The sequence below is a fragment of the Brachionichthys hirsutus genome, chromosome 8, assembly GCF_040956055.1.
Source record: "Brachionichthys hirsutus isolate HB-005 chromosome 8, CSIRO-AGI_Bhir_v1, whole genome shotgun sequence".
NCBI lineage: Eukaryota > Metazoa > Chordata > Actinopteri > Lophiiformes > Brachionichthyidae > Brachionichthys > Brachionichthys hirsutus.
In genome coordinates this window covers 5,145,773-5,274,185 of record NC_090904.1, presented here as the reverse complement: position 1 = coordinate 5,274,185, position 128,413 = coordinate 5,145,773, and the positions used below count along the sequence as shown (strand labels likewise).

Here is a 128,413-nt window from a genome sequence, read left to right as displayed (position 1 = left end):
CGCTGACCCACGGACACGGCGCGCCTCTGGCTTGTCATTTCCACCGGCCGCGTGAAAAGAGGCTCTGCGGGTTTGTCACTGTAGAGGAGGGAGGAGCGGAGCGTTTAAAGGAACAGCGGGCTCTGCACTCGTGACTGTTTCCACGACATTCATAGCGATTCATTGATGATCTGAACGCTTCACGGTAACTTTGAATGACCGATTGTAAAAAAAAAAAGAAAAAAAAAAGTCTTCATTTATATTCGTAAAATAGTTTATTTAAATGTGTCTTCACTAAAAACTGACATTTTCCTTTAAGAGATGGTGCAGATTTATCAATAATTTCTCCTGAGCAACGCTCTCAAAAGAGCAATGGCCATTCAATAAGCAATCATGTCGTCACAGATATGTAAGATCAGATGGGTAAACAAGACTTTGAGGCAAAAACCTCCGGATCCAAGGGCATTAAAAATAATCATTAAACCTCACAATGCAATAGAATAAAACATCTGCAAAAAACATGAATGAAGATAAGATGATCTTTTCCCAGTTTTGAATGAAATTTCAATGCAACTGTTGCATTTCTACAGGATCATGTGAGACACAAAATGCGTTACTTTTCCACTGCGTGATTCAGTTGGAGAGACATCGAATCCTGGAAGTGCATCACCTCAGAAGGCTGAGAGGACTTAAAAAAATCTTTGCTGGTACTCTGTGTTCTTGTTTCTCACAAGTCTGGCTCCTAAATGTATAAATAAAACACAAAGAATTCTGTTTCCCGTGTCATCTTCACTGTTGCAAAAACGTCTTTCATGATGGATTTGTTGGAATCATGACTTTGTGTGTTCACAACTCAGCCATGAATCTTTTGGCATGTGAGTGACACACATTTAGGTTTATGATGCACACTAACTAATTGGGTCTATAATGAACAAGTCAATTATCCTCTACCCACAACTTAATTTGCTGAATCATTCACTTACCGATCAATAAATAAAGTGTTGATATCTACAGCTGTTTGGTCCAGTTAGAGCGGTTGCTGTATGATATTTGAACTACGTTTAGACTTCTGGTATCGATTTGAACAAACATCAATATCAGAGGTGTCTGAAGAAAAATCAGCTAATATTTAGAAGCTAAAAAAAAAAGCCCCAGTGCAGTTTACTGCAAGTCAAATGAAAAAGCAGCAAAAAAAAAAAGCTTCTTGTTAAGGTCCTTGCTTGTGTAAATAAATCTATTAATTGAACCTTCTAATACAGAAATCAACAAATTACATTAAGAAAAAAAAAGTACAGATTAGAAACGGGTTCCTTACTCCAGAGCGTTCAAGCTTTCAGGGTAACATTTGATTGTGCACCTTAAAATGATATCCACATATAAGGCATTTTTATTAGACAGTTAACAAGACAATGTGACAAAAGAATATCACCAATATCGTCCTGTATTTCTCGCTGAATCATAAGTGAAAGACAAATTACCGGCAGTGTAAATGGCACATCACATATACCTCCAGAGTACAGTATATGGAATTTGACACAGTCATGTAGGGTGGGGGTCTCTATCTCACCACCGGATTTCATTTGGATCTGATCCAGAATGGAGTCAGGAAAAAATATTACATTTTAACATTGAAAACTCAATTTACGGATTCAAAACCGAGTTAAAAATAGAAATCAACTCAGATTCAATTTTACTTTTCATTTTTGGTGTAAAAAGATACCAAGAACAATATATAACCTTTTGGTGATGATCCAGATCACCATGTGGACGCTGTGAATTTAGGAGCGGAATGAGCTGCTCGGCGGAGGTTTGCGCTCTCTGAGGGCTTTTCTAGTATTCGTTGTAATTACAGTACTTGCAGATTTTACTGTACTGTATGTCAAGTGTTTTGATTTGTTCTATCTCTTTGAACTAACTCCTTCTACTGTGATGCGTTATAATTCTTATCTTGATGTTACCCTTTAAAGCACCTTTCAATAAGTGTTTTGAAAGCCGCTGTATTAATTACGGTTGTTAGTCTCATTGACGTCATGCCCGTTTTGTGTGTCTCCCGTCTCTTCGTCTGAATGGCGCCGGTGTACCTGCAGCACCACACAAACGTCCACTGGTCGTCACTACGCATCACCACAGATGACCTCATCAGGATCAGCAGGTTGTGACAGAGAAGGGGGGAAAAGAGGAACATTTGATTTCCTCACAGCTGCAGAGGAGACGAGTGGGGAGGGGGACACACCAGCTGCAGACAATGGTGCTCTATCCCTGCCAGTGACTTGTACACAAACAGACACACACATACACACACGCACATCTGTAGATACAAGTGCACAAAAACACACACAAACACACAGAATTTAGAGCTCTTGTGTTTTCACTCCCTTCATGGATGACAACTGGCTCTCTTAGTAAACAAGTAGTTAGTTTGTGTGTTTGTGTACAAACTAGTAAACAAGACAGCAGTATTAGCGTAGCTTGATACGTGATGCTGCATTCCTTGTAGTTGATTCATACATTTGAATTGTTGCCGTGCCGTCTCGATCACCATTCGGTGACAACACAGTATGATAAAAGTGTTACTTTTGGCAACCACTATTGTATTATGTGAAAGTTTATGTTCAGCCTTGCAGCTGTACGACATGAAAAGGCCGACTCATCGAGGCAGACAGCACGACAAAGCCCCTTAACTGTCACCCAAACAAAAGAGTTTGATTCAGAAATGGCAACTCATATTGTTGGAATGAGCACGCCATCGGCATCCCAGGAAGTTGCTGAACATGAATCATTTGCATGGATAAAATTAAAGATGAGAAAAATAACAGTGAGAGAGAGAGAATACTGCTTTCCTTCTGTTAAAACGAGAGGTAAAAGCATCATATTCATCTGAACAGTATTTATAGAAAGCAGATTAAAAATCATTTCATAGCACTTTTGTTATCAGAAAAAAGTGTTTGTCTTTTATTTTTCTGCTATGAGAGCGAGACAGACACGTGCCGGTGTGTTTGACCTTGTCAGCATGGTACCGTCTAGTTAAGACTGTGGTCTTGGGGGGACGGGTCATTTTGTGTAACATTGCAAATGTCCTCTGGGGAGAAAGAAAAGAGTAAGAGTGGGTGGTGATTCCATGTCCCCCTCTCTTTATACACAGGCTGCAGGAGACTTCTGGCTGCACTAGCTGCTTCCAGCAAGATGCTGAGGCATTTCTCTATTACCATAATATCCTTTAAAACAAGCTGACCTTTATTTTTCACTAAAGCTTTATATTTATCTCATTTGCACTATCAGGAATGATTGGAAGTGGTTTCGTCTGATATGTTGACAGCGTGCAAACTAAGCAAACAAACAACTGTCTCATTTGTCTTTAACTATAAGGAGTTCTTATTTACAGGAGTTAAGGAGCTGCACGACGAAAGCCAAACAAGTCTACAATGCTCAAAAAGGCGAGGACATACTCGCCAGCACCTGAACAAGAGACGGCATGAACTCATCCCGAGCTTCACCCACCATTTGTGAGTCGACTTCCTCTTGCATGCGACAGCAGGTTCTAATGTACCGCTTTGTAAAGCACAGGAGTTCCCACGTTGTCTGAGAATGCACATCGCCGCTTTCATAAGACCTCTGGTCTGTGTGTTAACAACAAACACGATCAGGGTTTTAGAAAGTCAAGTTCCTCACACACGCACACCGCTGCTCCAGAGGGCTTTACAGGTTTTACTTCTCTTATATCGAAATGGAATGTGAAGAAGTGCCACACACAAAGAAACACTGACTGCAAAGTAGACTTTATTCACACTGCAAGACTGTAGGGAAATATGCTGTATGAATATATCTGCTGTTAAACCAGAGAATCATCCTTCATTGATGGGAAAGCCACTCCCTCGACCAGCTGGAAGATATATATATATATTCCAGGAGGTAACATCATTTTCAGACATGGTGATGAATGTAGCACACAGTCACCTCGTCTCATTTGTAAATCCAGAACTGGAAGAGAGCTCAGTTGGTACAAAAAAAAACAACAACAACAAAACATTGTTTTCTGAATGAAATGTGTGGAAGTGTGGTCTTGGATGGATTTATAAAAAGGGATGAGGATGGCTAACAGCAATAGACAACACCATTTCCAGTTTAAAATGGGCAAAAACCAATCAAAGGCTACATGCTGCAGTCACCTGCACACGGAGGGATATGATAGCATGTCCCCTAGCAATAGCAACGCTCAGATAGAGACTGACACGTGAAGCAGATCAAATCAAAGACTCAAAGCTTAAGAAGCACTTCAGTTAATATTTGATCATCTCTTTTGAAAATTGTTCCAAGATGCATGATAGCTGCAGTTTTGTTGCGATTCGTATTTCCTTCTCACACAGGACAGGATAATTCCAGTACTACTTTGAATAATATGAATAAAAGGCAGCTCAGACAGTGAATGGGAGATGGAGCTGTGGGCTTTCTTACCCATGAGCAACTTTAAACTGATCATTTCTGAAGCAGAAAATCACTGGAAAATCACCCTAGCTCGTATCCAACAGTCAGAAAAAGTCTCTCATTCATTGTCAGCGCAACGGCTCAAACCTTTTTAAAAAACCCAGATTCAAATGTTCTTGATTCCAGTTTCTGCACATTTAAACTTCCTGCTCATCAAGGCAGATTTGCAGCACTCTGCTCGTGATAAAGCCTTTTTATAAAGAACTGGGAATATGAAAACACCACAGATACATCATGGTGAACCTGCAGCCCCCCCCCCCCCCCCCCGCCCTTCCTCATGAATAAACAATAATAGCAGATGGGCACTCCTTTCTGATTCATGTTTTTGTATGAGGTCTCTTTATGGCAGACTGTGGTTTAAACCCACTCACCTCAGGGATGGAGTGAGGTGGCTAACGCTCGCCACGCTAACGCTGGCATTTCCTCTGGCGTTTCCTTTGCCCCCCCCAACCACACAGGTTGTCAACACAGTCCTGGAAAAAGCATGAAGACATTCTGGCTGTCCATGCTCAGTTTCCGTTTGACTGCTATCTAGTCATTCATCCCTACCATTATGCAGGTACAAAGAGTGGATGCTTATTATACATTCTGAAAAAAGGACTGATTAAACATACAGTTAATGATCCTTTCTTTGAATGGAAAAATCACAAAGGTGTTTTCAGTTTATTATGCTGTGATATAGTACACTATAAAAATTGGATTACATCACTTCCAGTCACTGCATTGCAAGCACTTCCTTTTACACAACCAACATTACTCATCTGCTTTTCTTACTGTTTGTAATTATTACCTGTAAAGCACTTTATCAGGAAGAACAGTTATTGATATGTGTGTGAAGCTGCCGAGCCCGCCAAGCCTTATGAACATGTAGAGACACGCGGAGACACGGATCATCAGCAGGACTCGACCGTAATACAGTAGAGTCGTCCAGCCCAACCTAAATTGAGTTTGGAACAGAGCCAAAGAGCACATTGCGCTGTTTGTATGAAATATCATGAAAATATCTAATCAATCACTGACAGAATATGCAAACGCAGCGTTGATTACATTTGACTTTTGATTTGAATATTTAAACCAAAATGAATTATTCACCTGTAGAGCAAACACACCGTATCTCCACAGGGCAAGGCTGTGAGTCAACACAGCCCCCCCCCCCCCCCCCCCCCCCCGCAAACACACACACACACACACACACAGCCTCACCTCATTTTATTACTGTAAGGCAGATGGTCAAAGGTGACCAAACATCACCAAAGAGCTGCTCTAACGTTCGAATCGTTTCGCTTTCCTCTCTGCTGCAGCTCGTTCCAGACAGAAAGACGTTGACTCACAGCAACATCCACACAATGTTAATCCGGTAATTCCAAAGCATATAACTACTGTTATTACACGAGCACACAAAAATAGATGGCTTAACTGTACGTGTCGTTTAACAACAATGGGTTGGTTATAACATGTCCAGACACAGACAAACACATCTCAACATGAAATATTGAAACTTTTAATTTGACAAGCAATCCAAAAAATCTCAGAGCTCTTTTGGCTGCACAGATGATGACAAACACACAATTAGAACAACCGCCTTGAGTTGTAAACACCTTCTACTGTTATATTTGTTTTGGAAGTGATCGAGTCCCATTTGAACTGCTAATGGCACTGCTGCAATTCTCTCCATAAGCATAGCCCAACTTGACCTGTCGCAAACCTGTCACAAACTGTTTCATAATTTTGCAGCGGACCAGTTATTTAAGAATAGCTGTTCATTTTTCTCTTCCTGTTTTCTCACAGGTTCTATAGAGGCATTTGTATTACATTTAAAAACAGTGTCACACAACTAAAACCAACACACGATAATAAAATCATTAATGTTCAAACTTAGTTGATCTGGATCCACCTTCTTGCTGAATGCACGCTTCCATGCACTTTTTACCCAGAACGGTAAAACACACAAAAATAACCGCGCCGTCTGATTTTCACATTCATCTCGGAGCTAAACGCCTGTTGTGGACGTGCTTAAATCACAGCGGCGCGTCGAGACATTGACCTCAACGGAGGCAGGTGACATTAAGGTGGGTCCACTCCACACCATGGGAATAAGGTGGGTGTTATCACCAGGTTTATTTTACGGGTTGGCCCGTTGTAAAGTAGGTCATCAATGTCAAACTCTCAGAACGCCTTGAGGTGTGTGTGTGTGTGATTTATTTGTTACCTGAGCAGCTGAACATGCATTTCAGTTACAGTACATGCAACATAAGTTAATATTTTACCATGAGGATGTCTCATAACTGAAGTGGTGGCAATGACATATATTAAATCTAGGTGTGTGTGTGTGTGTCTGTGCGTATATATTCAAATCAGATGGATACAGATATTTACAGATTTTCCAGACTTTTTTCACAGCAGCCTACTTAAGTCAGAATAAGCAAGAACCGTTAATGGCGCTACCGTCCGTACTTTTTCTGGCCATACTAAACTTGATTCTGTCCCTGAAGTCCCCTGCCGTTGGGACAACATGCAAAAAAAGAAGAAAAAAGGTTTTAGAGCAAAAGTGGGAGCGTGGGTTGGAGGAGCAGGGCGCCAAACCTCAACGGCTGCTGACAGGCAGGGCTCAGTCTCAGAGGGGGGGTAGGAGGCAGTGAGGGGAGCAAAGGGGGAGCAAAAGGGGGCGGAGGGATAAGGCAGGAAATGAGGCACTCGGGAATTTTGCCAAATCCAGCAGTGCTTCGAGAAGACTCGGCAGGACTGGGGCCCAAACACGTTTCTCCTCTTTAAAACGCAACGAGACTCTAAATAATGTTTTCTAAGCCTCGACACCTGCGCATACAAACGTTCATTTATTTTATCACACACACACACACACACATATCCTACATGTAACGTACTGTACATGCATTCAACAGCAACACCTTACAAGGGTTCCCCCACATTGATCGCCAACCAGATCCTGATCCCTGTGAACAACAGCCTGTTAGATACCCCCCAGTCTGCCGACCACACCGCTCACCAGCAGAAAAGCTTCATGGACTATTACAGAGTCCTTGGTGGTAAAACCTGAAGCAGTCTGGTTTATATTTACCTTCAGAGCCACAGAACAACAGCACATCTAGTTGTCCCTCTGCTCTGGGATGTATCAACCATGTTAAAAAGGTCAATCATGGATCAAAGCAAGGTGTGAAACTCAAAGCATGTACGTATCCACTCAGAAAATTACCTCTTGCAGGTCTAAGAATATCTCTGAGTAATAGATGTGTTTGGCCTAAACCAGCTGTTTTTAATCGTGCAGTCACAGCGAAACTATGCACGGCAGCTCCACCTGCCGCAACAGGGCGCAGTGTTCTGGCCGTGAGACGGACCAGGTATGAGTTCAGTCTGATAAATCTGTTGGCGTACGGCACGACCTTCGAGAGAACTAAAGTCCAAGGAGCACACTGAGCCAGTAAAACACAGTGACACACACACACACACACTCTCAGGCAAGCAGTGGCAACAGCGACAGAACGCCAGGAAAAACGCATCCAGATGTTCTCATAGATCACCCCCCTCACACTCACAAGCACACACTTGTGGGCCACACATGGGATACATATTACAAAGGGTTGCTCTCCAACGTCTCATTTCTCCCGCTTCCTTCTCATGCCCTCGCTTTACACCCTTAAACAGCCATGTTTGAAAGGGCTTTGGACCGTAACCCGAGCATTAGCCATCGGAACTACTGGCGCATGCCTGATCATCCCATCAGTCCAGTGTGAGTCCGGGATCCTTTAGCTGGAACCGCTAAAATAAGTGTTAGCGAACGTTCCAGGTTGTCCACGTAAGAATTCATCTTTCAGTGAGACAATCACAACAACCAATAAACAAACAGTAGAGGTTCACTTTGCACAATCGTCCATTTGTCCATTGTAGCTGTTTCAACGTTTTGTTTTGTTTTTCCTTTGCCTAGTACCAGTTAGTCGGGATGAACAAGGGGAGAACAGCTTGATTACAGCTGTTGGACGACTCGATTAGTTAATAGTATTATAGTTACAATTTGACATCCATCAAATTGCTTATCACAACAGATTTAAGGCTGACCCTCACAACAATTCTAAATTTAGATTTTAACTTAAACTTTAATGCTCAAATTATCCTTTAAAAGTGTGGCCTGAAGGAAGGGCCGGCCAAAATGCAGAAATGCCTATGTTTGAAACTAGTTTGTCACCTCAATGAAAAAGAAAAGAAAAAACATACAGGAGTGCACTAACACACACACACACACCAAGACATGCAATTATTGAACCCACTCTTTTTGTCCCTCCTCTCCTCTAGTTGAGCTCCTGGCAGACTGTCTGGTTGAGGCCCAGAGTAAAGGGAGCTGTTTTCTCTGGCGTGTGTGTGTGTGTGTGTGTGTGTGTGTGTGTGTCCTTGGGCCCCAGACAGGAAGGAAGAGAGTGGGCCCGGCAGCACAGGTCCAGAATTCCGGTTTTGTTCTTCTTATTTTTCCATCAGCGCTGAGTTGGGTCTTAAAGACACAGTGATTAATATTTTCCCCATTTGATGACGCCACACTGCTCCAACAGGACTCACCGTGATGCACTAGTTCAGGATGTGCACATCACCAGAATGTGAGAAAAATAGGAAAAAAATAAATAAATAAAAATAAACAGGACTGAGAATATACTGAATTACCTCGAGCAAAAAATGAGCAAATCACCGCTCATGATCTCAAAGGCTGCCGGGGACATCAAAGAGAGAAAAGTCATGATTTCTCTGCGAACTGCTCAGCCTCTGTGAACCAATCAGAGTGAGAAACGGCCTCTTAAAAGAAATGGGTGACATCATGGATCTGGCAGCGGATATGAAAACAAACTCTCTTTCACTCGACACAACAAACAAAGATCTGTGTTTGTGAAAGAGCAACCGGAATCAATTCATAGGCTCATTTTTATGTCAGTGGCAGCAAGAGTGTCCAATATTTCTTAGAAATAAAAGGATCAAACGGGAAAAGAACGAAATAGAAAGAAGGAAAAACTTGGTTCTGTAATTTGTGAGGAAATTCATTCTTTATTAAAAAGTACTTCAAAAGAAAATACCAGTTCCTTGTAAAATATTACTTTTTCACACACTCAGCCAACTGGAGTTGTGAGCTCTTGATTCATTCATCTTCCGAACCGCTTTGTCCGTTACCGGGTCGTGCTGGAGTTAACCCTAATTTGCATGTTTTTGGTGGTGGAAGGAAGCCGGAGAACCCGGAGAGTACCCACGCAGACACAGGGAGAACATGCAAACTCCTCATTCGAACCTGCGACCTTCTTGCTGTGAGGTAACAGTGCTTACCACTGCGCCACCGTGCTGCGCAGCTTTGTGGTGATACTGAGGCACAAAATGTTTTCAGTCAGTAATGTCTTGGTCCTGACCTTTTACTATCTGCATAATAAGAAGTGGAGCAAATAGCAATCTGGTGTATCGAACCATTTCTGGCAGCAAGACAGCAAATGTTGGACTTCATGAAAGAACATTTATTAACAGTATTTGAACAATAATGGAGGTCAGATAAAGTTCCTGCTTCAGCCGCACACAATATTTCTGTGACATCAATCTTTTTTTTGTGCGCGTTTTCACAGAATATGTTGTTGATCACAAAAATATACAGTATTATCACACTTATTATTTAAAAACAGTTCAAACAGCTAAAAACTAGACATTTAGTTTCTTCATGAAAGATACAATAAAGGCACGGCAGATCGACAGCAAACTGCTATAAGTTCAGCGTCAGGCTCCTACTTTCGTAACGTTTCTCAGGTTTAAATCTGACCAAGTTCTCAGAGTGCAGCTAAAACATGAAATGGGGGGAAAAAAGAGAGAACATTTTACTGATGTCATTTTTCAGAAAATTGCAAACACATACGGAGTTGAAACAATCACACACGGGGTGCATAGGCAAGAACCAAGGTCTCTTTTTTGTATGTACACCTCTGCAGATAGAGCGCACGCACGAACGCGCACACACACACACACACACACACACACACACACACACACCTGCAAACATCAGCGACTAGAAGCAGGTCGTTTGTCAGCAGAAAAGCAGCTGCTCTCTCAGCATTGTAGAGGAATAACTTCTTATATTCAATTCTTTCACTTCTTACGTCTCTTTGTTAAACAACCAGAACATCCCGAGCTTAGAATCAGTACATATTTGAACTGCAGTCAGGAAAATGATCAACTATTGGCTAACAAGCCACTGTAAGATCTCACCGTTGAAGTGAGATCTGGGAGCTGGAGAGCACCGTCTGTGCCATACATGTGTTGCTGTTGTCGATGTGACCCCGTTTCCCTCCGCACAACCTCCCTCTGAGGCCGCCATTGTTAGGCCTCCTCTCGTCTCTGGAGATGCAGGCCGATCTCCATCTGGTTCTCCAAACACTCTTTGAGCTTGTCCTCTGTGAGCGTCAGCCTCTGCTCCAAGATCGAAACCGTCTGAGTGAGTGGGGGGGGGGCACGACAAAGAAAGCAAGAAGACGAGCGGAAAGGAAGGAGATAGGAGAGAAAAGAACATGTTAGAGAGGGCTGTACAGCATCAGCCTGACAGTAATGACCATATAATGGCTGTGTTTATGTGTGTAAAAGAGGCAGTTTGTGTGTGTCTGAGGCAGATGCTGGGAGTGAAAAACAATCCAGCTGATTATTGTAGAGAGATCTGCTGCCTGAGCTGAAAACGCCGGCGTTTCTGTGTCTGGCACGCACTCTCTCTTGTTCTCCCCCTCACACAGTTGCATAAACACACTTATGCACACACAGAATGGAGGAGCATTGCTATCTGAAACAGGATGGGCATGTGTGGGTAGGGAGATCACAGTGTGACATACTTTTATTCACAGCATCCTCCAAACAGTGACAGTATTCATTGTACATTTGTGCTTGTACATTTGAGCACTGCGCTATGTAGGACTGTTAATCAGACAAGCCTCCAGGTGTAATTTTGAGGAGTGAATGAACAGATTGCTAAAACTGGGTCTGGCTTTTCTATCTACTCTTGTATCTGAGCTTCAGCAGCCGCATTACTGCTGTAACTAAATCACCTAAAACAAAAGAAAGACAATTAGATGATTCATATCTGGACCAAAAAAAAAATGCATTCATGCCTTGAGGCTTTTAAACAGAAAGCAGAAGAGCCGAGTATGTTATATCCATCCAAGAAGACAAACGGAGGAAATGATAAACACAGTTCAAGATCAGGATTATAAAGTGTCTGTGGTTGCAACTGATTGATTTCCTGATTGATGGGGTCCAGCACGACCCGGTAACGGACAAAGCGGTTCGGAAGATGAATGAATGAACTATACATAATGTAAAAATCTTTAAAAGGTCCTGTGCCGTTTATAATTTTTTCTGCGTGTTTGCTTGTGACATTGATATTTTCAGATGAAAACGTGGCTCCAAAGTGTTGAATAGTATTTCCTTGACCTTCTGATGTGCTAAAGAAAATATGCAGCGATAATTCCAAACATTTACCCAAATGTCCTTGCAGAAGGATGAGAGGAAGGAAGGAATATTGAGCATAACTAAACAGTCAAGTCGTGACAGTTTCCTCTGACCTTCGAATGGGCATTTATTGTTTGCTTGGCTAATGTTGCCTAGTGAAAATAATTCTATAGAATTTATTAGTTGGCTGAATGAAATAAATGTTCAGCCACAGACTAACATCACATACTCTTAATTTCTACTGGATTATTTCATTCAAACCCAAAGTGGATGTGTGTGTGTCCACACATACCATATACATACATGTACACACAGTATACATGTATGTATATGGTATTTTATGCAGCAGGAGGATAAAAGGAAGGATGAAAGATTTGTATTCCCTCTGTCTCTATTCTCTAGAATAGATCAATACTACCATGTTTATCTTACCAACCTGATATGGCAACCCAGTCCTCAGCCCAGTCAGCCATTAGTGTTTGTGTGTGTGTGTGTGTGATTCTGCACGTGTCCCCAGGCAGTGGCAACATTATACGGGCATATAGCTTTCGTCCAGATTGGAAACCAAATCTTTATGCTCCTAAAAATAGAGGAAGCTGTTTTTCTTTTCTCCCGAGAACACATTCTACTCTCCATCGCCCCGAGCCTTGCTGGCATCTGTTACAAAATCTCATAGCTTTGGTATGATCTGCGCCAAAACAGCCTGAAAGTCAAAGGAAGACACACCGGTGCCAGTGGTAGGTGGAAAAGCCTGAACTCTTCTTTAAATATAGCTAACAGATGTGTGGTAGAATGTGATGCTGTAACAAAGTTAGGATGATTCAGAGTAACAGACCGGTTTCTGGGATTCGATAGTTACTATGGAAATTGTAAAAAAATGAGAAAAACAAATAACAGTGTAAAATGTCTACAATGTGGCGGCATAATGGGTAGTACCACTGCTGTCCCACAGCAAGGTTCCGGGTTAAAATCCACCTGAATACGTTTCCTGTGTCTGAAGTTTGCATGTTTCGTCTGTGTCCGCCAGGATCTCTGGCTTGAACGTTATTACTGCAAAGGAGAATAGCTGTTTGTCTTTCAGGGTGTTGGCCCTGTGACAAGTCAGAGACTCATCCAGAGTGAACCCTGCCTCTCCCCCATGTGTCAGACGGGATTGGCAGAAGCAATAAGGACAAGCGGTTACAGACAGCGGACGGATGGATGGCATAAAACGTAGCTTAACAACAGATTCAATTGATTTTAGAAGCTTAAATCTTTGTTGAAGCAAATAGTCATGTTTAAATTGGTTACTTCAGCTCTACTACATGGCTTCAACCACCCAGAGGACTATTATAAATGTATATAAACACAAGGGGGAATGTTTCTGTATTTCTGAAAAAGGCGCTTGGTTAGTAAGTGGTTTCTAGAATCCTTTTAATCATCTCTGAGGAAAAAGTGTTGAAGAAAGTATGCCAACATGTTCCTTTTCTATTTCTCTATTTTGCAGCTGCTTAAAAAGCTGACCTGTGGTGAGTTACAGAAAAAGCTTTATAACAGTATCTTGGTCTGTATACTGTCATATGTTTATTTCTGTTTTACCTACTGAGAGAGCGAGAGAGAGAGAGAGAGCGATGCTTCAGGATTCTTCAGATTAAATAGTGACAGTGTGAAAGAAGGGATAAGTGAGTGCTCAGTTCTCAGAAAGGACAAAAGACAGTGTAATGAATTATTAGAGAGGAAGAAAAAACTGAAAGGGCTATGGGGGTTGAGAATAGAGGAGTGAAGGAAAAGCAGCTAACACAGCAAACTGGTTTTGGAAACTTCATCGAATGTTGAATAATTCATCATCTTCGCCCTCAGTCTCGTCAGCTATCAGAGTTACAAAGAACAGTAACAATGAAAAATGAAGATGAGGAAAATACTTTGAAAAAGGAGCAAGAATTTAGTTTGTGTGCCCAATTTCCATATGATGGGAAGGCAGTCATTAAAGTGCCATATAAAGCCGATCTGTCCAGAAATTAGAAGAGGAGTGGAGACATTATTACTGCAAACCCATTGATACGCACATTTTGTAGGAACAGTGGGCTGCGTTTAACATGTCACATATGCAGCGTGTCTTATAGAAAATCCTAACTAAGTATACTGCAAAAATATTTCATTCCATATTAAACAAATGTGCTTTTTCTTTTGATGTATTCCTCTTTGAAGTGGAGCCTTTTTTGTGCAACACAAACCCCACACCACTATCGATTTATGATTTGAATACAAATACCACAAGGCAGATTTAGAGGCCGTCTGAACTACACCATGTTGGTTTTTTTGATAGTCACCAAAATACTGTGAGAAAAGATGAGTTGAGATGCAGGTCGCTGTGGGTCTGTGTGCCTTTTTCAACATCTAATACAACACATTTCTACCTTACAATCATCATGTCTGCATGTTGGGGCATTGCTGCTTTGCTTCATGCATGACTGCCATCCACAGATCAGTAAATTAATGCTAATCCATTAGCATGACTGTGAATAGTGTCACACATGAGTCAACCAAATAGAAAAATTACTCACAAAAGACCTTTCCATGCTGTTATTACAGGAGCAGAGATCTCAACTCCACAGGGTAACTTTCAGTAAAAGCTGCAACACTGACAACATTTTTATTTGTAATGCTTTTGTAACACATGTCTCCCACTGCAATGAGTAGCCCGGCCGCCAGTAGCGCTCTAATAAAGATGGCTGCGCTCCTCGCCACTTCCTGTCACCACTGCTCTGCTTCTGGCTGGGCCTCAGTGTATTTTGTGGCTGGTAGACCCACAAAATGCTGGTAACTTGTCCAAGACGGGATAAACGTCGATTAAACTCGACGGCCAGGTCCCCCCCCCCCCCATCCATCCATCCATCCATCCATCCATCCATTTTCAGCCGCTTATCCGGGGCCGGGTCGCGGGCGCAGCAGCCTAAGCAGGGAAGCCCAGACTTCCCTCTCCCCGGCCACTTCTTTCAGCTCTTCCGGGGGGGATCCCGAGGCGTTCCCAGGCCAGCCGAGAGACATCGTCTCTCCAGCGGGTCCCGGGTCTTCCCCGTGGTCTCCTCCCGGTGGGGCGTGCCCTGAACACCTCACCAGGGAGGCGTCCAGGAGGCATCCTGAATAGATGCCCGAGCCGCTTGTACCCACGACCTTGTTCTTTCAGTCACTACCCAAAGCTCGTGACTGGTGAGGGTAGGAACGAAGGGTTTAGGCCATGGTTCTAAATCAGGACCTAAATCCGGGAATTGATATAAGGCGGGAATTGAAAATGCTTTTTCAATTCCCGCCTTAATATGGGTCCAACATATTATTAAATAGACCACTATGCATGCTGTGGAACGACACATCTGAGTCGGCTGACTAGTGTTTCCACCACTGAAGAATTAAAGCCAAACAAGAGAGCTGGAGAGTAAAACTATATGCAGACGATCCATCTGGTATCAGGTTTGGGGTACAGGGGACTTGAAAGGAAAAGACTGGTGAGACCCCCCCCCGGGAGGGGGCGTGGTTGGTGTCTGGCCAGTATTAAACAGTCCCACATGGTGGACTGCAGTTCCAAAGAAGAAAGAAAGCAAGACTGGTATAAAGCATTTACACCTACTATAAGTAAGTAAGGCAGAGCCCTGCTAGTGTTCCTATGAATGATGCCCCCCCCACCCACCACCCACCCCCACACACCCACACACACCTTATTATCCTCCCTTTTCCCCTCCTACTGTATATCCTACTCTGCTCACTCTTCTTCCTTTTTCTGCCTTTTCTGGGCCTCTTTTTTATATCATCCAACCTTTTTGGGACGCTGCTCCGGTATTAACTAACATCACGGATTACTATTTGGTGACCTCCACATCTGTGTGAAGTCAGTGCAACAGTCTAACGCATTTCCAAACATCTCCGGAGAGATTGTTGTGCTGTTGGTTGATGTAATCTACGGCCTGCAGGTTCAAAAGCAAAGAGTGTTTTTGTTCTGACTTCAGTGCGTGTGGGCAGCACAGCCAAAGCCCATTTTCTGTTTGTAATCAAAGATTAAAACATATTCTGCTCACCTGAGTGAGAATATCCAGCTGACCTATGATGTGTTCCAGAGTGCCAGCTAAACCAGGGGGGAGGCCTGCATCTGGGGACGGTGCTTGAGCCTGGGGTGAAGTCTGTGGAATGCCCTGGGTCTTCGTCTGGTGGGTGGAGGAGGAGATGGAGCTGGGGTTTCTGTGGGTGTGGGAATGAGTCGCCCTGCTGTGGCTGCCACTCCACCCCCTGCTCTGCGTGTTGTCCTGTCCATTCGAGTGTTCAGACAATTCAGGAACCTTTATGTGGAAGGCGAGCAAAGAGCTGTTAGATGGAGCTACACATACAATATTTCAGACACAAGGGCCATCGTTAATATTCTGTGTTGTTTAGTGCACATCATAGAGATACTGAAATCCTGTGATCCAGCATCACCGACTGTACTATCAATCGTACAATATAATCCATCTTAAATAGTACAAAAAGAAGGAATTTCTTTTCAAAGATGCATCTAAAAGTTAAATTTAAAGAAGGTCATAAAGAAATTATTAATATCTATGAATCCAGAGACATACATTCTGCCAAATGAACATTATTCTAAATTTGTTGTCACAATAACAACATGATTAAAAGAGATATTTCCAAAAATGAAAAGTTTTACTTTAAATTATCAAACAAGGATGACTATACCTAAACTAGAAAGGCACACAGAGCGCAGACCTCCGCCAAGCAGCTAATTTCCCTCCCAATTAGATCGACAGATTCACACCGTCCACATGGTGATCTGGATCATCGTCAAAAGGTTCTAAGTTGTTCTGTATCTTTATACATCAGCCATGAAAAGTTGAATCATAGTTGCATTTTTAGCATTTTTAGGGAGACGTTCTCTTTATTTCTATTTCTATTTTACAAGCACACACACCCCCTGTCAGCTTGTTTGTGTTGTGAATTGATTCAGTGAGACATAACTGCATGAAGGTCAGTGACCACCATGCCTACAGGACTAAAACTGAACTGAGATCTTGCAGGTGGTGGTAATGGTTGAGGCCCTATTTCTTTTACACCACCACCCTATGTCACAGTTAAAGTTTCCTTTGCAAAGTAAGGCACATAAACTGCTGATTGAGGATACTTGGAGCCGGGAGGCAAACAGTTGCACCTGCTACACCATTAGAGGAACAGGCTGGGGGTTGCAGATCTGACACCAAATGTCAGCAGAGTGCCAGCAGCCTGACAGGTACTCCCTTTGATGTGGCTACAAATTATACTCAACAACAATAGATATGACTAGAGTTTGCCTAGCCTCACTATAGAAGTGACAATTTATTTAGTGATCTTTTTATGTATTTATTTTTAATTTGAAGGCATGCAGTAATTTGGCAAGCCAAATCTGTTTGTTTTATGATAATAAGAATTTGACATTTTACTGCGCCTGACTGTTCCTAAATGAAATCAGATTATCACACTATGCCAAAAGGTTTGGCTGTTGAGCCTGATCAGCTCATCCCCAGCATTCTAATGTGAGCCCTAACAATCCTAGACAAAATAGTAAAACGTTCACTGCAGCATTTTTAAGTTTCACAGGCTCTATTAGTGTTCAATGTGCAAAGAGAAATATATTTCAGTATGCATCCTCACTTTACAGGAGCATCAGACAAAAACAAAATTATGGGATGAATAAAAAACAAAAACAAAGCACCCTTAATTTCCTATTGTGCAGCTCGGAACGTCTGTCTGTGGGGATAAAAGAACAGAAGACAAGCTTAAAGATTGGATTTAATGCTTGATGGAGGGAAAAATGAAAGAAAAGAAATGAAAAATATTAAAAGGAAAAAAAACAAATTTCCAAGCTTTTCTTCTTCTGCGTTAGTCAGAAAAATCAAAGTTTTCTTGTCACTTTTCTGAAGATTCTCAGCCATCCAGTTCAGGACAGATGTCTGTGCTAAATAGGTCGATTGGACTCGTTGGAAAAGCTTGTTGTCGCTTGCAATTAAAGCAGTAAAATGTGTTCTACACTGCACTACTGTGGCTTTATCTGGAAACATAATGTCATTAGCAACATCAATATATTGTTCAGCAAACTCAACACGTCCTGTAACAACTACAGCACACACAGTGACCACCCTTGTGATAAATCACCTGGAGTGGAAAAACCAACAGTGGAAAATTTCCTTTAGCCCAAATTAAAATGTTAGACTGAAAGAGCGAGCCCCATCAATACGCCCTGCAAGCTGCATACAAAACCCTTCATTACACTGCATGAACAATCAGTCAGCCACTCCGGAGATTCATCACCGGAAATACTCTGGAAATGGCAATTTGTCCGTCGATGTGTGGCTCCTGTGATTCACTGATGACACCCACCCTGCACAGGATAAGCATTGATGTTAACATTGGGTGGCAAAGCTAACCCATCATACCTCTTTTTCTGAGGCTTTATTATGATGGTGAAGAATTTGAAACAAAAACGAATAATGAACTCATTGAATGGGTAAAGCTGTAGGATGTCCACATTCTAATCACATCATGACATATGCTTAACAGCAACTAACAGCTCAGCTAACTAAAGCTGTGACTAGCTGGCTAACATGCAGCCCCTGCTTTCCCTGTGTGCTACCTTTCCCTTTTCCTGTTCCTCAACGATGCTCTCTCGCTCCACTGGACCATTAAACTCTATTTCTCACTGCTATCTTGTCTTCCATGCTTCTTTGTCACGCCCCCTGCCCTTCACTCTCTTGCTCTCTGCTCAACTGTATTCAACTCTCACTGTTAGAGCAAAATCACCTGTTGTGTACCAGCGCCTTTAAGATGCATACATTCAACCATAAGTACCGTATATATCAGAATCTGCACCCTATAGGTCAATGTGCTGCTGACGTCTAAAACACATCCTTAGGTCCTTTATTAATTCCTCTGTTGCAATGATTCTGATTGAGGAGGGGAGTCAGCCGGTTGCTCTCCTACTGCATTAGACATTAGATTAATATTTTTAGTAGATTAAAGAACATTAAAGTTGATAAAGATACCGTTGCCTCAGAACTCCCTCCCCGCTGTCCAATCCACATCCTACAAGCTGAATCTAAGCAGTGCAGTGAAGTGTGTTTCTGTGTGTGTTGAGCCGTGAAGGCAAGCCTGCTGCGAGTGTGCAGCTCGTCTGTCTGCACACGTGAGAGGGAGAAAGACCCAGATGTGAATCCAGAGACAGGAAGGCGGGAGGGGGTTGGATGGAGGGATTAGGGTGGATGTGATCAGAGAGAGCTGATCTGCCTGTCAGCAATGGTTGGCACTCACACACACACACACACGCACACACAGTCATTGATGCGTCTATTATCACACAGGGAAGCAGCAGCACACAAAGATTTGCTCAGCTGTGTCATCTTCAGCTAAAGATAAAATGTTAAAGATGCCACATTGCCTTTTATTGCTTGATTATTGATTACCATGGAGCATTGCTTCCAAGTGCATTGAAGTATCAGCATTCCAAAACAGCCATTTATAAAATCCTTGGGGATCTTACTTTGAGAGGGCAGCAGTCATTGATCTGTGTGCATGTCTTATTATTAGTTGACTTCTTCCTGATGAAAATAATTAAAGCTGGTTTGTGTAACGATGAATGCCACATTAGATGATTCACGCAGAAACCAGACGGGTGGTACAGCCACTTTCCAGGTGACCCTGGAACAACCATTGATTTTTTACATGTGTCTTATTGGTATGCATAAAGTGTCGTTTTTTGTATTAGTATTACAAGTTTAATTGCTATCTACCATTGTATTAATTGAAAAAGAAATATCCAATAAGTCTAACACACAGTAGCACTGCAAATTTCTCACATGTGTGTTTTATTTTGCATAGGAGTTGCAATCACAGGGTGTTAGATTTGCACTTCTCAAATTTGTTTGCATATCGACTGTGCCGGTGGCAATAACGTTTAGTGGCCTTTGAGGAAGATCTTATTGTGCCACTCTGAAAATCTGTCAGTTTCATACCTCCACTTATCAGAGCACTGTTCTCGGTTTAATATTCTGCTTTTAAACTCAAAGCGTTTGAATCCACTTTCCAAGAGGAAAAGAAAACAAACATCTATGCAGGTGGGTGGTATTTTCCTCCTCTGGCAACACATGTCTGAGATTTACAGCAGTTTATGAGAGATGAAAGGGCCTTTATGAATAACAAATTATGAATGGCTAAATTATACATGAAAAGGAAAGCCTATAGGAGGCTGTTGTTTCCAGGTGCAGCCACTACCATTCATTTAACTGTAACAACTGTCATATGACAATTCTTATTCAACCCTGATAAACAAAGGTGTTTGGATGATGAATAAATAATAAATAAAACTAGAATGCAATGATTCACAGTCCTTTTCAACTGGCATTTTTAACGTACATACTCTCAGTGGAACAGTTCAAGATTGAGTAGGGGAAAGGTAATAATTTGTCTAGCTACATTTAAAAATGTACAAAAGGCTGCTTAAATCTTCTTGGACAAATTATAGAGAATATTCTAGATATTCTTGTACAGCACTCAAATAATTTGTTGAAATAATAACATGGTTCTCTGTGTATCGGCGGGAGCTTTAATCTGCACAATTAAATTATTTTCATTAAAATTGAAGCGATGCTGCACAAAATTTGCTTTTAGAGTCTGGACGGCTTGATAATTTAATGTTTTACAGCATAACTGACACCAACATTTATTGACTTATAATACAATCCAAACCTTTTAGCTGTAAAATTAGATGTGCTGCATCTGGATATACACCACAAGCAATGCCAAAATGTCCACAAATTTAAACTTTTATACAAACGGATGGTCTGGCCAAAGTATTTAGAGAGAGTGTCTTAAACCAATACTCTGTCCTACTAGTGTTAGTGTGTACTTGTTATCTCGTTACCATTGCTGGTACATTGTCCATTATCATGGTTGCTATAGCCGGCTGGTCTTATTACGATCAGTATGTGCTGTTTTGTGTTTGCTTGTTTGTTACCATTGTTGGTATGAAATTGTTGTTGCTAAGTAATCATTTATTGTTGCTAACGGTAACGCCACTATGATCTAAATTTTGGTCATTTTGTGAGGTTGTACCTAGGTGTACATTGTGTTAAAAATATGGGGGGATGGGGGCGGGATTAAATAAGTTTTCTTCTTCCCACTCCTCTGTTTATTATGAATTGTGTTTGCTTTTTGTTTGTTGCTACTGTTGTGTTGTGAATTTGCTGTAATTTTATGCTCGGTACTGTGGAACTAAACAAATGAATAAATAAATACAGATGTAATAAAAGTAGCAAGAATCAAGACAGCATAGTGTCAAATCCATGGCAATGACACGAGGAGAAATAGCATTTGTTTGTTGTTCAGTCTTAAATGTCAAACATTCAAATAGGAAAATATAAATGTAAACTACTTTTTTCAAACTGTTTCTCTGATTTTTTTTATTCTTCTTATGGTATTATTTATTTTTTATTCTGCTTTTCACTTGCACTCAAATTAATTTTCAGTGTCCTTGGTGGTGTCAGCACCCACAGCAAGCGGTTCTTATAAGTTCGGCTTTATTTTGTCCTGAACAATGCTGAGTCGGCACAGTGCAAAACCTGTGCCAAACTATTTCATGCAAGGGAGGATGCAAAACTAAGATGACCTCAGCCAACCCTAAGCCAACAGCAGCACTTTGTCACAATTGTTAAGTGAAACTTAAATAATGTTTGTCTTCTTCTCAATAGCAAGACAACAAACATTATACTCATAATTATTTGCTATAAACTATATCAAATACAAAAAGTGAAATATTTTTTGTCATACATGAACATCTGCAGATTGGATTAGTAGCCAGTGGCAGTGATTTCATGACGTGACCCCAACAAATGAATGAGTCATTCATTGTTGATACATTCTTCAAATTTAAGGTTGCTGAAATAAATTTCTCTTCTGTCAAATATTGAAATCGAGGATCATCAGGCAGAACAGGGATTGTAATCCTTAAAAATGACCAATCCTTGTCATAAGATGAGCAGAGATAAATGTTTTGGTCAGAAATGTGAAAAAAAACCCGTTTTACTCTGCGTTAAAGAGTGTGTGTGCAGGAATAGGTATAATTTCTTAAACTGCACGGTCGTAGTTAATGTAGCTTGAGACCACACTGCCGAGTTCAAAGGAAGGATATGAAGGGAGGAAAGATGGCCTCACAGTAAGCATTAAATACTGAGAAGCATCTGTGCATGTTGATGTGCTCTGCTGTTTATTTCTGAGCAAGGAAAAACACATTTTTGCACGTGTGTGTGTATACTTGTTTCAATTGTTATTTCTGTAATAACACTAAGATACACAGACACGTACTACTGTGTAATTTGTTTATGTACATGTGTCCAAAATATAACGTGACCATCTTCTACACAATCATCTCTCATCTTGAGTTTTGTTTGAGCAAACTTGAAGGCAAAATCTTTCATGTTAGCGGCGCTACTTGTAAAGCCCCTGGCAAGAAAGAGATTTACAAGTCAAAGAAATCTTTGGACTTGAAATCAAGGAATTACAAATGCTTAAATAATGATACAGCATACACCATTCACATTTTGGGAGAGGAAATTGTAAATATAAGTAAAATATAAGGCCTCCTGGGTTGTCTGGACTGTTATTAAGAGGTAGAAAACTAAATGGCAGCAACACCCCCATTAATATCTTCACGGTTGAAATATCTGACAAAGGTGGATATAAAGTGATTTAAAAAAAATTGCTATGCAAGAAGATTTTCTGAAGAGGTCTAAACATGCAGGTACATGTTGCTTAAGTGAGGGCAGCACCATGTGTCCATCTGTAGGACAGGTCTCATGTCTTATAAGCATGAGCCAATTTAGTGAGGGCTGGAATGCAGCTCTGGTGCAATGAGAGAGAGAAAATCCTACAGGTGTTGGTGATGGATGTTGGCTAAGTAACCAAAATATTATATTGCAAACAGAGTGTTGACGGCAAAGAACAATAGGCTTGCAACTTCTTGTGTGATCAGAGCATAACACAAATGTACTAGAAGAAACTGGCCCAGGGAGAAAGGTTCTGGACGTACACATTCAACTGCAGGACTCAAAATGAACTCAATGAAGGTTTTCTTTAAGTTAAAAATGTCTGAGGTTTATAAATGTGACTTTTGAGCATCATTAAATGGAAACAAATAAGTTGCACTATGTTGTTTTCTATGCGTCTCCTGTAAGTGCAAGTGATCCGTAGATGGATAGGAAAGCGCCTCTTTCAACTTGACGCCGACACCAGGGTGACAAGTCCCACCCATCTAATACAGGACTGGTCACCTGAAAAAAGATGACAGTGGTAACCAAGCATCTGTCTGAAAAGGTGCCGAGAAAGGCAGAGTGCTCTGAAAACAGTACACCTCATACTCCCTCCTCTTTGTGAACGATTGATAAAAGATGATGGAGCTCTAAGGAAAACCTTCAATAGGCAAACGATACGTGCTTTGTGACAGAATAGAAGGTCATTTGTTTAAAGGCCTAAGAGGAAGTCTACAATGTTACAGCTAAATACTGCACCAAAACAGATGTGTCTGTTTGCTGTGGTCTTCTCCAGCTGTTTGATCTTACCTGACTGTGGCGCACAGATGGATGCGAAGTCAGGTGGGGGCGCGATGTGGAGCTGGCTGCCGGTGCCCGCCAGCTGGAGGTACCGGTACTTTTATGTTGCAGCCTGACACCATCACTGCATTCAGCGGAGTCAAAGTTGCTCTTCCACACCATGACCTTTAAGATGAATTTAAATTGATTCCTCATGCGAAATAAAAATAAAAACTGACCCAGAATCTTACATAGAGAATAAATGTGCTTCACACGTATGACATTTTCCTTTCTAAGTTCTTATTCAATCCTATGAGCATTTCAAATAAATGATCAGCATACCATTTGATATTACGATAAGTGGCATTAGGAAGTCACATATTATAAACCTACAAATATATCAGTAAAAAAAAATCAATGGCCATTTAAAAATGGATTGAGATCATGAATTACCTGATCATCAGATCCTCCAGAAGCAAAGTATTCTCCTGTCCTGGAGAAGGACACACAAGTCACTGGACCCTGGGTTAAGAGGAGATGACAATTCATTGAATTAACATCACAAGTTTGCCTTCCTGCAGTCGTCTAATCTTTTTAATAAGCATTGTGTCACCATTGTAAATGGTTTCCTCAAGATGAAAGCATTATGAAATATTGTGCTCTAAAAATAGGCATCAAATCCTGATGAATACAAACCCAAAATGTATAGTTGTTATACCAGTATAAATATGTGTTAAAGTAAATGGGAGCAACAAAAAATACAACAATTCAATGAAGCAAAACATATTTAGTAATGGATTTGTTTAAAAACGTATTCATAATATGCGATGAGTGGTGCCGAATTTGTGTGCGTTTAGGAAACTCAACTTTAAACCATCTGAGGAAACAAACCTGCTCAGAACAGAAACCTTGGCGTGTGTGTGTGTGTGTGTGTGTAAAAGTGGGAGTGGGTGTGTGGGACTGTAGCAGGGCAATCAATAACAGAATACAGAAACAGGTGGCTTGAGGTCAAAGCCAAAATGTATCACCTGGGGGATGTCAGGACTTTGGCATGCAATGTGTGTGTGTGTGTGTGTGTGTGTGTGTGTGTGTATATATATATATATATATGAGCCTGGAATGTCGACAGGCTCCAGCTCCAAAAAACTCAGAAATCACTATCCCTCTCTTAGTTTGCTATTTCTTCCCTTCACAGTGCAGAATGGAGTGAACGATTACAGCCTGAGCGCTCTGACTGTGTTCAAAGGGAGGATGAAGGAGAGAACACACAAAAGGAAGGGAAAGAAATGAACATGGAGGTTGTTGGAAATGAAGAAGAAGAAAAAAATAACTGTGTCCTGAGGCTGGCACCCAGACAGGCTGGTTTGGATGAGAAATGGTTTCCAAGAAGCACCTGAGAGAAGCAGACAGCGTCGCTATGGCAACGAGACAGTCTGACAGACAGCATGTTCTGTCTCTGCTCTTCCTGCTGCCAGGCTGGCACTTGCCACAGCCACACATACACAACTCTCCGCACCTAACAACCACCAGCTCCCCCACCCCACAACACACACACACACACACACACATACATACACACATTTCTGGATGTCAACAAAACTGACCAGAATATTTTTAGTACTGATAAATGAATAGACATTCCAAAATGCGGATGGCCCATCACGGTGATGTCCAAAAATCGAGTACATTTGGCACTAACACGCTTGCACTGCTATATTTTGTCAAATTGAGGGGGGGGAAAGCCCAGAGTATTAGGATCAGACTGGAACTCAGTATCAACAGGAATAATTAAATAACTATACATGTTATCTTAACATATTAAACCCTGCATTCTACTTATTTATTTGGCTGTTTGCTCATTCTACACTGTACATTCATTAAAGACACAATGTGTATAATAGATTGACACCTGTTATAGTAAACACGACTGAGCTAAATTAGTTTTAAATAGACATTTTTATTATCGTAATTTATTATTGTAGCAATTTAAATGATATTTTTGCGTTTAACAATTATCTTCAGCATTATTGTTTGAATTATTGATATGATCATTACAATTGTTACTATTATACAAAGCAGTGATATATATATATATAGAGAGAGAGAGAGAGAGAACGTGAAAGTGACATGCACACAACAATTCTATCATTAGTGATTCATCATTAAGTCAATCCACACACAGAACAACACACCAGGCAGACATTACAGAAACCTAAACCTACAGAAATGTGGATGGACAGACAATTAACACCTTGATTGCTCCAAGCAACAACAGACTGGTGGAGTCACCACTGAGCCAAAGACAACAACACAGGAACAGCAACAGTCGGCAGGAGTCAGGAGATGAATTATTTGATGGTGTGAAAAGAGAAGGGGGGGGGGGCAACTTGGCAGATCTTTTTTTTTTTTCCAAGAGGTGAAAGAGAAGCGCTGGAACCACAAAAAGACTGAGAAAGAATGGAAGACAGGCAACATGGACAGAGGGACGGATAAACAGATGGCCCACATGTGCTTCTGGCAAGTCACTGACGGCCACAATTAGCCAGCAAGCCAGTCCATCAGCTGTTTCAACAAACATACAGTCAGTCAGCTGCCCGGAGTCCGGACTCTTTCTCCAGTCAGACAAAGTACCAGTAGAGGAGAGGTAGGAAAGAGGATGATCGGAATAAATACAGAAAAAAGCATTCATAGATGGTGATTGTCCCACAACACATGGAGAGGAGTGTTAAAGTTGCACACACACAAAAAAGAGGATGGGATGGAAATGGAAAGGAGGAAGAAAGGAAGAGGATCCAGATGAACGGAAGCAGACACATAGTTCTGCTTCCATCATGCAACAATGAGACGAGTCATTGTGCGCTGGCCAACCACTCGCTGGGTTAGAACTCAAATACACGCCGGCCGCGACTTAAGGCCACAATTTGTTCCGAGGGTTTTGTCGCAACCCGACACGGTCGTAAATTGTCCCATGTTAAATTACCGGAGGTACATTATCCTGCGCCATGATTCTATAAATGAGGAGTAGAAAGAGTCTATTTCCACTCGGTAGACATCGTGGGTGAGACCACAGAAACTGTCAAACAATCGATTCGCTCGTTTGCTTTCCAGTACGTCGTAAAAAGATAGACCAGTGCGGTCGTAAAGTCGAACTGTCGCGAGTTGCATCGGTCGTAATTCGTCGACCCCCTGTACCCAAAATATGAAAAATGCTTCACACACCTATTCCAGACAATCAGACATTTACAAATGTTTGGAAACACTCTCACAAATCGTCAAGAAACACAAGACGCACAAATAAACACAAGCAGGCACAGTAGAACAGATTTTTGCCATGATTTATTTTCCATTGTGGCAGGGGCATCATGGCCTGTGGGATATCTGAACTGTATTCTGTGTGTGTGTGTGTGTGTGTGTGTGTGTGTGTTCTCTACCTGGTGTCCGTGCAGCGTATACAGGAGCTTGCCCTCTACAAGGTCTAGTATCTTCATTGTGGAATCACTGGACGCAGTGATTAGGAAATTACCAGCCGGATGGAAAGACAAGCTGTTCACGACACCATTGTGGACTGGGACACACACACACACACACACACACACACGCACGTTATGACAGGCAAAAGATTAAACAGCTCATCAGATCATCACAAAGGCAATAACAAAAATGAAAGACATTACATACGAGTAACAGACAGAGCCAAAAGTCCGATTCATTTTTGGATTCTCTGTAAACTGGATGGAAGGAACCTGTTCAGTTATGGTGGAGCACCTATGAGGCTTTTCAGTGTCTCACTCAATGACACTTATGTACACTTGTTGTTGCCTTGTGACATCGTAAGATGCTGTAGCTAGACTGGATACAGCAAAGTACAGCGGCCAGTCCATGGCATCGAACCAAAGACTCCCAGGAAAGGAAGAGGAAGTCATTCTCTCATCTGGCAACCGTTTTCTTCACTTGAATGCAATGAGAAGAAAAAAAAATAGGCGCTCGGACCTAAAGAAGAAGCGACACAGGCCATCTGCTGGCTGCAAAATGCTATGACATGAAAATATACAGACAACTGTACGTGCAAGAAAAGCTGTGATGCACATACACTGACAGCGCTGATTCATGTGCTCCGGAAAAAATGAGATTCTGAAAAGAAAAACAAGAATGCTAACACCCCAATAAATTCAAAATCACTACAAGACATCTAAAAAAAAATACTGATGACTAACATTTCCCACTGGGAAGAGTAACTACACAACTGATTTATGTGAAGCACTGTGGAAAGGAGAAGAAATAACAAGAGAGGAGAGGAAAATATTTTTATTGTCATGCTCCATCTCTGCAGACATTACTCGATCTCAGCGCTGCAATCCGTTTGAGATTGCTGATTAGAACAACCAGACTGACAGGCAGGCTGGTAAAAGACCTCAACATTTCATTAATTGAATATGCAAATAAATCATGAATCTTGATTGCCGCTTTCATGGCAAGCATTTAAGCCTAATTTTATTTTGGTGCCATTTATTGTAAGCCTGATCTGTATATTTCACTGTTCAAAGAGGAAGAGTTGTTTTACATGTATCAAAGAATGCAGTAAAAAAAATGACCAGGCTGTGGGCAAAACTATGTTGTTGTTTTAAATAAAGTTTTCATTTGCAGAATAACAGCTTTAATGCAAAGTGGTGAAAATTTGTTTTCCAAAGGATAACCCGGAATCACCTGATAATAAATACCTTGGTGTGAGAGCAACCATGTGAGAGCAACAAAACAGCGAGGCACAATGGTGCAACAAGGCTGCATGTGCATTTAAGCATTAAAATAATACTAAAAAGTTGCATTAAAAAGTAACTTTCAGACATACTGTATCAAAAGGAAAACATCTAAAGAAAAATACAATACGCACTGCAAGAGGGGAAGGAAGTCCAGTGTTCCACCTCAAGGGAAAGTCTGGTATTTAAGGTGTCCTTACCTTGGTAATGCTGCAGCATCTTATGGGATCGGATGTCCCACACCTTCACAGAGCTGTCGGTACTGGCAGCAGCGATGCACGTTCCACTGGGATGAAAGTCCACAAAGTTTGCATAACTTTGTAAAAAGACAAATCAAATTCAAGGGTATTACTTCATTGGTTGTGGTTTTACAGTATTTACAAATAATAACTTACACAAAACCATTGTCCTAAAATACTACTTGAAAACCCTTAAGAGACAAGTAGTTGAATTAGAATAGTTTTTTGTAAAAAAGTCTGGAATGACCAAGATGTCCAACTTCTGGGATTAGGATGGGAGACAACTTTACAGAGCCTGTCAAGTAATTCAAAAATTTTATGCAATTTTTATTAATAATACGACTGATAATACCTACAGTAAAAACTGCAGTGCACAATGGTTTAATCCTCCACATCTTCATATATTAGAACTTTTAGCACCCCCCTATACGGATTTTTTGTCTGCAGTGCTCACCCAGCATGTTCATAGAAAGTATGAATACACTCTCTGCTGTTTTTGTCCCACAGCCTTATAGTCTTATCATCACTGGACGATACAATCAAACGATCATCTGGAGAAAACCTGCAAAAGATGTATTTAAAATTCTACATCAAGAACTGGCAGACACAAAAGTCTTCATAATAGTTTTTCCAATTACATGTATCCATTAAAGATGTCAAATAATAAAGAATTATGATATGTAAAAGCAATGCCAAATATCTGCAGAAGCCAAAGATACTTCGGTTTTGCATGAATGTGTGCAGCATACTTGGCACAGCGGACCCAGTTGATGTGTTGGTTGAGAGAGAAGAGGAACTTCTGCCTGTGGACAGTCCACACTTTGATGGTCTTGTCGTCAGAGGCTGTGACCAGAGTCTGTCCATCACCAGAAAAGTTAACGCTACGGACCGATGCAGTGTGAGCCCGGAAAGCTGTGGACTCAGCCTTCCTGCACAAACACACACACAGAAACATCCCCTGTGGATGATAAGACATATAGAACATCTCCTTCTTCTGCGCTGGCAGAAGCAGGAGACTCCTCGGAGCTACGTAACTACTTTTGTTTTGTTTATGAGTCTAAGTCATTGTCCCTCAATATAGCGTCACAGCGGAATACACAAAGTAATCCTAAAGATTGATAGAGATGGTTCAACATAACAGTATAATATTTAAAAGCTTACATGCTAGGCACCCACAGGCGTACGGTCTTGTCTCTGGATGCAGAGGCTACTAGGTGGCCACTCGAAGAAAACTGAACTGAAATAACTGCGTCTTTATGTCCGTCAAAACGATAGGCTCGCATCTGAGGTTTCATGTTCCAGATCATCACACTGGAGTCCATAGAGCCTGTAGCTGAATAACAGATCAGAGGCCAGGAAGCTGAACACATCACTTATGACCACAGAACTCATACCAAAACGGTCAATGGGTACATTGCATTAAATCATCTAAAAATAAAACACAAGAGGGAGTGCATTTAAGTAGTAGTTACCAATTTGCTTCATGTTGCAGCTGATGTCCACGCTCGTCACAGTGTCTCTGTGACCCTTGAAATGTCTCTCAAGAGCTGGATCAGACTATATTAAGAACGAGAGAGACAGACGGAAGCAGCCATATTTAAAACATGATTAAAAATGGTTTTGCCTGGATGTTTTTATTTTGATATTAAGAAAAAAAGGTATAATCTGACTAACTCGGAGGTAGAGTTTGATTACAGCCGCGGAGAGGCGCTATTTTACAACTACAGGCTTTCTGTGCTCAAAAACACGCACGTTTAAAACCAGACACCCAACAAATTCACCTTAATTTTAATTGCCATTATTACATTTTATTTTATTTATTTATTATGTTGGGCAACCTAAAATTTACGTAGCAAAGGTTTTAGGATTCATATTCAAGAGTGTAGTAAGAGTTCGAACATGAACCGGAAGTACTTCCTGCCAAGCAAAGTTCACGGTAAAAAAAAAAAATGCTACCGCGCCATTACCGAGTTACCAAGGAGACGCGGGCTGTGATGCTAGTCGCAGATAGCCGCTAAGCCGCTCGTTTTACACGAACGGGCGCAGCAAAGGGGGCTTTCGGCGCCGCATGCTGATGAGACATGGCCGAGCTCCACATTATCGGTCAGATCGTCGGAGGCAGCGGTTTCCCGCAGAACAGCTTGTTTTGCAAATGGGGGTTTCACACGGGAGGAGCATGGCGTCGTCTGTCCGGGCTGAAGGAGGGCCAGACCCAAGTGGACAACCCCCAAATAGGAGACATGGCGTACTGGAACCACCCGATCGATCTCCACTACGCGACCAAGGGGCTCCAGGGATGGCCCAAAATGCATCTCCAAGTGTGGCACCAGGACTCCTTCGGACGCTGCCAGTTGTTTGGTTACGGGTACTGCCACGTCCCCTCCAGCCCGGGACACCACCGGATACGCTGCGTGACCTGGAGGCCGCTCGGCTCCTGGCAGGAACAGCTGGCGCAGATGTTTGTCGGCGGCGGGCCGCAGCTCCGGAGCCCGGACCTGATTCACAGCGGGGCGGACCGGTACAGACTGCAAACCGAAGCCATGGGAACCGTGGAGCTTGAAATGGGCCTTATTATGAGATATTTTGACAAATATGGCGTTGAAAGTTAATGCCATTAAATAAACATATCTAATAAAAAAGAGACGATTGTATATTTTGACTTGTGTTTTTGGTAAACTTTTTACACGTATCCTGATTGCACTTTTGTGTTTTGTGCGTAAATAAAAAATATTATCGCATCAACAAAGTTGGTTCCTCTTTGATATGCGAGTAGCAGAACATCAGCAGGTTAACAACATTTATGTTTATTGTTTACACCGTCCTTAAAATGACACATAACAGCCAGAGAGTCAGCCCAACACATCCCAAGACTTGTGTCGTGTCTCTGACTTATTTTTAGTTTTCTGACTTTGTTTCACAATTTAATGTTTTGTTTGCTTATTGATACTCTTCAGGCATCACACATGGTGTACGCAAGATCACAAAACAATATGAATGAATTTATCGCATGCAACAGTGTTGAAGATTTGCGCATGAGATAGATAGATAGATAGATAGATTCTTGCACACCAGGGTTTGAATCACATGTGCTGCTTAACTAAAATACACTAATAAATCACAGAACTTCCCTGAAAAAGAAGTCAAAAGTATTTTATTTTCCGTGTTTAGGAGGAAGCGTGACTATCTCTGACCCTCGCCTCTCGCTGCACACGTAGGTAAAGTAAAATATCTCCAACAAACTTCAGGACAAAGGCTCAAGTGGCACAAACCATCCGGTTATCGACTCACCAGTGCAGAAGTCATGTTTCCGGTGATGTTGACAAACAGCAGATGACACGGACCGCCGTTAGCTTGTTAGCCTGCTGGCTAACGTTACCGGACGACTCGCTGCTAGTCGCTGACAACGAAATTCAGTTTCCGCGCCGCGATTGGCGCTGAGCATCTGGTTGGACTTCTTAAAGGGGAAGTTACACCGTGAACGCCTCGGCGTAAACTTTAATGTCGCAGACAAGAACTACAGTAGTTCAAATATGTTGAATTAAAACTCCATCGAGCCATATAATTAAAGATGCATTGTTGATATTAAATTAAGCAATTCCACGTCGTGAAGTGAAAATACTCAGTTTGAGGTGTAGTGATGATTCATTGCCGCCAGGTGTCAGCAGTGTAGCATTAAAAGGAAATCGATCTTTTTGACGTGGCGGGCCAATGTGGCCGGCCACGTCATTTTCTGTGGCCCGCAAGAGCTTTGTGCAGACATTTGTTTTTGTAAAATGCTGAAAAGTAAAAGTGAATCAGAGTTGATGTGTATTTGTAACTGATTTTTAATCTGTAAATGGGGTTTTAATGTTAAAATTAAATATTTGTTGCTGACTCCATTCTGGATCCGACCCAGATGATATTCAGTGGTGAGATACAGGCTTTGCTCTATCAAGTCAATTTGAAGCTAGTATTTTGCTCTATTGTCCACCCTTTTAAAAGTATACCAGCAAACAACGCTGCAGTCGCAATGCAACTACTGATAGTTTGTTTATTTTTAGAGAAAAAGATGCCCTCTCTGTTAAGAATGAGGAAATGTGAAAACTCATGAATTACAGGAAGTGTGTACTGGGATCTGCATCATTGTATTGTTGTCTCTTACCGAGTTCACACTTTATGTGTGTGGTCTGTGTGTCAAACATTTACATAATTGGAAAATATATATTCTAAATTGAATTATTAGCCCAGTTGAGGTTAAATCTGTAACTCCAAGAATGAGAATTGTTTGACTTGTAAAATTCAAACTCATGGATGCATGACCAATCACTCCTCTTACTGTAATATTCTACATGGTTAGATACTATGGTGTTTGCGTTGCGTTAGAGACTTGTTTTAAAAGGATAGTCACCAGCAGGCTTCTACTGTTGAAAAGAAATAACGCTATGTGGCCTGGCTGGCATGAAGGAAATTAAGATTTAGCCCAAGAGGCTTTTAACCCTTTATCAACCTTGCTGTCATGAATACGCATACCGTACATAGTGTTAATACTTACTCAAAAACTCATTGATATATTGTTATATTATAAATATTATTTCTTATTCTGGACAAATGCAACTCGAATCATTGAAAAAAAATTATATATTAGATTTCAGTGCTTTCAAAACCTTAAACTTTTGTTCACCAAAATAGCCTGGAAAACCCCACAGACGTTTCTAACCTCTGTTACAGTAAGACCAACATTTCCTCCTGGTCTTTATGTGTACTTTATCCTGGTGTGACTTCATGTGGGTGTGATAAAAGTGTGACCTGGATTAAAGCCTGAAAAGAAGTCCAGTTGGAACATTTGTGGACAAGGTATGGCCCGTTTTCCAAACATTAATGATGAAATGATAATCAAAAGTTCTGCATATTTTGAAAATGTGGCCATGGAGGTACAAGTGAGTTTATGAAAGATGTAGTTATTACTCCAGTATCTCTGGTCCAATCTGTCAAACTTTACGTGACAGGTAGAAATCCTGCCTTGAAGACATCCGCATGTCAGAGAGCAGTTACAGTAAAACCTGTTTGCAACAGGAAGTAAGCCTTTCGTGTAAATCATCGAATTCTGCGAAGATCAGTTCAAAATTGGGACCCAGATACAGACAATGCTCAACTGTAACTCAATGAGTTATATAAATTCAATGACAAGCAAAAGAAAAAGAAAAAACACACACGAAATCCACAAGGAATAAAATCTAACTTGGAAAACCCAGACACAAACAAAGAAAAACAGTAACAAGAAGTCCAAATCATGTTAAAGATATATGACAAAACTACTGAGCGCACAGGAGCAAACACGAGGCAAAGCAGGCTAGAAGGAGGTTAGGAAACAGACAAACTCTCAAACCATGAGCATGCAGAGCGATGAGACAATGACAGACACGTGGCAACAGGGTGGAGCAGACAATCAGTCCAGTGAAAACAATCAGACACTCAGTGGAGGGAAATCAAGAAGGAAGTAAACGTTGTCAATATTCCGAAAAGGAATGTACAAGATGGTGAAATGACATGGGATCAAATTCCAGCGAAACAAAATATTGAACCATGACAAATTCCTTACCGATAATTATTATGATGAGGTCCTCACATTAATCATTTAAAGGAAGTACAATTATTCTGTGTTCCATAGTGCTAACGTGGACACATGAAGTGATATTCTAAACCTTTTCACGGTGTGTGTGATACACACAAATTCAGCGCTGCCTTCCTAGGGAAGCAAGGCTAGAACTGGTGCAAGCCCCAACGGCTGCATGAGTGTGAAATCCTTCGCAATCGTTCTGTGTGAAAGCTGTTGTTGTTATGCAGTGATCTGTAGCATGGCCATAATGTGGGAGGACACCAAAGGCCGTGAAGGCACAGCCAAGAATACCTGGTGAGCCTGCGGGTCCTTGACATTGTACGAAGGCCGATGTCATGTACTGGAATCAGTATGGTACACACACATGCACACACTCTTCCATTTTTGTGCAATTTCTATTGAAATAATTATTTAATATTGGTCATTTGTTTAAGTGATTTTGTCTTTTTTATTTTTCTTACGCCTCCTAACCGGGACCAGAGTGCAAATTTTGTTCCTTTCATGCTCATTTTGGAATGACAATAGAGACCTTGATCCTTGATCCTGTCTGGGGTCCAAGGATGCACACACACACATGCACACCATCCAAATGCAAGACATTTTTTATTTGATGAGTCTTTTAAGAAATAAACATTTTAAGAAGTGTATCTGAAAGAAATCTAAATCAGTTTTCAACCTCGAATAGATTAATCAAAAGTTATTATACAACCTACAAGTGATGAACAGATAGTAGGTCAGCTAATGTGAATTTTATTTTATTTTATTTTTTGTCAACATGTAAACATAGAATTGAATAAATATGGTGATTTGTGTTTTGAATAATAAATACATTATTTTGAAGATGTATAAAATGTAATTTATCGTGACTCATGCTGCAGGCTCTGGAGAGGGCTTTCAGAATGAAGCACCCATTTTAACTGTCACAAGCAGCTGCAGACACGGTGACAGTCATCCCTTAAAACTAAAATGTGTGTGAGGCCGGTAAATTTCTTTCAATTCTACAGCAATGCAGGCAAGACAATGTCACTCCTACTCTTATGTTGCACCCGAGCATGTAGTGAGAGTGGCACTTCCTTATAAACTAAGCAAACAAAACAAAGCTAGCAGGGAATAACAAACGAGACTAGAGAAACTCTGTTTAATTATTTTAATAATGGGTTTGAATCCAAAAAAACAAAAACAAAAAAACACTAAAGGCATATTTCATACCGTAGAAACAGGTGGTAAATATATTTGTATCAGCATGACTGTTGTCTTAAATAGAGGTTATTAAGTAAACTGCCCATACTGCTGTACAAGAAAAAAATGAATGTCTATGTCTGACTTAATGTCAGAATATGCCCAACCCTTCCTTACCTGGATCAAACTCTGTAGGTAGTTCTATAATAAGCCAGCATTTTAACCTTAACTCACAAAGGAAGTCGTAATTCTGGTTTATGACTCATAAATATATATGTCACTTATATATTTAACTGTGTGATGATAGAGGAGAGTCTCTCCACACAGAAAACACTGGTTACCAAGTAACCTGGGAATTAGCTGTTGCTGCTGTCCTTAGCTGCTGCTCTGTGTCAGGCACAGACGTGTCGTTTGTCTTTTTCACCACACTAGAAGTTACCATGGCAAGTGCAATAGCCTCTTGTACTTAATGCTCAATGCTTTAATGTACAGTATATAAAAACAAGTCGTCAACAATGTTAAACTACAAGTCATTTACATCCATAAACGTGAACAAATGTATCCTGTTTTTTTTAATAGGTGACATCATTTATTGAATATTTGTTTATGGTTTGTATTCCATATAGGTGGCAAGTCATCAATACAGTGGGATGAAAAGGACGTTTAAGGCCTTTTATATTCCTCAACTTCATTATGGTACACGTAAAAACAAATTGTACTTAAAAAAAACAGTAGAGTATAAAAGCTACTACACAGCAATCATATCAATATGACTAACATTTCCCTATCAATAAACTTCAACTTAAAGGGTTGCAATTCACAAAGTCACAAAGTCTTGATCTGTTTACATTTTAAGCGAGTCGAAACATTGGACCAGCCACATTCCAGGAGGCCCCAAGGACCCGCTGTTATCTGGAGCCTGACGACAGCACGAAGGCAGATAATGAGGTCAATGCCACAAAAAAAGCAAAGCATTAAACAGGATAAAACAGCCATTCCTATTGAAGTAGCATTTTTCATTAGTTCATATTACATTGAGACCGAAGCCAGATATTTTGACAGTGCAAAAATTCAGTCTATGTTTTAATCACTGAACGCAGATTCCTTAACACCGCGTACATCCAGCATATTTATATTACACAATAAAAAGCTATCAGAACTATGTAGAGCAAACTTGACTGACCCCACTAAAATATAACCTCACTATAACCTCATTATGTCCTGATTCTCTGAAAGCTAGCACGACACAGAGGGACGAAATGATTGCTTTTCATTTTGAGGAAAATTCATCTTTGAAGATGACGCTGCAATTCTAATAACGGAGGTATTGTTTCTGAAACGCAGCTGCAACAAGAGCAAACCCCTAAATGACATGGGAATGTTTAAAGCTTTGAAATGCAATGCTGTTTCATCAGCTTCAGCAGACAGCCTCACAGACCCACCATGACTGTTACAAATACATTTTCACATGTCTGCAAAGACTTTGTGACTTTACTTGTCTGTAGCATATCCACACAAATATTGGCTTTCGGATGAGCTGTCTATTTGACTTCTTTTTAGCCAGGGGTCTGAGCCCCTTAGAAAATATTTAGATAAGGACAAACTGACTTGTAATATGCAATTTTACCTCTTTTCTTACTATCTTTTGGCTATTTTCTTTTTTTATCCCAATTTGTCTTTTAATTATGACATTCTGTAAAGCATCCATGAAAGCAGAATGGTTGTTTTCTTTATATATTTTTAAAATTAATTACAAAGTAAAATGATAAGTTGTTTAATATTCCAACTAATAAACTTCATTGTTGTAAATAAATGTATGCTCAATCTCTATTTGATGATTGCAAAGTTCAGTGAATGTTTGAAGAGAGTGGAATTATGTCCCTTTATTGCTTGTACAACTTCAGTGGCTCAATAGTCCAAGGTTTCTGTTGCTGTATTTGGAATTTTGTAGTGTGGCGCAACAGGTCTCAACTGCAAGGCAATACTATACTGTATTTTGCAGACGAGGAGTTCCACATGATTGAATTTTATTTGTACATACAAAAGAAAGAAATACTGATAAAATAACAAAAGACATAACAAAACATAAATACTCGTAGTAATAAACTATAAAATACTATCATATATAAAGAAAAATAAATATACTCCTCATCATCCAGTTAACACTCTTCCTCCTCCGTATACAAAACAAAATTGGACCTCCCTTGCTTGTTAATTTTATGTTTTATTTGTTGATTTTATCTCGTTTTTATGTTTGTTTTTTATACTATTGTGCACTTTGAGGTTTGCCTTCAAATATAACGTGCCTTCAACATAAAATGTATTGTTATGATGTTGCTCACATTTGTCCGAGGGTCTGCTCAGGGAGTTTGTGTGTTTGCTCAAACACATGAAAAATTAGAGGGAACATTGTTCAGGACTGGATCTAGTCAACTTCTACCAATACCTTGGTTTCTGACTGGACAACTCACTTTTTTTTTCAAGCGCCACATCAAAAACCTACAGGCCAAAGTCAAAGTCAAATCTGAATTTCAAAACTGATTTCTACATGGAACAAACCCCTGCCCACCTGTGTCACAGTGCCTGGCTATGAATATTATTTGGATTGGGGGTGAACTAAACAATTCTCGTCTGGTTAATCATCAGCCTATGGAGCCATCCCTGTCTGCTTGTCTGGCACCATCTCTCAACCACCATTTGGATGGCACCACAGTTCTCCGTAGGGTCAGGAGCGCAGTCACCAGGGAGGAACTCGGAGTAGAGCCGCTGCTCCTCCACATCAAGAGGAGTCAGTTGCGATTGGCTGGGGCATCTATTTTGGGTGCCCCCGTGCATGTCCCACTGCGAGGAAGCCTCGGGGAAGACCGTGGACATGCTGGGAACTCCTCGGGATCCACCTGAAAGAGCTGGAGCAGGTGTCTGGGAAGGGTGAAGTCTGGAAATCCCTGCTGACTGTTGCCACAATGACCTGGCCCCAGATAAGTGATGGAAGATTGATGGATGGATGGATGGATGAACCTTAATCACACCCATATGCTAACCATAAGTTGATTTATTCAATGTGAGACATGTTTGATTTGTTTAACCTCCACTGTGAGGCTGCTGAAACTTCTCTTCTCATTTCTTTCTCATGCACATTTAGGCCTTGTTTTTCTTCCTGATACCATCTAATCATTCACACCTCTCACCCATATCCAGTCTGTTTATCAGCTATTCCCATCAGCTGGCCACACCGATATAGTAAAGTTGATGTGTCCCGTAGGGCCAAGGAGCAGAGCAAGACCCCAAAAATGCGGAGACAGAGTTGGGAAACCAAAATAGTGTCTTTAATTGTTCCCAAAACACGAAACACTCAGTCTAAACTGTACTGAGGGGTGGACGGGCCGGAACGTCCTAGTAAGAAACCAACACAAAATCGCAGCCAAACAAAAGTGCAGAAACAACAGCTGGTCAGGAAATCAACTCCAACAAACAAAATCAAAATACTCAGCTGGTTTCGGAAACTGGCAGAGAACGGAACGGCTTCTCCAAAAACGCAGGGACTGGAACGGGAACTGGACCAAGAAACACGTACGGGAGGCATTTGGGTGATCTGGCAACTGACGGTGGAGACGGAGGGACTTTAAGCAGTGGGGTAATGGGGATGATGGGTTTCAGGTGCGTCTGTTACTGCCGCTCCGTTCTCTGCCACGCCCACTGTCGAGAGAGGGAGAGGGAAGAACAAATGAAACCAAAAACAACCCCGAACCCCAACAAAAGTGGCACATTTTCATTAACTCTTCATTTTACTGCCCTCTTCTAAATATGATTCTATACTCTGTGTCATTCACACTATTTCATTGCAAGGTCCCAGAAGTGTCTCACCTCCAAGGATTACTATCCCAAATCATCTGTTATAATGATTACCAGTAATTATTTTCATTTCATTCCCCTGTCTATCCTGATTGTAAACAGCAGGACATTACAGGACATTCATTCATTCATTTTCCAACCGCTTTGTCCGTTATCGGGTTGCGGGTCCTGCTGGAGCCTATCTCAGCAGTCAATGGGCGAGAGGCGGGGTACACCCTGGACAAGCCGCCAGTTCATCGCAGGGCCATCACAGGACAGTATATCGTTTATCAAGATTGTCCATTTCCCTGACCGTATCGAAATGATTAAACCTGTTTTGTGAGTAAGCCTTGGCACAAAAAACTATTTGTACTCAAAGCCTTTTGTGTGCAATACTTTCAGCTTCTTCTTTAACTTGTGAAAGTTGGAAGCCAGAAAAAAGCTTCACATTATACCTTCTGGCTTTACACAATGGTTTTCAAAAAACAAATCAGAGGTGCGCTATCTCTTAATGAATAGCTAATGGAACCTTAATGGTCTACTTTGTGAATCTACATTTTACTCAACACAGTTGAGTAAAATCTTTTGGGGCAAGTTTCAATATGGCTGATCATTTCAAAATTGCATTTATAAATTCTTCTATATCTCATTTTTCAGAAAGTTAATTTATAATTAAACATAAGGAAAAGTGTAAACATGTACAAGTAACATGAATTCAGTTTAAGCATTGTTGTACACATGTTATTAACAGCTTACTTATAATATTCATTCAAATTGAAAGTATCTTTATTTAAAACAAGAAGCAGTTGCGACATACGGGAATGTTTGCACAGGAAGACATTCCAAACTATGACAGCATGCAGGATAAATCAACGGTGCCCTTTAAAGCATTAACAATGACGTGGTGCTGAAGTAAGAACAGCACAGCAGCATTCAGTACAGAAGGACCTCCTCTAAGTGGAATGTTGCAAACATCTATACACCTGCGAGTTTCCTGTTATGTCCAAATGTCTGCTCTGCAACCAGCTATTTTCAGAGCAGCCCTGCCTCGCATGAGGCAACAAGGGTTTGTCCAACTCCGGAGTTCTTGAGAAACAGTTCAAACTGAAGAAGGAAGCTGAGAGTTCAATCTGTGAATGCTGGATGCACCAGAGCCGACGCTCAACTGCATTGCTGACTTTAAATGTTAAATAGTATCAATAATAAAATAATAATAAATAGAATATTGACGATTGAAAGGCCGATGGTATGCTTAGAACTTTCTGTTACAGATTGTGACCAGAACCATTCAAATGTTCACATTTAATACTTTACACATTTAATATTCAGACTAAGTACCGGTAAGTAAGAAATAATTTTTAAGGAATTGTAAGTGATAGGTGTTCTCCAGTTAATTTCTGGCATGAAGCAGGTTCATTCCAAATGTTTATGTTTATTATTAGGTTCCCCATTAGCTGAGCTTTACAGCCGGCTAGTCTTCCTGAGATCCTTGTAAAAAAAGAAAAGCATATAGACAGTATCAAAAATAAGAACCATTACACAACAGATAACCGATATAAAAGTACAACCATATTTCAATTACAATTCCTACAAAAAAAGAATGAACAATATATTTAATATTTTTTATCCATGCTCTAAATCTGACAACCCCAATTCAGCAGTGTGAATCCTGTATTTCCTGTATAACTAGTCAGCACCAATGAACTTCTTCAGTTGTCTTTTAAAAGCAGACGTGTCTTCTATTTTGATCAGTTTTAATGGCAAAACATTCCATTATTTCATGACTCTAAAAGCACTTTTCAAATGGATCTCGAGCATGCGGTCTGATCTCTTATTTTATAAATAATAATAAGATTCTCGGTTATTTGGGTCAAGGTAGTGTCCTTGTGACGCATCGGTTGGGCCTAACATGTAAACAACTGCAGAGGGGAAGACAGACCCAAAGCAGATCACACAGAGAGCGAAGGGGAACGGCTGTTGCCATTCCAGATAAACTCAAATGGATAAATAATAAACACAACATCGCAGCACACTTTAAGCCCACCAAAACCATGAAACAGATGCTGGCTCACCCCGAGGACAAGACACCCAGACAAAGGCCTCAGTGCAGGACTCAGCTGCACCTGAAGGACAAGGGCCATTCATCAGAAGGTAACAATGTAAACATCTTTACCAGACAGATGGCTTGAGAGAGGGGTTAACCCTTTATGAGGCAATAGACTATTTTTGATAATTTGAGTTTCTAGATGACATTGAAACAATTAGAAAAATGTTATAACAGAAATAAAGCTTTTATTATGTCCTCCAATAACACTCTAAGGTTGCATTTTTGAATTTCAAAGGATTTCAATGAGTGCAATTTTGGGTTCCCTCCCCAGGAAACCTCATTAACCTGACCTTAAGGGAAAAACAACATCTCAACAACTGCCAGTTGACTCCAACGTCCCAGGAGTCACTTTGTTATGCACATGTTTTAAGTAAAATCTGCTAATTTTTATCTTTTCAGGATCAGTATTGCTTGAAATATATCTCCCTAATAATAGATGTAGGGAAAAAGTAATCCATTACATTTAACTAAAAAACAGGTGAACACCACCAACAAGCAACCAATTTTATTTAAAAAGATGTGTTAGGGGACAATGTATTATTGGAGGCATTGTTATTGTCTTCCTAGTTGTTAGCAGTACCAATCTTTTTCTGCGTGCCACATTTCTCAAAAGCAGTCCAGTGAATCAAAAATAATGACAGTAGGTCTCTTGGTCCACAGTGGTACACAGATTTAAGTCTTTCATTGTCTGGTCCAAACCAACTGTTGCGACCTATTTTCACAAAGTAAACTTGATCTGGTCTGTTCTATAGCATCGCCAGCACCCAATAAGAATCAAATCTATATCTCAAAGTCATAATCCTTTATTATTTCCCGTTATGGAATCCGTGTCTTCTTTATGGGACTGAAGAAAAGCATGACAACGACAAAGTTTCCTTCCTGTTCATTTTATTTTGAGCTTATAGAGAATTTGCACACAGAGTATTTTAATAAGAGAATTTGTGTATTCTCTGAGAGGAATGAATATATAGCATCTATGTGCCATCTCTAGTCAGCAGCAGTGATTAGTGTTATGCATGAGCAGAGATAGGATGGCTGAGGCCATTGAAGTAAGACTTCTCTCGCTCACTCATGAGCTCAAAGTGCAGTGGCTGCTGGCAGAAGGTACATTCCGCTGAGGCGTGGGGCTTCAGCGCCAGGCCCACCTCCTTCCATGTGGCCAACAGCTTCTCTGTAGAGGAAAACATAAAACAGTGCACATAAAGTACATGTTTGAAGTCAAACATATACATGGCGGCGGAGCTTTACCTCAAATGGATATTATTTTAAACATATTTCTGTAATAGTATCAACAAGATCTTACCAACAAAGTATTTCATCATCTCAGGGGTGTGGTGAGGTGTTGGAGCGATACGCAGAAGCTCGTCTCCCCTGGCAACAGTAGGAAAGTTGATGGCCTGCACATAGATGTTGTGACGGCTCATCATGATGTCACACACCTCCGTGTTTTTCTCAGCATTCGATACCTAGGAAATACATACAGAAGCATACGACACCATTAGAATTGGGCAGATGGACTTAGTACTGCCGAGTATATTATTAACTGTAACATTGCCCATTTCGTGCCATTGGTCAATAAATTAAAGAAATTACCCGGACTGGAATGATGTGGCTGGGGCAGTGGACCACAGGCAGCCCAGAATCCATCAGCATTTGTCTGAGCAGCTTAACATTGCGCTGGTGTTTACGTCTAAGTGCGCTGCCCTCGTCGCTTTTGAGAATCTGGACGGACTGCCTTGCTCCAGCCAGCAGCATTGGCGGCAGAGAGGTGGTGAAGATGAAACCGGCAGCGTAAGAACGCACCGTGTCCACCAGGGCAGCGGTACTCGCGATGTAGCCACCGACACAGCCAAAGGCCTTTCCTGGAACAAGACATGAGTAAACATGGTTTGAAAAGGACCATTTGTATAAAAACTGTCATTGCTTTATGCAAAATAACGTGACTGCAACTTCAAAAAACGATATTTATGAAATAGGAGCGGCCAGGCCCACAGTTAGAAATAATTACATCCTCAGCTTGACAGCGAGGCACAGATCATCGGCCTAATTCAATGAGAGCACAAGAGGCTAGCGTCTCCTAGCAACAACAGAGCTGCTCCTGGTATTTTTAAAGCCATCTGGCACATTGCATGCATTCAAAAATCCAGAGTTTAAAAATATATCGCAAACTATAAAACAGCAGATAAATGTACCAATGTGTAAATAGTCACAAATTGGCCCAACAACATGTCATCGTAACTTCAAAGTCAAATTGCTAAATAGTATATAATACTTTTCTTTAGCAGACATCATATACAAACCTAGTGTCCCCGAGATGATATCCATCTTGTGCATTATGCCGTCCCTGTCGCCAATGCCACCTCCTTTGCCGCCATACAGGCCCACAGCGTGAACCTCGTCTACGAAAGTGATGGCACCAAACTCGTGTGCCGTATCGCACATCTCCTCCAGCGGACACACAGCACCTGTGTAAAAGAAAAAGAGACAGGAGAAGGGTCAAGCCATTAATAAGTCTGATGCAAAAGAAGTCTTGGTCTGTAATCGCATTTTAAATACAGAATACCGTAGTTTTCTACGTTCTTGCCAGCTCAATGATCCATAACATACTCATGACAATCAATAAGAAGCAATCGTGTAACAAGTTAGCTTTATAAAAAGGTTTTAAAAAGATAAAGAGTATTATCCCAAACTAACCATCCATGGAATGGACAGTTTCAAAGGCCACAATCTTGGGTTTGGACGGGTCTCCCTCCTGTAGACGCTCTCGGAGATGGGCGGCATCATTGTGGCGGAAAATGAATTTCTTAGCGCCACTGTTCTTGATGCCCTGGATCATTGAGGCGTGGTTGCCCGCGTCGGAGTAGATCTCGCAACCTGAAATACAGTTTTGAGGAGTGACGCTTTATAGTTTGCATCAAAAGGAACTCAAGTTATAGCGAGAAAACCACCAATAAATAAATAAATAATACACACATATACTTTTTGGATTTATTGTAAACATGCATGTGCTTTTTTATACCAGGAAGCATCTTGGCGAGGGTGAAGAGGGTGGAGTCATTTGCAACAAAGCAGGAGGTGAAGAGCAGTGCAGCATCCTTGTTGTGAAGGCCAGCCAGCTCTTGTTCCAGTTCCACATGGAATTTACTGGTACCAGAGATATTCCTGGTGCCACCAGCCCCAGAGCCATGCCTTCGTAAAGTATCCCTAAACACAGGATTCAAGGAAAGAAAAAATATATTTTACTTTACATATATATAAAAAAATATATACCGTATGTGAACTTAGGGACAATTAAAACTTGAACAAATGGAAAATATTTAAGATGGTGCTTTATTGAATTGCAAGAAAGAGTGAAAGGTGTTGTTGAGGCACAGAGGATAAGAGCTGAGCAAGCAAAAACAAGCTGAAAAATAAAAGATGGAAAACAGGCTACTTCAGAGCCTCGAAAGGCTAACGCACTACACACAAAGGAGAAGATCGATCATGGGCGTCAGCGTTTATTCAGCTACCATGTTCTCTTATTTCTCCTTGAACAATTCTCAACATGAAACAGATATTCTATTACATGAAAGCACATTTGGCTTTGACCAACACTTCTCTCACAAAAAGCAATTCCTTTATTACTCACATAATGGATTTCATGACACGTGGGTGTCGACTCATGCCCAGGTAGTCATTGCTGCACCAAACGGACACCTCCCGCTTGTCCTCCAAGGAGCCAGTGAAGTCGTTGGCCATGGGGAAGTCAGTCGCCAAGCGATTTACGGTCTTGAACACACGGTATGTGTGGTCACTTTTCTTCTCCACGATCTTCTTCTCAAGAAAATTATCATAATTGAAGTTGGACACTGCAAGAGAAGCAGGAAGAGCGAACTTGTTTCTCGAGGATTGCATTCGGATACCGGTGCCTAAGTCCTCTCATCTTACTTAAAAAGAAGACGACGAGACTGGCTGCCAAATGACTAATTCATAATTTAAAAACCCTGGAGAAGTTCTGTCAACACTTTTCCACGCGAGCGGTCAAAGCAAAAAACTAAAGCTTACTGCTGCCTGGCAAGTTGTCTTGCAGCAAGTGCGAGACTCTTTTAGGGCGCTGCTTCAGCAGAGCGGTCATCAGGTTAGTTTGGTCGTCTCCGCTTCCCTTAATGGTATTGGCCAGCTGGTGAGCAGACAGTTCTAAAAAAGATCAAGAAGGGGATTCAAACGTTAATAATTTATAATCAACATGGTGATGGGTGAATAGAAAGCAGTAGTCATTCATTTCTAAGCAGCTCTTACCTTTTTGGACTGTGCGGACTTCCTGAACATCCTCTTGGAAATCCATGCTGACGTGGCGGACCACACTGCTGTTCTTCTGGCCCATCTCAGCAGCCAGGAAGGGGCATTTTGAGGTCACTGCCTGACCTGGGGGTGGCAAATGGTGACCAGCAGGCAGGTTAGGCTCCACTTCAACTTTGGAGCCTATAAAGTGAAGAAAACATGATCTATATTTCAAATACACAGTAACAAACCGATAACCAACATAACTCAATCAGTCATTACCTTAGCTGGGCCGTTTCATTTAATAAATATAATAATAATACAACAAGATTAAAAAATGTCTACCAGTTTGAGACCCTAACCCTCACCGGCAGATAAAGCATCCACAGACTTCTGGTAGGAGGAGGAAGAAGAGGAAGAGCAGAGAGCCCGTGCTATCGGTGGAGCCATGGGCTTAGAGGCCAACTCCATCATGACAGGGCACCGCTGGGCGAACCCCAACAGAGACGTCTTAGTCTGCTGCAGAAAGGTCTGTGGCAGACGAGCCAGGAACGGACATCCACGCAGCAACACATCCATAATCGACAGTGGTGACGAGTGACCGGGAATCTGGAAGAGACAGTCGAAACGTCCGTTTGCTGAAAAGGCAAAGTAAACACAAAATGCTGCTCTCCGACTGTCTGCAAATACAGGCATGTAAACATGTATTTAAATGCAAAAGAACGTCCTTCTTTCTATGGGAGGGAGTCAGAGGCTGGGAACACCACAGGAGCAACTATTCACAATAAAGCAAATATCATAACACAGCTGAATGGAAAAGGTGAGGCTTGCAACATCATTGGGAGGCAATTAGAATATCCCACTGTGTTCGGGCTAAAATGTTATGGTAGTTTTAGTGTCCTCCAAAATAGAGAGGAACGAATACATAAATAAAATGTAGAGAAAAAGCACCGCTTCGCTTCCTCTATTACCTTTCAGCCGGATAAAGCAGGTCAACGCACTCCTCGACCAATAATTGTTAATCTACGTCTAAGTAGGATCGCAGTCCATCCAGGTCGAGGTTGATCACAAAGATCGAATCAGTTGATTGATTCTTTTCCACCCATGACGTTTAGTGAAAGGAGTGGGAGGGCGCTCTTGACTCAATTAAATAAAATAAATCAGAAGCCTATATAACTTGATTTTATTAATGTATTTATTTTTAGCCACATTTTCATTTCTTTTCTAGTTACGGTGAGCTTTGAGGTTCAAATGTGCTTCACGAGTTCAACAGAATTCAGGACGTCGTCACGTTTTGCAACCTATTTTCAACTTCCGGTTTACCTGATCGCTTCGCGTATATTTTGCGGACAAGATAACAACATTTACAAGCAATATGAAGGCGTTCACATTACGCGATGATTCCTGAACCTCTTCCTGGTCTCACTGAACATGACTTGAATCGCGATTTACGTTTCTCAACGGGTTTCGACGACTTTTAATACCATATTTAACATTAAAACTACAGCGTTCAGCCCCCCCGCCGGGTGTCGTTTAGCTGGGCGACATTAGCTCAGGAAGGAACCAGAGATGAAGACGATCATGAAGGAATGAAGACATTACCTCTTAAAAACTGAAAAAAATCTCTCAGCCGTGTGGTTGACAAGATAGTAGCTCCGGGGCTATTATAATGCAATGCCTTGACAAAACACTTCCGTTATCCTTCACTGAGGACGAACGAGAAGGACGCGGACGGGCCACTGCTTATATGAGCAGACACTTAGGCCGCCGCCCACCTAAAGTCTCGCGAGATCCTCTGTGTTTACGTCCCTATCATCGTTTCAGTCTTCTGTTCACGTTGGGTATTTTGTCAAACAATAAATGTACACAAACATTTGTTGAGCTAGTCATTTCCGTCTGTTTTTCCACACTTTATTCCACAATCCATCCATCTATCCCTGCTGGCGAGAGATGGGCAGATGAAGCCTTGTGACGCTTTTGAGGCTTCTTCCTGATTGTACCGGAAATAAAAGAGGCAAAGCTTCAAGCCTCAAATAAAGACCCTCTACTGGTGACATCTAGTGGCCAGCTGCTGTTATAGCAGACATGAATTTACAAAATGTTTGACACATCTTGATTCCCGTTCCAACGCAAAAGCTATAAAGTCAGTCTGAAGCAGTTGTGTCTTCATTCTGAGAATCAATGTCAACACATTAAAGTGTTACATTTTGAACTGTCTTGTCCTTTTACTATTTATAGTTATTTGAAACAGGATTTAGATTAATATGACAGATATTTCAACGTCAGTGCTTTGGAGGTTGACTGAAGGTTTGTGAGAAGTTATTATGTAATTCAGTAGAAACAACTTGTGGTGATAATAATCACAAGAAGTTCCCTGGATTCGGATCGTGTACCCTTTCCTATTTTTTATGAAGAGAATATGATTACAATGTAACACATGCGATGAAATGATTCAAATTCAACACCAGAAGTACTTTTGTTTTGACGCTCTGTCAAAGTATGTCATAAATGATTTCTATTGGAAAGAAAACGTGACAACTTGCATGTTTTAGTGGTTTTATTGCTGCTTGTCTAATTTCACTGGGACTGTGGGTTAGTTTAATGGACAACTCTTCCGAGAATTGCCTGCTGATGGTCTTTAAAACAAATGATAGTCTGCTTCTGATTACATGTCGATTATTTGTGCAAATAACTTATTAGATAAACAGAAAATCCTCAAAAGAAAAACTTTACTTTAAAACAACCGAGCTTAAATATGTGTTAAATTGGAATGTGCTGAAATTCCAAAGATGAGTGAAGGTCATAGTTATTTGATTTGTCCATTCTGCCATTATTCACGCTATCATCTGTCATTTATTTACCAACAAAAATGTCATTTAGACTTTTTTTCGAATTGTAATTGAGAAAATAAATCACAAGACTAACATCACTAACGTTATGCTTCGATAAGCTATAAACGCTTTACTACGTAGTTCACCGCGTTAATGGAAGACAGACTTGAAACGAGACTGGTCGGTGGGCGGAGCTTCGACTGTGTGACGACACAGTATTTTATTTGTAGACGATCTTCAGCCAATCGCTTCAGAGCCTTCGTCCTGGGCGCAGCGACTTCAGAGGAGAACTGTGTAGCCATGTCGTTAGGCCCGTCCGGTGTTGTTGCGCTGGTGTTATGTGTTGCTCTGACCCCCTGTGTATCTGGTGAGTTGAGGGAGATATATATATTTAACTATTAATATTCTTTTACTTCGCGGTTATCGTGAATGTTATTTTTAGTGTAGAACGTTTAGCCCAGTTAGCTTTAGCTCGTAGCTGGGGCTCAGGCTAACATACGGGCGATGCCAGTGACGTTAGCTTTGGTGACTTTTAATATTTTGACTTTAGTACGTGTGATCTGGGATGACTCGTTCTGAATAAATCGTATCCGGTTGCTCTTTATATGCTATCACTGCGGTTGCCACGAGAAACGCCGACCCAAGTAGCCCATGTCGGTTCTTTGCCACTACATGTCCTGGGTGGTATTTCCAATACTCACATTGAGTAAAAAGGCCTCGGCGTGGAGAATCATTATAGAAGTCGTGATCTTTTACAGTAGCCGGAAGTAAAATGTAAACTGTTTACTCTGTGTCTACATCTCTAGAATATCCAAGTGTGTTTACTTTTTTGTGTGTCCTTTAACTCTACCGATTATCAAAGTTCAAACACAATTTACAGCTGAGGGGATGCGTCATATATATATATATATATTATTGAGGGTAGTAATGTCCATCCATGTTCAATTGCGGAAGTTTTGCTCTGATCAGATCAGGTCGTGTGAACGCGCCTGTTCTCAAGAACCGCAGGCATGCGCGCACAGGTTTTTGCGCGACTCAAATGAGTCATCGACCCTAAAACAAAAAAAAGTCGTATTCATGGTATTCAAACCAAAATGACCTTAGAGGGGAATGTATTCAATCAAAAATCAAAAACCACGAGATGCATAAACAATCCTCAATTTAATATCCATAATCCTGAAAACACTGATCAATTTAATTGGGATGGGGCGGGGCATTGTGTACTTCATCATATTCCCTATTGTATTCCTGATATCTGTACTGCGGCCTCCAGTGGTCGCTGGTTTAACCTTTCCTGCTCTTCTCTGCTTTCTTCCAGCGGGGAGTTGGGACTGCGAGTCCTACAGAGATCAACACAATGTCTACCATCCATCCCAGAAATGCCGATTAGGCTTTTGCTGTGGCACGTGCATGGACAGATACTGCTGTCAGGATAGCTTCTGGCGTTTGTCGGAGGATAAGCAAGACGATTGGTATTCCGTGCCTATTTTTATTTTGCAACGAGTTCTAAATGAGTTTAATTAGAGTCGTCGCTGAGACCTAAATGTCTGCTTGAGATGGGGGGGTAGAACTGGTTACAGATGAGAGGTTGCAGCACATTTTGCAATGGTCTTGCACTCAAGCAACAGGAAGTGGTGCTTTCCTGTTGGTGCCCTCCAGCATGGAAACTAATGTGTGAATCACGTGCAACTTGCGCTAGCGTTCTCTCCAGATATAACAGAATATATCAACTACAGCTTAGCTGACACATCTAATGGAGATTTAATCAGCAAAGGACAATGATTCTGTATTTGTTTTGTGCCGAAAAAAACAAATAGCAACATGATTGTTTTACATTGTTTTTTTGTTCTTTTTTAAAGTATTGTTTTCGAGAGTTCACCGTTGCCCTTGGTGTCCGGTATCATCAGCCTTGTTTGCGTTATCCTCATCGTCATCTCCTGCTGTATCTGTCCTTGCTGCTGCCTGTACAAGGTGTGCCACAAGCCGCAACGTAAGTAGCAACAACCAATGGGATTGTTTATTGCAGGTTTGTACTGCGTGGCAAGTTTGACATGACAAGGATATATTTCCAGTACCTGGTTTCTTTCAAGTAACAATAATCTCTGTTACACAGTTGGATAACAGAGATTGTACCCAACGCAGCCATGACCATTTTCACATGAGGCAGAGTGTGTATCGCAATTATGGAGCAATGTACAGCAGAGTTACAAATATAATAAGGGAAGGGGGGGGGGATGGGGTTACCTTTTCATAGATTAAAATGTATTTTTTTTTACACGTCTGTCGCATTGGTCTGGAATGTTTGTGTCAACAAGCTGGTGGGTCTTGTTTACGTCAACGATTGGAGCCGGAGCCAATGAATAACCACGATTACTGCAGATTGTGCAACAAGGTCCAGCTTTTAGTGGGTCTGACGGAGTTTAATTTCACTGTGGAATTAACGGAAGTCAAACAGATGGCTTTAAATCGCTTTATCTTTTCAGCAAGCTCCGTATCTCTTCTCGCAGCTGATTCTTGATTTTGGCTAAATGTGCATGACTGAAGGAATAAATGGAATGAAAAACATTTCCTAGCTACTAACATTAAATGTGCACATAAAGAGGGGAATTTTGGCGGCCTTTCAGCTATCATTTTTTAACGAGCTTTTTGTAATTGGTCCCATATTGTCTCTTAACAAACGGCTGGATGTAATTCTAGTTTTGTCATGTGGTGTTCACCCGTTGTTTCTGCTGCTAGGTTTCTCTTGTACTTTGGCTGGATATTACACATTTATTCCCGTCATGCATTCATGTGCATGTAACCTGCGTCTCTAGATGAAATCCCCTTCCTATGCTGTGTGTGGGTTTGGGTCGAATCTCGACACACTGTTGCATTTCCTGTCTGCGGTCTGCAGCAACTGAGCTCTGAAAGGGAACCACAGGCCGAAGCACAAGCAGGAATCTGGATTCCACGACTTGGGCTGCTGCATGTGGGGATCATATTCTCGAAAGTCTGAGCTCCGCCTCGTGTGACTCATTGTTTCCATGACAACTACTGTCGGGAATAGATCCCATGTCATTTACAGGAAGTGGTTGTGATGCCTCCCTCTTGTGTTAAGCATGAACAAGACACTCGTTTGTACTATTTATAGCGTTTGAGTTTTGTGTTAGAGACCTGATTCTTCACCGAATCCAATGTGTCTGCTAGAAATTGACGCATCGTCTGCCGCCTTACCTTCCTTTACTTTATGTTCAGTCCTGTTTTTGAAAGTATTTACTCTGGTAAAAATTTAGATTAAACATTTCGTGTAACCTGAGGGGAAAACAGTCATCCATGTTTCTGTAACAAAACGAATAGCTGCTCTACGGCATTCTGACTTTAGTGTTGCAATGCTGTGCACCTATGACGGTGGAAGTGCAATTCTTTGTCTTTGTTTTGGTGAAAATCAGTGTGTGTAAACGGCAAACTAACTGCTCAGTAACTTCGCAGGAAGCTGATGTTGAGCCCCCTAGCTGACGTATATTAACCATGCTTCTGTTCTGTTGTTTCCTCACAGCTGTGTTGGCCACCACCACCCACACCACAGTGGTCACTAGTACCCCTCAGCAGTACCCACGGCAGCCAATGGAAACAGCAACTCAACCTATGTCCTACCAGGGTGCCCAGTATCCACCGTACCAGCCTGTACCAGTACAGCCGGGTTACGGACCACAGCCCGCGCCTCAGGGCTATGGAGCCCAGCCCATGCCAACATTGCCCTACCCCGTGCCACCATTCACAGCCGGACCGCCACCAACATACCAAGAAGCCAGTGAGTGTGGATTCCAGTTAAAGGTCTCATTGTGACAGTAGCTTTTTAAATCGTGGACAACTTTATCTTCGTAGCTAAAACATGACTAATTTTGTCCCCGCCCCCCCATCAGTCAGTAAATAAATGACAGATGATAGCATGAATAATGGCAGAATGGACAAATCAAATAGCTATGACCTTCACTCATCTTTGGAATTTCAGCACATTCCAATTTTACTAAAGCTTGGTTGTTTTAAAGTCAAGTTTTTCTTTAGGGGATTTGCACAAATAATCGACATGTAATCAGAAACAGACTCTTTTGTTTTAATGACCATCAGCAGTCAGTTCTCGGAAGACATTGAATCTAGCCCACAGTAAAATTAGACAAGAAGCAGCGATAAAAGCACAAAAACATGCAAACCTAAAGCTGCTTTTATTCTCTTTGTAGGCGATGGCACAGAATTAATGTTAGTCAACCAAATGACATTTAAAGAAACATTGAAACCTTTATGGTGCACAACATAATATTAAATATGAAGTCATCTTCTCTTTTGAGTAATGCTAAATACGACGATTAACCTCAAATGACTAAGACATGACCTTCTATAATCCCTCTCTATATGTAAGCGGTCTGAAAGAGGCCAGCGTTTTTGCATATGTGAAATGGTTACGGGGGGGGGAGGGGGAAGTGGATAAACCTGATGGACCTTTTTAGGATTATCAGAACCATTATGAACGTGGGTAATTAGGTGGTGCGTGCTGAGAAAAAGCACCGTTTGACATGGGATAATGACACATTTCAGTGCAGCTTCAAAGCACAGCATGCAGGTTTGGTGCGTCAGGGGAAAACAAAGTCGGGCGTGTAAGGTGGAGTAACCGCTGCATGTAGAAAGTTGTCACGTCTGATTTCTTTCCAATAGAAATCATAGATGACTACTTTGACAGAGCTGCAGAACATTTTCTGTGTTTTTGTTGTTGCATTTTTGGCTCTTTCAAGCTCGTGACATGTTTTCTATCTGTGCCCAGCCGGTCCTGCCTACCCTCCTAATCCGATGCCTTACAGCCAGGCTGCATTCTCCCCTGACCAGCCGGCGTACCCTCTGCAGCCTCCCGCGCAGCCACAGCAGCCCAGGGCCGTACCCTCAAGCACAGACTACCTAGCCCAGCCAGCGTACAACCCGGATTATGTCGCACCACCACCCAAAACAGGATAATGGAGCCCAAACTCTCTGGTCATCCTGCGATGTGTTTGAGCTTGGCAGAACTGGAAATCTGATTCTGAATCAAAACGAGTGAATTGTGACTTCAAATATGAAAAAGCTGGGAAGCTTTTAGTGGTTTCTGTACATCTATTCTATTGAAGAGTTGCCAAGTGAAAATGTTTATACCTCTTTACTTGTATTGCATGTACTTACAGTTTACAAGTAGTAGAGACTGGATTTCTTTTAAACATTTCTTTGCAGCTCCATTCTTGTCATCTTGGTAAATTAAACACAAAACCACTGAGCCTCACTTTAAAGAGTAGATTAATAATCTTTTTTCTCACATTTTCCAGCCTTCTCTAACATCTCCCTCCTAGTCTAAAGCGAGCACCGGCTGACCCCACTCAGTGGGTGCTCAGTGACCGTTGGGGATTTCTGCTGCTTCGTTTCGGACTAATTAAGTGATTTGTATACTTTCTCATGTGTATTTTGTCCCCTGCTTTATATATTCCACTTGGGAACAAGTCAAACTTGTATAAACTTGTCCAGAGAGTATTTATGCTTAAAAAAAAGTTTTTTTTACACGTCATTGCCCGTTGACTACTGATATTCAGATTGTCACAGAGTGGGAAAGCCTCAATAAAAGGGGATGTCTTCATGCCACTTCACAAAATATGCCTTACACACCGGTAAAAAAAAAAATTCAATTCTGCATTTGCGTGACGAAGGCGTTACACAAATGGTTTCTATTTTATTCAGGATAATTTCATGTTTATTTTGCCCATTTGCAGCACATGTACAGTAACTAATTAAAATGCATTGGTGGCTCTGAAATAAATAACCAAAGAACATTTCCATTCACAATCGATCAGTCATGAAGATCACAAACCGATGTTGGATGCAACAACTGTGCCTTCTCTGTCATGTTTTGTCGAGCTGTTGCCAGTTTCAAATCTCTTATTTTCTGGTTCACATCTGATTTGAAAACAGCCCTTTGGGACGCTTTTGCGTTCACTGCAGTAAACTATACTCTACGTTGCTGATTTCTGGTTTTGTAGCCTTTAAAGTTCTCTTCCTTTGGTTAGAAGGCATGTTTCCGAGTTAAAAGGTCATTTTCCTGCTCAGTATTGTGTAGTTCTGTGTCAAATATCATTCTAGGATATTTTGTGAAAATTAACATCACTGCCTTGATTAGATGCAGCAGTCAGATTTGAAAAAGAAGGCTCTCTTTTTTTGTCTAAGAACTTAACGAATAAGCCCTTCTTTGTTTTTTTTTGTTCTTGCTCGATTGTCACGGCTCATCAATGTTTCACTGATGATCAGGATGTTCTTTTCTGCTGACTGAAATTATTTGACAAGTGTGTTTCTATAGTGAGTTCATTAAATCCAGTTTGGGCAAGTTGCAGCTCAGCTTTTGATGAACCATGTTCCTTAATATCTGTTATTTAGACACAGTAGTTGTCAAGTTCTACCAATGCATCATACGATGTAGAAATGATGAGTCACATCTATGCTGTGACAAAATGTTGTTTTACCAACTGATGAGAGAAAAGATTTGCCAGCTAATAGAAAAGGGCCTTACATCTTCAAATAGCCTTTTAGTTTGTGAAGCGTTTAATTTATGAGGGATGTGCAAGTGTTACATCGACCAAATGTTTATTTCTCTGTACATTGTTGGCTTGCCTTTGGTCTGAAATTTGTATCTATACATGTTTTCTTCCTGTTTCAGACTTTTGCCTTGTGATTTTAGCTGGAGTGTTTGTATTTGAGAGTTGATCATTAGAGATTTATTAGTGTTTATCTCAACTGGCCAATAATTATTGGCCCGCATACCACTGCTGAATATATGTGGACAATACTTTTGTAAAATAAAAAAACCCACCACTTGTTCTGCTCTGTGCAATAAATTATATTGTTTATGTGTCTCCCCCACCCCACCCTCCCACTGTTGTTACTGTATTTACAGAATAGAAGCGCACTTGTTTCAAGCATGTTAATTGGGTGATGCAAAAGAAGGCAGAAAATGAAATAGACAACACAAATCAATAAAAAAAAAAGTACTTACAAGCAGTGTAATTTACAGGTTTTATATAAATGTATTTGTATATTTGATACTCCCATACTTCTAACTCACATACTCTTTTAAAGGTCCCATATTATACCCTTTTTCCACAAGTTAATGAAGTTCCAAAACACTGAAATATCTGTGCAAGTAGCAACCAAGCAAAAAGATTGATTTGCTTGGTTGTCTTTAGAAAAAAAAAAATATTTCAGTCTTAATTAGGTTTGGATCTTGAGAGAAGGAAACTGCAAGAGAGCAACAGAATGGAGCTCTACCATGTGCATGAATCCTTCCTCTAGGGCTAGGCCTAGGCCCTAGGGCATGTTTGTCAGATGAGGTGAGAAATGTTGTTAGACAACTAGCTACAGGGTGGGACAGCCACAAAGGTTCTAACAGCTGTCTAACTGCAGATTCTCCAAGTCATTTTATAATTACACTACATCCTAGCAGTAATGGTTTCAAATATTTTTCCCATTCTGGTGTGTGCTGCGTGTGTGATCCAACTCCCGGCTGTGTGGGGTGAGTTTTATTTACTGGAAATGTGTGTTTGTTCAGGTTTGGATATTTAAGACTTCCTCCTTCATATGCTGACAGGTCCAAAGCGAAACCAAAGTGAGAGTTGACCCAGTTAACAATCAAATGCTGCAGTTGCATAGATACGACTTTGCTGTTACTTCTTAATGGACCAATTGGCTTCGCATGATGGACTCGTACTTGACTTGTACTGTATGTTTATAGACACGCATGTTTAACTTCTCTCTCTTTTTTTTTTGCAGCTGATTATTGTTACAAATATTGGCACACAGATGGCTACTTAATCAAAACTCGGCTATGTGACAAGTACTGCTGTGGAACCTGCAACAAGAAATACTGCTGTGATGACAAAAAACGTCGTATTTCTGAAGAGATGCAAGACGAATGCACCGGAGGGTGTGCTCCTGCTTTGCATATAGATAATATCTAGCACCTTTTTGAAAATCGTTTCCTTGTTTTCAATCCTTGCGCTTCCTTGAAAGCTTGTTTCTTGTGTCCATAGACCTCTCCATGAAAACACATCTAAATTTGCAGAGCTTCTGAGCAGCATCACAGGGTTGGTCGTCCCTGTCCTCTTCTGTGTATGTGTTTTCATCTGCTGCATGGCTCCGTGCTGCTACAAAACGTGTAGAAAAAGACGGAACCAAAGTAGGATATGCTTTTTAATTTCCTTTTTAGTTTTGTAGAAGCCGCTGCAGTTTATTTTATACAGTGCACATATAAAAGACTACAGATAGAGCTAAATCTAAATTGGAGCTGTTCATTTCATCTGGTATCTTTGAGGCGCCATCTTGCATTACAGTGTGTTTCAGTCTGTGTAATATCACAGAGAACTGGATATGCTCAGCTATCCTCTGGCTTTGCCCGCAGCTATGACAACCACCACCACCCCCGTGGTCAACACGCCCCTACAGCCACTGTCTCCCTCTGGCTACCAGCCATCCCACCCTGGCTACCAGCCTGTATGCCGGGGCCCACCCAACCCTCCAGCACCGCAACCCTCATACCTGGAAGCTAGTGAGTTTTCAGCAGCCACTAACTCTTTTTGCACCTCGCGTTTTCCCAGACGCTTCTCAGGCAGTTCTACTTGTTTTACAACAGAGTTTATTTTGCATGCAACACAAAATGATGCATCACTTGCTGAAGTCTTGTCCCTGAATGTTAGCAGTGACGAAATAGACAAACAGTAGTTTTATTGTTTGCTTTTTACGAGTCAACATCTTTGAGAAAAAGAAAACCTGTGAACGCATCAGCATTTGTCAATAACAATGAAACAAATACTTGTTGTTGTCCTTTCAGACACTCCAATTTACCCTGCAAATCCACCCAATCCAGGGAAGCCACCAGATGCGGATAAATCTTCGCATCCGCCCTACAATCCAAGTTACGGCCTAAACCAATCGGAAGTTTGAAAAGCCTGGTATTCTCCTGGCAGTGTGAAATGTACTATGGATTACAATGTTTTGATACAATACTGATAGGATAGGGATGTTATTTATATAAATTAATACGTACCGGTATATATAATAAAATAATAAAATCTAAATTACTGATGTCTTTGCTTTAATTGTTTAAGCTCCTTTTAATGGATGAGTAATATTACACAGAATACATAGAAGACACAGAACAACATCTCTCTAAGGCTCTGCCTCTCGTAGTTTCGGGTTGCAGTAATACGTCTTTATTGATTAATCTAATGACTATTTCTCCACAAATTCCACATTTATCATTACAGTCTTATGTCTATCAAGTGGTACGATTGACACCTTGTTTAGAACTTGTATATTTGTCTAAAAAGACAATTTGTTTATTTATTTTTTATCTTATCATTTCATTTTAATCTATAAAACTCTCAGTCGCACCCGTTCCATCCAGACTGTGTTTCACGTGTTTTAACTGGTTACTGTCGGTCGTGGGACCGATGGGGTCTTCATCATGACATGTTACATTGACAAAAAAAAGTACCACTCTACTGAGAAAAGATGCTGAACAATCAGGAAGTAAACTACCAATGCACAATCACTAGATTCACTAGACTACTTCGATTCCAGCTACAATGCAGTTTTTGTGTTATTGAAAACCATCGTAAAGTTTTAAGACCTGTTAAAACTTCAATCAATTTATCAAATCTAATAGTGAACACACCTTTTTCATGACATATTTAATGTCATATTTCTCAGAGCTGGGAAATTTCTATCTGATCAAATTATATCAAATGGAAGAAGCTCTTCTGAAAAAGGCCGCATTTCGTCCAGGTTTAGTAAATTATTCTCAAGTGTGCTTTCAAAAAAGCTAGGACTGCAAACCAATCAGAACACAAAATAGAATTGTTCAAAGAAGAGTATGTCTAAAGCCTCACCGGTTCTTAATTTCAAACATGCAACCATTCCGTGAGACGTCCTCTTGCAGAATTCGTTCACACTCAGTCAGCTACGGTGACTGTAAGAAAGACAGGGGGATTGGCTCAAATGGTAGAGCTAAGTGTTAATAAGTGTTGGAGTGATGAAAGTCAACACCAACAAGAGGAAAACATCGTTCATGAAACACTTATTTATTGGCCAAAGCGAAAACTGACATCATCAGAAAAAGGAGCTTAATATTCATAATATTATTTGGAAGCAAACATTAAATCCAGTATTGAATGAATTAATTTATTTTGGTAGTTAACACATCCAAAACCCATTACAGTATATTTATAGTGCACATCATTATAACCAAAAAAGAATGGGCAGAAACAAATAATTGCATATTGTCAAATAAATATATATTTTTTTACCATAAAATCAAAAACATATGCAATACATTAATTAGAAACAAGTATTTTATATGCATTAATTATATATTATAAGTATATACATACGTTCTCTATTTATCTATCCGTAAAAGTTCCACAAAACACCGACATTGATTGACACCGCCTTGAAAACGAGGTCAACAAACTGATCATGTGATTCAAAACCGCAAGATTTTTCTCAGCATTCAGATTTCAAGAAGGAACGATTAAAAATATTTGCGGATACTTGAGTTGGAACTTGGAACTACACATAACTGGGGGTTTACTGTACATATTATATATATAGGTTGCACCTGAGTACAAGTCGCAGGACCAGCCAAACTATGAAAAAACTTAGTCCAGAAAATACGGTAATTAATTATTGTCACTGATTGTGATGAAAATGTCAGACTAAGTCATGTCTCTTCTTTAATTGGACTAAAGTTTTCCTTTGTAGCCACCCCTACTGACTTCAGACATTTTATCCTTGTTCATTCATCTTCTTGAAGATCTGCTTATCTGAAGTATTGGGTCGACCGGTGTTGCTCGATGTCAGCTGACTATGGGCGAGACAGGATACACCCTGGATGAGACGCCAGCCTATTGCAGTGCCACACGGAAAACACACAACCACTCAAGCTCACATTTACACCTATGGACAACGTAGCGTGTCCAGTTTATCTTTGTTGTGGGAGGAAGACGGAGAACCCGGTCCATGAGGAGAACATAAAAACTTTGCACAGGAAAGAATCAAACTTTCTGTGAAGCAACAGTGCTACTCACTGCGCCACCGTGCGTCACCAAATGTTTTCAAAATATTTTAAATCTTGTTCTTCTTTCAGGTGATGTAATCGTGGACATAAATCAGACAAATGTGCTGGGGAAGACTCACGCCGATGTGGTGCAGACGTTCCAGTCCATCCCGGCCAACCGGTGTACATGGTTTTGTGCCGGGGCTACCCCTTGCCGGAGGACTCCAGCAGCAGTGAGGAGGCCTCTGGAGGCCTCGACACCCCCAAGGACACCTCCCATTCCCCTTCAACTTCCACAACACAGAACACCCACTACACGGTCACGGTCCCAGATGGAGTAACCCTCCCCAGGAAGACTGCTGCAGTACTGCCCATGGCCAATGGGGGCCGCCCTCACCCTCAATCTCACCACCACCTCCCTCACATTCCCGAAGGCCCTGACCCCACCCTGTTTCAACCAGAGCTGGTGACAACAGACAGAACGTCCAGACACTGAGTCACTCCCAAGTGGTGGACATCCTGAAAGATCTACCTGTGGGTAGCGAGGTCAACGTACTGGTGCTTTGAGGAGGCGAGTTCACATTCCGGACAGCAGGGCTGCAGGTAAGGATTAATCTACAAGTTCGCTGCAGCTGGTTGGAGTTTTGAGGCTGTTGCTGCGACATGTTGTCACAAATCTACTCGGGTTACTGTTCAGACAACGCACTGCTTTTAGCGCTCAGAGACAGACACATCTGGAATCTTATTCTTATAAACAAAACACCTTTCAGACTCTAATAATCGATACAACAGAAATTATATAAATTAGTATTGCGGACTGGTATCGTTTTATTAATTAAGTGTTGGCACTCTGGGCTGGAGTATATTATAAAGGGGCACAGGTCATGAAAAAGGTTGCCTACCCCTGCCTTAGGGTCACCTCCTCTACCTGTTCCTTCACAGGGTGAGGCATAAACCATCACTGTATTATACTGCCCCCTACTGGTTGATTACACTGCAACTCGTTGATTGAGAAGGAAGAGTATACGAAAATACTTCTGTAGTAACCTTGTTGATGTGGGACAGAACGTCTTCACTGAAGGCCAGCCGGCCAGTGAAGCGCACACAGCTCGTCCATGCGCTCAACGTGCGCTCGCGGAAAAGATTTTATGTCTGGAACGGACTTTTCCTGATTCTCTTGTTATTGTCCTTGGTGATTTTAACAAGGGAAATCTGAGCCAGGAACTTCCCAAATACAGACCGTTTATTAAATGCGCCACCAGAGAGGAGAACACGCTGGACCATTGCTACAGGACGGTGAGTGGGGCCTATCGCGCTGTACCACGTGCTGCCCTCGGACTATCAGACCACGTAGTCATCCACCTAATCCCAGCATACAGACAGAGACTTGCTAAACCAGTAGCAAGCGCAAACAAGATCTGGACTGGTGAGACTGGTGAGGCTGTTGAGGAGCTCCGCTCGTGTTTGGAGACGACAGACTGGGACAAATTTAGAGCCGCTACGGACAATCTGGACGAGTACACGGACCCGGTGACCTCATGGATCAGCTACAATGAGGAGCGCACGACGAGCCCTGGTTCACGTCGAAGCTCAGCCAGATGAGACATGAGAAAGAGGCAGCACGCAGGAGCGGAGACAGAGACAGCTATAAGGAGCTGAAGATTGCTAAATCAGCATATTCACGCAGACTCCAGCAGCAGTTCTCTGCTAACGACCCTGCAGCAGTTTGGAGGGGGCTGAGGGCTATTACCAAGTGCAAGCCCAAAGCCCCCCGAGCCCCCACTGTCCTCTAAATCCAGGAGCAAGATGTGCACAGACAGTTCATTAAGCTGAACCCCCGCAAAGCTTTGGGGCCGGACAATGTTTCCCCCTCCTCCCTGAAACATTGTGCCAGCGAGCTGACCCCTGTCTTCACAGACATTTTAACACCTCTCTGGAGTCCTGTCATGTGCCAGCCTGCTTCAAGTCCTCCACCATTGCCCCTGTCCCCAAGAAGCCGAGGATCACAGGACTAACTACAGACCGGTGGCGCTGACATCTGTAGGGTTGTCTCTTCACACCCTAACCCTCCTAAAATAGAGGCGCTGAGCGAGCAGCAGACACAAGAAATACAATGTGTGACTGAGTATTGCTGTAGTTTTAGGTCAGCCTGCAGACGGCTCCCTTCTTCAAATAATCCAACCTTTATTTCCATTAATAGCCTCTTACGTAAGTCATTTGGGTCATTTTCATTTGATCACACGACTTGTTTCACGGTTGCAGTGCACAGCTCCCATGTCCCAGAATGCATCCCAGCTCACTCCTCAACCGGTGCACCACCCTGCACCCCAGCAGCTGCCCCATCCTCTCGCCCAGTCCATCGCATGCGTGTGTGTGTGATCACAAAGGTAAATAATGTAACACTATTTTTATTCCACATGAAACCTAAAGTTTCTTGATAATAAGTGTTGAAGTAGAATACGTTCAGATTTCCTGGCTTCGTTACTCCCACCCACACGCAGCATAATAGATGTTTCTTTCATGGCTCTTTTGAATGAGACGCCTCCTTTCTCCTCCTCGTCGCTCTGCAGCTCCTAATACCAAGGATTTGGACGTGTACATCAAAAGGAAGCAAGAGTCGGGCTTCGGCTTCAGAATTCTCGGAGGAGAAGGGCCGGATCAGCCGGTGGGTTCTGCCTGCCGCTTACAACCAGTTACTAAATGTTCTTCTATTTCTATTATTGCTTTCATCAAGGAGGTTAGGGTCCATTAGCTTGTCAGCAATACGATATTTATACGAGGGCGAGGGGGTGCGACAGGCCCATTACACCTATGAATTTCTATTAACTTTGCATAACAAACATTTTTATCGTTTTCTCTAATAAGGCGAAAAGTACTGGAAATTCTGCACAAACTGTTTTGGAAGTGGAGGAGTTGGATATTTTCTGCCTGTGTGGGAGTCCAGAGAATCGTTCTTTTTGTTACTTAGATGATGCAAATGAAGAAAGAGGTCCAAACAGGTATCTGTCTGCATGTAGGAAATGATGCATCAAAGGCTAAAAGCAGATTAGGGACTCTCCACTCCTGACCTTGTTGCTCCTTCAGCCTCAGTGACTCAGGCCTTTCTTTCCTGTTCTCAGGTGTACATCAGTGCCATCGTGCCACTTGGGGCGGCTGAGAAGGACGGGCGCCTGCGGGCAGGGGATGAGCTCCTCTGCATAGATGGTGTGCCGGTCAAGGGCAAATCCCACAAACAAGTTCTGGAGCTGATGACCAATGCCGCCCGTAATGGCCAAGTGATGCTCACGGTTCGCAGGAAAGTGAGACAGTCAGGTGGGACTGGCCTTGAAACTTCATCTCCACTTTCCTCTGAGCAGAAGATGGTCTCTCGTTTAGATTAGTCTGTCGAAGGCGGACCTCTGAGCTAAAGCTTCAATCTGGGATTTCCCCCCTTTAATCCATTAAATATCCGCTCTGGAGGACTTCCTGACCAAAAGAGGACTTTTAGTTGGTTACTTTAATAATAATAATAATAATAATATGCTTTATCTCTATAGCACTTTTCTATAAATAAAATTCACAAAGTGCTTTTACAGACAAAAAAAATAAAAAAATAATCAAGAACCATACAAACAAAAAATACATAATAAGCAAATCAGTACAAAACCGATTTTTAAAAGCAACAGTGGCGTCAAGGGACATTGATGAGACGAGGTACCCAGCAAGAACCATACAATAATAAAACAATGTTAAAAAAATAATAAAATAAAATAAAATAAATGAAAAGTAATTAAAACAGAGGACTTCATCAATTAAAAGCCAGTCTATATATACAGATGATTAATCAAAAGCATGTGACTAAAATAATTACATGCCAGCATCTCATGCCAAATATCTGCTGATGGTTGGTTTGTGTGAAGGACATGGAAGATTAGATCAGCTGGTGAGTTGATATCCATCTCAAAGGCATGCTGCGTTTCCTTTTTTTCCTGCGGTGCAAACACCCGCTGCATACAGGCTTGTTTACCCACACACATAACCCCCCCCATTCGGGGCACAAGCACTGATCTGATGTATTGCAACGACAGCAGCAATTAAGCCGCAGTCATGTTGGGAGTGATGCTCATCTTAAAGTAAACATTTGTTATCCTGTGGGTCAAAGTGACCAATCGTGACGCCACTTGACATCTGAGCTGACCCTATTATGATCACCAAATGTAGAACTTTAAAAACAATTCTAAATAAGACGAGCTTTTCCAGAAGCATGACCGTAAATGCAGCTTCATCTTTCTTTGCATTCAGAAGATGAGAAGCAGGAGGAGAGTGGTCAGCAGTCTCAGACGTCTCCCAACAGCTCCCCCAGGACGACTCGCACTGTGGGTCTGAACACCATCCAGCCGATTCAGCTCTCTCGACCGGAGTGCTTTGACGTCACTCTGCAGCGCAAAGACAATGAGGGCTTCGGATTTGTCCTGATTTCAAAAACGAAGCCCCCACCCGGAGGTCAGAACTTAGAAGTCTAGAAAAATGTAGATACAACACTGGGGAGAGAGGGGAGTAGTGTTTCCACTGAATGGGAGCAGATCCTCCTCCATGGAGCACATTCCGAATTAGGCCTCAGCAAAGGGGGGTTGCAATCTGCCACCACCCCACTAGATGGCACTAAATCTTTCAGGCGTGACCTTGAACTAACCAGCACCATTATCTGCTTGGGGGGGGGGGGGGTTAAACCACTGCCATGGACTTTTCTTTTTCCTGCAATGCTTTTCATTGAGATGGGATCTATCTTTGCTTCACCAATAACCTTCGACCCTTGCCAGACGTGGGACATGATTTATGGACAACAGGCTCAATGAACATTAAATACCAAACTGACTTCAAAGTAAGGTCACAAGTAATAAACATTTACCAATGTAGTCTTTATACGATTATGTAACAAATAATAAATGCACATTCCAACCCTTGGAATGTGCATTTATTATTTGTAATGATTCAATGTATGTTAACTGTGTACTTTTTTAGTTTAAATGACAACAATTTCAATATTCACTGATAAATCAGTTGAATATAAAGTGATGACTCCTAATTAACTCAAAAACATCACATTGTTAAGTTGGGACCTCTTTTCACACGCCCCAAGCCACCGCATATAAGCCTCGATTATTAACATAGCGCCGTCCTCCTTGCACTGCAGACCAAGGACTAACTCACACAGGACTACACACTAGGGCTCGTCCCACTGTGTCAAACGCCTCGATGGACCTTTGTGACCGTGACCTTGCCATTAAAAGCAGGATGGAGTGCTGCAGATAGACCAAGTTAATTCTCAGGCTCTGTTTGCACAGCCCTAACCCAAGGTCATTGTGCGTCTCTTCTCTGACTGACTACCCAACACAAAGAGAGTTTAATGCTTCATTATAAAATTGCATTGTTATTGAGTTCAGTGAACCAGAGCCACTCAAACATGCAAGGGTCAACAGCGTGGCGTTTCTGTGTTTCCACTTTTCAGTCATGCCTCACAAGATTGGCCCCATCATTGATGGCAGCCCTACGGACCCCATCGGTCAGATGAAAGTGGGCGACCATATCTCTGCTGTCAATGGCCGGCCCATTATTGAAATGTTGCACGACGACATCGTCCAGCTCATCAAGGACGCGGGCCATTCTGTCACCCTCACCATTGTACCTAAAAACGGTAGGTCGGCTCGGAGAGAGCATTTTCTGGGAATGAGACCGACTTTCAGCATTTACATAAGCGATGTAAACAGAGCTTTAGAGATTGTAACAGTTTACAAGATGTGGGCGTGTTTTTACAGAGAGTGCTCCCCCATCTGGAACAAATTCAGCCAAGCAGAGCCGATCAGGACAGCACACAGAGCTGTAGGATCTTTCTATGTGGCTGGCTGATCCACATCTCAAATCATAGCAAAAACCTAGAGTTATTATAACAGTAATTAAGGTGGAATAACATGACAATATTCTGCTTTCATTGCATGTCATATTTAATTATACTTATATGTGCAACATTTCCCATGTCAGGGATATTTTAGCGTATAAATGTCGGTAGAGAAAACATAAATATTGTCATTTGGCGATTGACTCTCATGACTCTCCACTTCTTGCTTCTCAGGTTCAAAGGACAAAGGAACCGTTCCAACCTCAAGTTTTCCCAAACTCTCTGTATCCGACGTGCATCTCCAGCGGCAATGCCCCCCCTGCCCCCCCGCAAACTCCGCCTATGCGTCCGAAAAATATAACTGCATTCAGTCTGCTATTACAAATATTCTTGGAAGGATGCCGTCTTCTGTTTTGCATGCCGCCACTTCCAGATTGACAGTGGCGTGGGGGACTTGTTTCACACGGGCATCAGTGACAGTGAATTGGGCAGTAAACTGAACAAACATGCAGCCTCCAGGCTGATCTGAACTGGTTAAATGCACCCTCACACCTTCAGACAATTTGGAGTGATCAGTTTACCTAAACTGCTTGTTTAGGTAAACAAGCAGTTTGGACTTGGATGCCCTTTTTTCTGGATGTGCACGAAAATAAAATGGATTATATTCTAGTCAAAGACTCAATCGCCCACCAGTTTTCATGGATGGAAAATCAGTAGATTTTGCATGATCCTGCTGACAAATCAGCCGCAAAAAATTAAAAGCCTTATATAAGCCTTATAATCAAGGCAACACATGCTGTATCTATCTATATTAGCTATATTAGCCTACTATCAAAATGACTAAGTTGGTTACAAATACATAATGAGCCTTCATGATTAAATGTTTATTTTCCCTGCAGCGCGTCCTGTGGAGAATGACACATCAAGTGACTACTCTGTTGTCAAGTTTAACTTCAGTCCAATATTATTATCTCCCGGGTTGCAACAAAACTTGCAGCATTAGTGGAGTTTGGAGATGCAATCCACTTTTTAAATCTATCAGCCTCAATTTGAGATTTTAAAGGTACAGTACACGCTGCAGGAGTCAATCAGCATGATCCATGCAGTGATGCAATCGCACTTTTTCTCTCACTTCCAACTGGGTACTCGGCTGCAAATGTAGCCTTTCCCTGGAAATGTCTTTCCACATGACTCTTTTTGTTATTTGACAACTTCTCGCTACAGAGCAAACATTCAGGCAATCCTTCCGCATTGGCAATGAATGCAAATGATTCGGTCCAAGAAACGTTGAATCCTCTGTTCTCCTCAGTTATTTTTCTCTTTTTACCTTTGGGGTCCATGGCCCATCACACACCCGCCGGTTTGTTTACAACAGCCACCTGCCTGGCAACCCGCCCTGCTGATGTGTCGCAGGCTTTGAAGCAAATCTTCGTTGACAGAAGTGTTGAAATTTTATATTTATTCAACACATTTTTACATCATTGGAAAGCGTAAAGAATGTTTGTGTCATGTTTGTCCTCCTACAGAAACCATATTAAAAAAAAAAAAAAAGAATTCCATTTTCAATTTTTTTTTAAAAAGCGCCAGGGAGCCACTAGGCGGCGCTAAAGAACCGCGGGTTGCCGACCCCTGCTCTAGGCCTAGGGCATGTGTGTCAGATGAGGTGAGGAATGTTGTTAGACAACTAGCTACAGGGTGGAACAGCCACAAAGGTTCTGACAGTTGTCTAACTGCAGAGTCCAAGTCATTTTTTAATTACGCTACACCCTAGCAGTAATGGTTTCAAATATTTTTCCCATTCTGGTGTGTGCTGCGTGTCTGATCCAACTCCCGGCTGTATGGGGTGAGTTTTATTTACTGGAAATGTGTGTTTGTTCAGGTTTGGATATTTAAGACTTCCTCCTTCATATGCTGACAGGTCCAAAGCGAAACCAAAGTGAGAGTTGACCCAGTTAACAATCAAATGCTGCAGTTTCATAGATACAACTTTGCTGTTACTTCGTAATGGACCAATTGGCTTCGCACGATGGACTCGTACTTGACTTGTACTGTATGTTTATAGACACGTATGTTTAACTTCTTATAAAGACAGACAGTTCAATTGACCCTGTGTTTTTTTTTTGTTTTTTTTTGCAGCTGATTATTGTTACAAATATTGGCACACAGATGGCTACTTATTCAAAACTCGGCTATGTGACAAGTACTGCTGTGGAACCTGCAACAAGAAATACTGCTGTGATGACAAAAAACGTCGTATTTCTGAAGAGATGCAAGACGAATGCACCGGAGGGTGTGCTCCTGCTTTGCATATAGATAATATCTAGCACCTTTTTGAAATCATTTCCTTGTTTTTTATCCTTGCGCTTCCTTGAAAGCTTGTTTCATGTGTCCATAGACCTCTCCATGAAAAAACATCTAAATTTGCTGTGATTCTCGGAATCGTCACAGGGGTGGTCGTCCCTGTCCTCTTCTGTGTATGTCTTATCATCTGCTGCATGGCTCCGTGCTGCCTGTGCTACAAAATGTGTAGAAAAAGACAGAACCGAGGTAGGATATGCTTCCCATTCCATTTTTACTTTTTTAGATTAGGTTAGGTTACGATCAACTTTATTTTCATTTCACATGTATTATTTTCATTTCCTGTGTCTGTGTCTGTGCAGCAGACAAGGTGTACAAGTATAAAATGTGTACTTGTACAAGTACAAGCACAAAATGTGTACTTGTACAAGTACAAGCACAAACTACAAATGCAGTTTAGCATCTAACCAGAAGTGCAATTACTCAACAGAAATATACAGGTGAAAAAGAATTACAGTTGTTACTTACACAGATTTGGTGATATAAGCATTCAATGCAGCTAGACATAATATACAGGTTTCTATGGAAATAGTCAAATATACAGAATGTCTAGACAAATATACAGATCAAATTAAAATATGCATAGATTAATGTGCATGAACATATAGTGGTGACATACTATATGAATGATAATTTCAATATACAGAATATACAGTTTGATAACAGATTGAGGTGATATGAACATACTATACTTGTTGAAAAAGACATACCAGGTGAGAACTGGATATGTTCAGCTATCCTCTGGCTTTGCCCGCAGCTATGACAACCACCACCACCCCCGTGGTCAACACGCCCCTGCAGCCACTGTCTCCCTCTGGCTACCAGCCGTCCCACCCTGGCTACCAGCCTGTACCTGTCCATCCTGTATACTGGGGCCCACCCAACCCTACAGAACCACCACCCTCATACTTGGAAGCTAGTGAGTTATGCCATATTTATAAAGTGAACAATATGCATGACTCACTGCTGAAGTCTTGTCCCTGAATGTTAACAGTAGTTTTATTGTTCGCTTTTTTGAGTCAACGTCTCAGAGAAATAGAGAACCTGTGAAAGCTGCAGCATTTGTCAATAACAATAAAACAAATATTTGTTGTCCTTTCAGACAGTCCAATTTACCCTGCAAATCCACCCAATCCAGGGAAGCCACCAGAGGAGTTGCATGGATTTTCACAGCCGCCCTACAATCCAAGTTACGGCCTAAACCGGGAAGTGTAGCGCGAAACACCACATTTTTATTGATTAAGGACTATTTCTGTGAATAGTTGATAAATCTGACTAACATTTTAATTATTATTTTGCCCTTTTTTTACTCATTCCTTTTCTAAATGTTTTAATTCATTTTATGGCTTTACCAGTTTTACTGAACTGAAAAGTTGATGGACATTATAAACCTATCTCTGCTGTAATATGAAATTAAACTGCTAAGCTTGTGCTTAGTAAGTGATGCCACTGCCATAAATGGATGTGTACATGGATTCAAGAGAAGCTCTGCATATCATCGCTGTCTTTGCTGTTAGGGAGTGTAGACATTTTGTGGAGCGAGAAACATTACAGAGAGTTGTGTTGAAAACATGAACTTTGTTCCTGTGTCTGAGGATGTGCAGCAGACCTCCAGTCCAGATGAGCGACTTCTTTAGTTCATGGATATGAAAGACGTAACAAGATTAAAATAAACCCTTCACAGACAAGACACAGAAGAAAAGAGAAAAATCCTTGCATTTATTGATTTCTATTCAATTATTTCTTTTTATTCTACGGTATATGTTTTTTGTGTGTACATACATATATGTACGGTGTCCTTGAGTGCCGAGAAAGGCGCCTTTAAATACAATTTATTATTATTATTATTATTAAATCAAAAATTGTGTAATAAATAGTGACTGTTATGGGGCTAGCATTATTTTTTGGACTATCCCTAAGGGTTTGTTCCCAGAAATGAGGTAAACGTCCTCCCACCGCCAACACCGAGTAATAAGGAAGCCGCTGCTGAATTAGTGATCAATGCTTAAATATCGTACATAAAACTAATTCCACCACATTGCAGTATGAGGTGAGTTTCACAATAATTATTATAATTGTGTTTTTGAGGGGGAGAGGTGTGTTCAGGTTTTTTTTCTCGTCTCCCTCTGCCTTGTTTAAAAGAAACAGAAGGTTATTTAAATTAAATACTACTTTTATCGTAACAGTTTCATACATCAATTGACAACTTATTTGGAACTTGTATATTTGTTTAAAAATATATATATTAATCTTATAATTTAATTTTAATCTATAAAACTCTCATCCACACCCGTTTCGTGTTTTAACTACTTATATCGTAGTTTTCTTGTTATTGAAAACTAACACAAAGTTTTAAGGCATGCTGTTGTGAAATGAATTTGTGAAATGTTTAAGAGTGAACACACCTTTTTCACAATGGAGATATTTAATGAGGTACTTCTCAGAGCCGGGGCATTTCTATCTGATCAAATTATATCAAATGGACCAAGTTCTTCTGATAAAGATGGCATTCCTAATCTTGTCGTATATCCACTATGCAATGACAATAAAGGCTTTCTATTTCTATTCTATTTCTATTTCGTCCAGGTTTAGTATTTATCCTTAAGCATGCTTTCCAAAAAAGCTAATTCTGACAGGACTGCAAGCCAGTCAGAACACTAAATAAATACTGTTATCTACAACGTACACATTCAGAATTGTTCAAATAAACTGTGTGAAGCTTTAGCGGTTCATAAAGCAAACATCGCACATCTAATTTCAAACAAAATCAACCATTCTGTGGCGTCCTCTTGTGGAATTATTTTATACTGTCCATGAACATGAACCGCATGTCACCACCGGGGGATTAGCTCAAATGGTAGAGCGCTCGCTTAGCATGCGAGAGGTAGCGGGATCGATGCCCGCATCCTCCAAATCTCCTTTTTGGTTGGTAGTGGCCAACCCAAACCCCGACTTGACTTCCGTGTCCGCCCACCATGGAGGCGCTCCCTTCACATGGCACATAGCTTTAGGTTAAATTTTCTGTGAAAAATATTTATGCATATTTTTTCACATACTTTTACACAGAGCCACGTCAGACACACCTGATGAATGACGGAATCTCAGCCGTTTCATAATAATAGTCACTGAAGCAACCAGTCCCCAAACACACAAGGCACAGCGATCATAGGTTTGAGTCATGGGCAGGCACTGAAATGCAACGTGAAAACTAGAAAGACAATCAGAGATTGCAGATCCTCGCCTCTAATATTCGATCTTGTGAGACAGTAAACAGGGCTTCCGGATCAGAGGGGCCAAACCTGCGCTAGCTTGCTGCTCCGGAACGGGGAAAGATACAACTACAACTGTAACATATATGAAACTAGAATGAACTATGAGTGTGCACACCAAATTTGAAGTCTCTAGCTCCAAAATTGAGGTCAGGATGGACTCCTGAAAAATGCAGATTTTAGAAGGAAAATTAGCTCTCAGATCCGGATTGTGATCCGGATCCGGCCGAAATTAGTCACGGTCATAGACCTTTAAGGAGTACTTATGTGTGATTTTTTTCAGATCCATACCGCCATGGATTTTGAAGAAATTAAGAAAAATGTCAAAAATCCTTTAATAAATTCTAGAATCTGGATCCAGATTCGGATCAAGGCCATTCTTGGGGAGGACCGAGCCACGGACAGAACCTTGCTTGTGTAAATATTTCAAGTCGATTGGGTTAATAGTTTGAGTTATGCGCGTGGACAGACAAACGAACAAACAGACAGACAAACGAACCCAATTGCATTACCCTCGCCTCCTCTTCGGCGAGGGTAATTAAAAACAAAATGTGAAGAATTCAAACAACATTAAAGGCACCTCTCTTGTAGATGGAAGATATCACATTATGTCAAATTGTAATCATGGAAACAGAGAAAATATAAATAAACACGACAAAATCCGTACACAGTAAAAACGTACTCGTTCACGTGACTGATTTGTGTAAAACAATACTTTGTTCCTCTGAGTTTTGTTTCAGAAAGGAAATGTGACATTCCTTTTCATTCCCAGTTCATCATAATTTTAATAAATCAGATTATTTTGATCACACTCATCTAAATGGTCTTTCCCTGCATGAAGCAGCTCTGCTATTCTACTGGGAAGCATCTTCGGGACTATTATTCCAATCGTCTTCCTGGTGGGCACCATCGTCTGCTGTGTGGTTCTTTGCTGCATGTGCTGCAAGAAGTGTGGGAAGCGACGCAGAAGGCCCCAAAGTAGGACGGATTTATTTTGGTCAACATGTTTTACTTTTGTTCAGATGTCTGCTGGCTTTCTTATTTATGACAAACTGTCACAGTTTCAGCCACATACTTTGGCCTCTTTGCGCTCTTGCCGGTGAGGAGATTGATCTTTCAAGTCACGTGGTGTAAAACCGCGTTGTCCTATAGGTTTACACAGACCGTCAAATCGGTGTTGCGTTCAGATGCATTTGGATTCTAGTGTAGACTAAGGTAGCAGCTTTTGATGGTGATGCAACTCATGAAATAAGATGCAGAAGTATCGTTGTGGCTTAAAAATGGGATCACATGTATGTGTGAATTGAGATGGCAATTTTAATTGAATTGTGCGGCCCACATTGGTATCTTATTTTCAAACCGAACTCATTCATTGATTTTTACCTACAGCTGTGACAACCACCACTGTGATCTACGCAGCACCCCAGCAGCCTCTCTCCCCCTCTGGATACCTGTCATCCTACCCAGGCTACCAACCTGTGTCCTCCCAGCCCAGATACGTGAGCCCACCCAACCCTGCAGGACAACCACCTTCGTACATGGAAGCTAGTGAGTCTTTTATTTTATTTTTTTTAAACAATCTTGCAAAATCCGCTGACAGAGGAAATTCACTCTGATTGATTGCATCTTTTCAAAGACCCTCTGATTTAATCCAACATTGAGGGTCTTTTGTTGGATTTATCTGAGATAAAAACTAAAATTTGGATGATATTTTGTATTTTCAACCAGGTCACATAGTATTGGAGGTATACCAAATGTCTGACATATTGTGTTCAGAAGAATATTACTCTCAGAGAAAATTGTATTTAATAAAGTTTTTTTTAATTCTGATTTGAGGCACTTTTTTTATGGCTCCTATCAGACAAGTGAAGCATTCGGACTCGATAATTGTATCATACAATAGCTGCTTCTTTAATAAAAAAGTTGAATGTACAAAATGTTTCACAAACAATGAACCAGATATTTATTTTTGTCCTTGCAGCTGATCCAGCTCACTCTGCAGCAACATCCATTCCCGAGCAGCCACTGCATCCCAGCCAGCTTCATGCGCTACTGCCACATTCAAATGAACTTCCACAGCTACCATACAACCCTAGCTATGAAGTAGTCGCTGCGTCACAGTGAAGACCACTATATATATATATATATAAATCTATACTGATGCATAATTTAGCATATTGCTTTATCTTGATGTTTAAATGTTCAATTTTTTCTGGAATTGACGAATATTGAAATTAATTTAAATGAACAACTGGGTACTTTTGTAAACTTATGCCCCATCCCGAAACTTATTATTACGATGATCGTTATTTCTTTAATAACATATACTGGCCAGTAGAGGGCGCATCTGACCCACTTTTCTATTGTGTAGAACGATTTTGTAACAAATGTATACCACTGTGTCATTAGGATTAAATGCATTTCATAGAGCTTGAAGATTAGGTCCCAGGTAACTTTATTGGCTGTCCTGTTTTTGTTTTTTCAAAGTAAAAAGACAAACAAATGCTCGCAGATGGTCTTGTTTATATCCAGGATTTACTTTATTAATGATGATGATAACATTGGAAGTTTTCCGATTTTTTTTTCCGACGCATCGCATACCGTTTTATTTGCACTTTTGTATCATTCATTCTCAAAACTCTGATTTTTCCATATTAATTAACCCAAGCAAAAATTTCCATGAAGTCCACTTCCTGTTTCCACCGGTGCCCAAAGCAGACAAACCAGTCTCAGGCAAGACAAGACAAGATGTCACTAGACCCAACACTCTGGACCTTTTTAAACCACTGACAATGACATTAGTTCTTGTTGTGAAGTGTATTATGTTTTAAACTGAATGTTATTACAGTGGGACAAGGTCATTACACTTAGACTAAAGCCCCGTCCTGTGGGATTGTGCACAGTTAAATAGCTGGAATGGGTGTGCTTGAATGTAATCCTATAATCAGCAGCAGCACTCGCTCTCATAGTAACCTTCACTATCCATTAATCAATACAGTAATAGTGCTGACTGCGGCTACTTCTGTCACCAAAGTGATGGGGGGGCTATAACAGGAAGAACAACCCTGCCTGTTCATACAGCTCACTGTTTGCTGTCTAAAATAAGATTCTTCCTTGAAGTGTGGCCCAGACTGCTAATGACCACTTGTGTATGGATGCCAGTCAAGGCCGCCGCCGGGGAGGATAATCTTTACCTCCAGCCAATAAGTCTGTTCTCTTCCTTTCCATCCCTTTCTTCTTCTCTCTGTCTTCCATCCCTCCCTCTGACTGTGCTTTGTTCTGTCTGAAAGCGTTCTTGTCTGGCGTTCTGCCTGAGCTCCATTAAGATGTTTTCAACATTTTCCCAACATCCCACACCATTCCAGTCATGCTTGTGCTGTATGGAACATTTATGGTGTTTGTACTGTCTCAAATCTAAATCTGGGCTGCCCTGCACACATGGAGCAGATAATGGTTTTACACTTGACATAAAAAAAAGTTCAGATTTTCATTCTGGACACTGGCACTGCACGGTGCCTGTGCTGTGTCTGTTGGAGCCTGCCTAATGTGTGTCCTCTTTTTGGCAACAATACTAATATGTGGAAACACACATGCGTGGAAACACAAACAAACATGACAGAAATAATTTAATTCTGAGAAAGTACTAAAGATTGAACAGTATTTATAGCGTCCTCATGTGAGCTGGAACATTAATTTCAGGATGCACATTGTTCTAAGGATTAATTGTTTGAACTTTTTTGCATTTTCTTCTCATCATAAAATCAGAAATCTCCACACATCATCCCTTTCCTGTAGCCACTAATCCTAGCCGGGTGACTGGGGGCTGGAACCTATCCCAGACGGGGAACAGGAGTGACCATTTCAGTGAAGAAGCTTGAGCACCATAGAAGGAATCCAAAAGCCCAACTGTACTGCCCTCGTCCAGTCTCTGTTGATGAGGAACAGCCTCGCTTCATTCGTGACATTCCCAATAGCCACAGCTGTGCTTCGTGTTAAGGCTAATTATCAAACATTAGCAGGCTAACGCACTAAACTAGGACGATGAACATGGCATAAACATGCTAACGTCAGCATGTGAGCCTCGACATTGCTGAAATTCTTGACCATAACCTTTCATGAAGGCATGCGTTTATTGCAGGAATGCCGGCTTTGACTGATCATTTTGCAGCTGATAAACTGATAACTGGATGTGAAGTGAAAGCTCATCAGCTTCTTTTTAATACCACACAAGGGCAGCAGGAGGCAGGGGATGATTGGTATGATGCCAGCGAGGTCATGCAAGGAGCTCGGCTTCATCTTCCCAGAAATCTGGTGTGTGTGTGTGTAGACAATGACGATTGTGCAAAGGGACACTAATCTTTGTTTTAATCTGCCTCCATGTGCATATTTTTATGGATCCTTGCTGCCTCTTTGTCAACTTGAAGATAACTTATCAGTACCGATTCCATAAAAAAAACTAAATACTCAAGATAACTTGCATAATGAATGCTTAGTTTTACCTGTTTATGGCATGAATTTAACCCAACTCCAAACTACACAACAAAACACAACATTTGCATTTCCTGTCGGTTGTCAGTCATCCAGGTCATGGTAAATCCCGAAGAGCAAAAAAGAAGGGTTGGTTGGTCTTGTTCAAGTTTAATCGAAGACGTTTCACCTTTCATCCAAGAGGCTTCTTCAGTTCTGAGAGATTGGTAGAGAGTTTAGATACTAGGCAATCAGACACAGATAGATTCATTCACACACACACACCTATGGACAATTTAAGATCACCAATTCACCTAACTTGCAAGTTTTTGTTTGGTGGGAAAGCGAGACAACCCGGAGAGAACATACAAACTCCTCACAGAAAAGGCCCAAGTTGGATTTGAACATGTGAGGCAACAGTGCTACCCACTGCACCACTGTGCTGCCCTTCCTCAGTTTATTTATGTATTTATTTATTCAGAAGCGCCCGTCTCGCCAAAGATAGTCTACAGAAAGAGGCAGTTTGGACCGTGCAAACTCAGTGCATAAATATGTCCGCTGGCTTTACTCTCTCTCCCCCCCCCCCCCCCTTTCTCTCTCTATTCAATAGCCTCCAAGTATCTTGACAACCTTGCCTGGTATTTTGGCACCAGTCCCTTGAGTGTTGATGTCAGCTGAGAGAGGGGAGGATGGGGGGACTGAAAGAGAGAGAGAGAGAGAGAGGAGGGGAGGAGTGAGCGGGCTATTCAAGGCACTTGTCCTCTGTCTCCCTTGGAGCTTAGAGGAGGGGGAGGCGCACATGCATTGAGAGAAACACTCACACACATATGCTGGTAGCGGACCACATTCTCACAGCCTGCTCTCCAGACTGACAGCAGCAAGCGCAGTTGAGAACCAGCACCATACAGCCAGGGAGGAAGAGAGAGCGACAAAGCAAGGGAGGAATCTGTAAAGGAGAGGAGACTGGAGAGGATTGGCTTTATTTTCTCACCTTTAGTTCTCAGGGAGCCATTAAAGGAAGCGGCCCGCTACTCTTTTTGAACTGTGCTTGCTATGGCAGCCCCAAAAGGACGCGAGAACCCCGTCTCCTTCTCGTTGCATTCCCCTCATCCTGGGACAACCCTCCTCTTCTGGGCTCTGATGACCCTTTTAAGCCAAGCGTTGGGCTTTAACCTGGATACTACTCACACGCTGCATAAGTTGGGCGACCATGGCACCTTTTTTGGTTTCTCTCTAGCACTTCACCAACAGCTTACCCCAGAGCCTCAGAGCTGGTGAGTAAAGTGGGTGAATGCGGGCCATGCGTGTTTCTGACTTTCTGCTACAATGTGTGATTGAGTTGCCTCAACAATCTCTCCCTGCTGCATGCTTCAAACATTCAGCATATGCAGATTTGCCTCCCTTTCAGGCCTTTCAAGAGCAGCCACTGGAGTTGCGTGGCTACTGCAGTCAGCATTTCTATGCCGCACCAGTCATTGCATCTGCTCAGTCATTGGTACTCTCATAACTCTGGACGGAGTGCAGGAGTTTTAGTATGTGCAGCACGAGCAGCCTGACCTCTGAGTGAGAAAACGTGATTTACAGTAAGTGGATGGTGGATGAGAGTACAGGCATGCTGAATCAGCTGGAAGGCAGCAATTTCTGAAGGAGAAAGGGTTTTCTAAGTAGCAGGTCTGATGTAGACCTCACACTGCAGGGGAGGATGTCGTGATAGTTCTGTACTGTGTCTGGTTATGTGGTTTTTGCTTGTTTATATTATGATGCTGGCTTTCTGATCCTCAGTTTGTGGGGAGATGTGTGACTGGAGCACTGATCAGTCTCAGCCCTCCAGATGTCATGAATAAATTATGGATGCCTGTAAATCTATGGAATTGTTTGCTGCATCACTATAAATATGAGTCTGCTTTAGTTTCTTTCTTTCTTTCAGCTTTGTGATTAATATTTTGGACTGATGAGTTGAGATAATAAAGTGCCAGATCGACAGAAATAAAACAAACATTATGAGATAAATTTGATAAATGAATGTGACAGGTTGCGGAAGACATATTTAAATAATGTATTAAGTTGCAAGAATACCATAAAAGAAATGCTATGTAAACAATTAAACATCCTAAATTCCAATTCCAAGACTGAGGTACTGTGAAAAAAAAGTTTTCAAAGCATTGAAATAAAAATGTATGTCACGGAATAAATATCCGTAAACTGTACAGTATTCACGTGGGATTTGTTTATGCATATATTCCTATCATTCTATATTCTGACATCAGCAGTGATTGTCACGTCACCCCTCTGAAACATCCTCACTGCCCGAAAGCAATCCCGGAGCTTATTTAAATAGCTGAGGGTGAGTTTAAAATGTCAACAGAGCTACTGAAGAGGGAGACCTATTGGGAAGTAGCATGAAGAGGCAGCAATAAACTAACCTGACGCACCTCCTGAGGTGAATGATGCTGCCGCCAGTATGCTGTGACATCACTCGTACTGGAACAACGATGAGTTCATCCTCATCTCAACTTCTACTGCATCTGTGAATGACTCAAACTTCTGTAGTCATGAGTCTGCAGAAATGTGCCCCCTCACAAACAAATACATGTTCTATTGAGTTATCTTTCAATGTCATCCTTTATATATCCGGTTCTTATCTAATAAAACAAGTCAGTTCTCAACATTCTTAAAACTACAGTGAATGAAGTTCAGCCGCCTCAGGTCAACAGAGACAGGAACAATTTTGACAAATTATTTCATATTTAATATATTTTTTTGCAAGCAGTTGTTTATATACATAAACGAAAAATCATATCTAATGATATACGGTACTTATTACTTAATTTCAATGTGAACCCAAATTAGATGTAGATTGATCTCCACCAGAGCAGAACGTAAACTCCCCCTGGGTCTTAAAACTGCCAAATTACCTGACCAAAACACAGAGGTCGTGACCTCAGATTCCCAGGACGGCCTTGATGACATGATGATTTCATCAGGATATTAGGACTTCAAATTGCTTCAAACTGATGTTACCACACTTTCATTTAGTGGAATGTATTATTCAGATAGGAACACAGCAGTTACGATGGGTCCTCAATAAAACATTTCCATTTGAAGAAGCTTTACGATGGTGCCCTCTTTGTAATGCTGCTGCTCGGATTTGGGAGTTTCCATCCTATTATCATCTCTGTTCCTGTATTCATTGTAAAGTCTCACGGAATGTGCCTCAAACACGTTGTAAGTAGATTCCACTATCTCATTTTCTCTTTATATTATGACGGTTCGGGTGACTGTCGCCTGCGGTCATGCTGTGTTGTGATCATTATGTGTTACAGGATCAGATTCAATACTGAAAATGATACCAGCGCTTTGATGCACTTAGTCATGGCTGTATCAAATCTCTTAAATGGCAATCGAGGTGCATCATACTGTCAAAGTACAAGTTGGACAAGTTGTTAGAAACAAAATATCAGATGAGTCACGAGTTACTTCAAAAGCATTGCCTTACAGTGTGTGTGTGTGTGTGTGTGTGTGTGTGTGGGGGGGGGGGGGGGGGGGGGGGGCAGACTCAGATACAGCTGGCAGCTTTATGGAATGAATGTCTTCTTGTTCTGTTTTACAGTATCTATTCATCTATTCTGTGCAGATTTATGGCTGCTGCAAACTTACAGATCCTTTTCAATATTTCTGCAAAGGCCAAGGCAAAAAGGTCAGCCCGTGTGACACAATGCTCATATATTCAGTGATACGTTGGGGGCGGGCGGGCGGGCAGTAGCAATATGCCCCATTCAGTTGGAGATAAGACCTTAAATTTGGCCTCCTGGACATGAAAACTTTTGAGGTAATCTATTTTTTGTTGTTGTCCTGAAGCAGAGACCACCATTGGTGAACTCTGCCAGACAGAGGATGAGGTGAGGCGGTATTTCAGTCGGACTCATGTGTGCGTTTGCTATTTATAGTGCTATGAGAGGTGCTTCCGCTAATAGTTCACTGCCTGGTGAAGACAGGAAGCCCACTGAGCTTTGTCCCATCACTGCCAATCTCCCTGAACTCAACCGTTGCTTGAGCAAACACTGTAATATAGCTGGCAAATGCCAGGAAAACAAAATATCCTCCCTTACAATTAGATACATTTTTATTTTCACATTGTTTATATAATAATTGCAGTACTCACACAGACATTGTGTGATCCTTTATACTTATACTCTTTTTCTGCCAAATGCTATTAACACTCTACAGCCATAATATAACCCCGATGATAACATTTCTAACTCTAATTGTTACTCCCTCAAAGTTCAATCAAGTATCAACTTCGTTCTTAATTCTATCTTTATAATCAAATTAATTACATGTATATTCTAGACACCTTGGGCGGCAGCTACACTAATAATTACAACTATAGATAGTTAAATTATTTGCCACTTTAATTTTGTTCATATTGCTACATAATAATTTATCCTCTTCAGACCATGAGTCTCTGTACAAACCAGCAGACAGACCCTCACCATTGAGATCCACCAGCATGGCTAATTCAGTAAAACATTTAGTAAGAAACCTTTCATCAAACCTCCCTAAATGCATTGCAAAGCAAAACAAAACCACAACTTCAAGGCCGTTGCTAAAGGGTTGTGAGTAGTTTCAGAACCAAGATGTATGCTGGAGTCTTTTGGGGCATTCTCATGTAATTTCTTTACATTCAGGACTTTCCTGTTTTCGAATGCTTTGACAAAGGAGGGCATCACTTCTGATGTAGGTCACAAATCATCTGGTATCGTTTCCTGCTGAGAGAGAATGATCTGGCCTTGAAAGACTATTGTTCATATTCTCCCTTTTGTGTAACACTTTCAATCGTACCAGTTTCCTCTCTGTGGATACGTCTTTTATTGGCAAATTAACCCATTCTATCAATAAGTGCACCCCCCCACAAACACCCACACACATATCTCAGACCCAGAAATATATGCTATTATTATTATCTTACAGCTAGGTCTGGGCTGGTGCATCTAACAGCTGGTATTTGGCTCAGTTTGCAAACCCGGTCTTCTAATCCACGGACAAAGAGCCACAACAGAGCCGTGTCATTAGAATGTAAAAGCCTCAGGACTCATGTTTACCAGGACATTTGCTTTAGTTCATTTCGGTGAAAATACATTGTGAAAATACAGTGTCTAAAAGTGAAGTTACTGAATATCTGTGTAGCGCCTCTCTTAGCTGTTGCAGCGCTTTTAGCAATTTGCAGACGGTCCCTTGGCACTCGTCTCACAGCCGGCTGCGCGTAGACAATGTTATTTCTGCAGTTTGAGAGAAACCTACTTTTGATAGCACATTGTCTACCTTACAACGATGGGACAGAGGCATCGGTTTTATTTTGACAACGTATCACCAATGAGTTAATGATGCCGGAAGCCCAAATCCGTGAACATCTTTCCAACTTTACAGAACCTTTAGCTCCAGACACGATTTGCAGAGCACACAAATTGATAGAGTGTTGCAAGGTCACCAGGAAAATTGTCTGAACAATGTGGTTATATACCGAAAGGAACAGGTCTGCAGGTGTGCTGGACCAATCGTCATCTGGCAGGGAGCAGAGGGTAGAGTCAGGGTCTTAAGGAGTAACTGATGACTAAGGGTTTTCAGGTGTGGCTCGTTGGGACCCCGCTGGTTCGTTTTCAGCCGCACCTGAAGGACATGAGGAGAGAGAATGTGATCAGCGGCAACAGAAACACCACACGAGTCAAAATGCAGGTTCATAACATATTTGATCCCTTCCGCCATGCAGGACAGCTACACACATTTATTACATCAATCATTTACATTTAAATAAATCAAATGCAAGCTGCTTTTTCACCTTCAGCAACAGATGAGAATGAACCTTCCCCCATTTCCCTCCTAAATTTAACTCACAATGTTATTCCCTTGTTGCAAAACAACAAGCGGTCATTCCTGTGAAAGCCTAGTAACCCGGTCAGTAGCTTAGTAGCAAAGGATATATGTATAGTGCATGTTTTACTGTCAAGAATGCGCACAAACAAGCATACGATTAATGCTCTTCACTAGCTGCCACTTGCTCTCTGTCTATTTAGAAATCCCCCCATTCCTCCACTCTCTGCTGCTTCTGCCTGGACAAAAGCTCGGTGGGACGCTGTGCAGCCTGGCAGAGAGCTTTCAGGAATATTACCATGTGGACCACGTGCTCGGACAATCTGCAGAGTCAGGGGGAAGAAACATCTTATATCTGATGGAGATGACTGAATATGTCTGGCATTTTGTTACATTTTCACGACAAGGAATTATCTTTAATTATTTAGCTTAACTGTTAACCCTATTATTTTATGAAAATAAAAAAAAGCACATTTATTATTTGATCTGTAATTGGGGGAGGGGATGATGTTTGGCTGTGGATGGCAGTGACAGGGATGAATAAATCTCAGAAGGCCTCCCCTTTGATTAAATGTGCATGTGTGCGCGCGCGCGTGTGTGTGTGTGTGTCCAATTTGCGGCAGTGAGGTTGAATCTAATATGCAGTGTAATCAATCAGCTGATGGCGGCTCGACTGAAGCGCTGATACATAACAGAGATCGGGAAGAAGCCAGGAACAGTAGACAAGAACAGGAAATTACAAATGACGTGAATACTTCTTATTTGGTTTCATCAAAGAACATTTGAAGAAAATCTTTTGTTACAAATCATCCAAATATTAGAATCTTGTAAATCTGTTTTTTTTTGTACAGATGACCGCCACTTTCTTATCTTTGCTCATTTCCTTGAACACTTACAGTCGAATGGGGTTGTGTGAATGTGCCATCATCAGCATCATCACCATCAGCATCACCATCATCAGTGTTTAATTGAACTGCTAAATGACGATTTGCATTTAGTAAATGCTCACTTGCTTTCCTTTCACTGAAAGTTGCTTGCTAATGAAATGTCTGTTGTTTTTCAGTGATGTAAAGTGGGAAGAGTTAAAATTGCATTTCTCAAATGAAACTCAATAAAGATTTCAGACAAAAAATGTATAAAAAAATGTAAAAGAATATACTGTATATAAAAATGACACTTTCTGTTTTAACAACTCAATCTCATGCCTATGCATTGCCGTATCACAAATATGCACACTTACAGAGCATGTCAATGTTCCTGTAGAACAGGATACGCTGGTCAGGTGATCAGAGAACCCTTGAATGGTAGTAGTTGTGGTTGATTTAATGTGTTTCTCTGTTCATGTGATTGAACCCTCCATGGATGGACAGAAGTATAGCGAAACTATACGGCATTTCAAATGTCAACTTTGTAGAAAACCAAAAGACAGAGAGAAAAAGACTTGTCGAGAAAATGGATCGATCAAAAGATAGACAATATATAACAAGGGGAAGAAAAGGAGGAGCTGAACACAAACAGGGATGGATAGTGCAGGGGTTATCTCTTTATATTTGGGACTTCAGGGTCCATCATTTCCCCGTCTAAGTCTGGAAATGGTTGTTCACTTATTGATCAGTCATGGGCCAGGTGGTGAGCTTAGGGGTTGTTAAAAATGCATGTGAATTTAAGATGGAGTTTACATTATCTTCTAAAAGCATTGTGAGCCTATTGTTCCAGTTTTGGATAGATCCTTAATTATTTAGTATTGTTCTTTTCTATTCGCTTGTTCAAATAAACTGCCCTTATGATGTCACTGAGCAAAGTGTTTTTAAGGCAGGAAGTCGAGTCACATCCGTGGGCAGTGAACCGCCACATCCCAAAGGGGTCTTGGATGGTCTAGCAGCTGCTTCTGTCTCTCTTTTAATTGTGCATTCGCCAATCCTCTTTCCTCCCCTGCTCAGAGTGGCGCGCAAGACGAGAAGCGGAAACTGTGATGATTCACAGTTTGCTCACCTCATTCTCAGCTGCCATTTCCCTATCAGCAAAAGTGAGAGAAGAAACTGGAGTCAGGTGTGAAAAGGCCATTTTCTGAAACTGTCCCAGTTGATGTTGTTGGACAGGCGTGTTTATGTGTCCAGGCCAGAAGTCACAGTCTTGCCTAACAAATGACCTTAGGTAGGAGCCCCTGGCCCCCATGCTGATCTTGTAGAGCAACTGTCTATAGAGCACTGCACTCAGATGGACAGATGTTAAAGGGTGCGTTCAAATAGATTATAAAATGGAAATGTTTAGAGAGTATGTGATTCAATATTACACAAACTTTGTTCGAGCTTTAAGGGCCACGCCTGGAAAATTCCAGGGCAGGGTTGGTTTGACAAAGTTTCAGTTGCTCTTCACTAAAATGTCCAGCATGATGATGCTTTTTGGATGCTCACACTAAAAAACATTTTTTTTGTGTCCGTCATATTGTTTATCTGATTCTTTTCTCCTTTTTTGGTCACAGTGCAGCTTCCCTCCTTCCTCAAACAAACAAAGCAGGACTTTGGGATTACAAAATGGTTTTCTGCAGACGTGTACTATAAAGTACTGTGTACTTTCATTTGCTGCTGTTGCCAGTCATTTTTAGGAACAGTTATAAGATATAAAAATAATTAACTGATAAATATTGCACACACACACACACACACATATGTGTGTGTGTCATGTAAGTTTCCCTGTTGCTTATCGCTGATAAATATTTCATGAAAATTAAATTTGGATTCACCACTTTCATTGGATCCACTTGAACATTTAATTGGTTCTCCCTTACTACTTGCTAAAACCTACCACATTTTATGTTGAGAGATGTTTGTGTAATTCACAAAGAGGAAAAACTGAACTGCCAACATCCCATGTGGAAGAAATCATGATTGGGGGATGTCAGGCTATATATATATATTTTTTTTGCGTATTTAGAAAAAGAATGTTGGTCCAAATATCGTGATGCTACCAGATGTTTGTCTAGCCCGTTCAGTCGTACTGCTTACTTCCAGGGAGCTCAGAGGAGCATAGCGATGTGTCTCCTGAGACTGAGAGTGGCGTTAAGACGGATGGGATTTCATGTGTGTGTGTGTGTGTGGATTGGGTGGGGGGATGGCAGGAGAATGACTTCTGGGGTCACTGCACATGCTCCATTCATTATATACATGGGTATGATTGTTCGGTGAAGGTCTTTTGTGCTACTCTAACCTTTATGTGATGATTGGCTAGAAAACAATGACAATAAAGAGCATCTGAATTAATCACAATGTGCAACGCAGTAGTACTGCTGATTCGTTTATCCTGTACTATGTATACCATAGTCACAACTCATGGATACAATCGAAACTGCACACAATGAAAATACAGCACAGCCAAAATGTTTTCACACGTTTTGTTGGATAAATGTCAGTGTAGCTGCATATGGAAAACTGTTTTCTGTTTGTTAAGAAGGTAATCAAGGTAATGATGTGACATTATTACGGTACCTAAGAATATAACAACAAAATAATGTGGCTATTTGCTAAGGACTATTTCTATGCAATGGATTTGGGAAACCTTCAATGTCTCATGCACAATGATGTTTATATTTCTACTGCACAGTGAAAATCATTCAAAGCTATTCATCAACATTAGTAAAATCATTCATGATTCCCTGAGGATGAATCCTAATAATGTAAGTGAACATTTCGCCTATACCACCGCAGTCAGTTTAAATCTGCTCAGTACTTTGCTTTACAATCCACCCAAAGCAAAACTAATGTAATCTCATGTAGAGCTGCCACAGCTCTGTGGAACACGGGTGTGTGCTGGTATTTTATCAGACAACGTCACTGTCAGGGCTAAAAACTGACACCTGCCGCCCTGGCCCAGGGAGCCATAGTAGCATACCCGTATCCCATAATATTACACACGCACACACACACACACACTGTATCATCTGACTCAATGCTGAACAATGAATTGAGCTCACTCTTGAGGGTGGTCATTATATCTGAACATGTGTTCCTGCCTGTCTGTATGTTTGGCATGTTCAGGAGTTAGTCACTTCCTCTCAGGGAAGGATGGGGAGGAATGAACAAACAAATGTCTTCAACTGGATGGCAAATGGTTGACTTCTCAAGTCAACAAAAAAACATAAACAAAGGCTAATCTATTGTGTAATGCCTGAAAGAAGAACAGCTGAAAGGTATCTTAATGAGAAGCATTGACTAACGAATGTTTGGTGTTTTTGTCAGAGATGTTATTGAAATTGAATACATAATCAATTCCTGACCTCAACCAACACCTCAGTGTGTTTGTGCAGCTCCTTGTCCAAATGCTGGCAGCTTAACAGACCTCCCACCTTAACCTGTGAGAAGTTCTACCAGAAATATCAGACATACAAAATAATCATATAAAAAAAAAAATGCAGCGCTGGATATGTCACCCCCCCGATAACTCTTTTTAGGTCCAAAGAAACAATGAATAAAACACAATACAAGCAATCTGTAAAATCTGTGGGATAATGAGTTCTGAGTTTACAGACAACTGGAGACAAAAGTGAAATCAAGTTTTAAAAAAAAGTATAATCGAAAATTGTAAACGTTATAATGTTTGTATAGCATTCAAAATACTATTTTAAGTGTATGAATTGAATCCTATTTGTATTAAACATGAAATTCATCAGGGTGCTAATTCAACCAGCTCTTGCTGACTTGTTACGGCTGGCTGTTGCAGTGTTTGGGACTCCTGTTCTGTCTGCCTGTCCGTGCAACGTTCATGCATCAGCTTGCTACACTGTATATTTATAGGAAAATACTTCCACAGGGATAGTTCTAATTTAAGCGTGTACATAACATGGTAAATATTTATATGTGCGGGGGGCATTTAAGCCAACCGCATCATTATAACTACTGCATGTGTATGCACAGAGGAGGTGCTATTGTTGTGGCACACACTTTACCGTTGATCCCTCACACTTTGGTTTTCTTCCCATCTTATCCTCTACTTTTTATCCTCCGATCTTTCTTCTCGCCCTCAGTCTCCCCGTGTCTTGCCTCCATGCATTTATATGCCACGGCTGACGGTGTTGAGTGGAATGTGGCTCAATGTCCAGTTTTTAAATAGCATCCTCGTCTGAATCAGTCACTCCTAATAAGGCAGGCGGCAGTGACACTGGACCTAAAATACAAGCAACCACCTGACTGAGAATAAAAAACTCTCCTTGTCTAAATAATGAAGGGTGATTGTTGATAGCTATGTTTGTACAGACAAGCTGCAGCATGTGCAGACTGTGCAGAGAGCTGTTTTGAATCACTTTGAAGTTTAGATAAAATGATAGTTTGCTTACTGTGGGTGGTCTCAGCAGGAGGAACATATGTGTTAACCCTGAAACAAACCTTTTTAGTTAGAGCAGCACCGTTAATCTGGCATACCAGTCATTTTTCCGGTGGACCAACACACCTTGAGGCTGAATGACAATATAATCTAATATATAATGTATTTACTCTGCTCCTTCAGCTAATCAGCTACTTTGACATCTGGCAGAGCTTTTTTCTTTTCTTTGACAATCACTTAATTAGGTATGGGAATTTATATGTGAATGAGTAATAATAATATTGCATTGGTTTTATATGGCGCTTTTCAAGGCACCCAAAGACGCTTTACATTGCGCATTATTCATTCACTCCATACTTGGTGGTGGCAAAGCTACTATTGTAGCCACAGCCGCCCTGCTACAGGCCCACCAACATTCACTCGGACACAACGACAGTGCACAAACGTGCCGGAGCCTGGAATCGAACCGCCAACCTCTCGATTATAGGACAAACCGCTCAACCAATTGCTGTGCTGCTCTGTTGTCTCAGTACTGTGCCATGTAATTAGCATTCAGTGTATGACATGAGGCACCGGTCATGTTTCTCCAGGATTCTGGTGGGGGCACCGCAGGCCGCAGGTCAGGGCCCTCTGCGGGGGAGTCGGCCAGGAGCCCTGTTCAGGTGTCCGATCACACCAGAGGAGTACGACTGTGAGAGGGTGGATATTGATACTGATGGTGAGTGTACTGTAGCTGAGCTGAAGCTATAAGTTGACTGATTGATCCTAATCAACAGTTTGCAAGGTAATTTAATGAGCAAAATCTGTCAGTGAATTCCTCAAACAGTTTTTTTTTAAAAATCTTTTTAGTTCAATAGGATAGTGAACTTTTTATCTATAGCTAGTCAAAACGACCCATTTAAATGTGTCAGCCGAGACTAAAATTGTGGCATTCTACTAATTTAATGCAAGTTATTATTATTTTTTTTATAAATTGACACCAATTTATAGTTGGAAGCTAAAAGACAGCCTTTATTTAAATAGTTGTCAGGAAATTGTACTTTTTATCTTCATTCTCTATAAGCCTCTCTCGATAGGTACATTTTTGGCATGAATAAGTAATTAGTGTACCTTCTTATCTTGTAACGCTTCTAACAAATGTTTCCAGCAAAGTTGACTTACTCTAAATTGTACACATGTTTGGACATATTCTTTGCATTAAAAAGAGAAGTCTTAACTGTAATTTGCTTCCCGTGGCTTCGTTCCTAATTTCTTTACAATGTGGAAACTGTTATTATTCCCATTTCCGACTGTGTTTCCCCTCAGTGAGTTTAGACAGAGAGAGCAAAGACAACCAGTGGCTGGGAGTGACCGTCAAGAGTCAGGGGATTGGAGGAAAAGTGGTGGTAAGTGAGGATCACATACTGTAAACACATCAGTACAGGAAGCTGCAGGAAGTTCTGCCTTGTCGGTGGAAATAGTAAAGCTACTTCCCCTTTGCAGCACAAAGGGGAAGCTACTTCCCTTTTGAACATTTCCAGCTTTTAGTTGAAGCCTTAGACTGTTAAAAAGGAAGACATTCAATAAGCAAGCAAGAGAGATCTTAAAAAAAAGCAATCCTCTAACTCCATGTTGTGTCCCTCATTAGACCTGTGCACACTTGTATGAACTGAGGCACCGTGTCAGTAAACCTTCAGAGACCCGTGACCCTATTGGACGCTGCTATGTCCTGAGTGATGACTTGACCGAGCGAGACGACTTGGATGGAGGAGAGTGGAAGTTCTGCGAGGGTCGACCGCAGGGACATGAACAATTTGGCTTTTGTCAGCAGGGCCTCGCTGTCAGTTTCACCCCTGACAACAACTTCATTCTTTTTGGGGCCCCGGGGACATACAACTGGAAAGGTAAGGTGTCCAGTTGACCCGCAGAAGGTGGGATCAGAGAAACAAGACTGAGAAAAAAAAAAAAAAAAGCATGCTAACATTTTGGTGCCATACTTTAAAAGCTAAATTATTTTATTCATTATTCTGATTGAGAATTCAGTTCATTGTTGAGCTATGTGACAGTTGAAATTAGTAGCGCTAGAGAAGACAGATCCAATCAGTTTTAACAGTATAATTATAACAGTAGAGGTGAGATGAAGAAACTGAAAAAGAATCAAATTAATTAATAAAGCCATCTCGTGATTGGACTCGGCAGCGTGCACTTAATCAAAGATTATTCTGATGTTATATCGGTCTGATTTATTTTGCATCGTTGTTGTTTCTCAGATGAAATTAATGCTGTGTTTTACTTTGTTACAGTCTTTTACAATTAATTGTAATGAATGCAATGAGCTGATGTCATAATTTTTTATATGTAGCTGCATCTTCTAACACTGTTTTCACTGTTCATCACATAGCCCCTGTCTCTCTCTGTGTGTGTGTGTGTGTGTGTGTGTGTGTGAGTGGGTGAGAAAGAGAGAGACAAAGCGAGATAGTGAGAGAATTGTCCCAGAAGCAGGTTATGACGCATTGTTTACATGACAGCTTTCCCCCCCTTTTTTTTGGTAAAAGTTTTTTTCTTTGTATTTGAAACACACAAGGATAAGTATTTCACAGACTTATGTTGTGTGTATGTGCACGCAGGTGACGTAATGTTATGTAATGTTGTAAAGTGTGTGGTTGTTCTCTTGCTGCTTTGCTGGGGCCCTCACCTTTTTCCATTTTAGGTGAGATGCGAGTCCAGCTCCTAAACCAGACTCTGCTTGACCTTGGTTTCTATGACGACGGACCCTACGAGGTGGCAGATCAGAAACAACTTAATGCCAGGCTCATTCCTGTGCCCTACCACAGTTACCTGGGTAGGATTTGCCCTCCCTGCTCACTGCTGCCTTTGCAGAGGAGAAAGAGAGGGCTGGGCGGAGGGCAACACCAGGGCTCAAACTGTACCCCCAACATGGCTGACCGTCATGTGGATTATTCCTGGAAGAGATCTATATTTGTGACTCACAACACCCTGAATAAGACCACCTCTATTTTTTTAAACTCTCTTTCCCACGTGAATGTGGGTGGATGTTGGCAAATATCTCATAGTAGCCTGACACAAATTCTTGTGATTCCAAGCTTTGCTGAACCACTCCCTGGAAAAATATTGAGCAAAACAAACTGATGATGTTACCCTTATTTCATCCACGTCTAAAAACAAAGTAAAAGGGGAACTTTAGAGAGGGTGGTGTACGTCCAGTCAGGGTACAGCCTGAGCCTGAAGCGTTGCCTCTCCCCCCAGGTGCACAGTGGCTTTGCAGAAGAGCACTGCGGAACCACAAAGAACGAAAACCAAATCTATCACAGCCTCTCACCCGCACCTCCCTCTCCCTCTTTTTTTTCTCCTCTCTTTTCACTCTTCTCCTCCCCTCACCATTTCACCACCCCATCACTCCCCATCCACCCGTCTCGGGCCATAGGGCTCTTGTTTATGGCCAGCCCCATTGAAGATGCGCTGCTGTACAAAACTCTGGAGCCCTCCAGCCGGCCCACACCGTTTGAAGATGTAGCTCATAATAGCTACTTAGGTTCGTAGGCGTGAGGCGTTCTTGTTTGGACTAGATTTGGGCATGTAGTGGAAGTAGCACCACCCCGTCTCTGTCTCTGTCGTAATCCTTTCTTCCGATCTCGACCTTGTTTCTAGTTTGTCACCCTTTGCACTGTTATAAAGAGACAGCGATCCAAATTTAATTTAAGTGATTCATTTGTCTCGTCACTTTATGATTATCCTGATTTGACAGTCACAAAGAGATGGTTGTCTCTTTGAGAAGCAGCAGGGTGTGTCTTGTCTCTAGATATCTGTTAACTGTAGCGTGGTGAATCGATCTGCATGTGTGTGTCAGTTTGAAGCGTTCCAGGTTGTGGTTTCTCTTATGAACTGAAAGGTTTAACTAACAAATAAATCGACTATGCCCGTCCTAGTAGCCCTCTTTAGACTCAACATAGGGCACAGTGGTGCTTTCAGCTTAATGCTAATAGTAGCAGTTTAACATATTAGTTTTTGAACGACTGATGTTTAGCAACTGTAATGTTATTAACCACCATATGCTTAGCATTTCAGCATGCTAATTGTTATGATAAAACACACACATACACACCAGGGGGTGATGGGAAATAAGCTTAGTGCCTCGGGTATTTTGTCATAATTTAGTAAGGGAAATATTAAATCATGACTGGATGATGGTACTAGAATTAGATGTACAATGGAGGGTTCTAAAAATGATTGCTGTTCATCCTGAGAGGAAAACAAAAGTCTGTGCACAAAATATGTCGTCGATTCATTCCAACTCGTAGATGCAAACCTCACAGAAAAGAAAAGCTCACTTCTGTCTGTTTGAATCAAATACTTGCCGTTATTGAGATATTTTCCCGAGATCAATCACAACCTAAATCTGCTGGTGGCATCAATCAAGGCAACACCAAAAATATGGCTCATCCTCTGGAGACCACAACTCTCATTATAATATATAATAGTATAATATGATATTTCTGGACTGCAGTGGACTAGCGTTTGTTTTTACAAAACGTAGGATGGTAACATTGTTCTGCATCGCTTGGTGTTTTCCCTCCGTGTGCAACAACCTGTTGGCAGTTTAACGAACCTATTTCTTGTTATTGTGGGTTCAAGTCATTACTTTCCACTGAGTGTGTGGATCTGCCATAAATCTCTTCATTCACATACCTCCCAGCCTGCTTACCCTCCCACTCTCCACAGTCAGCTGTCTCCTTGGCAACACTAATTCCCTCATGACCTTTTAGCCTTCATTTATGGCTCACATGCTTCCATTGATCCTAATCAGATGATCAGATGCACACCCAAGCATGCTTAAAATGATAGAGACAGTGTTTCAGTTCATTCTGATTTACAATGTCCTGGGGTTTTACCTTAATAAGACTACCCGTAAATACATAATTTACATGGCAAACAGCAGTACCTAGATTTAAAAAATAAATACAGCATCCTAATTCCTTCAACTAATTACAAATACATTTTCAGCATTGTGTTGGCGAATACAACAAATGCATTCTAAATACTCAGACCTCATTGTGAATGAAAGTTGTCTCTTCCTGTTTGAAGCCAAAACAGCATTTATTCACCTTTAGTCCTGACTTCATTCTACTTAATTTAAAGTAAAAAAAAAAAGTTCAAACAAACAAAAACAAAACAATAAACCTTGCATTTTTTTAAACATTTAATTCAATTTTATGTAGCTATCAGTAGTTATTGTATAATGTGCAATAGACCAATGGATTCATGGTTAATACAAGAAAATATGAGAAACAACATTGACTGAAATTATACATTGTGCTTTTGAAAAAATGCCATATTGTCTTGAGACAATATGGCATGAATGAAAACCAGACAGTCCGGTTCAATGTTCACTGCTATCGTCGTCATAGGACTGTTCCCATCACCACGCTTCATACAATGAAAAAATAGTAACAGGTTTAACATTTTAAATCAAATTAAAAATAAATAAGTATTCATAGTGATTTTTTTTTATAATTGAAGAAATAGCTAAAATCAGATTTCCAACTGAAAATACACAGCAGAAATATGTAATCTGTGTAAAATAGCAGTGGTTAGGTGGAGTAAACGCATTTTAATGCAGTGATCGGGTAAGGAAGGGAATATTAAGATATCCGTGGAACCTGTTTTAAAAGCTTCAGCTGCTTTAAGCGCCCCCCCATCTAGTTTTATAGCCACGTCCTTGGAGCAAGCGTGCTAAACCACCCTCGGTGGGAGAAGTTGCACCGCTCCACCCGCTGCTGTTCACAGGGTCTGTGATACAAACTGTTGCATTCCACACCTGCCACCCTGGAGCTGTCCACTGTCTCTGTTGTTGTCTCCCTTTGCATGTTTACTCAGCGTTAACAAATGCACCCCCCCACCACCCCTTCCCAAATGCCTGATATATTACCCCACCCCCACCCTTCACACCCCCTGCTTGTTTTTATACTGGTAAAGATGGTAAACTGGTACACATGCATGTGGTGTCTTCTCTTGAGGTGTATTGTTTTATATGATGTGCTATTTTCCACAAGCAAAACACAACACAACACAACACACACACACACACACACACACACCTACACACACCCCTCCCCATACACTTGTTCACTCCGCTGCTGTATCTGATTTATATGCGTCCTCACATTCCTACACACACAAACACACACACACAAAAGAGGCATTTCTTCAGGTTATAAATCTGATTAACATCCACCACCATGTTTATACACTGCCTTTACTTAGGGCGAGCAGCAGCATCATAAATCTCATGAGGCATTAGTTGAGCCCCATACATTTAATTCTATTAGCATCACAGGCAGTCCTCCGGCTCATGCTATTGGAAGCACAGCCAACGCCGGCCACCAGCAGCCCTCCACGATCAACCACAGCACACACACAACTTTTACACCCATTATGAGTTTGACATATAATCAATAGTCACTTAAGGTGCACATTTCATTAGTAGGAGGATGAGTGGACCATCCTTCGCTGAGAGGAGATGAGACTCCCAGCCCCGTGGTCAATACTAACCCGTGACCCTCTCCTCCTCCCTCCATCCTGACTCGATCTTCTTCTAGGGTTTTCAGTGGACTCCGCCATGGGGATAATGAACCTTGGGGAGCTGACCTTTGTGGCGGGTGCACCTCGAGCCAATCATACCGGGGCGGTGGTGCTGCTGAGGAAGGACAACGTGCACCGGCTGGTGCCACAGCACATCTTCTGGGGGGAGGAGCTTGCGTCTTCTTTTGGGTACTCCGTGGCTACAACAGACCTGAACAGCGATGGGTGAGCAATTATTAGTTGGAACGAATCAAATTACTTCATGATATTTTAGATACTTAAATCTATGTGATTACACAGTAAATTAGATAATACGTGCCAAGAACTCCCAAAATCCCCTTCAGTGCTTTATGGAACTTTTTAATAATTATTATTTATTTTAACTCTGCCTCTGCTTCTGTTCCCAGTTGGACTGATCTGATCGTCGGAGCTCCTAATTTCTTTGACCGTAAGGCGGAGATAGGTGGGGCAGTTTATGTGTACCTAAACCCCTTCGGCCATTGGGACGATCAGGCTCGGCCTATCCGCCTCAACGGGACCTATGACTCCATGTTTGGAATGACGGTGGCCAACGTCGGAGATCTGGACCAGGACGGATATGGAGGTGAGAATTTGGGAATTAATAACATGCTTTTACTATCAGCCGGTGAACTATCAATCTTTTAACTTCATGTTTGCTTCTAATGAGGAACACTGTCGCTGAATTTGTGTAGATATCGCTGTGGGTGCTCCGTTTGATGGAGACGGCAAAGTCTTCATCTACAGAGGCTCAGATTCTGGAATTGAAACTAAACCTGCTCAGGTGAGTCCTGAGATTAACAGAAGGAGCGAAGGATGAAAATAAGAATACAAATCGTTAAATCTACTGATGACTCATGAAGCTTCTTATTTTACCAGGTGTTGGATGGTCGTGATTTTGACGTGAGACGTTTTGGATATTCCATCTCTGGTGGTCTGGATATTGATACCAACCAGTACCCGGATGTCGCTGTAGGTTCTCTTAACGATTCTGTAGTCCTCTTCAGGTGAGAGAATTTTAATAAAACAATTCATAATGACATTCATTTTATGGAAAATCCCAATTAAGCAGACAAAAAAAATAACAAGAAATAAAAATATTTTCATTAATCTTGCATTAAATACTTTTTTTTTGCAAAATTTAATCAGAAAAAAATATTTCTACATCTACCTTTTTGCTTTTTTGTGCCCCAAAGATCTCATCCAGTGATACACGTAGTACGAGAAGTATCTATTGACCCTCAGCACATTGATCTGGAGCAGTACAACTGCAAGGGCAGAGATGGAGTTTGGTAAGAAAGTATAATGTGACAAGCATTCAGCAGAAATAAATTAAACCTGGGTGGAAAATGTCTTCTCCTGTTCTAAAACACTGTGACAGATAACACTTTTCACTTTCCTATGTCTGCTGTTTTAAAGCGTGGAGGTCAAAGCTTGCTTCATCTTCACTTCCTACCCAGAAGACTACTCACCACACATCAGTAAGTCACAGCCAGTTTTGTTCTTTTAACATGACGGACCTCAGCTCAGCCTTACAGTGTAAAGTACCACTCTCTGGAGGAATTTATTTTGAAAATATCACAGCTCAGATGGGGGTTCGTATATGTTGGGCCCCTGGTGGGCTCTCTAAGTGCGCTCTGTGTGCGTCCTGACATTTCTGTTCATTCGATCCCTTTGTTTCTCTTCCTCCTCTCCCATGTTTTATTCCCTTGAAGCCCTGGTGGTGCACTTTGAAGCTGACACAGAGCGCAGGAAGTTGGGTCTCCCCCACCGTGTGAACTTCCTGGGCCGCAGTTCCCTGGAGTCGGAGTACATCCAGATAGAAGAGGTGTCCATGCATCGGCAGCGTCACCCTGTGTGCACCACTGCTGTCTTCCAGCTACATGTCAGTAACAGAGATCCGTTCATGTCAGATCAGAAACATCAGCTCTATCTCTTTTTCCCCTTTGTTCATAAATTATAGACCCACCCCCCCTTTTTTATTCTATAATAATGAATACAGCAATTCTTAAGGAACGTTTTACACCCACCCTTTAGCACTACAAAATAACCTTTTGACCAAATCTCACAAAGCAAAGGTTCTTATTCTTCCCTCTATGCAGGACAGCATCCGTGACAAACTGCGACCCATCTCCCTGGCGATAACCCACACCATCAAGCCTGTGCCGCCACGCCGACACTCAGGCGCCAAGAGGCTGGAGAAGCTGCCTCCAATACTGAGTGTTTACCCCTCGAACACGCTTCACTCCGAGGTCTGAAAAAAAACCCATTTTAAATTAAACAAATTCTTTCTTTCTTTTTTCAATTTATTACAGCAATAACAAGTTAAGGTGTATTAAGGCATGCGCTACATGACATGTAGCACACTTTATCTTCATAATATGCTGCCAGAGAGAACTTTAAAGTCTATTAATATCGAAAATTGTGACGTAATTATTTATTCTGTTCTGTATTTTCTTGGTTACATGTAAGAAAAAGAAAAATAGAGCCCATTGTAATTTCCTTGAGCACAAGGTGATGATTTTATATATTTAGTTTAATCAGTGATTGAGGAACATATTCAGCTGCAACCAGGTAATTGTCATCACTAAAAAAAAACATATTTTATGAACACATTTCAGCTCTTGCTATACTACATCATTTAATCCAGATTTCACAAAATGTTTTGTGGCGTATCTCATCGGTCTCCTTTGCCCTCTGAAGGTGAACTTCCTGCGTGAGGGATGTGGCAACGACAAAATCTGCCAGAGCAACCTGAAACTGAGCTACCAGTTTGGAACAAGGCCCCTGAACTCAGACCTCTTCACCCCTCTGCCAAAGTCAGTGTCTTCAGAGCCAAATGTGTCGCCCAGCAATCAATAACCCACATTAATACTGACGTGTAATCATGTGTTAAACTAAGGATGGTCATAAATTGGAGTTGAAGAGATTTGTAATGATACAACAACATTTACAACAGCGGTGTGTTTGCACTCTCACCGCCCTTTCCTTCTCTCTAACGTTGTGCAGAGATGAGGATGATGTGCAGGTGTTCTCCCTGTCAGACCAGCGGTTGGTGGTGCTGGAGGTCACTGTCACTAACACGCCCTCCAACCCCCTGAGCCCTGAGGAGGATGGAGACGACGCCCATGCCGCCCAGCTGCTCATCTCCCTTCCAGACACTCTGTCGTATGCTGGCTCCAGGGGCCCACAACAGGTCTGAAACGATGGAAGGAAGAAAAAAACAAAACATTTATGGATGCATGTCGGGTGTGTGTTTAAACCTGTGTTTTTTTCTGATTGTAGATGAGATGCCAAGCAAACCAGAATGGATCCCAAGTGGAATGTGACTTGGGAAACCCTTTGAAAAGAGATACGAAGGTAAGGAAGGGCAGCAGAATAAGTTCATCTTAAACCATGCCTTCACAACTAATGTTAAATCGCAAAGTGTGTTTTCACTTCCAGATTTTTCTGAAAAATCAGGAAGTTAAATCGCAGTGTGTTTTCACTTCCTGATTTTTCTGAAAAATCAGGAAGTTAAATCGCAAAGTGTGTTTTCACTTCCTGATTTTTCTGAAAAATCATTTCACACTTTTTCAGCTGAAGTTCTCCATCAACTTGAGCACGTCTAACATCACAATTGAGACCACGGAGCTGACGGCAGATCTCTCTTTGACAACGTAAGCCCCCCTGCGTGTCCTTTTGAGTGAGGAGTCTGCTGACCAGATGAGGGACCCGTTTCTCTCATATCCAGCTGTGATTATTTGACTGCACACAAACCAAATGGGAGTCTGATCACAGTGCTTGCTCATGGTTTCCACTACAGAATCAGTGAGCAGCCTGACCTCGCACCAGTCACAGCTTTTGCCAAAGTCATCATAGAGCTCCCTCTGTCTGTCAGCGGGTGAGTAGCTCTTCAGTCTTTAACTTTTATTCTCTATTAGCCTGCTCCAACATTTCTATTGCCTTGGTTTGTTTGTTTGTCTGTGTGTTAGCAACATAACTCAAAAAGTGGCAGATGGATCTTGATGAAATTTTCAGGAAATGTGGGGAATGTTACCAGGAACAGATGGCAATGGTGATGATCCAGAAGAAATCCTGGATTCCGGATCACTTTAAAATATGTTCCTCAATAGCTCGGTTGATTATTGTTTATGGAATTTGACACAGTCATTGAGGGTGGGGGCCTCTATCTCACCAACAAATTTAACCTTGATTGGATCCAGAATGAGGTCAGGAAAAAATATAAAAGTTTAACATTGAAAACCCCATTTATGGATTCAAAAATCAGTTAAAACTACACATCAACTCTGATTCATTTTCATTTTTCATGGTTGGCGCATAAAGATACCAAGAATAATTTAGAACCTTTTGATGATGATCCAGATCACCATGTGGATTGTGTAAATCCAATTAGGAGGGGAAATAGCTGCTTGGCGGAGGTCTGCGCTCTCTGAGTGCTTTATAGTTACATGATGCATTACATATATTTCCTCCAAATGTAGCCTGACATTTCTGGTAACTTTGGAAACCTTTTGATTTTAGCTTCTAATTGACTGATCAATGTACATATACAAGTATATACAGTATCTTGACCGAGCAGTTAAGAGAAGCTATAATTCACAGCTCGTGTTTAGATTTAAGCAGTACAGCTTCCATACCCGGTGTGTGTATTCGGCCATCTGACCCACTGATGTAAACCCTGTACCTACTGCAGACTAGCTCGTCCTCATCAGCTGTTCTTCAGTGGGACAGTCAAGGGAGAGAGCGCCATGACCAGCCTGGAGGACATCGGCAGCCCTGTGGATTTTGAGTTTGTGGTGAGAAATCTGTCTATGCATGGCCATATGTGTGTTCGGTAAGCTATCATAAGGTGGCAAAAAATCAATTACGATAATAAATAATTGCTATTTCTTCATGTGTGTTTTTTGCTAGGTCATTAATCCTGGCCAAGCTCTGCAGACGCTTGGTTCAGCCTTCCTCAACATCATGTGGCCTTACGAGCTGGCCAATGAGAAATGGCTCCTGTATCCATCCAGCATGAGGTTTGAGGGTCACCCAGACACTCAGTGCACCCTATCGGGGGATCTGAACCCTCTGAAACTACACAGCTCCTTGCCTGCAGAGATGCCACAGCTTACCAATCACACGGTGAGCAGGAAATCTCATTTTAACACCACAGAATTTATGGCTAATCAAATTTTATACACATTTTTTTCAAATTAATTGATTCTAGACTAGAAGTATGTTAGTGGCAGCCGTCATAGTTTATTTTCATCAAGTACAAAATGTGTGAACTGGGAGTGCTTTGCTTCAGTAACATTTTACTCTGCGGATGTTCTGGTATTAGCCAGTGAAATCAATCCCAATAAGAAAATCGTACTCTTGTTTTCTGTTCTGCAGCATTACACTATTAATGTAAGTATAAATCAAGATTTTTTTTTCTTTACAATCCAATTGATCTATGTGTGGCTGTCCGGTTTCCTGCAGTCTGTGCGAACGCGTCGCTCTCACCAGGATGACCATGGAAAAGTGATGACAAAAGGCAGCGTTGGACGATCCACCCCAGCGGTGGCAGCTTCCGAGAGGCGGAAGTCATTGAAACTGGTAAAACAGACAAGATGAGCGAATTACCTGGAGGCTAAAAAAAAAAACACGCCTAACATATCAATATTCTCCCTCACTATTTCCATAGTTACTTCTGTCTGTCTGTGGTTAAGTTGTCATGCTTTCTCCCAGGATTGTCTCTTGGGGTCGGCACGCTGCGTTCTGTTTCAGTGTCCCCTCCACAGCTTCTCTGGTCAGGCTGTACTCACAATCCACGCCAGGCTGTGGAACAGCAGTTTCATAGAGGTAAAATCCGAATAGCTTATAGAAGACCAAAATCTTCTTTGTCGGATTTATGAGATTTTGAGATTTTGCGAAAAATATCCACGATCACGTGTCACAGGCTGAAATATCAGGGCTAGAGTGTCTATTATAAAAGTTGACACGTTTGACTGATTAGCTGTTGAGTGTGAACTCTCTTTATTGTGACTCTCAGGAGTTTCCGACAGTCAGTGCTCTGGAGCTGCTGGTGAGGGCAAACATCACTGTGAAGTCCAGCATCAAACACCTGGTCCTCCGGGATGCTGCTGCTCAGGTAGCTCAGTTCATAGAATACACTCTTTAGCCCATCGCCACATGTCTAACTGTGGCCTGACTTGATTTATTCACTGCACAGTGTAATATATCTCCTTCTGCTAAAAGTGCATTTCAATCTCATCCCCCCTTCTCCTGCAGGTTCCGGTAATGATCTACCCCGAGCCTGGTCTCGCTGACCAGTACTCGATCCCCTGGTGGATCATCCTCATAGCTGTCCTGGCCGGCATCCTGCTGCTGACACTGCTGGTCTGCATACTGTGGAAGGTAACACAAATTATAACACTTTTTTAAAATATAACTTTTATGTTTTTCAGCGTTCCAAAATAGTGAAAGTAAAAAATAAAAAAAACCGATCTGAAAGTTCTCAACATGGATCGAAGTCTCATATAGATGGTATACACTTTAAAATTAAATGATGAGAAATCATTGGAAATGATTACAAACTCTTTGTCACCTCCCTGAGGATTATTTTACTCAGGCCTTTCCTCTTTCTGTGGCAGTCCATTTATTCATCTGTTTTTCTGTTCTGATCTATATCACTTGACTCCTTCCAGCTCACTGTCATCTGTTTCCTTTCCTCTTTTATTCATGCGTGTCATCCTTTTTTGTTTTGTCTCCTTCTGCTCCATCTGGGGTCTCTCTGTCTTTGTGGGGATCTGTTGCCCAGTGTGGGTTCTTCAAACGCAGTGAGCCACGCCGACACTATGAGACGGAATACTACCGTGCCCACTTGGGTGTCCAACCCTCGGAGGCGGAGAAGCAGGCATCAGAGCTATAATACAGAGAATATTTCCCTCTGGCCTGCTCTCCCCTCCTGCTTCCCTTCCATGCGGTAAAAGTACCAAAGATGGCTTTGCTCTTCGATCCACATGGTGTTCATAATAATGCCAACATATTAACAAAATTATCCACTTTTAACCACAAAAATACCCAGAGCAGCAGTGGGATGGTGGTTAACCAGCCATTTATAAGCCACACCTCCATTAGTCAGTGTCGCTAGGCTATTTAGCTTTACTGTGATAATGGAGGCAGATATTGACTTAAAGGTTTGAGTCCGTTGTGTAAATAAAGGTTGACCAATGGAGAGTTTTTATATCTAAATTGTGATTTTTTTTTAATTTAATTGGCCACAATTGTTCTGTTGTAATGAAAACATTAATGAAAACATTACAACAGAACAATTGAGAATGAGACATGTAGCTTCAAAATCTGTACGTGTTTGCCACTGTTGTGTTTCCTGTTATCAGTCACTGAGAGTAAATATTATGTCATTCTTCAAACTGATTCCTTCACGTAAAATAGTTTTGTCCTTTCAGTCTTTGCTTGTTGAACACCATCCAGCTAGCTCTCTTCGGGGGGGGGGGCTCTCTCCTGCCTGCTGGGCTGTGTGCTGTCTGGACTACAGTTGAATAAAGACTTGTTCATTCTGGCACCAGTCTGTGAAGATATTCACCATCACATGAGCTTATTGTGCACGTTCCAATCGTTCAAGACTTTTATTTGATTTGACCAGGTGCCAGAATCAATTTGTCATTAATCTGAGTGCTTTTGTTTTGTATTATGTGCAATTTCTCTTAACCCTCAGCACTTTGGCAGTGGGTTGTTGTGTAATTCAAGGAGGCCTTTGACTGAAAGAATGCAGAGCATGTGTATGTTTTTTTTTTTCCGGTGGATGCATCTTTTTTATGAAGTCACCTTGACTGCATAGCGTCATCAAATAATCACTTTTTAAATCCGCATCTGTTTGAAAAGCCCTACAAGACATTTGTTTTAGGGAATAGATAGTATTTTATGTCTCTTACTTTGAATGACATAGAAAAGAAAAATAGATTCTATACAGCATGGCAGCATGTCATTTCTTTCTTTCCTGTACCAACAGTGCGGTTTCTTCCGGCGAGCCCACTACAAAGACAAATTGCCTCAGTACCATGCGGTGAAGATTCCCCGAGAGGACCGACAGTTCCAGACAGAGAAGTCAGGAGTTGTTCATAAAAAGGAATGGGCCACGCACTGGAGCGACGGGACCTCATAACTCCATTTAAAGCACTGACTGACTAAATTAATTCAAATCTCCATGTGTGGCGCTCATGCTGTCTTTGGAAGTCATGGACTAAAAGGTGCACATTGACTGAGACTGTGACATATTGTGCACTCTGTACTGTGTCAGTACTTACATATTGGTGGTCTGTTACACTGTGGTCAGATTTATATTCTCCTATAATGTAGCCTGCTAATGGCTGGGCTTGGATAGTCTATTTATACTGTACATCCATATCAGTGTTTTACAGTAAAGACTGAAGGCCAGCAACCAAATTAGAAACGGTGTAGCAGCTCAATGTGCTTTGCAGCCTGCAGAAGGTGCACCGACGCTCATGTCAACCTCATTGTCTGCTGTTTTTCGACAGAATGTTTAAAAGAAAAAAGAGAAATCACAACTCAGAGACATGCATGTATGCACAAATATACAGTATAATGAGTGAGACAGATGTGGCCAATGAAATAGAACATATTTTTTTAAACCATTTATTTTACGTTTATTTGACTCACTTGTACACATTGGAAGAAAATACCAATGATCACTAAATGAGGTGAGATATTTGCGAACACTGAATGTGTTATTGTCTGGGCTTGCTGATTGCGCTCAGCTGGCCAAAAAAACAAACAAAAAAAAGCACTGAATGAGTTCACCTGTCAGTTTTTGTATATCCTTATTCAATAACTTTGTTCTTTGTCAGTATCATTTGATTTTTGCCAATACATCAGTCAATTGTACTGTATATTTATATTGTCTGAGTGAACTTGAATAAGAACAGCAAAAACACAACACAGCCTTTGACAGCCGTGGCCATTGAACTGTTAGTGCCAGAAAATAAAATAAAATATGTGTAAGTGTAAATGAGCCAAACATTGATTACTGAAATCTGGAAACAGCCTCGTAAACACATTGATGAATTTTGAGTGAAAATAAATCCTTAATAATAATAATTCAGTTAGATACATGTGACTCAAAAGGTTTTTGAGCAACACCACCTTTATGTTCTTAATTTGTAAAAAGATTTCACCAGGAGATCCTATTTTTTTTTTTTTTTATGTTTTAGTTGCTTTAGCCTGCTTCTCACACTAATCCATATTCAAAGCATCAACCAGGCTAGGATAGTATATTCATTTCAGTGCTGATATTTCTAAGTACAAAACAAGTGCCTTACAGAGAAAATGACAGACTGTGACCAGCTGGTAACAGAAGGCAACTTGGAAGTGAAATCTGATTCGATAGCGTGATGCATCAGTTAGACGCCTGTCGACAAATAAATCCAACAGTTAAACAGCACGGTGAGAGAGAGAAGCAGGATATATTGGCAGGGATTAATCGTTCTAAGTAATTCGGTTGGAAGTGGCTGTGACGCATGCAGAGACAGCTTGTTTTTATTAAGTATTGCTGGACAATCTTTGCTGCATGAAGCTCCTGTTTCTGTTTTGACATCCTCCCCCCACCCGATTAATACATGACCCAGTGATTAACTTATTTTTTGGCTGCACTCTTTTAACACTGTAAATAAATAACCACATCAGATTATGAAAGTTGTGTCATCCTCAGTTGAACTTTAGCCAGTCTTGCAGTTTAGTAAATGCGCAGTTCACATAGAGACCACTAGATGGAGGCAAATAACTGAATTCATCCTCTTGCATTGAAATAATTGTTTTCTGTGTGATACAAGCAGAACGTGACAGCGATACGGAGTGTAAATGTCGCCATTTGAGGTATGTAACAAAAACAATTGAATGATAATAAACACATTTGTGCGGAATACAATTGTACGATTCTGTTTCTTGTGGTATATGTCTCAGAATCCGGCGGTAGGACTTGAATTTATCATATTGCACCACAAGGACACTAAAGAAAAGGGTTCGTTGCATTTTGCATTTTTATTTTGAATTCTTTTGAAATCCTTTCAAAGAAGAAAAAAATACTGGTATTTTGTTTCTATGGATTCCATGTGTCTAAATAAAATCAAACATGTGATTTAGAAACTGATTGTCAAATATCAGCTACATGCTGCTAGAGGGAGGTTTGAGCAAAAGACATTTAACTTTTTGAGTGAGTGGTGCTGCAAAGCAACAACAACAACAAAAAATAAAAGATCAAACAAATTACAAATCTAGGAAGTAAGACAATTATGTGAAATAGTTAGATAGATAGATAGATAGATAGATAGATAGATAGATAGATAGATAGATAGATAGATAGATAGATAGATGGGTCAGTCATTGGTGTGTGTGTGAGAGGATTAGGTACTTCTTCAATACTTGATATGACATTAAGCAATTTTGCTCATCATTGTCTAATAGGTAACAATTGGCTTAAACTACAACACGCACGCACACACACACACAAGCAGTCACGTACACTAGTCATCACCATACACAAAATGAGTGGACATTTGCTGTAATGAAGCCGGTGTCACTCCTACAAAGATGAACGTTCATTTAAAATTAGCAGGAGAGGCGCTGGCATTTAACAAATGGTTCTGTCTCCTTTGGGAGGAGAGTCTCTCTGAAATCTCTTCATCAGCACGTTAACAGCTACAAAACCTCCTCTTGTCCTGCGTAAACAAAGAATTTGATGACTCCATGTTGTCATGATGGAACTGCAGTATAGTACAGTACACTTCATTTTGGAGAAAGCATACATAAAAGCCTTTTCACTGAACCTTTTGAGATGAACTTTATCACAATAAACATTGGCATGAAAATAAATGTAAACTTCTAAAATGCAGTCTCTATAATACGAAATAATACTTGCAAAAAGATCCCCACAATAAAGATACACGACAGCAATGCATGATACAACCTCTTAGTTTTATCTTTTACTGAACCACGTTTGCAGTTACTCTCAAACAACACATAAATATAAAGAGGTCATAAATGTGCTATTCTTCTCTTAATTTCTTTGTGATTCTCTTGGTTCATTGGCTTTTTGCTTCAGATCATTGTTGTTCGGTTTAATTCTGGAGCGTCTTTAAAGAACTAACGAGTGCTCTAACTGTCTGAATATGCTTTAGACCGCTGGACAACATGGGACTGGAGGATCAGAGTCCATTTACAGGGATTTATATGTTTAATAACTGAGAGACCTCTGTTGCACTACCCTAAGGGCCACATAATAAGGCACTCTGGCTCTCAGTCATCACTAATGCCCGGATCCTGTTAAAGTCTCAAATTAGACAGTCCGTCCTACATCCTGTCCCCCGTTCCCCTTTGGACGGTGACATCTTGCTCATGCTCTCCAGAGGTTTCCCAGCCAGAGACCGCGAGGTGTATATAAACCACTGAAGTTAGAAGGACTCCGCACAAAGAGGACTCGAAACTCCTAGCAGGACGTCTTTTCTGCCGTTCCCCCCAAGAACCAAACCTTTGACTTCACTCAGCTTCACCGTACAATTGAAATCTCGCTCTGCCTTTAGCATCAGCAATAAGCTCACCTCCTCCCAGTTTGAGAGCATGGACACACCTGCAGTGGGAACTCTTCTGGTTCTGGTCGTGGCGATGGCTGGCATCAGTCAGGCTCTTCACATCGAAGGCAGCCTGGACCGAAATGACATGCTGCCAGGCTCGGATGACAACACGGTGGACCACTTGCTGGGGCTGGTGAGACAACAAAACACGATCAAACTCGAATTGCAATTCTCATTTCAAGTACTTAAATGCATCTTACCTTAGCTTTTTGTTCTAGCTGTAGCTGCGGCAAGGAAACGGCAACAGGATTTACGTCCAAATGCCAATTTTGCTAAATGAATTGGGCACATTTTGTCAAGTTTTAAAGTAGTTGGTATTAACAGACTCCATTAGATGGGCTGTGGGTATCAAAAGTGAAAGAAAAGTATTTCACAGCCACAAGCTGTGCACACATTTTGGATAAAACGTCCCTCTATGTGATGAAATATGGAAAAATGGATTTTAACCAGTAAATGGAATGACATTCAGTTTAGATTCCAGAAACTCTTCACTTCACTTCACTTCACAGGAAAGCGTGAAATGCTCCAATATACTTTCAACACGCTGCCAGGACAGGATAGAGCAGCAAGATATACTGTATATAGTTTTCCTATGGTGGCGTGCAGAAACAGACAGATCTGGGCTACACTTCGCAGGGCAGATGGGTCTTTGACCAGGTGCAAGATGCCTTTCTTCAATCACACTGAACTCAGGCATAGTGCATGTGGATATTTAATATTGACACGTGTGCTGTTGTGCTCCAGGCAGGTGATGCTAGAGAAAAAAACAGTGATGAACGTCTTCTGACTGAAGCGCTGAGCGCTCTGCTGCTGCTGAGTCAAAGAGAAGCCAGGAACTCTGTCCTCCATCAGCCACAGAGGTGAGGAGCCAGAGTTCAGCACATACACACACACAGTGTAAAATCATCATGGAGAAAATAAGTCACTGATTGAGCTTTCAACATTCTGTAAAGCAGTATTCATTCAAAACGGATATCGGAATGACTTTTTTTGAGAAGTATTGGAGGCTCACCTGAGGACATAAAACTCCAAGTACATCTTAGGGTTATATGGGCTTCCAGAAAGGAAACGTTATAGTTCTTGTTTTCATTCTTGAAATACAGCAGAGTATATTCTCAACTAATTATTTAGCCTGGAAAATGTAAAAACTGTGAAAAAATGTCCATCCCAGTGTAGTGGATGCTAATGGGGGAAAACTGAAAAAATAGATTTTTGTTTCTCTCAAATAAAGTACTTCTCTGTTCTTTAAACTATAAAAGGTATATTTTATATTCTTAATTTGACCTTCATTTTCCAGTGAAGTCTCATTGAAATGTAAAGTGTCTTTTTCAAGAGTATCCCGGCAGAGACAGGCAGCAGTTCCTATCCTTCTTGCTCTGATCAATTAAATACATGTATAAACCGACTCTAGAATAAAGTCTATCCCTCATAGAAAGCATTTCACAAAATGTGTAAAAGGTTTTAAATACAGAACGTCACTTGCGTCCTCACACAGGTTTGGCCGCGGCTCCGGAGGGCAGGTGGTGCCAGAGGATCAGATGCGTTCCCACGACTGGGAGGCTGTATCCGGTCAGGTCTGGAGTATGGCTGTACCCCAGAGATTCGGAAAGAAATAACATGGCAGAGAGATCCACACAGAGTCCTGGCATGAGGCTGAGCAGCAGGCAGCACTGGCAGGGCAGATGATGAAAGCTCATTTTCAGCACGTCAGGCCTTACTGCGCTCCCAAGGTTTATTTAAAGATGATATGACGTGTTGTTTCGGACGATGCATGTTGATGAATGCCTAATACATTTTTGTTGTTCTTGGTTTTTTTTTTAATACACCTCACTTAATGTTAATCAGAGGTGTTTGCTGTAAATGTTTTGCTACATATTTGAATATTCATTTGTTCTCTTGTCAAATAAAAGAGCTCTGAACTCAGGAACGATAAACCGATTTTCCCATGATATTAAAAGTCTCACTCTGATGATCAAGGAATTTAGAGATAAAGGGACAAAACAAAAAAAGTAGACTCAATGAATCAGATGACACGGGGCCCTGCTCCACAGAGCAGTGGCTGTTTGGTTTTGTGTGTTGTGTATTTATGGGCCACCTGGGGATGCAGCGTGCAATAAGCCTCAGCACTAATTAAAACACAACATGCAATTACTCTACATTTTCATGGTTTCCTCAGCCAATTACTGGGAAGGAAAGCCTTTTATTAGTGTGACCTCCCACTCCTTTTTACGCGTGCAGGAGCCCAAATGAAGGGTAACTACATAGGAGACCGGACCTCCAGATTTATACTCATGATTACGTCACTGCTATGCTAACTGTGTCAGATGTACCGGTAGATGTCATTTACACTTTAATCAAAATGCATTGTTGCAACATGCATATGATAATTTACACTGGGGCATATTCCTAGTTATCTCTGTTAAACCATTGAATTGTAAATTTTCGTGCCTTCACAATTCAGCATCGAATGCTTTCGGAGTTTGAAAAATATTGCAAACTATTTAGATAGCCCATAATTAAAAATAATAAAACAGGAAAAGAGGATGGAAAAACAGGTTGATAAAATGAAAATATATAAATACGCATTTCTACAAATCTCCATCCAACAACAATGACAGAAGCATTGGTTCTTACATACTGCAAGGCTAGAAATGTTTTATTACTTGCGTAATTACTTGCGAGTCACACACCATTGATTTACTAAATTGCATTGTATTATAGATTAAGAAATGTATTAGCCAAGACCGTAACCATGTATAAACCGGTTGCTAGGAAACATATTAAGGGCTAAACTTTACAGGAGCCAACAGACTTCTGAACATTTTCCGCAAATGTTGTATGAATACAGAAATGGATCTTTATATGCAGTAGGCAAAACCATTATCTCTGATCTTTTTTAGTGTTTAATAAAAATGAGTTATATTGTTTATGAGCAAAATAAAGCACAATGTGACTGGACTTCTAGCACAGCACTTGTAAGTTTACCTGTACATCAATAAGGCCAGAGCACCTATAATGAGGAATATGTGTTTCGGGTGAGGTGATAATCATTGATTACACTTTGACTTTTCCATTCTATTAAAAGGTCAGATTATTGTTTTTTTTCAATGAGAAGAGAGTGAGATCTGTGGAAGAAATACAAGGTTATGTGAAACATGTTGCAACACAAAGACAAAGAGAGAAATCAGGGTGTGGGTGCTGCTGCGTGGGCAGCTGCATCCGCTCATCTGACAGCTGAATTAAAGAAAGACTCAACTCATCTGACTGTCATGAGTCTGCAGGGGGGCCTCGGGAAAGCATCTGTGTGCAGCAATCACAAGACAGAAAGAGAGAGAGTGAGAGAGAGAGATACAGCTGGAGCAGACAAATAGTAGTAGAAGCAATAGCAGTAGATGAAAAAGAGGAATGGATGATAATGTGTTTATTGACATGCCTTTGGATTCAGTAACCTTACAGCATATCTAACCTACTGCTTATAACCTTTGGCAGAGTGACTAGTGACACCGAGTCACGCTGACTATGAGGCAGCACAGTTGTGTGATCCGGGAAACTCCACTGAGCTGGCCTCATTGTGCCTGTTAAAAAAAACCATTTGATGGCAAAAGTTAAAAATAGGCCTACAATTTTTATTTACATTTTTTTGGTAAGTGACAATGCTTATCATTCAGAATGGAAACCTTATTGAACAGTTTTGGCCTGTGGGGAACAGTGTTAAAGCATTTTGTGCGAACGTTTGCATCCAATAGCTGACCGCTAATATATATTATTAATTGTTTTGATAAATTAATGGTTTGGAAGTGACAATTAATTAATGGCAGTGATTAGGTTTCATGATTCTAAGTTGAAGGGTTTCCCTCATTTTTTTCAACTGTAATCCTAAACGCAAAAAAACATATTCATTGCTTCTCCCATCTACAGATGTCTAACTAGATTTAATCTTCCCTAAGACTAGTGATCAGTGTCTGGAGAAAGCTGCAAAAACATCTGTTCATCTATTTCCAAAATGAGCACTCAGGATTTGAAGAAGATGAAATCAAATATAATGACAACTTTAGAATATAAATTGCATGCTGTTTCGCAAAATGAAAATATTCACCTATAAAATGATAATATTTCCAGGCCACCTACAAACACGCAAACCAAAAAGGCTACTGAAAGTCTGAAACCAAACACGAGACATATGGCGGCTGGCTGGTGTCAGATATCAGGGCCCTGTAGAGGTGCGATGAAGGGCCACTCATGCGATCAATAAAAAGATTCTGACCGGGAAGCAGCAAAAAGACGCTAAGTCATATTTGAAGCATAAATTATATTTCATAGCTTTAAATACATTTGTCTATAACATTAACTTCATTGATCTTGGCAAAAATGCATGCAAATTAATGCATATACAATTGTGTACAGGAAAGAGAAAGAGTCACCGTGTTCATGAAACAGTGTATTCTGTTTCTTTGTGCCTGAAACACCATGTTTATACAAGAATATGTTGGAAGATGATTTTTATAATATTAGTTCTGAATCCTGCAGCCTTCCTTCCGAACACATGGATGGTAGAGAGAGGAGATGTCTGTCATTATCTCTCTCTCTCTCTCCTCTTGTTGCTACAGCACAGCCCTGATCCCAGACATCCAATGCAGGCAAGAAGAAATGTGACTCGAGGGTGGGACTTGCACGAGTGGAGTCAGACACAACGAATGAGAGTGAAGGAGAGGTGTTCCTATCCCAGAATGCCCTTGCCGCCGCGCTGAGAGCCAGGAGAGCTGAAGGAGAGTGAAGCAAGAGAAAACACCAGCCGGTCCTGAGGATAGGAAATATAGAGTGGAATTTAAATAAGGTTCTAGCTTGTTCGTCAGTGGAAGCTGTGTAAAAACACAGAAGCAAAGGAGAGAATTAAAATAATAATAATAATAAAATCTTACAAGAGTAATCAGTTTTTCCTCCATTGAAGCCGACTTATTTTCATTCTCTGCTTCGATCGGTACTTACCGGTAACCTCTTTTTCTCCTACGGATTTTGATTCCTCGGATCACCACATCCTCCTCCACTTCAACGTGTCCTCCTCTCTGAGAGATTTAGCAACCATGGAAACCGGGAGCCCCAGGAAGATACAGTTCACTGTTCCCCTGCTGGACACCCACCTGGACCCAGAGGCGGCAGAACAGGTGAGGAAGTGGGAGAAAGGAATGGAAGCACGGAATAAGTGGGAGGTGGTTTGAGTGATCCAGGACTTTTAATGGTTCCTGTATGTGTATCAGTGACTAAACTGAAATTGTATTAAAAAATCACTGTGGCAAGAATTTGAAGGGATACAATAACTAATTCTGGTCACCTTACAAAAAATAAAGAAGAAACTGAGCCATTCCTCCAGTACTCAGAGGAAGCAGGCGCAGAGAAGAGGAATAAAAAGCAAAAGTTAAGTTTCCTGGACCCATTTGACAAACGGTGTCTTGTGGATGCAGAGCTCGAATGATCCTGATGAATTTAAGACTGAATTTTCCCTTTGCTGCTGGAGTGTCACCGCCGGGCTCCTTCGGGTGCAGCGTCTCAGCGAGCGGCGTTATGCTGAGCCCCAAGAGGGTTGGTGTTGTTTAGGTTTGAGTTCCCGGCTGCACACACTGTGTGGCTGAGAGACGCTGACAAAAGTTGTCCGCTGGTGTCGCAACATCACCTGGGTGTGAAATAAAATGCTCTAAGCAATGGGAGGAAATGTCAACTACGTCGTCGCAGGATGATGTTGGCGATGATGATGATGATGATGGTGTAAAAATTTGTTTCTGGCTCTTGTGAATGACGCTTTCTTAAAAACAAAACGTGTTAGAATTAAACCCAGTGGGAACAATTCACATTTTTAGAGACTGTAATGAAAAACAACCTCCCATTTTCCTATATCTTTTTAAATATGGCTTGAACAGGGATGACCATTCATAATGAATGAGCCTTGAGTAAAACGGAGAAAGATAAATGAGTCCATGCTTCTTGCTCTTTCTTTCCCTCTCCCTTCGGATGCACTGCCTTCGACTGTTTGGCTGAGGGTATTTCTGTAGGTGGAGTGTTATGCATGTACGTTATGTAAGTTTGCCCTTCTGAGGGCATGTGATTTAATGGTTGAGGGGACAGTGTAGTCTGTTTCTGGCTTAGGTAGACTTAAAACTCCTGGTATGATGAAGATTTATACGTTGACAAGGCATTTTGTAAGGAACTATCTAAGACTCATCTGCACTGTGACGGTGTGTTCTTTAATTTGATTGAGAATTTGGTGACAGTTGTGTATTATTATTAATAATATTATATATTATATATTATAATATCTCAAATGGTATAAATATTGGAATAATAATCATAGTAGTTTTTCTTTAAAGTTTTTCTTTATAATATAATTCAGCATTTAGTGTGTCATAAAGGTGGAAGGTAAGTCTAATTGTTTAATGCTTTTAGGGTGACTGCATTATTTTACGAACTGGAAGAGAGAACATTATTTCCTGCAAAAAGAAATTACACAATGCAATTCTCCAAATTCTGTAGAGTCAAAAATAACAGGCAAGCAACTCCACGTGTGTCAAAAGATAATTCGATATGATGATGACTAGAAGAGTCTGATTTCTGTTTACTGCTTCCTATCATGTAACTTATTGGTCATGTTTTACAAAAGGGAGTTGATAAACGCTTTCCTGTCTTACATTCAATCCGGCTTATCAGAGTATGCATAGAGCTACTGTCCAACCTTACGTACTGCTTAAATAAAAATATCCAACTAAAACTCAATGTGGCAAAGTGTGGATGGTGTGATTATTCAGGCTTGAAACTATGGAGCTCATTAAATTGCTGCTTTATTATTATTATTAATATGTGCGATTGAAATATAAGAGATGCTGTTTCTGGACAGATGTAAACATTAATGGCACTAGAGCGCATAAAAAATCCACATTGTAATTATTAATCTGTTTTTACAACTGTCATGAAAAGTTTAATATTATTGGAAAAAGTGATTTTCTTTGTTAAAGGAAGCAAACAAAACAAAACAAAAAGAAAACAAAACAAAATATTCCATTATCTGAATCCACAATGTAGTTGTATTATTCTCTGGCTCATGCCACATTCGTCCATCCAGTTTTATAGGAATAAATGTTCAATCAAATTAATCAAAAAAATCCCAAGCCCACCCTTTAATCTAAAATCACTCCAAAACCTCAGATACGTCCACACTGCATTCTCCCACCTCCCACCAAGGGTCATGAGAAAGTGTCATAGTTGTTGTCCGAAAAGAGACAGAAAAATAAACAAACCAACAGATAAATTACCTCCTTGTTAAAGGTAATATAAGGTGATCACAACTCACGAATGTGTTGTGTGTACTGGCATTAGTGTCTTTGCTTATCTAGCTACACGTCTGACTCCAGGATGCAGCCACTGAAATCGACACCTCCAGCCTGATGCTTACTGTTCTTCTGGCACCAGCTGACAGATCTCCTTTTACTGTAGCTTGACCTGTACACTTTGCCCTTTTACACTGCATTTTCCATTCACCGAAAGACCCCTCGGGGGCAGCCACGCAAATGTGTTTGAAAGCACTATGAATATCCAGCTCAGGGGGCTTCACCCATGGTTCAGCAGTCTCTGCAACCTGACACCTCCCAGCAGGGAACCACATGCCACCCAGAGCATCCTCCCCGAGGTCCAAGCCTCACATCAACAGCATTTAACACTCCTCCTCTTATCCACACTCGCATACAGTGTGTGTGACCATTATCACAATCTCACATTCGAGTTCACAGTGTACTGATTACACCGTAGAGACCAAAAGAGAAGTCCAAGATATTGGTCCCTGCCATTATTTACACATTCCTATCATTATTAAATGTCGTTATGTGTTGTTTGATGCATGCAGTGCTTCAGATTGATCATGTGTTTATTCCTCTTTATTACCTGTCTCCGGGCAGCTTTGTATTTGACATAGACATCAGAGTGGGATTGATTTTCTTTTCTTTCTCACAGCTCACAATCCCTTCAATAACAAGCCACTTAATAGAGATCAATAATCCCTTGGAAAAAAAATGACAGGAGGCTGCTATAAAGCAGAGATCCTGCTAACGCTAACCCCCCTAACCCTAACCTAAGCTATCTACCTTACAATTATAACCTTTAATATAAAAGTGTGGTTTAGCAAAAATAATCGTGTTAACACCAGGCCATGTTCTCATATTTATATGAATGATGAAGTCTACATTCTTTTTGCTGAAATGATGATGACTCACGTCAGCTCGCACTGAGGTGCTCTTTTATTGCAGGCCTTTCATAGGTGACAGTGCCCTCCTTCATGTTCCCTGCACTGATCATCTTTTGTCCTTCAATGAGAACATAACCATCACTCTCTGTTACCTCCGGGGAGCCATTTTCCACAAAGGACTTTGGATTGCAGTAGAAAATCACATTGTGCATATCTCTCGAACATGAAGACAATCTCAACCTAAGGAAGGGAAACGTTGCTTGTATCTCAAGGTCATTACTCTATGCATGCAGAAACCACATGTTTTTATTGTGCTAGCGCTTCAGCTAAAACCCTTCCTCAGAGCTGCTGACACAGCAGACCTTTCAAGCTTTGGATGTGATTCGGAAGCATAATGAGATCTCTACCCGTCTTTCTCTTGTAATTAGAACAGACCATTGGACCTATTTAAAGTACATCACTTACACACCATCAGCTCCAACCTTTTATACGTGAAAAGTTGATTTGTCTTGGTATACTTCTAGTACTTGGCATAGGCTCATAATGATGAGTCATATTATTATTACCATTACACATGCACTCACTGATGTTTGATGCATTTATAGACAATGCATACAATTGTTGCTGACGTATGAAAGGTGAAAGTTGTCAAAGTACAAAACATGATAGTTAGTAGCAATAGAAACAATATTTTGCCTTCCTTTGTCCGTTATCAGCGTTCTACTAATGAATCCAGTAATGACTGCAGATGGTCACAAGGCCATTATCCAGGATCCCGACTGTGATCCTGATAGAACGCGTTTAACCCATATTCCCATATTTTGTTGTGAAAGTTTATCCTTATTTCAATTGGATCTGGTTCCTCAGGTATTAAAGATAGAACTAGGGCATACAGGACGACACATAGAACGGGAGAGCCTGAAAATACTGAGGAAACCTTGAGGATATTCTGGCAGAGAACCGTCCAGAGAGTCGGCTCCAGAGAGGCAGCAGCTGATTAGGTGAGATGTGTAACAGGTGTGTCGTTCAGTTCAACGATGCCTCCGCAGGTGTGCAGGGCAGAAATCAACCTGCAGCAAAAGTCTCCATAGCAACCCTCACAGATGGGGTTTTAATGTTAAAATGTTATATTTTTTCCTGACTTAATTCTGGATCAGATCCAGAAGGAGATGTGAAGGCTAAGGACAGAAGAAATTGGGATTTAAAAAATCAGAAGTCCATGATCTGGGTATTCATTGCCCTGTTAATACAATAAATCCCTCTATTCAGAGCCAAATTTTCCTTCATTTGGCTCTGAATAGAGGGATTTATAATAGCTGAGAACACTAGCCTGAACAGTATAGAGATTAGAATTTCAGTGACAGGCTAATTGCCTCATCTACAAGACAATGGATGGATGGATGAGGGATGAGGAACCGCATGAATGACTGTCTGAGCATTGTACTGAATCTCTGACAGCACAGCGCCGCCTCTGAATGCCGGTGGTCGCAGCATTTTATTTTTAAACCCTTTTTATCTGCATGAATTCATTGCATGCTGCCCTTTTCTGAATCAGAGAAGGAAACTTGTGAGCACATTGTTTTCCTGAAGGTCACAACTGAGCGCTGAATGTAATACAGAAGATCTAACCTCTTATTTTCTTAAAGAGGACAGGAATCGCTTTACTCCTCAATCTAGATTTTTAGCTGTAACATTATTCTTTATCTTTGCCATCCTTAGGGTAATTATTCCGTGACATTAAACAGGTCCCTTCTCTTCATAAAGTCATTGTCAGCAAACCACAAAGGTTAAGTATGAATCAGTTTGGCTGTCTTTAAATCTACACACCTCTGCCTCTGAGTGGTTAGTTCTTGTTGCCTTCTATTCTGTATAGCTAATTCTAGGCGTAAGAAGTGATGATCAGTTTGGGTCAGGGTTAGATTATCAAGGATGCAGAGACGGGTTGGTCAATCCTTTGCATCTCTAAGTGAATTAATATCACATGGAGTAAGCTGTGGTATTTGTGTGAGTGAAGACTCGGGGAGTTATATCTCCGCTGCGGGTGAGGAGAATAACAATGACTCTGGGTTTAATGGCTTCTTCACAGCCGCGGTTGATTGTGCTTTAGTGTGGGCTCAGGCTTTGATCTTCTGGCACAGCAACAAAACACACACACACACACACACACACGCATACAAGGCCAACAGATTTATTATACACACAAGAGACCCATAGAAATAAAAATAAAGATGCCATAAAACAGAACCCAACCAAAAAATTAAACAACAAATATTTTTCAAGATTTTACGAAATCTGGAGAAAAAAAAACTTACAGCTTGATGTCACATGAAATATTCTACAAGTGTGACTGATCTGAAGCATGGAGAATCGGTTCAGTACACCCGTGTGAAGTTTCAAGCTTTGAAGACGATGCCACGTCCAGTTCCATCACAAAACTATCGCCTTAAAGATGTTAAAGATTTTCATGTTTATAGTCATCAGGACATCAAAAAGGACTCCCACTTTCAAGGCCCTATTTAAAACCATAAAGTAGTCTGTTGTGGACCCCCAATATCTGAAGTTAGATCGTTGCCAAAACAAACAAACAAACAAACAAATAAACAAAGAACAAAAACAGGTCAACATGGTCTTATGCGACACTAAGTCAAATTCAGTGATAAATTGTGATTATCATCCCCCATAAGATTTTCAACTACTTGTGGGAAAAGTGTGAATTTAACAATGAGGATGGATACAGACCTGCGTGGCCCAAACAGATAGTGAGGGTCTACTGGGAACGTCTGGCTGAGGACCCACTCCCACCGTTGGGAAAGCCTCGATTGCTTTCCCGTGGTGGTGGCTGCCTATTGGCACGGCCCAAGTGGTGGGGAGTGCTTCGGAAGTATGGAATGGAAGCCTTATTGCTGTCCAGTCACTGTATTCCCGGAGTCAGAGTCTAGCTCGCATTGCCGAGAGTAAGTCAGACTCGTTTTCGGCTGCAGTTCGACATCGCCAGGACTGCCCCTTAACATCGGTTTTATTCCTAAAATTTATGGACAGAATGCCATCTTGTTTATTGGCCTTAGGATTCTGTTTCTGCTTTTTACAGATGAGGTGTTTATATATACCTGCATCATCGAACAGTGACCTCCAACTCGCACGGGAGTGGTTTGCAGCCGGCTGTGAAGTGGCCGGGATGAGGATGAGCACCTCCAAATCTGAGGCCACGGTCCTCAGCGGAAAAAGGGTGGAGTGCCCACTCCGGTTAGGAGAGGAGTTTAAGTATCATTTATGAGTGAGGGGAAAATGGAATGGGAAATACACAGGCTTTTTGGTAAAGCGTTCACAGTGATGCGGCCACTCAATCGGTCAGTGGTGATAAAGAGAGAAATAAGCGACAAAGCGAAGCTGTCTATTTAAACTTCTTCTATGTTCCAACCCTCATCAGCAAATTATTTGTGCAGTTGCATCAGTGTTTGTGCATTTTATAGGCACTGAACCCCAAATTGCTTGCCTTGCATGGCCGCAGTCGCCCACTGCAGTGTGTGTGAGTGTGTGAATGTGAGGCGTCATTGTAAACCGCTTTGGGCACTGCGAAGGCGTAGAAAGCACGAAACAAGTGCAGTCCATTTACCATTTATAAAATAAAGCTTATCAATCGAGGTTTGACTCCATTGACAGCTCCAAACTACACGCATATCAGTGTGTGTGTGTGTGTGTGCTCCTGGAGACACTAAGGTTTCCTGCATGGTAAGAATGCAGCATCAGAAGACAAAAAACTCCAGATGAACAGAGTCTGAAGTGATGGCTTGTGATTTGAACTAGTTCATTGTTATTTCATCCTTTCTCACTCATTTTGTTTAGCACTACAAATTATCTTTTCTATAGGTCCGGAGCAAAAATTCAATGATGAATCAGTGCCGCTCCTTTCAGGCACAATCAGAGCAGTTGTTAATATTGAGGTTTAATGTACGGCCATTGTTGAATCTTCGTCATTGTCTCATTAAAGAGCTTAGGTTCTGGCTGACTTGAAATAGCGTGTGACTCAGCTGCAGGCTGAGGTACAGCTATACGACCGAGTGGACGGCACTGCTTTGTAGGTGCACAACCAGCATTTAGTAACGAGGCATGGAGGACGAGAGCTCACATGACAGTCAGCGTTCAGTCAGCAACTCTTTCAGCTCTCTGTCAGCATTGTGTTTGTGGGTATGTGTGAGTGAGTGAGTGAATAATTGTCTATTGTACTTAAAATCCTAAGTGACAGGTTTTTTGAAGGATATAAATGCAGATAGAAAGACATGATTCTGGAAAAAGAAGAAGAAGACTTATTTAAAACTATTTTACACAAAAGATCTTGTGTAAACATATTTGGAGACATAATCCAGTACTGCGTTCATTGATATTTGCTGAACAGCTATATGTATTTCATGCTCACAGTTCTCTTCTCATTATTCAGATTAGAGTTAGTCAGATTAGAGATTTTTTTGAGTGGAATGTGAATTGTCTTTCATGTTTTATCCCAGAATACTAGACAGTGCTACACGGCAGTAGTCATGAGCCAAGGAGCAAGTAGGTCATGGCAGACTGTCCTGCTGACTCTACTGCACCGCACAGTGACATCCACTGTGGCTCTCAACTGGCTCCAGCATCTTTAAAATGTGCAACAACCAAACCCAAAATACGCTTCACCCAGACTGCAGGCATCGCCAGGGAAACTGATGTCTGAAATCGCTGTTGAGCAGTAATAAGTCAGCAGGGCTTGACTGTGCTTGATTTACTGAGGCCCAAATATGGCAAATTTCAGAGTATCACTGAGTATTTTGATTGGCTGTTACAATATATCCTATTAGGTATCCTAGTCTGTATCAGTACAGCCTGAAAAGAAAAGTACAGCCTGAAATACGCACATATTAGATGAGCTGTTTGAGGTTTTACAATGATTTCTTTTTTTAAAGGTCATAACAGGAAGCATTTATAATCTAGAATAAAACTGTTTTACATTTTCAGATCAGAAGAAGAAGACCCACACCCGCCACTTTAGTGGCATCCAGTGATCAGTCATCACCTGGTAAGGCACACGCACACGCACACACAGTATTTCCCACATGCCTGTTTTCTGGTTTTGATGACTGTACTCTTTATTTTCTGACATCTGGAGATGCGCTGATGTGGCAAAAACAACAACAACAGATGTCTTAACTAATTAGAACCGAGCATTCAGTTCTTCTTTGTGATGTTTGACAGGTAAAAAAAAGGAAATTAAGAGGTTCCTACTACAAAGTAATCTCTCAGAGATGTACACTAACATGTATGTGACAGGATAACACAACATCTTGCTTAATGATGTTGCATTCAATGCGATGATTCAAAGACACTTGGAAAAAGATTCCTCCTGGGATCTTTCTGTGTGGCGTTTATTCCCCCCCCCCCCCCCGTGTCTGTGTGGGTTCTCTCCGGGTACTCCCATCACCAAAAAATATGGAATTTAGGTGAACTGGTTACTAAACATTGTCCATAGTTATGAGCGTGAGCGAGAAGGTTGTCTGTCTTTCTGTGTGGCCATGCGATGACCTGGTGACTTGTCCGGGGTGTATCGTGTATCGCCGGTCGTCATCTGGGATAGGCTCCAGCGCAACCCTTGGCCTGCATTCAGATAAACAGCTGAAGATGAATGAAGTGATCACTCCAAACTCCAACCAACCTCTGCTGACTGTGCATCATTAGAACCTTAGCCAAAAATCAAGACTTTACTGCAGGAATAATGCTGGATCTTTGTGACCTCATTTGGGACCCAAATTTAATGCAGATCAAGACAATAACTTACCGTATCCACAGTATGGGTCACAACATCCCAGACTGATGCAGTGTCACTCCTGCTATCCACTAAAATGATTTTCCTGCTGCAGCAGAGCAACAAAAGAACCATGTGTGTCCTTTCATGGGATCTCACTGATCAAACACAACAGCGCTCCTTGAGCGAGTCATCGTGTTCAATGATTCATCCCTTTGCTTCCCGTTTCCTTCCTGGCCTCTGTTGTAACTTTGTGTGAACATGATGTGTAGCGTAGCATGCTCTGAAAAGAGGAACAGCTGGAAATAATGGAAGCAAGTTCTCGAGATGAGAAGAATGAGAATGTTTTTCTTCATATCAAAATAATTCTAATCAATCTGTTATTTAGGATTCCTGCTGGCACAGCGTGTTGTTCAAATCGCAGCATTTTGTCACTTGAGAGTCAGCACATCGAGTGTTTTTAGCGAGAAAATTAATTGCCTTCTTTAGGGAATAAACCCTTACACTTCTTATTTATTATTTTGACTAATTTGCCTCATGTGTGACACTGCGTGTGATTTCATGTGCATGTGTCTTTGTGATTCAGTAATTGGGTGTGGAGTTGAGTTTGAATGAAAGTGTGGCAGGAAGTCCTAATTATTATAGCAAAGCAAATCAGAGAGATTAGTGGAAAAACAGAAATAAATATAAAAGGCTAATAAGTATAAATATACTTTAAAGGGAATTTATGGGAATATTGGACAACGAGATAAAACATGCAAGATCAAATGTTTATCAGTAGAGACAAGGCACTGAAGCTGCAACAATAAATTGCTACAGCAATAATTGTCTGTCACTGATAAAGCTGATGAAATAATGATGCTCAATGAGAGGACTGCTTAAAGGCTAGAATGAAAAATGAACAAAAAGCCACAGAGTGCAAAATAATAACTCTGTTGACTAAGATTTTATTAGATGATGTTAATGAGTGTTAATCTCCACTTTTACATTTTTCGTTGGCTTTGGTTTCAGGCACACTGCGTCTGCTTGGCCTCACATATGGTCAATTTTATTCATGCACATTCTGTGTAAGACTGCAGATAACAGTCAATAACAGTTCTCATTATGCATTTAGAAATTAACTTACACATTTATACGTCTGATGACTCAAATGTAATATTATAATAGTAAAGTACTATTTTAATATAATATGCAGTACTTTTGCTATGTTGGTGACTGTGGGCCAGAAACAAATTATGCATTTAGTGCTACTGAGAGAAGAAATGTAGGACATTTTATATATGTTTTAAAATAATGATACATTTATATTTAATCTCACACTTGGCTACTTCTCTCTGTGTGTCTCCACCCCATGCCATACATTATAAAGTCTTGGACAGCAACAATAATAAAAAAAGATTTAGACAGTGGTGTGTGTGTGTGTGTGTGAGAGAGAGAGGGAGAGAGAGAGAGCATGCGTGAGCATGTGCTGGATGGGGAATGGAATAGTGCAGATATGATGATGAGGGACGTGCCGAGGCAGTAATGCTGTGCCACTTCAGACGCAGCCCTGCATTATTTAATTCTCTGCGGATTGCTCTGCTCTGTGCACTGTGAAAACCAAACCGCAAATCAGCCGCTGCCACTGAAAAGGTATGGCACAATTTGAGTGAGATAAAATGAAGCCTAACATAGTTTCACAAACTTGGAAGAATGACCTGTGGTAATCGACTACTTTTTTCTCCCCCTGTTGTGCTGTCAGCCTCGTCTTTTTGGGATTTCCAAACCTTGCCTCTGCTAATAGCATTTTGTCTTCGAGCTGTAATCACAGAAGTTCTAGTTATTCTGTAAGATAAATAGGAAAATTGGACCTTGTGCTCTCTCTTAGGAATATGTGTAAAAGACTGTCTCCGATGAATATGAGCTACCTGTGAGCAACCATAGGAGCCTCATGTTATTTGTATAGAAATGAAGACATTTCTCTCTCTCTCTCTCTCTCTCTCTCTCTCTCATCAACTTTTGTTTGACATAACAAATATAAAACACTTTTAAAGACATGACAGGATTATCTGTTCAGACTGCTTTGCTCAGGGTTCTGGAGTTTTCATGATGTTCTCATTTTTCTTCATTAAACTGAGTGCAGAAACTATAAAGCAACACAAGCTGCAGTAGGCAGCTAAATGAAAGTGGCTTGGCTGAATGAAGAGCAGTCAGATGACTCGTCTGTTCCTGTCTGGCTTGGTGTCAAACATTCAGTCACGCGGGAGTCGCACTCCTTTTTATTAGCCTCCTCTCTCTCTCTCTCTCTCTCATTCAGCAGCACAGATGGCCTAAATCAGCCCTGTGAAATCAATATTTTGTCTTAATCTTTCTACTACTCATCCTCATACTACTACTATTACTACTACTACTACTAACAATAGTAATCATGATAATAATAATAATTCATTCATTCATCTTCTGAACCGCTTTGTCCATTATCGGGTCGTGCTGGAGCGCATCCCAGCAATCAACGGGTGAGAGGCGGGGTACACCCTGGACATGTCGCCAGTTCATTGCAGTGCCACACATAGACAGACAATCAATCACTCACACCTATGGGCAATTTTATTGTAACTAATTCACCTAATTTGCATGTTTTTGATGGTGGGAGGAAGCCGGAGAACCCAGAGAGAACCCACACAGACACGGGGAGAACATACAAACTCCTCACAGAAAGGCCGCAAGTCAAAATAGAACCTGTGACCTTCTTGCTGTGGGGCTACAGCGCATACTACTGCGCCGCCGTGCCGACCAATTTTATTATTTTACATTTTATTAAATTCAATTTTTACTCCGAGCATCATCATTTGTTAACATTATTGCTTAAATGTTCGAGACACTGAATATGTAATAGTTCTGTAATTAATCAGTTGTCAGTTTTGGGCAATTTTTGTGAGAAGTTACAATCTTTATTTCTGTCTTTATAACAAAAACAATAACAGCAATAAATAATAGCGTACATTTACAGCACTTTGTCAGCTACAGTTGTTTTTAAATGTTCTACAAATAAAGTTGAGTTGAGTTCAAAATGATATTGTTGTTTACAACTTTTTTTATTATGCCATTAAATACTTCAGATTACAGATTAGATACCACATTGGTGGAATGAAACGCTAATCTCAGACTGACATAGTTTAACAGTTGTCACTTAGCAGTTAATAAATATTTCACGTAATAATTGAAAGATCTTACTGCTTTAGGTGGTAACTCGAAAGATTGGCCCAGTTGCTGCGCTGGATTTGAAACTAAATCCATAATGATTCTCTGTCTCCGGGAGAGGCTAAAAATAAGGTTCAGTTTCATGCTTTACTTAAAACATGAGCAGTGTAAAGATTAATCTTTTTAACAATTAAATAAAAAAAGGAAAGTGTGAGATGTTTAATATGTTAAACACCACTGAGTTTGAGTTTGGTGCAGAGAAAGAGAGACTGATGAATAAAGAGACAATCTAGTGCATATATTAAAGTAGAAAATACACACACACACACACACACACACACAAAGACAATATATTCCTTGTGCCTAGGGATGAATATGTTGCCAAGCAACAAGATGTTGTCCTAGAAAAATATTCTAAGGATGGAAGCTCAGAGATGGGTTTGGGTTCAACATCCTCACTATTGATCACAGATGGGGTAATTGTATTACATATTGACAGCAGGTGATCTGGCTTTTCTTTTCACTTTTCAGTGTTTGTGAATTGACCTTTAAATGAGTGTAATACCAAAGTGAATGATGATGATGATGAATATATGTATTAGATAGAATGTTAGCGTACAAGTACAGTCACACAGTAGCATGTATTACAGTACAAATACAGTCAAACATCCTGTCTAAGAGGAGCATTTCAAAAAAGCCCTTGCGGTCTTGTTTCAGTTGAAAGTCCTTAGTACATAAATCATCGACATTTAACAGTACAAATTTCGCAATACAAATAAAAATAAAACTAATATTAAATTATTTTTTCTCTCTTTTCATATATTTTCATATGCAAATGATGGCTGCTTTAAATGCGACTAGATAAAGCCAGCCTTGAATGTAAATAAAGCCACTGTTTGGAATGTTAGTTAGTTAAGCCATTCTATCCATGTTTCTCCATTTTATTATTACTTATTATGAATTTATGTACATTTTGATCAGCCATGTAATGGTAGTTTCTCTCCTGTTATTTCTTTACTTTGAGATGAATATCCTTATCATCACATTAAAACTAATGTCATCCAACACAACAGCCCTGCACCTCTGTAAAAACAGAGCTCACACTTTAATCCTGGGAGGTCAAATAGAAGCTTGGTGAAAGTGGATATGCATTGCATTGCAGAGATTGTTAATTTCGATTGGAAAAATTAAACATGTACCCATGAAACATGATAACACAAAAACAAAACATTAAACAAACAAAAACAGAGCAAAGATTTACTGTCTGCGACCATCATGCTGGAGCTCATTCTATATCAGCTTATAGCTGCTGATCTGCGCTGCACGAGTGGATTTAGGCTCTTGTTTGCCAGTTCGTTCTGGATCTGATTTTCATTGTTTACGATGCTAAACTGATTATTTCTTCTTCCTCGCAGAAATCGATGAAGATCGTCTCCCAAACCAGTTGTACAAGGTAATCAAATTCAAGTTCTATGAAATAAGAGAATACAAATTTTGATTGAAAAAATGACTTTTTTTTTCCTTGAAAGGGAGCTTTTCTATCTTAGTGCCCGTAGCTGATGTACAATGTTGATGCTTTACAGGCGGCCTTGTTGAACTCCCCTCGACAACGGCGAAAAGGACAGAAAGGAACACCTACAATGAAAGGTAAATGTGTATCAGTTCTATATAAACGTCAGCTCATTTTGAATGTTCTCTTCTGTTTTTTGCCATTCTAGATTTAGGAACAACTTTTAAAAAATGGGAAACTATCCTTTGTGGGGCAAAGTTTGCAGTAAATCTAACATCCAGGGTGTCACATGTCAGGGAACGTCGGGCTTCTCGGTGAAGTAGCTAAGATAATGATGGAAGTTTCATCTAACTTGGGTGCCCATTTTCACCCATGAAGGCAATCAGTGCTGCACTTGCCTCAGCGAGGATTTATTATCCCAAATTTTCTGACCATAGCTTCTCCCAATTTCAATTTTCCATGTGATACCAGAGACCCTGCCGGACTCAAATAAAGCCTGAAGAACGACAGTAATAAATGCAATCACAGCAAAGCTCCTCCAGCGTTTCATATTTCTGTACACTGTTTGTGTCTTCACATTGCAAAGCATAGGTTTTCAATGAAATAAAAACTACAGGTTTTAATGCGGAGAAAGCAGAGGATGTGTTCCGACATAGATATGAAAGCGAGGGAACAACGATGAGAGGACAAGTGGAAATTGGTGCTCTGGGATGTTTATTCCACAATTAGTTTCACAGCTCTCAGCATCAATTCTTTGAGGGAACCGGTGATAATCAGTGTGCGACATGGAGATAAGAGTAATAGCACTGTGGATGAAGGCGGGTGAGGGAGGTGATTAACTCAATCATCTCCCTATTCTGCTCCCTTAACCCATCCCCTCTCGCCAACCATTGTTGGGTGTTAATTAAATCTTGCACATTTATTAGAAATGTTTAGCCTACATTGGTGTTTTGTAGAGCTTTATTTATTTTTGAATCTCCACGCTCACCAAATCTCTTTCCTGCACACTATCCTCCCTTTGGTTCACTTCATCTCACGCCGCTTTTCTCGCTTCTTCTTTCATTCCCGCAATGATTTTGTGCTATCCTTTTTTTTTTCTTTTATTTGTTACGTCGGTCCTCTTTTTTTCTCTAACAACTCTTCATCTTTCCGTCCCTGCTTCTTTTCCACCTCTCCATCCCTCACCCGGACTCCTGCCAGAGCTGCAGTTCCTGGTGGAGCACCACCTGTACAGACAGCAGCAGGGAGCTGGGGACGAGTGCTCCTCGGAGAGCTGCCTGTCGGAGCGCCCGAGCCCCGACTCTGTTCCCACAGGAGAGGATCTTCCACGGGACGATGAGGCCACTGCAGAGGCCTTTGAAAAGCTGCGCTGTCAAATGGAGGGTAAGTTTGGAGATTTTGAAGATAGACTTTGTTTGCATGGCTAATAAATTCTATCTACGTCTCAACAGACAGCTCGTTGAAAAGCTGTCTGTTGCTGCTTTAATAGGTGTTTGTTGATGTAAAATGCAAAATGTGTAAAAGCTGGTGGACAAGACCCCAATAAATATGCGTGTTGTGGAGTAACTGCATAAACTCTGGATCACATCATATGAAGTCTGAATGACAAGAAGAAGACACAATAGACAATGTATGTTGATATATGAGATAGTTACTGGTTCAACTCCATTGCCAAAATGATTTACATAAAATAAAGATTTTTGCACCAATGTCATTAAGGGCTATACGTAATTGGTCCTCACATGTTTAATGCATTTACACTTTAAATAAAATAAAAAAAGACAGTTTTCCAATGATCACCAACAGATTCAGATTAACATTTTATTTCTGAAGGATGCAAATAAAAAAAGATCAATATAAATAAACCCTGAGAGGCCTTATGGTCGATTCCGTTCTCAACATATTTGCCTTTGTCTCAGATTCCACAACTTAATTCAGTACACCATGTATTATATGATTATTATGCATTTGATTATATTAAGTACAATTTAAGTCTTTTTTTAATGGTTCTTTTTATTGTTTTTTCCAACTTCTAGTTGACTTCTTTCGATTAAAGTGCTTGTGACAGTGAGTAGTTTTTCCACCCTCTAGTTGTCCTCTGTTCTCCTGTCTGCAGAGTTCTCCAGGGAGAGTCTATTAGAAGCTGCCGGTGGGCTTGAGTGTCCCCTGTCCAAGGAGAAAGTAGACTGTTCCAGCATTACCAATGTGGCAGATCCCTCGTCACTGCAGTGCAACACACAAGCAGGTAGGAGGGCCAAAAGTGCCTTAGAAAGAAATTAATCCTTTCAGACTCCACATCATTTGTTCACTGAAAATATATTATTTAGATTTATTAAACAGCATGAAACTACAGGAATAATTACCGGTACGTAAGAGTCGTTATAAAATTCAGTCAGGTGGAGGGAACATGATTTATTGCAAAGGAAATCACTTAAACACATTTCAATCGATCTGAGAGGTTGCAAAAGTAATGTTTGACATGATTTAGCTGTAAGAGTTCCTATTTTGCAGCCCTTTATGTTCTGTAACACGTCTCTGTTTTTCAGACACACAAGCAGAGGCATCCAGTGCGAGTCAGCCGGCAGAGGAGAAGATGGAGAAATGCAGCCTGGAGAAAAAGAAGTAGAGTGTTTTTTTTTCTCTACACCACAATGCTGCTCAGTCTGCTCAGCCAGCCGAACACAATGGCAGAAGTGTGCGTCTGCAGATTCATGTTTTAGATCCATCAGGGCATCTGCATTCCTACACAGGTAGGCCTTAGTTACCAAGACAAAAGCAAGAACAAACGTTTCTACAAACATCCTGACTAAATTATTAAATTGCAGTATAATTGATTTATGCAGATTCCCCTTCACAAAAAGAAAGAAAGAACAAAAGAAAGAGTCCGTCACACATTAGTTGTCATGAACTACCAGGACTTCACTGCTTAGTGGCCGCACATGCCAGTACTCTATTTGAAATCCTCTGACAGGATTAAATATATTTAAATGTCATTAAATAGGTGCCATAACTTCAGTAAATTTATCACAATGCAATAAAATGTAGTTGGAGGCTACCTCGTAAAAAAACAGGGACCAAAAGCATCCTGTTTAAATTCAAATGCATCATTATAAAAAATAAAAAAAAGATTAAGAATACACCATATTTACAGTACTGGTTTGGACATGTACAAATATGTTCACTAAGTCCCACTGAAATCAGACTGTGTTTTTCATGAATGTTTGCTATGGGATATAGAGGATGTAATGTGTAGTCAGCTAACTCTAAAATAATCAACAACTATTTTGATAAATTTAGAATAAAGGCCCAACAATTTGCTAGTTGTCCTAATAAATCATAAATGAAATATTTTGGGGTTGGGTTTATTTTTGCTTGTTGGAAGAAACAAGATATTTGATGTCAAACAAATATTTTCGATGGATGGATGGATGGATGGGTGGGTGTCACACACTTTGAACAGCATCTTAAACTAGCACGTTTCTATAGCAGACCTTCTCCTTATTGTGAAGAAAAACAATGCTTCCTACAGGATTACTAAATGGACCAACAAACAAACGCTCACGCTGGAAAAACGCCTCCCTGACGTCGTTGTGGGGTTTAATTAGCAGCACATTAAACGGCATGTAAACATACCAGACCATGTTTGTGTGTTTACTTTGCTCGCTGCTGTCAGTTAAACCCAGACAGACGTGTTTTACTCTTGAATGCTTTGTGGGAGTTTAATCCAGGTCATGAGCCTTCCTGCATAATATCGAATGTAACTTTCAGCCGAACCGACCAATCATGAACGATCTGATCAAGGAATTGTAAAAAGCTGACATTCTACTTTTTGTGAGGAACAATATTAGGAAATCATCACCATACTCTTAAATATTTAGCATTGGCATTATCATGTTGAATGTGTGACAACCCTCCATAATTCGCTCGTTATAATTGATGTAAATTAAATAAACTGAAAGAAAACAATATGTCAGAGAAACAGACTAGCTTAGCAACATTTGTTTTTCCCCAGCTGCAAAAACAATAAATATTACATCCACAAAGACAAAGAAATTAAAAGTTGAACATTCCTGTGTAAGCTTGTATTTATTATTTTCTACTGCAGTCTGTGTATGGATAATGTACTGTAATGTTGGTTCTTCTTTTTGAATAGTAATGTTATAATATACACATATGTTTAACATGTTTAACATAGATTAAATCTGGGAATATTTGCTCAAATTTTGTTAAATTGAAAGATGATTACATAATAATTACATGTAATCGACCATACATTTGTTTGATAAATAAAATGTTTAAATTTGTGATTGTTATTGTGTGTTTTTTTTATTTACACAAATAAGTCTGTGAATTTTGTTTCTTAAATTAAAAGCAAAGTCAGGTTGATCTTCATGTTCTATTACTATTTTAGAGAACTTAATACCACAACAGGAAAACCAGGATCCACTACCCTGAAAAAAATCTATGTGAAGTGTTTTGTAAAGGGAAAGTCTCCAAAAACTAAATTGCACCACTGCTTGTGTGTTTAGTGGAGGTTGACTCTAACTGGATCCTAAAAATAGGCACTTTGCAAATAAATAATTCAAAGAGTCAGAGCCAGAAGCTTAGAAGCACATACATTTTTTATGCACTGGACGGGTTTTCAGAAATTTATTTTTTAGTAGTGCAGCAAATGAAGCTGTGATATCAATACAGACACTTGTTAAGTGCCCTTTGAAACAGCCAGTGTGAATGTGATTATTTCTATTGAGAGTAATTGCTGTGAATGCTGGTTATAGTCATTACAGTACAGTACAGACAATCAGTCAGCCTGAATGTAGAGTGGCTTAACTCGTCTGAAGAAAAGAAGAAAACTGAAGTCACCCTTCAAAGTGCTCAACTGAAAACTTAAAATATGAGATTGTGATCCAAAGCTCAGTCATCTGGGCACCCAGGGGCCACTTCCATGATGCTGCTCTACAG

The 128,413-nt window shown here is 40.9% G+C and overlaps 9 protein-coding genes and 1 non-coding gene across 11 annotated transcripts; 8 read left to right on the top strand and 2 right to left on the bottom strand.

Moving 5' to 3' along the window:
- Positions 1–10,806: 10,806 nt before the first annotated feature.
- On the bottom strand, positions 10,807–31,788 carry poc1a (POC1 centriolar protein A). Its single transcript, XM_068742496.1, has 11 exons — positions 31,774–31,788; positions 29,958–30,042; positions 29,647–29,818; positions 29,235–29,414; positions 28,940–29,047; positions 28,447–28,562; positions 26,924–27,057; positions 23,946–24,014; positions 23,523–23,678; positions 15,972–16,229; positions 10,807–10,917 (listed from the first exon to the last, which is right to left on the bottom strand). The coding sequence occupies exons 1-11, from the start codon at positions 31,786–31,788 to the stop codon at positions 10,807–10,809; spliced, it is 1,404 nt and encodes a 467-aa protein (XP_068598597.1).
- Positions 30,567–31,094, top strand: b9d2 (B9 domain containing 2). Its single transcript, XM_068742959.1, has one exon. The coding sequence runs from the start codon at positions 30,567–30,569 to the stop codon at positions 31,092–31,094; it is 528 nt and encodes a 175-aa protein (XP_068599060.1).
- A 10,287-nt stretch (positions 31,789–42,075) lies between the features above and the next one.
- Positions 42,076–47,166, bottom strand: alas1 (aminolevulinate, delta-, synthase 1). 2 transcript variants are annotated; one of them, XM_068742379.1, is made up of 11 exons: positions 47,061–47,166; positions 45,827–46,067; positions 45,477–45,659; positions 45,243–45,374; positions 44,827–45,046; positions 44,218–44,402; positions 43,893–44,072; positions 43,499–43,663; positions 42,792–43,060; positions 42,502–42,664; positions 42,076–42,369 (listed from the first exon to the last, which is right to left on the bottom strand). In XM_068742379.1, the coding sequence occupies exons 2-11, from the start codon at positions 46,035–46,037 to the stop codon at positions 42,209–42,211; spliced, it is 1,869 nt and encodes a 622-aa protein (XP_068598480.1). In that variant the 5' UTR covers positions 46,038–46,067; positions 47,061–47,166; the 3' UTR covers positions 42,076–42,208. The 2 variants fall into 2 exon arrangements, with proteins under 2 accessions (XP_068598480.1, XP_068598481.1); XM_068742380.1 differs by having other exon boundaries at positions 45,477–45,602.
- A 1,402-nt stretch (positions 47,167–48,568) lies between these two features.
- On the top strand, positions 48,569–55,167 carry LOC137898496 (protein shisa-4-like). The gene is made up of 5 exons (XM_068742538.1): positions 48,569–48,656; positions 49,608–49,761; positions 50,149–50,279; positions 51,825–52,079; positions 53,085–55,167. Exons 1-5 carry the CDS (start codon positions 48,590–48,592, stop codon positions 53,270–53,272), a joined length of 795 nt encoding a protein of 264 aa, XP_068598639.1. The 5' UTR covers positions 48,569–48,589; the 3' UTR covers positions 53,273–55,167.
- A 288-nt stretch (positions 55,168–55,455) lies between these two features.
- LOC137898062 (protein shisa-5-like) lies at positions 55,456–57,268 on the top strand. Its single transcript, XM_068742058.1, has 5 exons — positions 55,456–55,841; positions 56,099–56,252; positions 56,359–56,504; positions 56,727–56,873; positions 57,156–57,268. Exons 1-5 carry the CDS (start codon positions 55,775–55,777, stop codon positions 57,266–57,268), a joined length of 627 nt encoding a protein of 208 aa, XP_068598159.1. The 5' UTR covers positions 55,456–55,774.
- A 9,764-nt stretch (positions 57,269–67,032) lies between these two features.
- Positions 67,033–69,489, top strand: LOC137898878 (protein shisa-5-like). Its single transcript, XM_068742931.1, has 5 exons — positions 67,033–67,099; positions 67,393–67,546; positions 67,652–67,803; positions 68,372–68,533; positions 68,717–69,489. The coding sequence occupies exons 1-5, from the start codon at positions 67,033–67,035 to the stop codon at positions 68,827–68,829; spliced, it is 648 nt and encodes a 215-aa protein (XP_068599032.1). The 3' UTR covers positions 68,830–69,489.
- Positions 69,490–70,453: 964 nt separating this feature from the next.
- Positions 70,454–70,526, top strand: trnaa-agc (transfer RNA alanine (anticodon AGC)). Its single transcript has one exon. It is a non-coding gene; the product is annotated as a tRNA-Ala (tRNA).
- A 5,877-nt stretch (positions 70,527–76,403) lies between these two features.
- Positions 76,404–101,286, top strand: itga7 (integrin, alpha 7). Its single transcript, XM_068741921.1, has 26 exons — positions 76,404–76,624; positions 87,125–87,252; positions 87,840–87,919; positions 88,162–88,417; positions 89,224–89,355; positions 89,959–90,066; positions 93,131–93,338; positions 93,521–93,717; positions 93,827–93,915; positions 94,011–94,138; positions 94,328–94,423; positions 94,551–94,612; positions 94,847–95,016; positions 95,234–95,383; positions 95,835–95,950; positions 96,141–96,327; positions 96,417–96,491; positions 96,711–96,790; positions 96,937–97,014; positions 97,828–97,930; positions 98,046–98,261; positions 98,601–98,717; positions 98,850–98,963; positions 99,154–99,252; positions 99,393–99,518; positions 101,134–101,286. The coding sequence occupies exons 1-26, from the start codon at positions 76,404–76,406 to the stop codon at positions 101,284–101,286; spliced, it is 3,489 nt and encodes a 1,162-aa protein (XP_068598022.1).
- A 3,467-nt stretch (positions 101,287–104,753) lies between these two features.
- On the top strand, positions 104,754–106,383 carry npffl (neuropeptide FF-amide peptide precursor like). Its single transcript, XM_068741922.1, has 3 exons — positions 104,754–104,900; positions 105,512–105,627; positions 106,263–106,383. Exons 1-3 carry the CDS (start codon positions 104,754–104,756, stop codon positions 106,381–106,383), a joined length of 384 nt encoding a protein of 127 aa, XP_068598023.1.
- Positions 106,384–109,848: 3,465 nt separating this feature from the next.
- On the top strand, positions 109,849–126,077 carry LOC137898910 (protein phosphatase 1 regulatory subunit 1A-like). Its single transcript, XM_068742963.1, has 7 exons — positions 109,849–109,929; positions 117,978–118,038; positions 123,357–123,394; positions 123,525–123,588; positions 124,652–124,834; positions 125,568–125,696; positions 125,998–126,077. The coding sequence occupies exons 1-7, from the start codon at positions 109,849–109,851 to the stop codon at positions 126,075–126,077; spliced, it is 636 nt and encodes a 211-aa protein (XP_068599064.1).
- The last annotated feature ends 2,336 nt before the right edge of the window (positions 126,078–128,413 follow it).

Bases quoted from the DNA above. Each gene is read 5' to 3' on its own strand.
- b9d2 (XM_068742959.1), top strand. From the start codon at position 30,567: ATGGCCGAGCTCCACATTATCGGTCAGATCGTCGGAGGCAGCGGTTTC.
- poc1a (XM_068742496.1), bottom strand. The intron at 23,679-23,945 runs GTAATTCATGAT...TTCATCTTAAAG, and splicing joins CTGGAGGATCTGATGATCAG to GTCATGGTGTGGAAGAGCAA. The intron at 16,230-23,522 runs GTAAGATCAAAC...TTCCACATAAAG, and splicing joins CATCTGTGCGCCACAGTCAG to GTTCCTGAATTGTCTGAACA.
- alas1 (XM_068742379.1), bottom strand. From the start codon at position 46,037: ATGGATGTGTTGCTGCGTGGATGTCCGTTCCTGGCTCGTCTGCCACAG. The intron at 45,660-45,826 runs GTGAGGGTTAGG...TTCACTTTATAG, and splicing joins TGTGGATGCTTTATCTGCCG to GCTCCAAAGTTGAAGTGGAG. The intron at 43,664-43,892 runs GTTAGTTTGGGA...TCTTTTACACAG, and splicing joins AACTGTCCATTCCATGGATG to GTGCTGTGTGTCCGCTGGAG.
- LOC137898496 (XM_068742538.1), top strand. From the start codon at position 48,590: ATGTCGTTAGGCCCGTCCGGTGTTGTTGCGCTGGTGTTATGTGTTGCT. The intron at 50,280-51,824 runs GTAAGTAGCAAC...GTTTCCTCACAG, and splicing joins GGTGTGCCACAAGCCGCAAC to CTGTGTTGGCCACCACCACC. The intron at 52,080-53,084 runs GTGAGTGTGGAT...ATCTGTGCCCAG, and splicing joins ACCAACATACCAAGAAGCCA to CCGGTCCTGCCTACCCTCCT.
- LOC137898062 (XM_068742058.1), top strand. From the start codon at position 55,775: ATGGTTTCAAATATTTTTCCCATTCTGGTGTGTGCTGCGTGTGTGATC. The intron at 56,253-56,358 runs GTGTGCTCCTGC...TTGTGTCCATAG, and splicing joins CAAGACGAATGCACCGGAGG to ACCTCTCCATGAAAACACAT. The intron at 56,505-56,726 runs GTAGGATATGCT...CTTTGCCCGCAG, and splicing joins TAGAAAAAGACGGAACCAAA to CTATGACAACCACCACCACC.
- LOC137898878 (XM_068742931.1), top strand. From the start codon at position 67,033: ATGGTTTCAAATATTTTTCCCATTCTGGTGTGTGCTGCGTGTCTGATC. The intron at 67,100-67,392 runs GTGAGTTTTATT...TTTTTTTTGCAG, and splicing joins CCAACTCCCGGCTGTATGGG to CTGATTATTGTTACAAATAT. The intron at 67,547-67,651 runs GTGTGCTCCTGC...ATGTGTCCATAG, and splicing joins CAAGACGAATGCACCGGAGG to ACCTCTCCATGAAAAAACAT.
- itga7 (XM_068741921.1), top strand. From the start codon at position 76,404: ATGGCAGCCCCAAAAGGACGCGAGAACCCCGTCTCCTTCTCGTTGCAT. The intron at 88,418-89,223 runs GTAAGGTGTCCA...TTTCCATTTTAG, and splicing joins GGGGACATACAACTGGAAAG to GTGAGATGCGAGTCCAGCTC. The intron at 98,262-98,600 runs GTGAGCAGGAAA...GGTTTCCTGCAG, and splicing joins CACAGCTTACCAATCACACG to TCTGTGCGAACGCGTCGCTC.
- npffl (XM_068741922.1), top strand. From the start codon at position 104,754: ATGGACACACCTGCAGTGGGAACTCTTCTGGTTCTGGTCGTGGCGATG. The intron at 104,901-105,511 runs GTGAGACAACAA...GTTGTGCTCCAG, and splicing joins TGGACCACTTGCTGGGGCTG to GCAGGTGATGCTAGAGAAAA. The intron at 105,628-106,262 runs GTGAGGAGCCAG...GTCCTCACACAG, and splicing joins GTCCTCCATCAGCCACAGAG to GTTTGGCCGCGGCTCCGGAG.
- LOC137898910 (XM_068742963.1), top strand. From the start codon at position 109,849: ATGGAAACCGGGAGCCCCAGGAAGATACAGTTCACTGTTCCCCTGCTG. The intron at 124,835-125,567 runs GTAAGTTTGGAG...TCCTGTCTGCAG, and splicing joins GCTGCGCTGTCAAATGGAGG to AGTTCTCCAGGGAGAGTCTA. The intron at 125,697-125,997 runs GTAGGAGGGCCA...TCTGTTTTTCAG, and splicing joins GCAGTGCAACACACAAGCAG to ACACACAAGCAGAGGCATCC.